This window comes from Centropristis striata, chromosome 22, assembly GCF_030273125.1.
Source record: "Centropristis striata isolate RG_2023a ecotype Rhode Island chromosome 22, C.striata_1.0, whole genome shotgun sequence".
Taxonomy (NCBI): Eukaryota; Metazoa; Chordata; class Actinopteri; order Perciformes; family Serranidae; genus Centropristis; species Centropristis striata.
The window spans coordinates 24,436,972-24,552,426 of record NC_081538.1 but is presented as its reverse complement, the minus strand read 5'-3'; the positions used below and the strand labels follow the sequence as shown (position 1 = coordinate 24,552,426).

The following is a 115,455-nucleotide window of genomic DNA, read 5'->3' as shown; positions in this document are numbered from 1 at the left end:
ACGAGGGCCGCAATTGGCCCACGGGCCACGAGTTTGAGACCCATGCTCTAAAGGCTGCTGGTGGTGCTCACTTCAAAATATTCCAAAGAAAACCCCATCTGTGGTGTAAACAGCCCTGCCTTTCCCGTGCAATGTTCATTTGGGTTTTTTTGTGCGCACATGCAAATTTGTGGTGCTGACCTTTCCATAATCCATGCTGGCTGGAGGTTTCCCTCTTTGTCATCCAGGCCTCTCTACAGGTTTGAGATAACAAGAGCCAGCGGGTGTATCCCTTAGGCAAAAAAGGTTATGTCATCTTATCTGGCACTAAATAAACCACAGACATGACGTGCATTTATGTTCTTTGAAAGACACAATGCTGGTAGTCACGTACACCTCTGGTTATATTAGGAGTTTCTGCAGTCTTTGAACCGTGAAAAAATATTTTAGGTTATTTTGCTTCTGTCACACGGCTTTCTGCAGAATAGTGGCGAGGAAACATGCAAATACAAATTATTTTACTGTACTTTGTCTATTTCTGGCTGTAGATTCCTGCTTTCTGCAGAATAGTGGAGAGGAAACACGCAAATACAAATGATTTTACTGTTCTTTGTCTATTTGTGGCTGTAGATTCCTCCATAAATGCACCTAAAGTAAGCATCAGATAATAACCAATTTTCCTATTAAACCAAAACAAGTTAGAAAACTTCTTATGCATAATTTGTTGTCTTAACCCTCCTCTTATGTTGTGGGTCAAATGGACCCATTTCAAAGTTTAAAAGTCTAAAAAAGACACAAAATTACTTAAAAGAGACACAAAATGACCAAAAAAGACACAAAATTACTAAAAGAAAAAAAAGAATACACAAAATGACTGAAAGAACACTAAATTACTTTTTTTTTAAAGACACAAAATGACCAAAAAAGACACACAATTACTTTAAAAAGACACAAAATGACTGAAAAAACACTAAATTACTTTTTTTTAAAAAAGACACAAAATTACCAAAAAAGTAATTAAAGAGACCTTCCACACACAACACAGTAAAACTATTACTACTACTAAAAAAAATAGTTTAAATTATTGTTTCATCAAAAAAATAGAAAAAAATAAAATGTTAAAAAAAAATCTATGTCAGGTAAAACCATTGTATTTTATATGTAGGTATTTCCAATGTACATAAGAAAGTTTTAATATTCATTTTTTTATGAAAAAAAGAGTGAATTATCCTCAATGAACCGTGATCTGCAGTTTGCTGCATATGAATTTTTTGAGATACTATGTGAGCAAATATACGCATTACATAAGCTTCAATATCTACAGTCATAGAAACAATTATTAGACCACCCTTTTTCTTAAATGTCTTGTTCATTTTAATGCCTGGTACAACTAAAGGTACATTTGTTTGAACAAATATAATGACAACAATAAAAATATCTCATAAGAGTTGATATCTAGACATTTCCCATGGTATTCTTGATAAAGATTTTGGTTATTCTCAAGAAAACCATGAAAAATGACTAGATATCAGCTCTTAAATTAACCTCTTTTCAGCATTTTTTATTGTTATCATTATATTTGTCCAAACAAATGCACCTTTAGTTGTACCAGGCATTAAACAGAAATGCAGAAAGTAAAGAAAACAAGGGCGGTGTAATATTTTTCCATGACTGTTGGGATGGTTATGTGCTGCACAGTTATTTATTCAGTCATGAACCGTGAAAAAAAGAGATGACATACTGTCTCTTGTGTACACGGAGATGTTTCCATAAGAAAAACCTGGTTTGTTAAACACACATTTAACCTGTATTAGTAGAGATACAGGACTTTGCACACAATACCTGTTAAACCTCTTAAAACACAGTAAAAAAAAAAAAAGACAATAAAACATTTCAAAATCCTAAATGAACCTTTCTGTTTCCAAAAAAAATGGTGGACAAAAGTAACTTTAAATGGCTGTAAATTGAACAAACAAACACTAAAAGCAGACTCACAGATACCATCATCAATAAAGACATTACAGCAGCTGGCCGAGAAACCAAAAGTCTATACATTCATTTAGTCTCTGCCCACACAAACTGAAATCCAATCCAAATGTTGTTGCTGCACTTGCAAGATCAGCACAAAACAAGTAATTCAAGTGAACTTTTTAATCTGTCCTGACATGAATGTTTGTTTGTTCTAGACTGAGTCAGGTCTTTGGCAGAGACACCACATGGACAGTCCTTCTCTACTGAGCAATGAGTGAGGGAAAGGTGGTGCTGCCCTCCAGTGGTCATAACATGTAACTCCACAGTGCTGCAGAGCAGTAAATATGGGCTGGAAATACTGTAGTGTCCAACCCTATAGCACAGCAATAAACAGTGTTTTTAGAAGGTTGCCGTCTTAAAGGGACACTACACTAATTTTTTTTACAAGCATTAACTCATAAGAACCCATGGTGACACCTGTGTAACAAACACTTTAAATGTTCTATAATCTCCCATATTCAGCTTTATGCTTCACATTAACTCATTAATTTCCAAAGTGACACATACTCAACACCCTGGTGTAAGTCTCGTCTTAAGACCCATTTTTATTCCCTGGTTTTTTAATTTTGCGTGAGTTTTGTGGTCCTCTGTGTCTTTTATTTATTTTACTGCTTTTAACTACGTCTTTTATTTATTTTACTACGTTTATCTGTTTGATTGTATTGTTTGATTTACAGCATCATTTCAGATTTATACACTTATTATTTATTGCTGGTTGTTATATGGAAATGTTTGTTTTATTGTTGATTCTATGTACAGCACTTTGGAGACGTTTTTGTTGTTTAAACGTGCTATACAAATAAAGTGGATTGGATTGGATTGGATGTGACTGTGACAAGAAGTGACTTCTCCAAAATGTGTGTGACTGGAAACAGAAATGTAAAAAAAGTAGCTAAATTGAAAAAGCTTATTTTTGTTACTAGGCTAAGTTTAAACCCATTTAACAATTCTAATGCGTTAATAGTTTGTCCTGTATTACATTTAACTTGTTCTGACCATATTTCCTGGACAAATTAAAGTCACAATTGTGATATACATTATGGAGATGCATATGGAGAGGCAAATGGTTATTTGTTTTTATTTATTATTGATGTATTATTATTATGTTACTTAAAAAATAATTTGAAAACTAATTTGTTGTTAAACACCACTATTAATGTCACAATTTTGATAAATGTTATGGATGCAAGAGAATAAGGCAAATTTGTGTTTCTGTAAGCAGAAAATCTGTCTAATTTTTTATTTTAAAATGAGAAATATTATAAACCTAAATACCATAAACGCCCAATGTATCATATATGTCACATCACAGATCTTTGACATATAGGGGTAGAATTTTTTTATTTTTTTTAACTTGGAAATGAAGAAATGTGTTCTATGTGGTCCACTTATAGAACCCATCCTTTAAGGATAACTGGGTCTGGGTTCTTATGTGAGTTTACTTGTCACAGGAAGTACAACACAACCTGTAAAATAACTTCTATTGTCTTTTTGGAGGAGCTTTTTGAAGTGGAAGAAAAATAACCTCTGCCGTCATTAGGGTTATTACAATTTTGTTTATAACAGAAAGCATGCATTTACCATGCATCAAGGGAGGGTGTAAAGAAAAGGCACTATTCAGTTGCATCATGGGAAGTGTAGGATCATGCATTTTGGAGCTTCACCAATATCTAAAAAGGGAAATATATCTGCTCTGCTGCACAGATTTTGACCATAAATGCCCCCGAACATTATGGAAGTGCTGGAGTAGCTTTTTTCAAGCACTCATACCCACATCATAGCCAGAATTACTCTCCATTTAGTCTGTAGTTTTATGTTTTTTTTTAAGAAGAGATACTACAAGACTTTTATGCACTGGCCAATTTTGAGATTTTAGGTTATTTTGCTTCCGTAACATGGCTTTCTGCAGAATAGTGGAGAGGAAACATGCAAATACAAATTATTTTACTGTACTTTGTCTATTTGTGACTGTAGATTCCTCCAAAAATGCACCTAAATTAAGCATCAGATAATACCCAATTTTCCTATTAAACCACAACAAATCAGAAAACGTCTTATGCCAAATTTTCTTGTCTTAACCCTCCCCATTTCAAAGTTTAAAAATCAAAAAAAAAAAAAAATATTTAAAGCTAAAAAAATTAAAATTAAAATAAATAATCAATGTCAGGTAAAACCATTGTATTTTATATGTAGGTATTTCCAATGTACATAAAAAACTTTTAATATGCATTTTTTTTATGAAAAAAGAGTGAATCATCCTCATTGACCCATGATCTGTGAGAGGTAAAGAACAGCATTGCACTAAATATTGATTGAAATGCTTAGTAATGGAGTTATTAATGAAATATAAACAATTTTTATTGGGATTTTTTAGTTTCTGACACTTTTGTTCCTGAAAAAACGAACATAACAGGAGAGTTAATGTAAGTAATCATCAGGGGAAGTTTCATTGTGACATTTATGAGTAAATTGTTTGTTTACCAGTGTCTCCTCTTGCAACACATTCTCACTCATTTCTGACTCAGATGTCAACTCATCTCACAGCTTTGGACGTGTCGGGGACATCGTGTCCGTTTCCGGTCGTTACATGCATTGCGGCATATCAAAATTAACCTCAGAGGCAACAAAACCACTTGATTAATAATTAGAAGAAAAGAACAGGGTTGGGCTTAGACGCACTCACAAGAACAATACTGACTTTTGGTTGCACACAGGACACAAAACAGCCCCAAACCACCCTAAACATACCTTTGCACAATGTATATAACGTTTGTTGTTTAGAGCAGCTATTCTCAACCTTGGGGTCCTGACCCCAACTGGGGTCGCGAGATGATTTCTGGGGGTCGCCAAATCATTTTGGAAGTCACCTCTGTCTCCACTGTGTTAAAATGTTCATGTGTTTTAGCCTTTTTGGCCATTTTGTGTCTTTTTTTGGTCATTTTGTGTCTTTATTTGGTCATTTTGTGTCTTTTTTTGGTCATTTTATGTCTTTTTTTTTGTCATTTTGTGTCTTTTTTGGCAATTTTATGCCTTTTTGGTCATTTTGTGTCTTTTTTTGGTCATTTTGTGGGCAATTTGTGTCTTTTTTGGTCATTTTGTTTCTTTTTTGGGTCATTTTGTGCTTCGTTATTTGTCCAAAATTATTTGTATCAACTGAGTTTGTATGATCTGAACTTCTGTTCAGTGAGTGGGGGTTGCGGACAACATGCATGTTAGATTGGGGGTCGCAACTCAAAAAGGTTGAGAACTCCTGGTTTAGAGCATCTAACAATGATGCAGACTGTTTTACATTGGGGGAAACAGAAAGCCTGGGGCAGCCCATACAGATGCTTTAGGGTATGTTGTGTGTTGGCAAATGATGCCGAGGGCCGTGACAAAACACAGGTACCTGACGAGTTGGAAGTGAGACCATGCTGCTTGGGTACACAATTTTTTCATGTGTTGGAAGAGAGTCAGCTGGCAAACAGAAAGACAAGAAATGACAATTGAATAATGCATAACCTGAGTCTCATTCATTACTCAAAATCTTGGCAAAGACTGCAAATAAGAGTTGAATCCATGAGTCACCATGTGAGTTATATTGCTGCTGATTAGGCTCCAAAAGCCCATGTGGAAGGAAATCATTCACATCACAATGATTATAAATCAAGATAAGTATTGGCACAAACATCTGTAAACGAGATTAAAAAAACAATTAATTTTAATATCCATCGCAGAACTAGACACAACCACAAACACAGATAAGCCTCTTTTTTTTTTTTTTTTAAACTCTCTGTGCACAATGAGCATATACTTAATCATTTATATGTTCCTCCTTTTTTGTCTTGTGTAAGCTCGTGGAGCACAAATTGCAGGAGAGGAGACAAGAGATGAAGAGATAGAGAAGGGAAGATAAGAAAAAGAGCAGGAAAAGACGAGAATAAAAATGAAATCTCTATGAAGGTTGCCATCATCCAGTTCTCCTTTTGTAGATTCAAGTAAGATCAGGCTTCATCTTGCTACTTTAGGTGTTAGTTTTGTTTTTTTTAAGCTTTATTTTATGCGTGTGCCAGCTCCTTTATCAACCTTTGGCTTTTATTACTTGGTCTTAGTCTTTTCTGATACTCCAAGCTAAACCTTGGACCCTCATTATGTAACTTCACTTATAGGAGGTCCCTGGGTGGCTTCCAGAGGTGTCTGTACCTTTACCTGGCCTCCACTGCTCTGTCAGCTCCTCTGATGGAACAGCCTGTCTGTGCCACTGCTGCCTCTGCTGCCGGGACACAAACACAGGCAAGCTGCACATACTAGCACACAACCACAAACACAGAGACAGAAGGAGAACAGGCTGCCAGGCTGCTAGGCAGACAGACTGACGTACGGAACCGACTGACGGAGGGAGACGCACACCACCATGGGCTGCTGTAACAGAAGGTGCGGGCTGATAGCCGGAGCTGTGTTTGGGGCGGTGGTTGCCATCCTGGGAGGTGTACTTATCCCACTGGGGGACATCGTCATTGAGGGGACAGTGGAGAAGGTACGGTGCTGAGTTTCACCCCGGGGTTAGAGAATAGGGAGTGTGTGAGTGTGTGTGTGTGTGGTTACGCAGAGATCAAGGTGAATCAGGAGAAATGAGAGGGAAGAGGCGTGCATGCTGGAAAGCTGCTTCAAATGGTAAACAAGAAGCTGTGCAGAAAGCCAAGTGTGTTTTCATACATCAAAAGATCAGCATCTGTGATTTAACTAGACACCGTAGAGAAGAAATTTTGCAGTTTAGGCGTTTTTGTGTGTGTGTGTGTGTGTGTGTGTGTGTGTATAATAGAGCATCCACCCTTTTCATGTATCAGTGGGGCAGCTGGCCTGCTGGCAGTCTTGAGGTGTGTTAAAAATAGACTGTCTGTGTGTCTACTGGGTATAGGAATCCGTCATTGAGAATGGAACGACAGCTCATGACAACTGGGTGGCTACAGGGGCAAAAGTGTACAGGCAGTTCTGGTTTTTTGACGTGCAAAACCCCCAGGAGGTGGTGCAGAATGGGGCGACTCCAGTGGTAGTGGAAAAAGGACCTTACACATACAGGTAAGGGTGATTTTTTTTTACCTGTTCTTATAACAATTTTCTGAAAGAATGTACAGTACAAGTCGCTTTTAAATCAGCTCCTTGTCACATTAATCTTTAATATACAACAACCTTCTCTCCTGGAGCTAAATTGAATGTCTAAGTAAGACCCTTTTCCGCTTTCAGGACAAGATATCTTGCAAAAGAGAACATCACATACAACCCCAATAATACAGTCTCCTTCCTGCTGCCTTATGGCGCCATCTTCGAGCCGTCCATGTCCGTGGGATCAGACCAAGACAAAGTCACCTCCCTCAACCTGGCTGTGGCTGTAAGTGAGTGTCACCTCACTGCGTGGTGATTCCTGACTTGACTCAGCTCTACCGTTAATAGTTACTCTACCTCTGTTCCGAGGCCAAGGCAAGCTATGCCAAAGCAAGCTGTGCTGCCCTGTGGTGGGTTCGCTTTGGTCTGCAATCACTCATTTCAGTGGTGGTTCCCAACCTTTTGGCCTGGGGCCCCTTTGTGATAGGATGTTTGCTGCTTCCCCGGTTGTTCCTTTGAATTTTTTTGAGTGTGAAAGCTGTTCAGAATTCTACAAGACAAGCAAAAATTAGAGCGTATTTTGTACAATACAGTCACTTCGTATAGCAGAAATTCAGTATCTTTTTATCCCGTTAATCATTTTGTTGGCAGGTTGGGAACCAGTGCTCTATATCACAAAGAGTTGTTATAGAAATAAATTAAATCAAATTTGGCTGGTGCGTGTTAAGGTTTTTAGTGACTTAGTACTGCACCAGTATCGAGACAATTTAATTTCCCGTACGACTACATTTTTTTGTACTTTCAGGAACAGCTAGCTTGGTTACCGGACAAGTTTCAGCATAAGTAATTTGCTAGCTAATTAGCTACAGCAGCAGGCTAATTTCCGTCTCTATTTTACTTTAACTACTCCAAATATTGAAATTGGCAGCTAACGATAGATTGGTTAGCCAGCTAATTGCCCGAGAAGTAAGCTACAATAGCTACTTTATCAGGCTAATTTCTGTCTCTATTTTAACACCTCCAAACATTTAAAAATAGTCAGCTAATGTTAGCCTTGTTAGCCAACTTGTTGCCCCAGAAGTTGGCTACAATAGCTAATGCAGCAGGCTAATTTCTGTCTCTACTTTAATGACTCCAAACATTGAAATAGGCAGCTAACGTTAGCTTGGTTAGACAACTAGTTGCCCCAGAAGTAAGCTACAATAGCTAATGCAGCAGGATAATTTTCGTACTTACTTTGACGTTTCCAAGCCTTACATAACATAATGCATTGAATAACGCATGTAAGCAAATATGTGTGCGTAGATTAATTGGCGGCTATCTTAATTAGCCAAGAAGTTTGCTCAGAAGAACTATAGTAGCTGATGCAGTGGGCTAATTTATGTGTTTATTTTTGGTTGGATTTAGAGACAAGGGTTGGAACTAATTTATGTAAAACTGAAGTTTATTTAAAAAGCTTCTGGATGCTCATTATGCTTGCCTCAATAGATTTAACTTTGCCGGAGTCCATGTTTTCCAAATCTCTACAATGGTGTTAGCATGACCTGAGTTATTAGAGCTGGGGTGAAAAATACGAGAATCTGCTTGCTAAACGCAAGAAAAGAATCTTGTCTGAATAAAATAGTAAAATTAGCAAAATTACAAATGAAATCAGGAACTGTCTGTTTATAAATATTTTGCAGGGTATGGTTTTTGACATTTAAAAATACAAACACAAAATTGAGATATTCTAAAACTAAGGTTCGATTCCCAGTTCAATGGTGACTGGTGGAGTTCCCGCTTGTTCACTAATTAGAAGCTGTTTGGTTGGAGCTAAATAAATAGATTTCATATCAACCAAAAAGGCTAATGTATGAAAAAAGTTGACAAAGATGAAAACGAAGGACATTTTTCACTACAGTTTTAGTTAGTTTTATAGCCAAACAATACAGTTTTAGTTAGTTATGTTTTTTTTATTATTATTATTATTATCTCCGTTAACAAAAATTATTTTTCAATTCTAGTTTTCGTTATTTTGTTAGTTTTCATTAACTATAATAACCTTGGACCTCAGGATAACAGATATGCTGATTGGTTGGAGCCGAACAGCTGTTATGTCATAACTTTACAAAAGCAGTCTTTCTTTATGGACCAGTGTTTTTTTCTCCAAACTTTGATAAGGCTCAAATGACTATAAAGCAATTATGCAATGTCACGGTCATAAAAGCAAGTTATTTTCTGGCTTATCTCATAAGAAAATAACAGCAGTTGTGTGCACAGCAGGTTTTCAAATGTACTGGTATAAAAACACGTTTGCCTTTTATTATTTGACACCATAAATTATATTTTTTTCCTGATATAAAGATACATTTTTCTACCTTCTTTTCCAGGGAGCTTATTCTCTGGTTCCAAAACCACTTCATGTGGTCATTGAGAAACTGATAAAGGATACCAACTCATCCTTGTTCCAGAACCGTACAGTCCATGAAATGTTGTGGGGTTACACTGACCCCATACTGAAAGGAGAGCTGGGGCTATTTGCACCTGTAAGTACACAGATATTATTGCCATACACATACATATAATAAGCAGTAGATGATATCTACCCAGTATAATCCCAGAAATGATTTATTAATGTATTAAATCAGATGTGTTTTCTCTAGTACAATGGTACATATGATGGCTACTACAATGTCTTCAATGGGAAGGATGACATCTCAAAAGTGGGAATAATTGACAGATGGCGGGGCGAGAGGTGAGTCTGATTATGAACATACTGAGACTGGATATATTTGATCTTTTAATCAGGTTCTACAGATTTTGACAAGTGAGAATCCAGTTCTTTTTTTGTTGTGATATTTTAAGCTCTTAAACCAAATCAGGTTAATCAGGTTGTACAGATTCTGACACGTTAGAATTCAGCTTTTTTTTTTTTTACTGAAATATTTTTGGGCTGTTAAATGAACTAGTTTGTCTGACAAATTGAATTTTGTCCAACAGGAGTTTACAATTCTGGGGAAACAAGTACTGTGACATGATCAACGGGACAGGTGGGAATTATGCGGGACTGTGTTTTGACAACAAATCTCTTTTTCTGAACCTCTTTTATAACCCACTTCTGCAGCTCTGAATTCATGCACGTCAGTATTATTTGACCTGATTTCTTCTGCCCTCTTTCTCAGACGCTTCTTCATTCCCTCCCTTTGTGGACAAGAAGAAGCCTCTCTATTTCTTCTCATCAGACATCTGCAGGTGATTGAGAGTTTCATTTTGTGGGAGCAATTTCATCTGATGTATTCTGACTGCAAGTGGGGCAGTCAGTGTCAATGACGGGAGATTTATCATCTTAATTTGAGCAACTGCACCCACTTGGGCTTTCCTCTCAGTAACCACTAGAGGTCAGAGCTTTGCAATGCCAATACTGGAGCACACAGTCAAGCCAAAGATTACTGGGTACATGGAGGGTCAGTTTCTGGAGGACTTCAGAACTAATCTGTGATGTTTTGTCTTCAGGTCTGTGTCGGCTAGCTTTCAGGAGAGCCTGGTTCTGAAAGGGATTGAAGTGTACCGCTACACCCTGCTGAGCAGCACTTTGGCCTCCCCTGTGGTAAACCTAGACAACGCTTGTTTCTGTAGAGATCCAAAGACCACCAAGAACTGCACCATGGCTGGAGTTCTGGACATCAGCTCCTGCCAAGACGGTCAGTTTATTTATTTTTTGTTGAACATAAGTCAAGGCATCCCAGAGCTTCCTTCTACTGTTTTCTAATCCGTTTTAGCTGCTTTGCATTTTGAATTATTTGTTTCCTTGCCATCTGAACAGGAAAACCCATCTACATCTCCCTGCCCCACTTCCTCCATGGCAGCGAGTCCCTGCTACAGGCTGTGAATGGTCTCAGTCCCAGCTTGGAGCAACATTTCACCTACTTCGATGTGGAACCTGTAAGAGCTTTTATCTTTGGGATTTTTTCACTTTAAATGAGACAAATTACGAAAAACTCACTTTGCTGGAGTGCTTACCAACTCACAAATAGTGGGTAAATTCACAAAAGGACTGTGCAGCTTTTGCAGCAGCTAAACGGGCATGAATCAGAGAAAAGAAACCGTGAAATTCTCAAAGAAATGCACCCCTAACAAATAGCATCTCCTATGCTCCCTACACATATTCACAGAGGTATAGAGACTATATCCTCAATCAAACACATCTGCAATGCAGCACTTTCTGGTGTTTTACACGGTTATTTCGAATAAGATCGCCACCACCAGTGTAGGTGTAATTGAGCTATACATATTTAACAATCTACATGTGAAATTTCATTTATGTACATGGAGATTAACAGGTCTATTTACAATACAAAAGTGAATCTGATGAGAGAAAGCAGTAAGAAGGCTTGGGCGACATTCAGGCAACGATCTTAAAAGTACATTGTTATTTTTACTGTACTGTATTTTATTGTGAAGAACAGAAGTATGGTTGATAACGATGGTTGATAACGATGGTTGACAACGGTGATATTAATTCGGCCTACCCAGAAAAATCCAATTTCCCCCGAAAAACTGAGCCGCCCCCATTGTTTTACAGTAAGGAAATCCAAGTGTCTGACTTGGGATACAGTTAGCGCACGGCTATTTTACCAGCGTTAGCGTCCTTTTGCCGACTCTGGTAAACCAGAGGCTAACGTACACGGTTATAAAGATATACGGTTCGAAAGATAAGAAGTTAGACTTTAGTTTCACACCATTTAATTAATTGAAAGGATGACATGATCATTTATATTAGTAGTTAATGTGCAATTTTGATAGAATCTTAGCCGAATGGTGTCCGATTTGGGATACAGTTACGTTAATATCCAAATGAGCCTGGCTGCAAAACAGTCCAATTTGCTATTTGCCACATGCAGTTACAGTGAAATTATTAGCATCGATCAGAGAAGACTGGGCTTTTTTTCCGGAGAGATAGGTGCTAAAATGGAGCGCTTCAGATACATTCAGACACACATAATGAGATAATTTGTTTTTTAAACATTTAAGCATGTAAACATGTTCTAGTAGAAACCCAAAATATAAGTATGAACATAAAAATGGACACAATATGTCCCCTTTAAAAGGCAGCAACACTGATGCTAATGGTTTTTGTGGTATTTTTTTCCCGCCAGATAACCGGGTTCACCTTGAGGTTTGCCAAAAGAATTCAAGTGAACATGATGTATGGACCATCGAAGGTCATCACGTAAGTTCAGCTTCACCTTTTTGAAAGGAAAAGATTTGGGGAAATGCGCTTATTTTGCTTTCACGCTCATGTCTGTCCGGTAAATGGCAAGATATATGCAGCCAACAAGGACCTCTAAAGCTCACTAATTTTCTTTTTTGTTTAGTTTGGAGCAAAAACCTTGAAGTTTTAAAATGAAGAGTTGTGGTTTTACTGGGGACTGTCAAGGTAACTGCTAAGTTAAACTGCTGCTGGCTGTTTTTTTTTATTATGTTGTCTTCAAATGAAACTTGTGAGATGTGGCTAAGTCCCGTATACGGGCGTTTGGCATTCAAGTCATTAAGTCATGAGAACCAGCTGCTAAGCTATGATAGCATGGACGGCTTGTAGTAGCTGACCTGCTAACATGCTAACAATTTACCACGTTAGCAAAAGGGTAACATAATGCAGAAATGCAAAGCTGTCCTTTGTAATTTTGAATGTCTGAGGAAAAACTCTTAATGAAAAAATTACAATATATCAACGTACCATCCACTGAAAAATTAACATGCCCTCAACCATTTCAGAAAAAGTCACAACTTGTGATCTTAAAGCTTTCGGTAAATTTCCACTTACAAGGTGGTGAATACAACAAGACGGAGCATGTATACAAACTGTTCTTGTAAACATGGTAAAAATGTCCCCATTTAAAAGGCAGTTATTTTTACCGTACAGACAAGAGTGGTATCTTTTTTTCCTCATTTAACTCTCCGAAAATATCAAACTCTCCCTGTAAGAAAGTATTTGCATATCATCCGTCTCCATCTCTCTATCTGCATTTCTTGTCTGTTTTTTCTGTCGCTGTCAAAAAAAACAAAAACAAACTTTGAGACATCATTATGCACAGAATACCAAGTAATGAACTCTCTCCCTACAGGGTGCTTAAGAAAGTCAAGGATTATACCATATTCCCTGTTGTTTGGCTGAACGAGGTAAGATAAAAAATAAAAAAAAGAAGCAGAGCCCTGCAGTCATGAAGTGGAGAGTGTGAGAGCTTGGGATGCATAATAACCAGTTACTGTCTCTTTCCCTGTCTCCAGACGGCTGAGTTGGATGAAGAAACAGCAGACCGGTTTAAGAAGGAGCTTTTCTCCCGTGTCCAGATGTTGGAGATGATACAGATGGCTCTGCTGGGCTCAGGTGTGATCATCTTCGTCCTGTGCCTCATCTCCTACTGCTGCGTGAGGAGAAGCGAAGGCAAGATCGCGTAAACGAATCGTGCCGCCGCTTCTGTTGAGTGCGAGTTGCAGAGCACAGTGCGTTTAAGCTGCTACGGGAAAAAAACATCAAACCTTTTGATATAGACTTGCACATTTTTGTAATTTCAGTGTTATTTATAATGTCACACTTCCTTTGATACCAAGGGGGGGGAATACTGTGATTTTGTAAAGCTCAAGAGCTTTGCTAAATATTATTTGAATTGCAAACACTGTAACGTTAACTCAATCAGGGATCTTTGGAAGGAAAGCAGATGAAAACTCCTCTTTACGGTCAGGTTGTTAATCAGAGGAGAGATGTGTTGGTTTGACATCCTATAAAAGAAATGTACGTGAATATAATCTTGCGCAAATGTTGATATCATTTGCAGAAATAAATAAAAGCTGAAAAAGAGTTTGGGTGTCCTATTGTCTAAGAGAAATAATCTACATCCCCCTCAGCCCCCGAAAAAAAAAGCAGAGACTGTCACGCTGCTGGAACAAACCTCCACATTGTGCAAAATTACTTGGTTTCCTCTTTACCTTGAGTGGCCCATAAATCAAAAAGAGTAGTAAAAATTAGCCGGGGGATGATTATACAGTGGTACTTGGGTTTGTTTGGTAAGAAAGCAGTATTTCTGCCCCACAGGAGGCCTCTCTTCGGTTTTATGGGTTTTAAATTACTCTCTGCAGCCTCCTGGGTGTCTTCCATTCTAGAGTTCACTCTGAATCTTACATGTCACATATATAAGGGAGTGTTTTATTAGAATTAAAACGGACCTGTTCCCTCAGGTCCTGTGCACTAATCTTTGAAATTAAGGACACAAGTTCCAGTTAGAAGAGCTTCCACACAATATTAAACCCATACATTTTCCAGGTTGTCAGAATGTCATCATGTGGTAATATTTTAAAGATATACTATGCAGGAATTTCCTAAAAAAAAAAAAATCAATGCATTGACAGTGATTGGCAAGGTTTGTGCTAAGCTAAACTAACAAGCTGTTGGCTGTTGCTTTATATACGTATACTGTACCGTACAGCCCCCCCCCAAAAAAATCACATTAGTCAAGAATTTTTTTCTGCATATTTTGTAGTTCTGCAATAGAAAAGCTTAACAGAAATTACAAAACTTTCTCAATTGTCCAAAAAATGAGAAAACTATGCTGTTTGCTCCAAACCTGTTGATGAAAACGCTACTTAACTTGCATTTATTTTGCAAGTTTGCTTATAATTTGCTTCACTATCGAATGGAAACAAGGCTACGGTGACAAAGTTATGAAAATAATGGACGCAATACCAAAATAACATAAATATAGCGAGACAAAACGCCAAGCTGACATCATTAGTTCGAAAATGAGAGAATGTGGGGTTTCTTCTCAAGGGGGAGGGCCAAGTTTAACTCTAGGCAACAATTCCTGCATAGTATGTCTTTAAAGAATAATTACACATTTTGGGAAATTTACTTCATTTTTGTCAAGCATTAGAGGAGACTTTTAATATCCCTCCATCTAATCTACGGTGATTGGTAGTTTGTGCTAAGCTAAGCTAACCAGCTGTTGGCTTTTTCTTCATATATGTATACGGTACTGTGCTGGTATTTTCCCCCATTTTTTTTTCCCTGCATATTTTGTAGTATTGTAATAGCAAAGCTGAACGGAAATTACAAAATTATATAAAACTTTCTCAATTATGCAAAAGATGACACTACTATGCTGTAGTTTGTTTATTTGCTTCAAACCTGAAAATGTGACTTAACTTGCATGTCTATTGCAGGTTGGCTTATAATTTGCTGCAATATCGAATGGAAACAAGGCTATGGTGACAAAGCTATGAAAATAGTGGACGCAACACCAAAAGAGCATAAATATAGTGAAGCAAAATGCTAAGTACACGTAGCTAGTTAAAAATGAAAAAAAGTTATTTTCCCCCCCCCCAAAAAAATCACATTAGTCATGTATTTTTTCCTGCATATTTTGTAGTACTGCAATAGAAAAGCTGAACAGAAATTACAAAATTATATAAAACTATCTCAATAGTGCAAAAAAAGGTTTTATGCTTTCTTGAGGCGGTTTTTGACTTTATAGATAAAAATAAAATAAAATATAGAATTCTGATTACATCCATGTGAAACTTGTTTGACGAAATTATGCTGTAATTTGTTTGTTTGCTCCAAAACCTGTTGATGAAAACGTGACAAGTTTGCTTATAATTTGCTTCACTATCAAATGGAAACAAGGCTATGGTGACAAAGGTATGATAGTTCCTTTTTAAAAAAATATAATAAGCCACCAAAGCATGAGCTGAGGATGCATTGGCTGGTAACAGAAAGAGAAACTTCTGACAATAAAATGCATGATCTTTCTGTAAAACTTCAGATTCATCGGAACAGATTTATTCAGGCTATCATGACATTAATAAATAGAAATACATATGTTTCATAACACTGAAATTACACTGAGTTATAGTTGACATAATGCTGGTTGCACAGCTTTATTTAACAGGGGAGCAGACATCTGTTTAGAGGGGGGAGGTACAACTAGAAAGTCTTTTTCTCAAAATGAAAATAATACTGTTTGTCTCTGCAATTTGCAGATACAGTCATAGCTGGTGAAATATGTTGAAATTATATACACATTGTCACAAAAACATCTGCACAACATTAATTTAAAAGGATGAAACAAAGAAAAATATACTCTGTACACAAGCAACAAATAATCTCTATCTACATAACTATGCCTCTGGAAAGAAAAAAAAAGTCTATTCACATGTCAATTAGTTGCTATTTTTGAATTAATAGTATCCACTTTGCTGTAGACAATATGGAAAATGTGGAGGATATTGTCACGTTTCAGCATCTATCTTAATCTATGCTTTATGTGCGTACCTGCTAGTTACTCAAATCTAATCCAGGCAAAGATTAAGATACCTCTACATTACCGATGTATTCTACAAACATGCTTCTGTGCTAGAAACGAGAGAAGTTTGACACAATGATGCAGCTTAATTACAGTGAGGCAGATTCTCTCACATGTACGTCTGAGTAATGGGGAATAAATACAGGAGAGATCATGTAAGATTAGCGAGATTTGCATAAGAATTTTTCATGCTTTTCAGCATTTTACTACAATTTCTGTTCTGGTGAATTCAGCGCAGGATGTTCAAGGGATGGTTTGGATTTCTTGAAGTGGAGTTTTATGAGGTACTTATCCATTATCAGTGTATTACAGTCAATATCAGTGTAAATTTCCATTGGACAGCCGTTTACAACAGGAAACTGAAGCTGTTATCTATGATCTATATTATCTATGACAAAGCCACTAGACTCCATTGACAAAACAGTAAGTTTACATCACAGAACTTGGGATTTTCTGGTCTAGCAGTATCTCAGTTATGGAGTTTGATTGTGTTATTGTGTGACTGTGGTTAATAAAAAAAAAACATTCAACCCTTCTGTTTTGTTGTGGCTCAAATTGACCCATTTCAAAAATAAAATAAAAATATTTAAAAGTATTTTTTTTGAGGATGAAACTTCTTCTGCTTGGCTAAATAAGTTTAATCAACATGTAAAATGTAAATGGTTAATTTCACATATTTGCAATATATTAGATACTGTTCGGGTCTATTTGACCCAAAATTCAAAGTGGCTAACCCTAACCCTAACCCTAACCCTAAACGAGTGAATTATCCTCATTGAACCTCATGATCTGTGAGAGGTTAAGAACACCATTGCACTCAATATTGATTGAAATGGTTACTAATGGAGTTATTAATGAAATATAAACAATGTTTTGGGGGATTTTTTGGTTTCTGACACTTTTGGATAATTAATCATGCCCCGGGTCAAATTGACCCACAAACATTAATGCTGTTCCTGAGAAACGAACATAAAAGGAGGGTTAAAACACCAAAGTCACACAATAACACAATCAAACTAAACAATCGTGGCCGAAGCATACCAGTAACTCTTGTGCTCTGCAAGGTTAAATTACTTTTATTTGTCAATGGAGTCTGGTAGCTTTGAAGAAAGCAAAGATGGATATAACAGCCTCAGTTCCCCATTGCAAAAGGCTGTCTGACAGCAAGGTAAAGTGGTCAAAATATTCTAAATATAGCCATAACTAACTGATATTGATGTTTTTTTTGGGTGGTTAAAATATGCAATAATTAAGAACTTGCAGACCGCCGTCTACTGGACACTGACCCACTTCAAAACCTCTAAACTATCCTTTTAAGTTTGGCCTTTGAACTAAATCTTTTTTATCGCACAGCGCTGTAATATTAAACTTTTTATTGGGACCACTTGCCATCTGTGCTTCGTATCAACAGTGTTATTGTAGAGTTTGTGAAGCAGTCAACCCATGAGGGAAAAAACATTTTTTCCCCACAAATTGACTTTTTATTACCCTATATGTGCCCACAAAGCCATTTCAGTCATTCCACTGAACAAAGACAATTTTGTTAGTTTAAAGTTAATATAGAAACGTGAGTAGGATCTAATAAAATACTTATGTTATACTCTGAGAGGAGGGCGCTCGCTCTCAAGCATGCATCTGTCTCCCTTTTTGTCCTTTTATTAATCTTTATTGACTATCATGATTCTGAACTCTTTTTGTGACTAAATCCATTGTGAGCTAATATCCGGTCTGATTTCCCCTCTAATATCTAAAAATATGATAAGATCATTGACCATAGCTGCGTCTCAACGTGTTTTATCATAAGCAATATCATGCTTAGACCACAGTTTATTAGTGGCACCCACAACGGGCCGTTTCACTTTGGGTTGTGACTGCGACAGCACATGAATTGCCCGTGGGTGTCTGTGTGTGTGTTAGTGTATGTCACAGCCATCTGGTCACAGTACCTCATGCAAAAAAAAAAAAAAAAAAAAAAAATATTGCCGAATAACAACTCCCCACACCCACCTCCTCGTTTTACTGTCCATCCACAGTGCAGCTCTGCAGTTTGAGATGAGAAAATGAGGGTCTGGGTAAAGAATCAGAGGAAGGCGTTCGTGTCCGTTTCTGCGCCTCCCCGTGTCAGACCTCCGGGAGGTGGTTGCGGCGGTTGCGGCTCTTCCTCCGGTCCAGCAGGGGCTTCAGTTTGGCCAGGTCCCCCCTGAGGGGTCCTGGCGGCTGAGGCGGCTGCAGCTGCTGCTTCTGCTGCAGGTTCTGCATCTCTTTCCGCTCTTTGCAGTACTGCTGCACGGCCAGGCTCTCGGCGGGGCTGAAGGCCGCCAGCAGGACCTTGGGGTGCAGCGAGCTGGCCCAGGCCCAGGGCGACTGCTGCTTGTCTGTCAGCACGCTCACCATGGCCTCGCTCAACACTCGCAGGCGGATCTTGGCGACGGTGCGCTTGAAGCTGTTCTCCGTGGTCAGGCAGTAGTAGAGGCCCTGGTCGGACAGCTGGACGGAGCGGATGAGGAGGCCGTGCTCCGTGGAGAGGACGCGCTCGCTCAGCTTCACCTGTGGTCGGCACAATTAGGATGTGTCATAACCCCATCTGCATGGTTCTTAGCAGAGAACTGGAAAAGATCCAAATATATGCATGCACTAAACTGAAAATGGGAATTGAAGTGCTAAATGCAGCAGATTTTAAGCAATTTCTGAGCAACCTTTTCACGCAGCACAATAAAATACAAAACAAAGACGTAACCACCTTCAAATCTCACCTGAAAAACCATCTTTTTGACATGTCTACTCCCCTTAATTTACATTTACATTTACATTATAAAGATACATTACACACAGAATAAAACATTTCATGTCTTAATTTATCTATAAAGCAAGAAGTGTCAGTGTGTGAAGGAGTGCATCCTCGATTTTGAAGATTTTTAAATACATTTTTCAAAATATCATTATTTACGTAGAACGTGTTGCGGCATTGCACTGTTTCCGATCGGACGCCTTTTAGTGGAGCTCCGCCCCATTGAGTGATCGGCCTACACCTGGTCAGTAACACAATTCACTCTGGATTTACACCCTGACTTATATCATCTGTAAGTCGATTTAGCCTACCTATCTTTAGGAGTTTTAAAATGGGCTACAAGGTTCGATTTTCCAATAATATTTGAATAGTTTCCAGCAAATATCAATGTTCAATGTGTATGTGCTGGATGGTGTGCGTACTTTATGAAAAGTAAGTGTTTTATGGAGTTGCAGACGTTTATATCTCAATGTACATCCATGCATTACCCAATATACACTTCGTATATTAACACAATGCAAGAGTATTACACCTCATTGTACATCCCACTTTCACACACAAGCTCATTTGGCCATAATTGAAAAATCTACTTAATCTCCCACTTTACGAATACATACTTGCTACGGGCACTGCACTAGTTTATTTAATTTCTTCTAATTATAATGATTATGGCTTACATTTAATGAAGACCTCAAATTCAGTGTCTCAAAAAAAATAATATTACCAAAGACCAATTTCAAAAAGTATGTTTAATATGGTTTAAAATGTTGGCCTCTGAAAAGTATGTCCATCTATAAGACTCAATACTTGGTTGGGGCTATTTGACTTGAACTACTGGAAATTTACTTTTCTATCATATTCTAATGTATTGAGATGCACCTGTAAATTACCCCTCATTTCTCTTTGTTATTATCAGTATTATAACGTAGTTTTATTAGTATTTGTATGTAGGTTTATTGCCTGCTTTTATGACTGTTTGTTTGATGGACTGAGTGTTTTATTGTTGATTTTGTAAGGTGACCTTGCGTGTTCAGAAAGGCACCCATAAATGAAATTAATTATTATTTTCATTTTTATTTTTATTAGCGTTGGGATATTTTGTGTCTTTTATATTGACCTTGGAAGTTGCATCTGGTTCAACAGTAACTCAGATAGCCACTGTTACAACCAAAGTCTGCAGGAGACTCTGAACCATTGACTGAATATCAATAAAGGACGAAGGTTGTGGCCCGTTGGAAGCATCAAGTTTGTCATCATCTTTGTTTTTTGAAACCAGGAGAGACCATATTTTGACAGTGGAGAAGCGAGGACCGGTGTATCTAAAGATTAACTGTTAACGCTTAAACTAAATTAATGCTACTTGGTCATTTTATATCTTTTGTTGCTCTTTCATTATTATTTTTTTGTAATTTTGGGGAATTTTGCATCTTTTTTGGTAATTTTATGTTGTTTTTTTTGTCATTTTATGTTGTTTCTTTTGGTAATTTTATGTTGTTTTTGGGTATATATTTTTACATATTTTTGTGTAATTTTCTGGCCATTCTGTAATTTTGTGTCTTCAGATATTAATGTCGTTTTTGTAATTATGTGTCTTTTTTATTCAGACTCTTTACAAATTGGCATCATGATGCAGTTATTTCGGCATCATCTGTATCTGTTTATTGCAAAAGATTACAGCGATATTTTTTTAATTTTTGGGTTCATACTGCTGTAGTAGAGGCAGTCATCCGGACACGGTTCCTGGAGAAGGCTTAGAGTTAAGAGTTTGTGATGAAATTCACTGAGCCGTGAGCTATTTTAGCCATTGTTAATGATGAAAAATAAAATAAACTTAGCTGGTATCTACACCAGAATGTCATGCACAAATAATCCTGCTGTCAGACATTTTTTTACTGTTCACGATCATCAAAACACCAAATGAGGGTATACCTTCTGGAGGAAACACTTGATATTGAGCGGAAAAAGGCACGATGGACTCTCTTATTTCAGTTTCTCTTCTAGTTTACAATGACATACTTAACCGGAGAAAAAGGACCCACTTTCTGGAGACATTTTGCGTGCTGGAAAAAAAACTGGCAGTTGAAACATCGAAGTTGAAGCTGGAGGTGCTGAAAGAAGCTTTGTCCTCATCAATTTAAAATAACAAAGAGACTTTTCCCACTGACTACTTTAAAATCAGCCAGGCTTTAGTTTGGAAAGGACTTCAGTGATTACACACCATAAAACGAAAGTGATTTATTTTAAGGCCAACTTCTGCTCTCATGGGGGAAAACGGCTATAAAACGGCCATTACTCTGAGTCAACTCGGCCGAGGTGAGAGCTTAATCCATAAAAGATTTTTCATGCAGGCGCTCTCTTTGCCCAGCTTTATTTAATCTTTCACAGCCTTTCAAGGGGTTAAAGGGGTGTCAAATATTTGTTAAACGTTTCCCCGCTGAGAATCCAGTCATTAGTCAAGGTCCGTATCATGTTTGATGTGTATCACGCTCATTATGATGCTCCACGTTTGCCCTGTCGCTCCTCGGGCGATACGAGTCCTGATCTAGCGTGTGAGCTCTTTTGATTGCTGTGACGTGTTTATAGTTTGAAGTGATATTTAGAAATGTGAGGCTGCAAAAAGGGGAAATTGTAGCAGTTTTATCTCAGACTGTGTCAGCTTTTTTTTCCCCCAGGGCTGTGATGTTTGCACTTTTGACCTCTCTAAAATGTCAAACTGACCTCTTTCCCTCTGTCGTTGTCGTGAACTGGTTTTGGAATTGCAGCGCTGCATTTAAGCAGGACTGTCCAATTATGCAACCTGCACTCAGAAGGCTGATCCATTTGTGTGTTATACCAGTGATAGGAAGGACCCTAGCCTTTTTGTGTCTTAATTTGGTCATTTTGTTTCATTTTTTGGTCATTTTGTTTCTTATTTGGGTGATCTGAACTGTGCATGTGAGAGTCTGTTCAGTGAGCGGGGGTCGCGGACAACATGCATGTTAAGAGAGCTACTGTTCTAGAGGACCCAACCCAAGGCTCTTTGACTTTGGGATACAGCCTGAGTCAGCTTTTTTTTCCCCCCAGGGCTGTGAGATTTGAACTTTTGAACCCTCTTAAAATGTCAAACTGACCTCTTTCCTCCTGTCATTGTCCCTGTGAATGAGCCAGCGAATGGAGGCTTGAGGAGACTTTGGAAGACACTCCAGGAAGGTGGTGTTGTTTTTCACACCGTACTGCGTCATCTCCACTGCGTTTCTGTAGGCTACACACACACACACACACGCACGCATGCACACACACACGCGCACACGCACACACACACAGAGTCAAGGGAGGCACGTCAGACGTCACTGGCTGACAGACACAAACTCCACAGATGGACTCGAATCTGTCTCCAGTCCCCACTGTGCGGGGGAAATGTTGACACAAAGCTTAGTCCGACACCTGCAGCACAACCAAACTCCACCCAGACTTCTACGGTTTCTACACGCTGAAACAACAACAACCATCAATGCATCCGCTTCGTCTCATTTCACCACGTCGTCTTTTTGTCGCACCTAAATGGTTTCGTCTCAGCTGGATGTGTGACAGGCCTGTGACTAATTAGCGGTAATGGCCATATGGTTGATTCCCCGAGCTCGTTTTAATTTAGAGATGTAAACTGTTGGTGGAAATGGGACACTCTGGGGAGCACATCCTCTCCTCTCATTAAACTGCACCCTGCCAGTGCTGCTGGGTGAAGGATGATGTGCAGGAGCTGGACTCACAAACCTGCACAAACAATCTGGTTCAGGGACACAAAAACATACAGGATGTTGCAGCAACAACTTTGGTGTAAGCAACTACAATTATTTTGCATTAATGACAATTTTGACATTTAAAAAATCGACTATTTAGAATTAGTTAATACAGCATGTCAATTTCTTTGTCTGACATGAAAAATGCTCATATACATATTTCAGATAAATATTTAAAGCTGTTTTTTTTTGATTGACTTATTGGGGATTTAGGATGCCTCTTTTATAAATAAATGCATGGGGCATCAAATATGTAAAAAAAGAAAAAAAGGGTGTTATCATAAATGCTATCCCTCCCATAAAGATATCAAATATGTAAGGATGAACCTTTATAATTAATTATAATAAATTATATGACTTAATTTATTCTAAGTCACCTCGAGTTGGGGCACCACTCTGTAAAACAGAGAAAAATATAGCCAATTCACCTAAATCAGTTACTAAACTATCAATTTGGATCACTGGTTGATAATTAACTTAATAATCATAATAAAATTAGCATATTTATATTTAGTAGTGGTTGAAGGAATTTTAAATTATTTTCATAGAAGAGGTTGACATATCGTTCACAATGTACAACATTATATGGACAGCATTTATATTCCAAAAAGATATTTATTCTAAATAAACATAGTAAAGCAAACAAAAGGCACACAATATATGGAGTATGGGGAGTGACAAACACAGCACTGATATTCTATCACCTTATATATTTGTATGGGCTAAACAGTTGTCCATATTTCTGGACTATATGAAAATAATTAATGTAACCATCATGACTATTTGAAGCCTTGAGTTTGACATTGTGACCACCTCCATCTTGGAATTTTGGAGCCAGAAGTGGCTATTTTCTGGGTGACCCCAAACTTTTGAGCGCTAGTGTATATAAATAAGGTGATTCATAGATATCTGCTGTCTGGTGCTGGGCAGGTATTATAAAGTGTGTTTTTTTTAGAGCTAAAAATAACTTCCTGAAAACCTTCAGTGGCGACGTCCCCTATCAGTGACGCCTTTCACATTACATTCGATCCTTTGTTAATATACAAATATTGATCAGTGCAGCTTTTATTACCTTTCAGATTGAATCCTCTACACTGTGTGAGTGGATTTCCATGCATAATGTCCTGCCGTCTGCTTCTCCTACAGAAAGGAAGAAATAATAGAGTATAAATACACTCCAGCTAAATACAGAACAAACACACAACCTCCCTCCTCACATATTCATGTCATACTGAAGCTGTGGAAGGAGCTGTCAGTGCCAAAACAATATGAGGAAAATCTGAGTGTTGTTCCGCTCGGCAGTGCACACTCACATATAACAGCTTGAGGAAAAGAGCACGTAAACAGCTGACACATTTCAGACACATTTTCCACAGAAAAACAGGGTCTGAGCTTTTGTTCTGTGCCCAAACTAAACTTGACCTGCGACTGACTGGAATGTCAAGAGACAAGCAGCCGGTCCTCAGAGAGACCAGAGAGGGATCAGTTTAGAGGCGAGGTGTCGCTCATATTGTCTGTGTTATGTCTAGACGGACGGATGGAAACAACAATAGCAGAATTAGTGACATACTTACATGGAAGTGTTCCAGTCATGTGATCTTTTTTACCTCACAAGTAGTGAGCAGCTCTTTTATGTTCCTGTTTGATATATTGTTGCATCTGTAGCCCACATGATTGATTTTGTTTTTAGGGCCCGAGCAGCAACCGCAAGAGCTGTCGACGACAATATTGGAATGGTAGGAATTATTATGATTTTTCTGCAAATAAATTGGCTTTTTTGGAGCTTTAACATACTTAAAAAGTTGGGAGACTTTGCACATGCATCAGGTCTGATGAAAATTTTGATATTTTAGGGTTTCGTGAATGGGCCTGGCAAAAATTTCTCAGTAGCATGGAACCCAATGGTGAGCTTTCACGCAGACAAACAAAATTTGGTAGGCAGGTGTAACATCCGGAGACGCACAAAAAACCCTCTTGGACCCATACCCTAAACCCAACAGGAAGTCGGTCATCTTGACTTGAATAAGACACTTTATGGGTGTTTTGGCTCCGCACTTTGACAAACTTCTCCTAGAGCTTTAACCTGACGGATTTCAAATTTGGTCAGCACCATCTTGATTAAAAGTAATTTACAGTTCTGTTCGTTATTAGAGTATATGGGCGTGGCATGGCGGCGAATTTCCAGTACTCGCCATGGACAGGAAGCTGCTCTAACTTAATAATGCAATAATGATCCAATCAGCCCCAAATTTCTCATGCATGATGAGAGTCTTGACCTGAACACGCCTGCATGTCAGTATTGACCCATAGTCACAGCGCCCTCCACTGGCAACAGGAAGTAACATGTTCTCCTCATGCACCACTTGTTGTTGAGTATTGCAATACAATATATTGCGATTTAATTGCATTTTGTGTCCACAAAATTGAATTAAATCAAGAATTATTTTGTCAAATAAGAGAAAATTCTCAGTCTGTTCATCTCACTTCAGTCTTTTTATTTCTCCACAATGAGAGTCAAACCCACAGACTGACCAACAAAGTATACAGTCAAACTGAACTGAACTGATATAAAACATGTATCGACAACAACAACTGCAGCATTTTATCAAACTTTCCTCAAATTTAAGCTTCACTGCTCTAAAATTTTTTGAACGAAACCTGAAAAAACAGCCTAACTTTGCAACTTCCTGACACAATATCCTGACGTACATGGTGCCTATAGATTCCTTAGATCTTCTAGTTTCATATGATACCAGTATCTCCAGTATATTCCTAAACGTCAGCTCACTATGTCCTCCGAAAAAAACCAAAAAACCCCAGTGAAAATACTACGCTAAATATCAATACTTGGTGGTCATGAATCAATATAATATTGTCACGCAAAATATCGCAATACTATGCTGTATCGATTCTAATTTCCTCTAATTTGCTGTATAACTGAATACTACTTTGAGTGTGAATTGGATGTCTGAATCCTCACTATATTCTGATGGCAAATTGGGCAAAAGTGAGTGGAATTGAACTGGAATACTGTCAAAAATCTGCACTATGCTAATATTTATTTAAAACTTGTGAATGTTTTGAATATCTGCGTCCATGAATGGGCTCCCTAATCACGACCTGTCAGCACTTATAAACACAGAAAAAAACAGTTTTGAGGCTTGAAAGCTTTTGCTCATAGTTTCCCCGGTGTACTATCAATACTTCTTTGCATGAAATATAAAGATACTGGCTCAGAAACCGCAGCTATAACTCTCAAAACTGTAAACCTTTGTGTACCTTTTGCCGGTGGGATAGAAGCGGGAGCAGCTGAGTCCGTCCCAGGCGCAGTAGGGGTCTCTGGCGAGGCAGCAGTCAGCGCAAGCCGAGCCGTAAGCGTGACAACGGTGCAAGGAGACCTGCGAGACCCCGAACTCGGAGCTGACGTACAGCTGTTGCTGTAGAGTAAACAGTTCAAATGTCAGCCGCCCTGTTTGTCTTAATAAGTGGCCGGCTGACAGGAAAATGAGGCAGAGCGCCGAAACAATAATGGCTTATTATTTCCTTGCCTTTGGGAGGCTTATTGTGCACAGGGGAGTTCTGCTCTGTGCATTACATGGTAGCCACAGACGATGAATAACATATTAAAACAATAAAACTGCACTTAATTGGTGAGGTAAGCAAAGCTGGAAGGACATTTACCTTTTTCGAGGATATTCTCAAGTTTGTAACAGGAGCTTGATTCTGAAAAATAGCACACAGGAGAGAGAGTTTAGGACTTTCAGACGCTGCTGACAATTATTTATATAAAAGTCTCAAAGGAAAAATTGGAAAACATGTCGTATCAGACTTTCTTTAATTAAAAAAAGTCATAGCAGAGACAGAAGCCATCAAGGATCACAGAGATGCAAAAGACACACAGACTTCAGAGTTGTTGTTGTGTCTCGTTTTGGTCATTAAACATCTATGTGGTCATTTTGTATTTCCTTTGTATGGTTGTGGTCGTGTAAATTTCGTAGTTGTTCTGATCTTTTTGCATGTGATTTTTGTCAGTGGTTGCTTTGCCCTATTTTGTAGTCGTTTTGCATCTCTTTGTAGTTGCTTTGTCTCTCTTTGTTGTCATGCTTTGTGTCTTTGTCACAGTTTGTCTTTGTAGTTGTTTTGTGCCTTTTTTAAAGTCATTTTGAGTCTCTTTGTTTAATTTAGTTTAGTGTCTCTTTGCAGTCCATGTCTGTTTATGATTTATTTGTGTCCCTGTTTAATCATTTTGTGTCTATTTGTAATCATTTTGTGTCTCTTTGTAGTCATTTTGAATCTCTTTGTAGTCATTTTGTGTCTCTTTGTTGTCATTTTGTGTCCCTGTTTAATCATTTTGTCTATTTGTAATTATTTTGTGTCTCTTTGTAGTCATTTTGTGTGTCTTTGTAGTCATTATGTGTCTCTTTGTAGTCATTTTTTGAGTCTCTTTGAAGTTTTTTGTGTCTCTTTGTAGTCATTGTGCGTCCATTTGCTAATTATTTTGTGTCTCTTTGTAGTCTCTTTGCTTTTTCATCCCCGTTGAGAGTCTCACTCTGGTCTCTGTGTCTCTGCAGCTGTTGTGGATCTCCTTATTGTCTTCTTGTGTCTCACTGTAGTCATTTCACGTTTCTTTGTGGTCATTTTCAGTCTCTTCCTGGCTGCTACATGTCGGTACTCCTCGCCACATGTCTGCACCTTTCTTGAACAAATATATATTCCAATCTCTTGAGGATAAATCCCTTCATATTGAAGGACGGCTACAGTCCAGGTGGTGTGTTGGAACATGAAAGCAGCCGAGGCCTTTAAGTGTGATCACAGGTCGATCACACGTTTAGTGATCTCAGCTCAGATAAAACAACATGTGTGAAGGTTCACCCGGGGCAGCAGCCAGACTCTCGCAATGTGCTTGCATGTTTCCCATCACTCCTTGCTGCAGAACATCCATCTCCAGAGTGCCACCCTGCTTCTGTCAGTCTGCCCCTGGCCTTTGTGTTGTGGCCAAGCGCGCCCTACTCCCCCCCCCTCAGCCTTTGATTTTGGGGAAAGAAATGGGATGAAAGCAAGAGTATAATGAAAGAAAGGGTAGAAAAACAGACAGCTGACCTTAAACACTTCCAGCTCCTCCAGGATCAGATCCTCGTGCAGGGATTGGTTGCTGGGCAGCACAATCACCTTCTGTACTGTACCTTTGTCTGGGGGCAGAGAGCGGACATGTCAGGAGTTGGAACCACACACACACACACACACACACACACACACACACACACACAGGCATTAAACAACCGTGTGAAATAGATATTGGTGCTCACACTCAAAACAAAGACCTAGAATATGGCAAAGAAAAACTCTGAGTCTGTTTTCTTTTGCCAGTGTTTGCTTTTGAATTAGGCATGATAGCCACGGCCAGTATTGAAAACAAAATCAAATGTGGCAGGAGTGGAAATGGAAGCTCTTAAGCCGGCGCAGGGGGAGAACAAGGGCCAGGAAAAGGGCAAAACGCAACACAACCATCATTAATAAAGGTTGTTTTGTTCCGGGAGTTAACGCAGAAGACTTACAGTAACTGCTGCTGGAAACGCTGATAAGAAGGTCTTGCTCTTGTCAATTTGTGTTTCTTTGTAGTCATTTTGTGTCTCTTTATGTCCCTTTGGAGTCATTTTGAGTGTCTGCTGTTATTTTGTCTCTTTGTAGTCATTTTGTGTCTCTTTGTAGTCATTGTGTTTATTTGTAGTCATTTTGAGTGTCATTGTAATAACTTTGTGTCTCTTTGTTGTCATCTTGTGTCTCTTTGTAGTCATTTTGTGTCTCTTTGTTGTTATTTTGTCTCTTTGTAGTCATTTTGAGTGTTGTTGTAATAATTTTGTCTCTTTGTAGTCATTTTGTGTCTCTTTATACTCATTTTGTATCTCTTTGTAGTCATTTGAGTCACTTTGCAGTCATCTTGAGTCTCTTAGTAGTCATTTTGAGTCTCTTTATAGTCATTTTGTATGTCTTCGAAGTAATTTTGGGTCTCCTTTTAGTCATTTTGGGTCTCTTTGTAATCATTTTGTTTCTCTTTATAGTAAATTTGAGTGTCTTTGTAGTCATTTTGAATCACTTTGTAGTCATCTTGTGTCTCTTTGTAGTCGTTTTGAGTGTCTTTGTTATTATTTTTTCTGTCTCTTTGTTGTTATTTTCTGTCTCTTTGTAGTCATTTCGTGTCTCTTTGTAATCATTGCCACGGCCAGCATTCAAAGCAAAATCAAAAGTGGCATGAGAGGAAATGGAAGCTCTTAAGCCGGTGCAGGGGGAGAACAAGGGCCAGGAAAAGGGCAAAAAGCAACACAACCATCATTAATAAAGGTTGTTTTGTCCCGGGGAGTCAGTGCAGCAGAGCGGGGGGAGGGGGGAGAAGGAGTTACAGTAACAGCTCCTGGAAACGTCCGATAAGAGCGTCTCCCTCATCCTTGAGACAAAGCAGCATTTTCGATAGACAGCGCTGGCTTCTCTTCAAGAATCCAGGCAGGAGAGGCAGAATGGAGAGGGCTGGCTGATAAACACAAGCAGCTGTGAGAGAGAGAGTCCCAGAGCTGCTTTACTGAATGCAAACATGTGCACAAGTGGAGAGCACAAATGCATCATTTTGCACACATACTGTCCCCGTTTAACCAACATGTTGTGAGCGCAAGAAACAAGGGATAGCATATATTCTTCACTTGTGCTCTCTGGAACATTTAATCTCATTATCAGTGTGAAACTCTTTGCCTGCCAGGTGATGTAATGCACTTTTAAATGTGAGGTGGAATGATATTAACTGACCCGCAGGTTCTCTCAGCTGATTTATTAGAATGAAATTATACGAGGTGAAAGTCCTCTCCTGAAGGACCTTTTCTTATCGTCTATGACCTATTTGCGACATGATATAAATGCCGTGTCACGTCTGTGTTTTTTAAATCAGCCACCACACCCACAGTGTACTCTCCCCTCTGTTATCTGATTTCCAGCTGGACTCCACTCAACAATCATATACTTATAAATCACCTGACTGTCGACTTATAAGAGGAAGATATTGTTTTATTGCTGCTTTCTGTCATTTAACTGGAAATAGTTTTGATTCTAATTGCCTGATTGCAATATTAAGGTCCAGGTTAACCAGGTTAAGCCAGATTAATTAAACCATATCAGCTAATAATCAGCTCACAAATCTGTTTCATTGTATACATTAGCTGACGTGTAAGCATTGGACATCTTAGTGGCTGCATTTCTTGCACTTTTGCACTCTTGTACTGGACACAATTGTTTACTGTGTGGACGGGTTGCTAATTTTGTCATTTGGTATTCTGTTTTTATGTAAACGCTAACTACAAGGCAAATTCCTTATCCTAAAGAAGATAGCCTTGACCTTGAATTTGACCAAATTAACACACCGACCCCTTTTAAGAATGTCTGTTTATGTAAAAAATATAGCTCACATATCATCAGATTCTTTACACTTTCAAATACTGGCCTAAAAAAATCCAGCATTATTCAGGTTCTCATACTCAAAAGGGAAGGTTAGATTCACTTGGACTGAAAGAAAACATAACCATAGTTAGTTATTACTAATTATCTCATACCAAAGTTGGGATCGTTCTGTTAGAACTTGCCAAACTAATTTGCTATGCATGGCAAAGTCACACTTTGTGTGAAAAAAAATCATAATTTCGACCTAATATGCAAAAAAAATCCCAGTTAAAAAATACAGTTTTGAAGACATAAATTGAATTAAAATATATAATGTCCTGTCTAGGGCTGCAACAAACTATTATTTTCATTATCTATCAATCTGCTGATTCTTTGCTTGATGAAAAAAATCATAGTTTAGTCTATAAAATGTCAGAAAACAGTGAAAAGCTCCAGACTCTCAAAGTCCAAGGTGATGTCTTTAAATGTGTTGTCAGTCGAAAACCCAAATATATTCATTATAATGATATAAAACTGAAAAAAAAAAACAGGAAAAATCCATATTTGAGTGGCTGACAACAGCACTTTCTAACATTTTGCATTAAAACTACTCTACATACAAAATTCCCAAAAAATGGTTTTACTTTGCTAAAATCAACAGGACTGGTCTACATTCATACCTGTGCCAAGGAAAAGTACTTGGTAGTTGCCGTCTGCAGCCATGACCTGATCCACTGCCACTGATGTGTATTTGTAGTCAGCGTTGGTCCGAACCACCAGAGGTCTCCTCCCCACCGGGTAGATGGGGTTAAACATGACCGGATGGTTTCTAACGAAGGTCACCACGTCGTCTGGGAACTCCTTCGTTGTGTGGATGTCAGGTGTGAAGGCTCCACCAGGACACTGCAGGAAGACCAAAAGAGGTCATTATTGACAAGATACTTGACAGTAATACATAAAGATGGCTGAAAATTAAGCTAAATTTAGATTTTAATAGATTTTGATTAATATATTTTTTAATTAAATATGGAGTCCCACATGGCTCTATATTGGGACCTCAGTTATTTAATTTATTTTTATGTTTCATACATTAATTTGTGAAATGCCAAAGATGTTGCTGCTTATTATGTTTGCAGATACAGAAAAAAATCTTCCTTTTCTTTTGATTATGTTATAAAATTTACTCCTGACTAGGGATGGGCATTTGGAAGAAACCTGCCAACTCGAGATTCTATAACGTTAACAATCAATTAATCGCTAAGTTTTTATACATACTCCAGTATGTATAAAAACGTGCATACATAGGCAAAAATAAAAGGTTAAATATATATATACAGTACTATGGAAAAGCCTGTTTTGATAACGGACTCTTTTATTTTGAAAGGACAAAAAGAGACTTCCTGTCGATCATAAAACTAACTCAAGTGAGATTAAGGAGTTCAATGTTTTATGTTCTAGCACCCTCCAATAAGGCATGAGGTTAGTTTTCGCAGTAATCTTGCATACTGAAGTGTGTTTTGTGTTTAAATAAGTTTTGGATCCAATTAAACCTAGTAATTCATGCTAACAAGATTTGATACAGTAAGCTAGTTGTGCTCTAATTAATACTCTTGAATTTCTGTGTGTTTTATAATTGTTATTGCAACGTAGCTATATACAACTTAATTCTCAGTTCATTGGCTTATTGACGTATGGCCACAGAACCGAACGCTCGGCCGTGTTTAACAAATACACAAATTGATTAAAAATTCCTCGTGATCGACCAAATTTTTAACGACCATTAATCGATCATCGATAAATTATTCCCATCCCTAATCCTGACAGGCTCATTTCCTTTCCCCTGCTCCTTTTTCTGGCCTGAAATGTGCAGGGAGTTGTGGTGAAGATGAAACTTTTATGTGAAGCTGTGTTTTAGAACCATGTAAGCACTGGATAAATAAATGAATGAATGAATGGCCTGAAGATGAACTCACAGTTCCAGGTCTTGGGTAAGGGATGCGGCCCTGGAACGCCACCCACTGGAAGTTGGGCCCGTCTCTGTGAGCGAAGGGCCCGTTGAAGACGGTGAGGATGTCAGCCATGTTGTACACACACACCGCTGAGCCTTTAAACACGGAGCTGAGGAAACGAGATGCATACTTTCAATGAGACACAACAGAAAGAGCCTGCTGCACTCACAACCTCGAGACCAAACCCTGCTAAAATATTCTGCGGTTGTTTATTAAGATCTCTGTTTTTTAAAAGTGCAGCTTGGGTGGAAGCTGAAGCCGAAGCCACTCCCCAGTGTGGGGAGCTCACCTATTTCCCCTCTCATTGATCTGATGCGGTTTGTGCTGAGTCATTTAAAACCACACTGCTTCACACATAAAAGAGTCTTTGTTGAAAAAGGGGGGAGCAGAAGCATGTTGTTCAAAGTGCAGAAGGAGGAAGAATCACAGTGTGGAGAAAAGGAATAACAAGGAGGTAAGACACCTCAAGGACCTCACTGTTTGCTTTGGCTCTGGGTACTCTACTGTAACCTTTCTGTGATCCTGAGGTAAGAAGCAGGTCGAGGGCCTGTGGCAGCGTCACTCCGAGTTAACCAGACAAACTCAATTAGAGATCAGAACACATGGATCAAGTGACCTTTCCTTTAAACCTCTCAATTAGCCATGCAACCCTGCTGACTGAATGAGAGACGTTTAATCAGTTTATCCACTTTTAATTTAGGTTTAGGTCGTAGGTGGTTTCTTTACTTAATTTCTCATGTCAGGGATCATAATGTTTTAAAAGATAAGTTTAATAGCAGGAGAAATTCAAAGATATTCTCAAATGTGGCTGTTGTGGGATTCACTGAAGTAGGAAGAAGTAGTTACTATGGCTTTATAAAGCTAATTATTTACTATCTTTATGTGATTTAATATGTATATATATATGTATATATATATATATCCTTTATTTAACCAGGTAAAAAGTCTCGTTGAGATTAAAAAATCTCTTTTCGAAGGGAGACCTGGCCAAGAAAGCAGCATAAAAAGTGACAAGTTACAACATTTAAACACAGTTAATATAAACAATTAAATACAATTAAATACAAATCACAACATCAGTGAAAGAGCCTCAGTAGAGACTTATAAGGAGCAGTCACACTGACCAAGGGAAATTATTTCTTTATCCTTTAGAATCGATTTAAATTCACCAATTGTGATCAACCATGATAAAGGGGCGGTGTAACTAAAAGCTTTCTTACCTAATTCAGTTCTCACTCTTGGTACCATGATCTGTACAATGATTTGTTTAGTTTGGTTTTTATGGATATAATATATAATATAATATATATAATGATATATTGGATATATTGGATATATTTTAAATCGAAACGTCACTGACAAATGAAAAAAACTTTTCAAAATCAGTGTTCCGTGTTGGGTTGAGAAAACACTGAAACATATAAAAATATAAGATTAAGCGGGGGGCCAGGACTGAAATGCATAATTAAGTCAAGCGATGTAGTATAAAGAGTGACATAGTCCGCACAGGCAAAAAGGAGAGCAAAAAAACAGTAAAATATTAATATTTTAAAGATTATATATAGTAAGTAACTTGGATGTTTCAGGTTTTGTTGGGAAATCTTTGTTGCATGTAATCATCCACATCCCACACATTCCTGTGTCTTTCAAAGATGTTCCTACTATCAAATAAAGGCAGGAATAAATACATGATAATTAAAATAAAAGCATGATTAAAATATAAAAAAGTGCATGCTGTGAGTTGAGTGGCTCATAATCTGAGTGCAAAGTAGCAGTAGCAATGTGCAACGGGCACAGGAGTTGCATTTAGTCTGTGTTTTGGGAGTTTTTTAAGAAATAAATCAATCAGACTGTCATCTCTCGTTCCCTTTAAAAGCAAAGCGTGCCTGCAAATGCACCGATAACCTGTTTAACTGAGGAGGCGGAGGATCGATGCTGTCCAGACAGACAAGTGTGCATGCGTTGTAAACCACTTATGTAAGAACATCTTTCTATCTGAGTAACTATCAGAAATAAAAATACTGCACCGTTGACTTTAGACCGGATTTTTGTTAGTCAAAGGTGCAAACACTTTCTGCTGCCTCAAAGTAGGATTGTGCCAACAACATTTACCTCACCTCATGTTAAGACCAACACAGCCATGGCTGCAACATTTTCTACTTACATAGGTGCTGGGCATGAAAATTACCTTAAAATTAGCACTAACAAGCAGATAACCTAGTAGGGCGGTGCATACAATCCCATATACTAAAGCTGAGTGTTTACCACAGTGGCCTGATTTAGATTACGAACCTGAGGCCCTTTACTGCATGTTGTCCCCTACCTCTCCCCCCTTTCCTGTCTATTTTCAACTGCACTACCTAATAATGGCAAAAAAGCCCCTAAACAATCTAAAACAGGACAACGGTGACCATATTTTCCAGTTTTCTCCTGAAACCTGATGAAAAAGACTCAGGTTTCACCAATCGAAAAAATGCAGTAATGAAATTCTCTCTGCACTCAAAAATCCTGCTGTGTACTATCAATCTATCCAGCAACACATATCATAATATATATACTCTCTATCAAAGTGAACTATAAATATATCACACACTCAGCAAAATAACGCATTGCTGCTTGCAACCATAAGGGCGAAACATGAAAACGAAGGCCACATGTTGAAGCCACCAGCTCGCTGTAATTGATAGTTCATCATCCGAGTGAGCCGTTCTGCAACATGACACATGACGTCTCTATGCAACGGGCCCTTTGACAAGCACGACCCCTGTCTGCTGATATCCAGCCGGTGATTAACATAACCACTGAGGCCTGCAGGAATGTTACAGTTGGCTCCGTCTCCGTCGGTCTTACCTTGTGGACGTGAAGACTCCAAACACCAACAGGCCCTTGGGCTGATCGGTTTCCAGCAAAAATACATTTTCTGAAAGAGAAAACACACATGTGCACACATAAGCGAATGTGTAATCCTTTCAACAAATTCCCTTTATCCCATAACGTCTCATCCTGCAGGTATGCATGCCAAAGAGTAAGGAATGCATGAATTAATAACTGGTCATGTTGACAGATTGACTGGTCTGATGAACTGAATGGAAAAACAGGTTTAAGATGCTTTGAGCCGGTGTTTGTAGATTTCGGAGCTGAAGCTAAGGCAGGACTGGAATAATACGCCCATAAACGAACACAAGGTAACCAAAAACAACAGAGAAATTGTTATGAAAGTTGATAAAGGCCTACGGCCATAATCCAGACCAAATAAAGGAAGTACCGCGGATTGTTTATGGAGAAAGCAATCACTGGAAACCTTGGAACTAAAATAGTGAGCTTTCGGGAATTAGGATGGTCTTGTTTTTTCGAAAACACAGAGTTTGTTTTAAACTTGTTTCACGGAGCATGAAAATAAGACGGAGCCTGGAATATATAACATGTGAGAACACCACAGTAGTGTTCCGGCTCTCACCCAGTTCGTCAAAGTGAGTTTCGGTGCCGTCTTCCTCCAGGACCGAACAAACCATCCTGGCCTTCAGGAAGGTGGTCCACTTGTTGACCAGGCTCCGCTGGCCCCCGATGTCACTCTGTGGACACAAAGCTGCACATAGCAACTGGAAAAAAACACAAAACATACGCTGTAGATTTATTCAGGCACAGAAAATAAAAGGGCACTCACTGGACACACTCTGGCCACCATGGTGTGGATGTTTTTAGTGTTTCCACTGTTGTCTGTCAGCCTCTCGCGGAAGAAAAAGTACAATTTGGCATCGTTGGGGTCCGTCCCGTCTGGTATCAGGTGGGCATCAATGAAGATTGGCTCTGAATGGAAACAAGGAAGATATTAATATTTGTGTCTTTATTACTGTATGCAAACAAACAGAATAAGTCTGAGAGTTTAACTTCTCACACTGCAGGTAAGTAGGTTGCTTTATAGCCTGTTGTGCATGTAGCTACACTGGAAACTAGAGCCCGACAGATATATCAGTTGACAGATATTATCGGCCAATATTGACCTATTAAAGACATATCAATGTCGGTGTATATGCTGTACGATATGTGCCAATATGGAAACTTTTTAAAAACAATATATAATGCAGAAAATGTTGCTTGGCGTGATTTAGAAATGGTGTCAGCTATAAAAATAATTTCAGTAATGATGTTTATTTAGCTATTTATTTTATTCCTATTTATTCTGTAACACTTTAAGTCAGACCTGGGCATCAGGCGGCCAAGGGGCCACATCCAGCCCATTGGCTGTCTCTGTCCGGCCCCGCATGAGGTTACCCAGAAATTACAAATTAATACAACCACGGTGCTTTTATTTTGAGGGCGATTTTTATGTGCATGCCTTTCACAAAAAACGGGATGGGCGTTTTGAAGAAACCTGTATACTCGAGCATCTATAACATCAATGATCAATTCATTGATTAATCGGTATGTTTTTATACATACTCCAGTATGTATAAAAGCATGCATACATGGGCAAAATAAAAGATTGATATACTGTACATATATACAGTACTATGCAAAAGCCTGATAATGGACACTTTTATTTTGAAAGGACGAAAAGAGACTTCCTGTCGATCATGAAACTGTACAGATAACGTCAAGGAGTTCAAGGTTTTATGTTTTAGCCTCCCCAAAGAGGCATGAGGTCAATTTTCACAGTAATCTTGCATATTTAAGTGTGTTTTCTGTAAAAAACACTTATTGCTTTTGAATAAAGTAAAAAAAAAAATGCTGGTCTACTGTGTAACATACATGCTCTATATTGTTTTTGTGGTTTGAATGTATGTTGTGTGTAAAATAAATGGATAAGTGAGATAATAATTGGAGTTTTTACTATTTTTACTGCTATATTTGACTTAGTCCACATTAACATAGTCTTATCATAACATATATTCTTACCAGAAGTAGCTCAAATCCATATCATTTCCTGCATTTTATCAAGCAGTAAAATTAATATTGAGCAGAATTAGGTTTAGAGTATCGGCCCTCCACAACCTTCACAGTATCTCATGTGGCCCCTTGGGAAAACTAATTGCCCACCCCTGCTTTAAGTGGACTACTTGATTACAATAAGCAAACTATTTTAACAGCATTTATAGGAATGATTCTGTCTCAAGCTTTTTGATCAATACAAGTGCTTAAAAACTGTAACCATAATCACTTTAAGTGGTTTTCATTGTACTAATAAAAGCTGTTACTCATTCACAATAATACATATTTAACACAAATGTATTTTACTTGCAATAAAAACATTTTTTTTGATTGCAGTGTGGAAGGCTTTGCTCTCAAGTCTATTCTATTCTATCATTAACAATCATTGAGGAAAAAAAGATAAAAAGTATTTTTTTGTGTGTAAATTAATCAATATTTATACACAGTAAAGATCTTTGTGTGTGTTCTCACCACTAAGCCACTTAGAGTTGTGCTGGTCTGTCCGCACTGCGTTTCTCTTGGTCAGGCTCCTGAAGATGGCAGCATCTGTCCCCATGAAGTCAATGTACACTCCTGAGAACAGCTCCTGGTCTGCAGGAGACACACAACACATCAGAAATATGCTCACATCATTTGTAGAGCCACAAAACCCACAATCTCCTATACAGTGCATCTAAAAACCATGAAACAGCCTCAAATAATTAAGACAATATGGAGAAAATACACTAAAATGTGCTTCCCTGGCTGATAAATAAAGTTCCCTGAGTTGGTTCCCAGTCTGTGTGTGTTCTGCTGCTAATAAGAGACTTTGTGCTTTCCACAGCCGCTTCATGCCCTTTATCATTCCTGCACTCTCACTTCATCATCCATCAGTTCCAGACCATGTGTTTTGGAGGATGTGGGGCAAGTTGAGGGCGGATTAGGGCAATGTGGCCCGCATCCAAGCTGGCCTTACTAAGGAGCGAGTGTTGACAGCCACATAAGGGTCCAAAACACGATGATGGCGGGGAATGAAGAGGAGATTTTATCGAGCCCAGACGCTGCCTGTGATTCTCTAGAGCAGTAGTTCTCAACCTTTTTGATTCGTCCGCAACCCCCCCTCACTGAACAGAATCTCACACGCACAGTTCAGATCATACAAACTCAGTTGATACGACGAATTTTAGACAAATAATGAAGCAGCCAACAACTAAAACATCTGTCTGTGCATATATATATATATATATATATATATATATATATAAATATATATATATATATATATTTTTTTTTTTTATATTTTATTGTTACTTTTAATCTAAGTCCTTTGCTATAAGTTTAAAGGTCCATTCTGACCTTCTGAGTGTGTAACAGTCAGCTTCAAGCTCCTTGGAAAGTAATAACTTGCTACTTTGGGATTTGTCAGAAAAGACACAAAATTACCCAAAAAAGAATCCAATTGATCACAAAATGACACAAAATGATCAAAAAAAGACACAAAATAACCAAAAAATTACATAAAATTAACTCAAATTAACCAAAAAATGACCACAAAAGACACAAATTGACCAAAAAAGACACAAAATGACCCAAAAAAAGGTAACAAAATGACCAAAAAAGAGACATATTGACCACAAAATGACCAGAAAAGACACAAAATGACTAAAAAAAGACACAAAATTACCAAATAAAGGAAACAAAATGACCAAAAAAAGAGACAAATTGACCACAAAATTACCAGAAAAGACACAAAATGACCAAAAAAAAAAAGACACAAAATGACCAAAAAAATGGCATTAAATGACCAAAAAGACTAAAACACATTAACACATGAACACTTTAACACAGTGGAGACAGAGCTGACTTCCAAAATGATTTGGCGACCCCCAGAAATCATCTCACGACCCCAATTGCGGTCGGGGCCCCAAGGTTGACAATATCTGCTCTAGAGGGTTGGAGAGCGGCATCGCTGCTTCCACAGCCTCGTCTTTGACCTGGAGTCCATTTGGCGCAGCGCCTTCCTTCCTGCCCCTCTGGGTTATTGCACCCTCCCCCCCCCGGGCATCTTTGAGGGTGTTCACTAGCTGGCAAAGCTGCTGCTGACATGGCCGTGCTCAGGTGTCAGAAAGCAGAGCTGAGGGTGCAATGTGTCCCCTTTAGCCGTGTCAACAGCAACCCGACACTCCTCCAACCAATCACAGATCAAAGGGGAGGAGAGGGCGCGGCCTGACCTGAAGGAGGTACGGCCTCTGGTGTGTTTAAGTCCAGCTGAAATTTGAGTTCTGCTCACTTTTTGTTCAAAACCACTGTTTTGATAGTGACTGACATTTGACGGCTGGTGTTACAAGAAGATAGCACCAATCAAATTATAGTACAGTACAAACAACTGAATTAATTTCATGCCATCTGCAAAACACTAATGAACAGGTTTGGTTACTGTAGAAAAAAACTTTAATTTCTTTTATTGGTAGATTTTTTTTTTTTTAAAGGCAGATGCATAGACTGTATAAAAAAAGGTGGATGTAGCTTATGGTAACTTAAGCCTGCATTCTATTTAATGGCCAGCAGGGGGAGACTCCACTGGTTGCAAAATAAGTCAGGTTGTATAGAAGTCTATGAGAAAATGACCCTACTTCTTACGTGATTTATTACCTCAGTAAACATTTTTCTAGTGAGTTTATGGTCCTGATCTCTAGTTTCAGTTCTTCTCCAGCGCAGCATGTTGTTCAGTAAATTATGGCCCAGTTTAGAGTGAAATAGAAGATAAAGCACATTCCTAGCAAGACAACCTGTTGATATGGAAAAGAGGTATAGCAATGCCTAGCTATGGCACTGTGTACATTTAAATAGCCATTTATGCATGTTTCTCTGTATTTTCATCTTACAAATCCGATTCCAAAAAGTTGGGGGGCATTGAGAAAAAAACACTTAAATCAAATATTAAAACGCTCATGATTTGCAAACCAACATTCAACTGAATACATGAACAAGACAAGATATCTAATGCCCAAACTTGGACATTTGTTTCCTGAAAATATATAAACTTTCCCGTGTTTTTTGAGTTCCTGAATGTTGATTAATACACTTTATGCTGGGTTTACACCAAACGATTTTCACAGTCCCAGACTAAAAACTGAAAGTCTTTAGTAAATCTAGGAGTCTTACTGGAGTCACAGCGCGCTCCCGTCATCCCGATCGTTAAGTGTAAGGTAGTAATCGGCGCTGTTTCTTATCAGTCTTTTCCTAATCTTGGGTTTGCGATCATATCAAACGTGTTTGATATTATCGCAAGTCGCAGTGACGTAACACAATCAACAACCAATAGATGAGCGGGTCCAGACCGGCAGTAAAACCACTTCGACAGGAAAAAGTAACATCACAATAATGTCAGAAAACTCAATCCTAAATACAAATATAGAGATGTATTATATTTATGGCCACAAGCGGGATTTTGGGGGCGCTGTTTCTTAGTAAAAAGAACAGTAAGCAGACCCAGTTAAAATGTATAAATAAATGTATACATAAATAAGTAATAAATAATTGATGATGAATGTGTGATTAACTAAATGAAAGTTGATAGAGCTGATAAGTATAATTATTCAATTAAACAAATAATTAAATAGGACATAAATGTATATCATGAATTCTTTTCTACAGTTTCCTTTCCTTTATTCTTCCATATATCTATTTTACTTTTTTAATTTTAACTTTTCATGTCAGAAAAACAGAAACCCCTTTTCAGCTTTGTGAGGGGCATTTTGTGGCGTCTTCTTTTCTTTTTCTTTTTTCAACACAAACCACTGCACACACAAATATTGCATGGTAAAAAAAAAAAAAAGCTAAAGAAAATCTAGTTGTAGTCTTGTAAATAGTGATCCTGCAAGATTCACAGTCTTTGTAGAATCTCAGTCTGAGACTAGGCTGGGACTAAAAACTCTAAACACTTGTCTTTAGATGTGAGCAGGTGTGAGCTGATAGTCTTGCAGGAGTCTTTCCAAATCTTTTCAAAGTCTTCTGGTGTATAGGTAGCATTAGACGCCTAAAATTGTGGGTTTTTTCATCGTTTGGTTGCACCAATAGATCGTCTCAGGAGTCGATTGTTTATTCAGGAAAGAACATGATTTCTTGTTTTTTTTGTGTATTCTGGCTAAAAATGTGCCTCCCAAATAAGATCCCAACACCTGCAAGAACTTAACCCAACGCTGGTCTATTGTCTAAATATGGTCACATCTGGATGACAAAATGTCAAACATCTGGCTTAAAAACAGTAGTCTACAAATCAATGGGTGACATCATGGTGGGAGAAGTAGGGTCATTTTCTCATAGACTTCTACACAATCTGACATATCATTGCAACCAGTGGAGTCGCCCCCTGCTGGCCATTATAAAGAATGCAGGCTTAAGTTACCACAAGCAACATCCACTTCCTTTACAGTCCAAAGGGCAAAAGTCATGAAGGTGAAGTCAGAGAGCACCTACTGAGCATGACGGAGACTGTATTCACTTGAGGGTTGAAGGAGCACCTCCCTTTTCCAGACTCGGTCCTGGAGTCGATGTGAAAGACTTGTTCCTGTGAAAAGACAGAGAAAAGGGGAAGTCAGAGATTGTGGAGACAGGTTTATATGATAAGATATTCCGTCTAGCACAATAAAACTGCATGTATGAGTGTACCAAATGTCCCACAAGGTAGCCCCGCTCATGTTTCCTTCCTTTTTAGTTGGTCCTGGTCCGGTCTACCCTAACTGGCCCACTTGGGACAGTAAAAAGCACATTCCATTTGGGAGGAGAGGAGGAATTTTTTTCTGCTTATGTGTTGGATAGCCATCTCTCCATCTCAGGTGGAGCGGCTGCCAAGTTTAAACCCCCTCCTTGTGGCGGACTGGACGGTCCAAGCTGCTTTGACTGTAACCTGGGTGAATTATTGGGCTTCCTGTCCCATCCTATTTGGGTCTGGCTCGTGGCGGTGCTGCTGCTGCTGCTTCCTTGAATGGGGAAGCAACTGACGTCAGCTGAGGAGAATTATTGCAGGAAAATGTGTCTGTTTGCCAAACTGTTCTGGAGGTGGACCCACTCAATCTGTCATGGTTAACTTACGACACTGCAAAAAGTATCTTTTTCATATTTTAACAAGTCAATTGATGTTGTAATGGACCATTCAACCCCCTATCCACTTAAAAGTGGTCTTTATTTAAAATTGTTGGTTAGAACTAATACCAGTTAGTTGGGAAGAATGCCCCCACAATATCTGAGGAACATATTGGCATGGCACATATATATTTATACTTATCCCAAATATATATCAAAATGATTTGCTCTGCTTTTCTTCAGTCTAGAGTTGCAACAATTGGTTGAATAGTCTCTAACTAATTGATCATTTGTCAAACAGAAGATTGATCGCCAACTATATTTTGATATTCAATTCAGTGTTAAAGTAATTTTTCATGCAATAATGGCAAAAAAAAAGCTGTTTTCAGCCTGACCGAAAACCTTTGTTGCATATCATTCTCCCCATCTGTCTTCCATCATATTCCGTCACTTTTCTGTTATCCACTGTAAACACATTTGACAGTGTTAGGAAGAATGCCTCCAATATGTTTGAGGAATAAATTGCAACAAAAAGGCATAATGCAGATGGTATTTATCCCAAATAAACACTACCGCTCAAAAGTTTGGGGTCACTTAGAAATCTCCTTATTTCTGAAAGAAAAACACTATTTTTTAATATTAAAATAACATAATCGGGGAGTCCCAGTGGGTTCGAATCCGGCTTGAGGTCCCTTTGCCGCATGTCTCCTTTCTATCTGTCACTATCTAATAAAGCATGAAAAAAATAATCTTTAAAAATAAAAATGAATGTATTAATTAAAACTGATCAGACATACAGTGTAGACATTGATAATGTGTAAAAATGACTATTATAAAGCTGGAAACGTCTGATTTTCTTATGAAATATCTATTATATATTGTCCTTTGTTCCAGTGGCACATTGTGTTAATCCACGTTTATAGTGTTGAAAGACTCATTGATCATTAAAACACCTGAGCATTATGTTAGCACAGCTGAAAACTGCTTTGTGCTTTTTTGAGAAGCAATAAAATGATCCTTCCTCAGGCTGGTTGAGTATCTAGAGGTAAAGCTGGAGATTTGTACAGATTAAAATTATTATTTTTCAGTCTAGAGTTGCAACAATGAATCGAAGTCTCTAATTAATTGATTATTTGACCAGCAGAAGACTAATCCACAACTATTTTGATAACCAATTCAGTATTAAAGTCGTTTTTCATGCAACAACAGCAGAAAATGCTTTTCCAGCCTTTTAAATATCTGCTTTATGTCCCATTACTGAACATATTTGGCTCAGTAAGATGGACATTTATTGCACTTTTGAACACAGACATTGACACATGCTAACAATCTGTCTGCTGCAACAGAGAATCCACTTTCAGAACATCATAATTGTCTGGAGCACGTCCTCGGGGGCAAAGGTCCGCGCTGTGAGCTCTCCTTCAACTTCCCGCTCCGGCAGCTTGTTATACTTACCAGATCCCTGTTCTTTAGACACTGACATGTTTGAAGCTCCGAAGTTGCAAACAGAGCAGTCTGCCTTTCAAACAAAACCCCCCAAATGACAAAAGGCACCGCAGTGCGGAAAGAGCTCGGTCAGGAGCTCGCTCGCTCTGCTTATTAGCGCTTGGCAGCAGTCGGCGGTCTGTGGCTAAATGTTGTTCACTCAGTGAGCACTTTTCTCCTGGAGGGCTTCCCCGCGCCCACTTCCAGAGCCGTGTGGCCGGAGATGAGAGCGAAGCGCCCTGAAATCAGCCCCTCCATCCCTGACACTAGAGCTGCATTTTCTCCCTCTTATCCTCAGCATCTCCTCTCATGTGGGATCAAACCGAGTACATGAAAACTTTGCTCGTATATAGTTATAAAAGTCTGTCTTGTCATGTGGTGACACTTCTAAAATTCCAGAGAAAAGAATATGCTATTGTTAGAAACAATCGCTATCTGATGGCGGCAGGAATTTAATTTCATGCAAAGATGAAGTGGGATGAGATTAGAGCAATTTCATATGAGCTGGTTGTCAACCACTTCATACGTATCCAGCACTCAGAGACTCTAAATTATGTAATATAATAATAGTAATATTACACTCCTTCCAGTAGAAGTGCTGCAAAGACTTTCTGCTTTATATGTTTGCAGCTATCACTCAAAAACATTCAAAATATTACATAAAATCTGATTTATCAAACGTTTCTCATTCACATCCCTGGAGGCATTTTTTATGATTACAGATATTTTTGTTTACCAGCTCTGGGTGGCAGTATTCCCACTACTTTCATTTTGTTATACGCTCCAGGGTGACATTTACAGTCAACACTCATTTTTGGGAATAACAAAGAAGTTATGAATTACTGTCCCAGCTCAGTCAAAAGCACATTAATTATACGACTGCTATAGTTTATTTCTGTAAACACCACAAGGCAAGCTCTTCTTTAGCTCATTATTCGTGGCTTTAACCCCTTATGATTCTGCCCCATATTATTAAGAATTGGGGTTTTTGGACTTTTAGGGGGAGATAGCAGGTCAACAATTAATTAATAATTAATCTGAAGGCAGGAAATTTGAAGATTGATTTGTGATGCAGCTCAGCACTGTGTTGTTCTGGTCTTAAATAACTAATAAATTGACTTAATCAATTAATTAAACTTATAAAGGTGTACAAGGGTTCAGAACACCAATGTATGGTTTTCTGAAGTCCATTACACTGTTAAGGAACCCCAGTATGTAGAAATGTTGTGAAATGTCATCAGAATAAAGCATGTAAGAAAACACGTGTTGAAACCCATAAAACCCATTTTCATTCATAAATTATGACGTCAGAGGATCGCTTTGACAATTGCAACACTTAATAACCTAGCAAAAAAACCAACTAACTTTGCAGCCAACAAGACATTCTGACATGCTGGGTACCAATGGATCCCTTAGGTCTTATGTTTCATATGATGTCAATATCTTCTCTGTAAGAAAAATTAAGCCCGCTATAGCTCCGTGAGCCCAACGTCCCAACGGTTGCGTTGGGGGGGAAAAAACGTAATTAAAATGCTAATGATTTGCAAACCAACAATCGACTGAATACATGAACAAGACAAGATATCTAACGCTCAAACTGGGACATTTTGTTTTTATTTATGTTCAACTTTTTGGGAATTGGGGTTATCGAACTTTGACCCTTTTCCGGTGTGTTTTGAGTACATGAATGTTAATTATTACACTTTGGATGCTTAAAAATGTGTTTTTTTGTCATCGTTTGGTTGCACTAATAAAACAGCGTAAGGAGTCGACTGTTTATCCCGGAAAGAATTTGATGTTGTCTTGAGTTTTTGCAAAACAAAATTTGCCTTCCGATTAAGATCCCAACATCTGAATAACTTGACCCAAAGCTGGTAACCCTCTTGTCTAAATATGGTCACTTTTGATTCCAAAAAACCAAGATGGCAAAACGTCAAACCTTTAGCTTAAAAACAGTAGTCCACAAACCAATGGTTGACATCATGGTGGGAGAAGTAGGGTCATTTTCTCATAGACTTCTACACAATCTGACTTATTTTTGCAACCAGTGAAGTCGCCCCCCTGCTGGCCATTATAAAGAATGCAGGCTTATAACTTCCTAACAAGATATCCTGACATGCTTGGTACCAATGTATCCCTTAGATCTTATGTTTCATACAATATCAATAACTTCTCTGGAAGAAAAATTAAGCCCGATATAGCATGGGCGGTACATTGGAACATAAAGGGGTTGATATCCCACCACCAAACCACCTTCACATTATCTTAAATTTAAGTATAAATATACATCAAATTTAGCTTTAGTGGTACCAGATGTTGTTATTCTTTCACTTTTTAGATCATGTTAGTGGTGTATTATGATTCAGCAGCCTGCAAAGTGTTTTAATGGACCACCAGTTTGAGTAATCTACCAAACAAACGGACAGTTTTGGTTTCCAGCTTCTCAACAGTTACAGTAATAGCTGTGTTGACCACCAGGCTAGTGTCCCCCTGAAACTTGGTTTACACCGCCACCAGTTTGTATATTTAATGAAGTGAATCTGTCGTCGTGCTCCCACCTCTGGTCTGCGGCCCCTGTTGATGTACACACAGACGGGACTGTACGCTCCGCTGCCACACATGAACAGATGAGTTCTGTTGTAAGGCTGCACCACCCGGATGAAGTTCCCACAGCCGTGCTGCAAAGTACAGATAAACACAAAGAGACGTGAAGAGTTCAGCAGGCGAGGAACAACAATTAAAATGTCACTCAGATTCATTACAATGAAATGTGAACGGTACTCTTTTAACAAGTAGCTTTTAAGATATTACATATCCTACTGTTCCTGTAAACAAAAACACATGATTTGAATTTTTGAATTTACACGCATCATTGTTTAATTCTTGCTTTCTTTGCTGTTGCAGCCTAACTTGGTTTGCTGTGACCAGTAGCCTGTGATGGCCGATGTTAGTCATAGGTGTCATTTATTTCCAATTTCATTGTTTTCTCTGCTACAATGCCAATGAAGCTAAATAAATTCTATTCTATTCCACACTGGGGACTCTAGGGACATGTCCCAACTACTTTTATATGGCAGATTTTTCCCCCATAACTTTTTTAAAGCATAACTTGTTAAAAATGTTCTGAAAAACAACTTCAGCAAAGAAAGGTTTATTTGCACAATTAGAACATTCACAATGTGTAAAAATATAAGAAACACATTGTCCAAAAAAAAAGGTGAATTCTAATACATGATGGATGTTTTTTTTTGTTGCTGTTGTCTATACTGTATGGGCTTTTAAAGGCACTATATGCAGTTTTCCTCCTGATTTAATCAGACCTCATACCGGCACCTCTATTAAAATTGCTGAAAAAAACACTTAATTTTGTTTTCTTCTGAGTCCTCCCCATCACTTTAAAACACAAAATAACACTTTTAAGATAAGATATAAGATAGAGATAAGATAAGATATTCCTTTATTAGTCCCCCAATGGGGAAATTTATGGGAATAAACAGGGAATTTTCAAAGGTTGGCCCTTAACAGGGAACTTAAATATAGTTGGGAAAACATATTTCAGCTTAATTGACTTAAACAACCAGATTTCATGCAAGTGCAATTTAATATCTGCTATTCCTCAATCACATGCACACAGCACACTGCTCACTGCAGGGCTGTTGAGGCCACGCCCCCTGCGGAGGCCACGCCCCGATGAGGCAACGCTCCCTACATGCATGTTTTTGTTGTTTAATAAAAGAATCAAAACTTGATGAAGTTCTACTTACAGCTAAATCTGTTGAAATGTAATTTTATATTTTTATTTTGAATATTTCTAAAGTTTCCCAGCTTATCTTCCCATGGAAAGTTTCTGCAAATTTACTAAAAAATTTCCACCCCTTTGCAACCCGAGTTACTACTTCAAAAAATATAAAGAAGCATCAATAACATAACAATTAAAAGAAACAAGACATATAAAATAATTAACAACTTAAGCAAAAATATAAAAAGCATTAAAACTTTACACAATAAGAGCTGCTGCAACAAGTTGCCACTCGTGCGGCTAAAATATTATTGTATATCGTGTATAGCTTAGCATTTGAGCAAATATCTCATCATTTTTACAGTGGTTGCTGTTTAGCAAACATTACACAAAGATGCATTATCATTTTTTAACCTAAACCTGGTATTTATTGTTATTGAACCGTACATAATTATTGGACAGTAAAACCATGCACTATCTCGCAGTGCTAATGCAAATGAATAATCATGTATGTAACAAGCCCGTTATTCAAATCCACTCCAAAATGTAACTGGTTCTTCCTCGGCTCATGCTAAACCTTTCCACTAAGTTTAGATGAAAATCAGTCCAGTAGTTTTTCTGTAATCCTGCTGACAAACACACAAACCGAACTGAAAACATAACCTGCTTGGAAGAGGCAATAACACTAATGGCAGCTGGCAACTCTCCTCCTCCTGTAAAAAATAATCACTTTCACATTTCCTTAATCTCAACCATGACACAATGCAATGAAACAGACATAACAGAGGAAAAGGTCTATTGGCTGGTGCACGGCTAAAGCCACGACTTGTTTATCTCTCCTGAGGTATCCGATTCCATATGAGGGAGTAATTCAAACTTATCGCACTTCTTATGACGGTTATACAGTCGCATGCTGCACAATCAAACAATCCAACAGCTCACTGGTTTGGTATTAAGGCCAGTGGAAAAACAGTGTCAGTGGTACATGTGATACATGTAGGTAAGGCCGATTACTGATCTCCCTCCATCTCTGCTTTCACTTCCAGAGCCCCGAACAGCAGCAGCGGGAGTGCTGGACTTTGCGGCTAATTAAGCCTGAGCGTGCAGAAGACGAGTGGAGAGAAAAGGAAGAGAGAAGAAGAAGAAAGAAAGAGGCGGGAGGAGAGGAGAGGAACACGTATCCAGGGAGCCGTCAGGAACTTGGCCGCGGCTGCAGGAACGGCAGCTGCTGCAACTCATGGTCGGTGCACGGCTCCAGTGGGAGCTATCGACGAAAAACAACCACCGTCACACACCCATCTCTGTTATTTATCTCCCTCCTCTGTCTCTCTCTCTATCTCTCTCTGTTTGTTCTCACTTTTATCACCTTTCCACCTCATCACACCCACCAGGTTCGGAGGCCTGCACCCATATCTGATGTCGAGTTTCACATATATGTAGCCACGTCTTGTTTTATGTTCCTCTCGTGTTTCCTATTCGAACGCACGCAGCCTTCGTGACTGCATCATATAAACAGCATCCAGCCTCATGGCCTCAAATTCAAGTGGTGCTCAAATGGGTTTTAAAGTGGGAGGCTCTTTGAGCGAAGCAGCAAACAGACTTAATCAACCTGGTTGGTCTGTATTTCCCCATCTGTGGCACCCTCCGGCGCAAACAACGTGCGGTCGCTCTCCGGAGCCTCCTCTTGACCACAGATTCCACCGGAGGAGAGCAACTTAATATACAGGATGTGTAGGGTAACCATAACAAGAGGGACGGGGGGCTAAAGAGAAAGAAGAGCAGCATTATGGAAGAGAGAAAATGAAATATACTGCGGTAAAAAACACACACAGAGTTGGAAAAAGTGACCGAGAAAAGTGGAAAAAATAGACAGTAATAGTAAGATTTGAGGAGAGAAACTGGCAGAGTGGTGAGTAAAAAAAATGGAGGACAGAAGGGAGAAGGGGCCACTGAGTGGCTCCACACCAAGATGGCTCAACCAAATATTTGTGGGAGCCTGTCTGCAGGCTGTGACTCAGAGCAGCACAAATCACTCAGTGACTGGAAACAGCTTTTTCTCTATTTCTGCAACAGCATGTTGTACCAAACCTGGCTCTATTACCCCAGCTGCCGTCATGGGATGGACAGACATGGACGGATTATGAGACAAAGTGTCCCGCGGGCCCAGATATCTAAAAGGCCCCGCCACCTGTCCAAAAAACAGACATTGTGGTTGTTTAACCTCCTTTTTTATTACATTTTTAAAATCTTTTTTTAGCTATTTTGTGTGTGGCTGGTTTGCTCTCTTCACTTGTTGTTTTTGGTCTCTTTGTAGCTGTTTTGTGTCTCCTTGTGATTGTGTTTGTGTTGGTCTCTTTGCAGTCACTTCACCTTTCCTTGTGCTCATTTTATGTCTTTTTTGTTTATTTTGGTCTCTTTGTCATGTTTTATTTTTCTTTGGGGTGTTTTTGTGTTTCTTTGTAGCCATTCTGTGTCTCTTTATAGTAGTGTCTTTGTAAAGATTTGTGTTTCTTTGCAGTCATTTTATGTTTCTTTGTGCCTATAATTGTGTCTCTTTATAGTTGTTTTATGTTTCTTTTTGGTCTTTTGCATTTACTTGCAGTCATTTTATGTATCTTTGTGGCTATAATTGTGTCTCTTTATAGTTGTTTTATGTTTCTTTTTGGTCTTTTGCATTTCTTTGTAGTTGTTTGTTTCTTTGAGGTAATTCTGTGTCTCTTTATTGTTGTTTTTGTGTCTTTGTGGTCATTTTATGTCTCCTTGTAGCCTTTTTGTTTCTCTTCAAAGTTATTTTGGTGTCTTTGTAGTTGTTTTGTGTTTCTTTGTAGTCTTTTTACGTTTATTTGTAGTTGTTTTAAGTTTCTGAGTGGTCATTTTATGTTTCTTTGTAGTCGTGTTGGTCTCTTTGTGGTATTTATACATTTCTTTGTAGTTGTTTTTTTCTCTTTGTAGTCATTTTATGTTTCTTTGTGGCTATTTTGTGTCTCTTTGAAGTCGTTTTACATTTCTTTGTGGGTATTTTGAGCCTCTATCTCTTTGCTACGTGTGTCTTCGAGTGACATTTTGCAGGTGTAGGTCAGGGGGAGGGGCCCTGAGCTTGTTAGGCATGTTCAACAATTCCTCACTGTGGAAAGATGGTGGAAAAAATACGACAAACAAGCAGCGCTAGTTAAAGTGTGATGCTTTTTATGGTAACTTGTTCAGTTACTTTGAAAATTAGGGTTTCAATTAATGTATAAAGTTGCTCAGGAGGTTTTGTCTTTCAGAACTTCTCTCTCTTTCCCTGCACTGCAGTATCTATAGGCAACTGTGCATGTACTTATTCCAGAACAACCCAATTAGAGGAAAACAGAGGCGGAGGAGGAATCAGTCTTCTGAGTCCTACTGTACGCCTTCATTAAATCTCGTTGCAGCTAACAAGTGCTGCTCACAATCAGGCCGAGTTATAAAAATCTCTGCGTCAGTGAGCTGCGTCCCATTTGCGAGCTTTGATTCTGTTTTTTTTTCCACAGTGCTCCGTGGCCCTCGATCCTCCCACGCCTCACTTTCGGTGCTGACAAACTGTGCCAGGAGGACTGCGGGCTAGTCTTTGACCCCGCAGACATCTGCTGCCTGCTACACATGTGGTTGGACCTGACACAAGCTCACAGATGGGAGAGGGAAATCCCAGGAGGCGGCGAGCACAGTTCCGCAGAAAACCCACTTGGAGGAACGGATCTGGGAACAGCTGACAAAACCTTTGGTAGAGCCCATCGTGGCAGAAAAGCACAAGAGCTTTAACCTTTAGGCTTCTAATGCAGCTGATTATGTTAGCTGCCTTTAGCACTTTTAGTGTACTACTGTGCAGTGTTTAAAGTGTTTTAAACACACTGTATGATAGTGGTCATTATCTAGGTGATGACTTTAGATCAGGGGTCTCAAACTCAAATTACCTGGAGGCCGCTGGAGGCAGTATCATAATGACACAAAAAAAGACACAAAATGACCAAAAAAAGACACAGATTGACGGAAAAAACACTAAATTACTTAATAAAAGACACAAAATTACAAAAAAGACACAAAATGACCAAAAAATACACAAAATTAACAAAAAAGAAGCAAAATAATTAAACAAATACACAAAATGACAAAAAAGACACAGAATGACCAAAAAATACACAGAATTAACAAAAAAGAAACAAAATAATTTAAAAAAGACACAAAATTACTTAAAGAAGTAATTAAAGGGACCTTCCACACACAACACGGTAAAGTGCCATTCATATAAAACTCACATTAATCTTTCATATCAAGGTGGGAGCCACAAAATATCGTCACAAGGCCCGCAATTGGCCCGCGGGCCACGAGTTTGAGACCCATGCTTTAGATAGTTATTGTATCAAAAAAGGAAAAGTACATGGGACACAAACAGCAGTCTCCTGGGTCAAAGGATTGTTTGTTTGTTTGTTTGTTTGACCCATCCAATTACTCAGACCTCCTCCCTACACAGACTTTGTCACTCACGTTATATACGTAACCTGACTACCTTCTTTGCTCCTGTCATAATTACTACAGCCACTAGAGGTCGTAACTTATCTCTAAACATAAATATGGATTGTAATAAGTTGTTTGTACATACCACTACACTATAGAAGCATTTTTTGGGGGCGAGGAAAGTCTACATTAAACAGATATATTTGCTTAAAAGCTTGCCATCATTTGCCACCATAAGCTTTGGGTTACACCAGACCAAGGCCGTTGAAGCCACCATAAATTCCACTTTCAGTTTTCGACATAACACAGAAAACAACACAGCAAGATGACCTCTTACACTGATAAGGAAAAATTAAAAAAGAGAATGCAGTAGAGGGCACTTTTATCATATATATTTACCAAAAATGTGCCCTCAAAGAGGAAATATAAGCAATCCATTTGACTTTAATGGTAAGTACATAAGGAAAGTACACGGGACACAAACAGCAGTCTCCTGGGTCAAAGTTTTGTTTGCTTCTTTGACCCATCCAATCACTCAGACCTCCTCCCTACATGGACTTTGTCACTCTTTATACCCCATAACCTGACTTCCTTCTTCCTTCAGAAGCAATTCATTTGACTTAAAGGCATGAGCATGTTATGTTTTAAAGATTAACTATTCAATTTGTTAGTTTATATTGGTTGAACAGTGTTGGAAGTGAATCTGGTTCTTACCGTAGGGTCCTTTCCTGCCATTTGGCATTCCTCTACCTTGCTCGTAGACGCAGGCCAAAACACCTGGTGGGAAAAACAGCACATCATTTAAATTAGCGACGAGCGGGGAAGTGAGCCCAGTTAACAGATTGAGAGAGACATCAATGTGCCCACGTTGACGTTTGATCATGTTCTGTTTACACCGACAGAAATCACAGGGAAAAATCGGTAGATAACGAACTAAACCAACGTTGTAAAAGTTTATGTTTTGATAGAAGTTTCTGTGTCAGTGATTGCAGCCAGCTACCGTCTGTGTGTTTTCAAACCCCGGGAGAGGTGCTTGAAGGTCTAGTTCAATGAATATATCAAGCAATTTACTTGGACCAAATGGATGCGGTGCAGCACTCCCTAGGGGGACCTGAATGCTTTCCCATCTGTTTATGCACTTCATGCCTGTCAATTACGCTGAAGATAACTCCTTCACTGCATACAGAATCAGTTATCAGAGCGCTCCAGCATTTTTATGCCTCTTTCGAATAACCCTAAAATTGTTCTGATCGTTGCAAATGTATGGTAATTTGCATATCATTGCACAGATTAGAATAATAGCAGTGCGGCGGTTTTCTGACGGGCCCGACATAATGTTAAATTTAACGAACATTTTATTTTCTTCTTTGAGACAAGAGATACCAGCATTGCATGACATATTTTATCTTTTAATCCTAGACCCTAATAATAAGCATCTGCTGACCTTAAGCGTGCCGTGAGTAATGTTGTTGATGTCCATGGAGAGGACGTGGTCTTTGCAGCCCACATACATCCTGTCCTGGTCCTCGTCCATCTGCAGGATCCTGTAGTCCATGGCCTTTTCTGATATACTGTAGTGTTCAAAGGACTGGGAGGCCTGCAGGTCTGAGAGTCAGAGAGAGAGAGGGGACAAAAAAGGCTTAGGAAGACATACAAATAACCTTGTTTCCACACCGAGACGAGAGAAATTTCTACTAAATTAAACTCAAGAGAAAAACCTACATACAAGCCCACATTAATCTCGCTCTGATCAAAACAACATCTCCAAATTAGGTCTCTGTGTATGAGCCCACAGGGCTTTAAGAGAGATCTCAAAAGAAAACGTAGGATTTGGATGCTGCTCTTTAAACATGTCAGTTCTCCTTGTTTCGCTTTCATACTGAGGGTATTTGAAGTTGCTGGAGAGCTTTTATCAAAATTTGAACAAAGTTTGCATTGAATTCCTTGTTGGGCTGCCTCAATAAAACAGATATTGGCATTTTTCCCCCTGTAATATATACTGTGAAATGAAAAAAAAAGTTCAAAAGTTCAATTTGCAAGCACTTTTCATGCATTTTAATGTTAAATGCATCAATCTGGTGGACTTTGATGGGCCAGATGTATGAAGAACATGCTCTTGTAAACAATTTAATCATACACACATTGGCTGTATGGAAATGAATGGTGATGACATGGCAAAAAAACACACACAAAGCATGGTAAATTGCAGATTTAAAATGCAGACCCCTGATGAGGACAGTCTGCCCCAGGTGACAATTGGGGTCAGGTCACTCCTCGCAGGGAAAGAGGGCACAGTGAGTTATAAATTCCAGCGCTCTGGGGAGAGGAACGGTAAGGAAAAGGGGTGCTGGTCCTTGGAGGGACTTCGCCGTGGAGAGGTCCCACAAGGGGATCCTCCAACACCGATCGGTTGTCCCGCACCCCCTGAATTTAATTCCCAAGGAGACTGTACAGACTGCAAATTGCAGACAAATATAAAGTATTTTCCTTTCAATTTGAGACATACTTAGGGTGTGGGTTATTAATGGAAAATACTGGATTAGTCATAGAAAAGAAGAAGACTTCTGTGCTTTTGTAGAAAGTAGAAAAAAGCTGTAGCATGACTAGACGTTGCAAAGGGGTGGAACATTTCCTGTAAATTGCCAGAAACATTTCCTTGGAAGTTAAGATGACGAATTTCGGAAATATTCAAAATCCAAAAAACATGACTTTTGAGCAGATTTATTTGTCATTAGATCTTTATCAAGTTTTCATCATTTTACTGAATAATCGATTATTTCATTGAACAAAAACATGAATGTTGAGTTTAATATTACTCATCTTCTCCGACCCCACCCATTAAAAAAATTGTAAGTAAATACAATGTAAGTAAAATGACCATAAATTTGTGTTAATTCCAATGGAAAGTTTCCAACACATTGCAATATCAATGCTATCAGTGCAGCCCTAATTCCTAGTCAGTTTTGTAGTGGTTTTGGAAAACCCCGTAACAAAAAGTTGGGACGATGTGTAAAACAGATTGCATCAAATTCAGAAAGAGCTTTTATATTTACACAAATACCCTGAAGTTTCTCACTTGGATTATTAGATATCTTGTCTTACATCACAAAGGTTTTGCATATCATTTGAATTCTGTTTTTTATTAGTTTTCTTAAAGCGTCATAAATGATTTTGGAATCAGGATTATTTGGATTATTTGATGATTAAAATCATAATTTCTTTATTCAATTCTATTTAAGTTATGTGTGTGTGTTTTCTGGTGAATCTTCATTGCTCTTATTAGTGTTTTTGTTTTGTTTTCATCAGACATAACTGATGACAAAATTATTTAAAATTATAGTTCTTCCAGTTTCTTGAGATAAGAGCAGACGACCCTGAATCATCGGAATTAATTATCTGAATTATCAACATTATCTTAAGTGGCTGAGACACTTGCTGCTTCAGATACTTCACATTCCACTTAACTTTCATCCAGTCAATTAAAGAGCAGCTGTGACTAGAGAGTAGGTGTTGGGGGAGATACAGTATATAATGTATAAAGAAGTCTTCCTTCAGAGTCTCGTCTACTCATTAAAAGCACACATTGTTCACACTCACACACCGAGTAAACATTCTCAGTTATTTTCAGCCTATTTGCTCCAGAGATAGAGAACTCTCAACCATACCATCAAAGGCCTTCACTGTCGAAGCCAAACTCATGCATATTTATCACTTTTCCAATCTGTGCTGAGAGCAGGGGGTGCAGGGGAGGGGGGGCAATGTAGATCTACACCCTCCATTTCCTCCACTCCATTGACCCTCTCTCTGCTCTCTTTGTATTCCCTCCTCTAATCAACAAACAGGTTGCCAGTGCTTTCCTCCTCTGCCTTGGGCTAAAGTCACATTTTCATTATTGTGTGACATACGCTTTTTGAGGCTGGGGCCCTTTTATCTTGAGGGGAAAGTGGCTCCCCTCACTCTGATCTCAGGCTGTTGTTTGGGGGGCGTTCGCCTCGTAAAGATTGGAGTGTTTAACTTTAAATAAGGACGAGTTAACCACTTCAGTCACAGGAGAGTTTCCCACGATTCCCGACTCTCTACATCCATGTTTACCTACTTTGCCTTATATGGTTAATGTCTTGAAATGGTATATTTTTATCATCTGAGGCGCTTAATGAGGAACATACACACAAATATGACTCCGTTTTTACCTGCCAGGAATAAAATTAAAGGTGAATACAGCACGTCCTGTAAAGCAGATGTGTGTTTCATCAAAATATCTATAAAAAAGAGAAATCTCATGAGCCTCATGCTTCAAAGTTGAGGAGATAGCATCACAGAGAGCTCAGTGCAGAGACAATATTTTCCTAACGTTGAAAAGGTTTTACTCGCCTTGCTCTGCCAGAGTGCGAGCCACCAGGGGTGAAAGACTTACTAACAGCTAATTAAATCCATGCAGGAATCTAAAATCTGCCAGAAAAAAATCAATTTTATACATCTCCTCAAAATATGTTGTTGGAGGTGGTTCAAAAAAACCTTTTAGACCACAACACTGTAACACTCGGAGGTAAATCTTAATTTAAACACTCTTCTCGCTGATTTTCCTGGGGCTTAAAGATGGCAGCTGTCATTAAACATACAGCTGTTTATAATGGACGGTTTGAGCACGAGTTTTACAATCGTACATTATAGCGTATACAGGCTCAGTGGTTGAGATAATCCTCAGTGGGTAGAAGCCAAAAAAACCACAGCTTTTTTAAAATGTGTAAGATTGGGGTGAAGGAAAAGGCAAGAGGTGAAAGAAGAGGTATCCGTTAAGCATTCTTTCCTGTAAGTGCAAAAGAAGTCAGTTTATTGGGCACAAACACTAGCCTTCTGTGGCAAACACAGACTAGCGTGAAGTGATAAAATGGTTAACTAGACAGGAATGCGGTTCTATATTTGTACTTTTAGAAATAAAGTCACTAATAGGATGGGAAAACTTGCTGAATCTTGCTCGAAAGTTGGCAAGTTGGCAACACTGCTGCTGTCTGCTGTTTAAGTAACTGTTTCACAGATCAGCCTCCGTTCAGTACTATATTCCCTTTTCAGTCACCTCTGCAATGACGCCCTTTCCAGTGTTTCGTGGCCATTTTGAATAAAATCGTCCCCACCGGTGTAGGTATAACTGATTTATATATTTAACAATCTTCGTGTGAAATTTAATTATGTACATGGAAATTTTCATGTCTAATTAAAATGCCAAAGTATCTTTGTTGAGAGAAAGCAGTAAGAACGACTGGGCGAAACTCGGGCACTGTACTGTATTTTATTGTGAAGGACTCAAGTACAGTCCGGGTGTGTTGATAACGTTGATTTTTATTTTGCTTACCCAGAAACAACTAATTTCCCCTGAAAAAATCAGCAGAGAGGAGATGAAAAGGATAGCGCATGGCTAATTAGCGTCCTTTAGTCAACTCTGGTAGACCCGAGACTAATGTACACGGTTAAAACGATATACAGTTTGAAAGATGAGAAGTTAGACTCTAGTTTCACACCACTTTAATTGGATTGGAGCCATTTAAAAAAAAATATCCTGATTCCTACGGCTTTTTCTGAAACTTTTCAGTGCAGCTCATAGTTTTGAATCAGCAGTTAGCTCATTGAGCCTCTCAAATGAGTAGCTTTAAAATTGAGCTAGCTTAGCTGTAGCTATGTTAGCTAGTTAAACAAGTTAAGTATTTGTATGGCAAAAGAAAAGAAATAAAGTTGCTGAGGGGTCTTAAAACTTGCTAAATCTAGTGCGAGAGTTGTCAAGTTGGCAACACTGCTGCTGTCTGCTGTTTAAGTTAGCCAAAGCTGTGACTAGCTAACAGCTTAGTGTAAGCTCAGTTGGAAAAAAAACTGTAAAGCTTACATGCGTTTTTCTTTATTTTGACCCAACTTACAAGCTTTTTCTGAAGCTTTTCATGAAGCTCACAACTGTAGCTATGTTAGCTAGTTTAAGTTTAAGTATGTGTGTATTTGTCAAATGACGACTTTATGCCCAATTGTTAATTAGAACTACGAGGCACATACAAAAGGTAAAATTTCATATACAAATGAAAGAATAGTGGTTAATACAAATATGCATCCAGACTAGATTTAAAATTTTGAAGTCAAAAGTCTCTTTAATATGCCAATACCTTTAAGGGAAACTAAGACTAAGGTTGTTTTTTTTAATTAACTATGAAAACATAAAGTTCAAAATAATCAATATAACTTACTGAATGTTGAAAATGTGTAATTATTCAGTATTAGATCGCAAAAAAACTGCTAACAAACAAGTGAGTTCACCAGTTTCAATGCTGCTGATAGTGATTTAAATGTCCTCATTCTGAATTTGGCAGAGCCAAAGCCTAGATTATTTACTGCATTTTTAAACAGCCAAAGTTTGGTTTTGCCACTCGAGTCTGTTTAACAGCTTTAACCCCCACTGTTAAATGACTGAAACATTATGGTACGCTCCTGCCTGTTTAGCTCTCCTTATGACAGCACAGAACATTCCACAAGGGGAACAAATTGTTCAGAGGGGTGTGGTGCAGGGTGAAATAACTGTTGAATATTATGGTGAACTTTGTATTGTTTTCTCAGCGGGGGGAAACCGGAGACTTTCATTTTTTTCCTGCCTTCAGCCCGGTGCTGTGATGGGACGCAGCAGGGGTGTGTCACATGGATCACGCTTATTCACCGGAGGGACGAACCGAAACCCTCTGGAGCCTGCATACCGCTGGATCCAGTATCTTCTCCAGCGCTCTGCTTTCAATCTCATGCAAACATATGAGTCACTCCTGCACTGCTGCAGCATTGTAGACCAACATCAAAAGTTCACATTGCCAGATGGTGCACCTGCTTCATCAGGGAGAGGAGGGGGTCTGCTCTGAACAATAGTCAAGGTTTTCAGAGTCATTCAATATATGCAATGGGACCATGTGTTTACAGAGTCGATGCCAGCTCATAACCTTCGTATGAGGTCTTTGTTGACTGAAATTACTACGGGTGTTCGGTCCAAATTCATCCCATCAGCGGCGTCTTAGCAAGTGTTTTGGCACCGCAACTTCACAGTTTGCACACACTGCCATAATTAGATGTCAGGAGTGACAATTGATCAAAACAGAAAACAACAGTTGGCACCATTGTTTTTTTGTTTTTACGTCTGCGATGAAGAAATCCTCCCGGCCACATGTTTATGTGCATACCTCATTGTTGAGATCACACAACTTCCTGAGAGTGAGGAGTGTCAAAAGTGTTTGTTGACACCATTACTTTGGCAGCTTCGTGTGGACGGTGCGGTTTGTTTTCTGGATGCAGATTTAAGCTTTTTGTGGATGCTGAATGACACAACAATAGATTATAGAATAAAAAGCCTGTCCTGCTTTGTGACAAGAAAAAGCTTTTTGTTTTTTTTTTAGGGAGGATATTTCGTGCAAAAATACAAAGGTGGGGTCTGCATACTGGATAGTAGGATTTGGAAACGCTGAGGTAATGTGAGTGATGAAATGTGTTATTGTGTGTTTTGTCTTTCTTGCTGCTGTCCTCACTGCAGGTGGTGAGAGAAAGAAACTAAAAAAAGAGAGAAGGAAGCAGGGTTTGAGCATTGACAGTTGGTGGGTTTTCTATTATTTATGTGGGCAGGTGGGCCGTACACCTCCCTGCGGACCTCACAGCGGTCCCCAGTGTCCTGCCTTTGACTTTAAGCTTTGACCCGTAGTGCCCCATTGGTCAGACAGCAGACAAATGGTGATACAATGCACCCTAATCCATGAGACGGACAGTGGGGTTAGCGGAAAGGGCAAGGTGGCGGCTGGAGAGCTGAGACTTTCCCTCTTTGATGTGCCTTTTTGGTGTGAAGTGGTCAAGCGGAAGCAGCACAAAAGCCTTTTGTCGGGGCAGAGAAACGACAGCGGTCATTCAATATTAAACAGCAGGCTGCTTTCTTTGCTGCAGAGGAGATCCTATTAGTTGAAAAGTCTCCTCACATGCAGGAGGAAGGGCTGTATTGCAAATGAATAAAAAAGAGGTAGTTGATGAAAGTTAGAAGCAATCAGTTGACGGAAATCCCCCAATTATTGTAATAATGTATTCATTATTTAAAGGGGTACTAAAGTCATAAAGTTAGGGAACTTGTGAGAGGCAGATGTAAAAAGAATTCTAAAGATATCTTGAGGTACCTTGACTTTTTGTCCCCAGTGCAGGTTGAGCTCCAAAAATAATGGATCCTACAGTACTTGAGTAAATGCACTTTTCACCACTGCCAACTGAGTCTTTTATTAGACTGGTGAACTCTTTCAAACCTCACCCCTCGAGATTCTAATGCAGGCTTTTCATTCTCCAAATCCACAATTGGATTAGAATTTAAAAGGTCTGGATTCTTATCAAATTTTGATTTTAACTTTTTTTGCCAGCACTTGCTTTTAAAATACTTATACCATTTTTTAAAGATGGCCATATGGTCAAATTTAAAACACTTGTAAAATGTTATAGCAACAAACTATTTATCAACAAAAAGAAGAGCTAGAAGGGTAATTGCAGAAGGGAACTTCAGCCCGAATGCACCATGAAGTCCCTGTTGGTGCAAACATGCTTTGCTACAATGGTCGACAAAGGCAAATGTGGTATTATGGCCTAAACATTTCCATTAGGACAAAATGCCCTTGTTGGCTGTCATATAAAGCCATGTGGATGAGCACCAGATTCTAGTGACATCATCAAACAGTTCGTAAAGCGCTGTTTGGGGCTCCACAGGTTCCTGCAGTCTCTAAACCTGCTGCAGCCTACACACTTTTTTCTGACAAGAGTGTTTGTGTTGTTTACCTAACTTATGAAGAAGGCAGAAATGTTCTACTTCAGGAGGGCATCTGGCTTTTTATTTCGCCACAACTTAAAGCTTATTTCGATCCATTTTTGATTAAGAATTAAAAGCATGACACCCCTGAGGCTTTCTCTCGAAAAACTTAAGTCTCAGGCCCAATCCACCAAAACCCTCCATCTTTTCACTACATTAGACATTTAATGGCCTAAACTATTAAGTGATTTATCACTAATAAAGTGTTGTTGACGACTGGTGGCCTCATGTACGCACAGTCATTTTAAAACTTGTTTGCCGTGCCAAGTGATCCCAGATCGACATCTTTTTTTTTTATTTTCAAAATATAATACAGCCCTTTGATTCAGATGACAGGCCGTGCTTCTTGTTCGTGCTGTCACTGCAGCCTTGAAGAACAGATATCTGAAGAGACTACGAGCTGTGATCATTGTGGCGGTTAATTCAGCTTTCTGTAAACCAAAGGAGAATTGATTGTACATGGGCACCGGCTCGATGGCAACAACCAACAGAGACAAGCCACAGAGACTTACAGAGTAAAAAAAACATCCTCTTTTATGTAGTTGTGGTGAGAAGTCAAGTAGAAATAGAAAAGAAAGCAACCTGTTTTTGTGCCCCTGTTTGTACAGCAGCAATTAAAGTGCAGAGGAGGTTGCAGAGCTCATTTTGCTGATTTTTTTGTGTTGTGATTATATAGCCAGGAGAGGAAAGGCAACAAGCTTCTCTCAGGTTTTAAACCCATAAGACTTGACAGACGTGGTTATTTGTTCACGCAAACAACTTTGGAGGCAGAGTTTAACAGCAATGCCTCATGCAGTAAACAATGCTTCCATGGTTCTGGTTTGGGATGTCCATACAAGGAGTAGTTTGTTGTAACGCAGCATCGTAAAGATTGGAGATTCACTGTCACTGGAAAGTATGTGGAATCTTTATGAGAGAGGCAACTGTAGTTCTGGACCGCCCAGGAATGAGGTTTGTGGAGCCGGTGCCAACTGAGCTGAGCTGGTGTCACTTCAGCCTTTGGGCTCTTCTTCCAATTTGATGGGAGATAACAAAAAGGTGGAAGAACACAAAGTGAAACAGCGTGGCGTCGTTGTTAATCTTGTCAGGTATTGTGGTGAGAGAAAAGTGGTCCACAGATGTGGAATTATTAGATTCACCTCATGAAAATCCATCTGCAGAGACTTTACTGCAAAAGGTGATAAAATCAGCATGAGGCAACAATACGGTATTATTTTGTCAGAACATTAGCTCAGCGCTTGTGAAACTGGGATGAGCAGCTTTAAACAAATTGACTGGGTGTCTGGAGTGTTGGGTTTTTTGATTAACACCAGTGTCTGAACACAAGCCAAAGGGTCCCTGCAACTAATTAACACTTCAGGGTTGGACAGCGGACCAATTACAAACCAACCTCGGTGTCTCCCATGCAAATGCAGCCATCATCAATTGGCTTTGTACCTGAAAGGCCAGCATGAATAAATTAACTCCAATGCTAATGAGGCATGCTTTCCATTCAGTTCAAGGAAAACCTGCGCTGTGGTTGTCAGGGGCAGCTGGTGGGAGGACCCCAATCACCCGTCTTGATAAATATTGGAGCTGGGGCTTGCACCGCCCCTTCGCAATTCATCTCTCCTCACAAGACGGAGTGGGCTTCATCACGGAGGGCTGACTTGAAACCTGGTGCCAAATACCATTGCTCTTTGTCTGGACAAGAGCTCTTCTGGTTCAGTTCTGGATGGCTGCACTTACCTAACACAGTGCTGGCCCACTCACATACTGCGCCAGTAAAAGACTTTATCCTGGCAACTGACAGGCCCCTCTAGAGATAAGTAATGGCTGCTGTGGCCATCCATTCTCCTCTGGGACCAGCCTGATGGTATACAGTAATGACTGGTGGCGTATACATATACCAGACGGGAAGTTAAGGTGTCGTTCCAGTGGGTGGAGACCACCCAGGTCGCCTGGATGACAGCGTCGTCCGATTGTCTGTCCAACAGACATACTCCACATTCTCAGGCGGGCTGTGCTCAGCACTCAAAATGCAAACAGCATGCACAAACTTACTGTACTGCAGCTACTTGTCGTGGACTGAAGCCAGCGTTGGCTTTATATCTACTGCGTCTCGTTAATTTTCTGATTGTTGTCTGTCGCCAATTATCTATAACCAGACATTTGTAATGGGAGTCATATGGCTGGACAGAATGCCTGAGCTTTTATGTATCTCTTCTCTCACATTGGCTTCCCGAAGCAGACGCCACATCTAAATATGACATGCGAGCCCGGAGTGTATTTTCTCCCTCGGCCAAGTGTGTGTGTTAGTGCCGAGTGATGTTATCCAGCACCAGAGTCGACTGCTGGTTTCACTGCACGGCTGACCTGCTAAAGCGTCGGCTGATATTCCCTGTAAGAGCCGAAACTTGAGATGACAACCTGTCCGTCAGGCTGCCTCCCCGGCCAGCTAGTTTGCGTTCCCGATGCTCCAATTAGCACCTGGCCTCCCCTTCACATGTCACTGGCGACCAACTCGTACCACCAGCCTCTTAGCCGTGACCTCTCACCTGCCCACACCGGCAGCCTCTAGTTACTGCTCACCTCCAGCAGACAGTAAATCTTTGTGATTTTTACTGTCAGAGAGGCTCTTGCCTAGAGCGAGGGGAGGCTTGCAGGAGATACGGGTCAGAGGATTCTCAGAGTTGATGTGTTTACTAGTCATACAGGACTGCCAAGAGAAAAAGGGGAAAAAGATCTACCAGGTGGGACTCCTCTCTGCTGTCTTCAAGGCCGAAACTGTCAAAAAAAGCCGTATTTCCTCAGTGACATGATGTTGCTAAAGGTCGAGGGGTTTGTTTCTGTTGTGTTGAGTGAAGGTAAAGTTTTGCTGTGAGGGCAACAATGACAAATGCACCTGTTAAAGCTTGTGGAGACGCCTGTAGACTAGGGCTGGGCGACATGGCAAAAAAAATTATCAAAATATATTTTTTCATCTCGTCCAATCTTGTCTAGTATCACAATTTTTTTTAAAGCATCTGTACTGAAAACTAAAGAAAGAAGGGAGATTAGTTCAATATTTTATTAACATACGAAGTTTATAACAAAGCAAATTAAAATATAAAAACATGTTTTACTTAACAGTACAACAAATGTTGTGTTTTTGCAGGTATGCAAGACCTGAAAAAAACAAATTGTGAGCCTAATTTCTCCATTTTAAATGTTGCACAATGGCCGCAAAATCGTACTGTAGACTGAAGACTCCAGGAAAAGGTTGTTCAAGTAACTTTTTTCATCCTGGTGCTTAAAGAAGAATCCATTAAAGTCATAAAATATTCCCAATAATGGAAAAGGAATCTGTGTTAAGCCTTAATCCAAAGATAACGAATACCTTTTTTTCCACCTCTAAAAAGCTGAGAAAAAGCTCCAATATGAGAGTTATAACTACATGTAAGCTAAAGTCAGCAAATCAAAGTACACCACACAAACACAGAAGAAGAACCAACAAACATGCATGAATAGAATCATAAGAATAGATGATTGATTTGTGGCAATGCAAATCTCCGACTCAAGGATTTTCCAGTTGACCTTGAAGCGTATCCTTAAAGCGATACGGTCTTTGTTCGTATTGACGGCTATTGATTACCTTTCAACATGTTGCGGAGGAGGAATGATAAAACATTCAACAGGGCGAGCAAGGTCAGATCCAGGAATGACTAAACAGAGAGACAGAGACGGGCAGAGAAAGACAGGCTGACAGAGGAGCTGTCAAACATCTCAAACGCTGTCAGTCCCAAGGCGGTGCAAGCTGGAGCTCACCGCTCTCCTTCCCCTCCTGCAGAAACTGTCCATGCTGCAACTCAGGCAATTAGACGGACATCTCAGGACAGGGAGTCTGGGGGACATGCATGCACACACACAAAGAAAAAGCTCTCTCTTGCCATGAATGCAGCAGTCATCAGGCTCGGAGAACACACGCACGCATGCACCGCTAACCTATAGCTATTTGTAGCATGTCTCCGTATGCCCCTGTCGACAGACTTGACAGGCCTATGGTTTGGCCTGCTAGGAATTCCCTATAATCACAGAGCATCACTGATTTTACTTCACAGGCTTTATCGTCCTCACCGCAGGAAAGTGGAGACACTAATGTGCAGGTTTAATGTGAAACAGAGACAGGAAGCTTTCCTACGTTGGCACAGATTTACCCTTCAGGCACAGACACAGACGGCCCGGCCTGCTTCAGCATCGACCTTTGACATTTTGACCCTTTTGAGCCCAGAAGACGACGGAGCCTTTTGCCCTCCCAAATCTGGTGTCTGGGGATGATACTGATCTTCATTACCCTTTGAAGATATTTCCATAAAACCCTTAACAAATCAAGATGATTTATCGTAAGCTGTTAAACCCTGGGCATCAAATTTATTCTGTCTTCCATTCAAGGTGGATTTAAATCTGACACATTACCTTGCAAGAGGTTAATATAGGTGATATAGGCTAAGGATACCCAGGCAGAACGTCTTTAATTTATTCAGAATACGCAATACTGTTCAGATTAAATCCACATAGACCCATTTCAGTCTTTTTTAGGGTCGCTGGAGTCTTTAGGAGAGATTTTTCTAGCTATAAATCTGTAATAAAACATTGTTTTTGTTAGGCACCTGTACAAATATAGACATTTCCCCCATGCTCAATTATGTCTTATGAGTCACGCTCATGTCATTTCTTACACAGATTTTGTGCTAAATTTAACCAATTTTGATCACTGGAAAACTGATTAAAGAAAATGGTCAAAGATGTCCCCAAAACAGACACCAAAACCTCGACAAACACCATAAAAATGTTGTATTTTAGTATCAAAAATTTTTGGTATATGGATTTTTCTGCAATTGGATTGCTCAGAAACCTTTTTGTTGTCAATATACCTACTGTTACTATTGGGACTAACATCATTAGATGAATAAAAATTGGATGCAATTCCAACACCGTTTAGGGAACCCACGTATTCAGAAAGGCGATAAATAACAAATTTGTGATGCATGGGAATAACATAAAGTGGGTATGTCTAAAATGGGAGACCTGTGGCTACCCATAGAACCCATTTTCATTCAGATATCTTGTGGTCCGAGGTCAAGGGACACCTTTGAAAATGGCCAGTTTTTCCCTGGCCAAACTTTAGCCAAACTTTAAAGTAATAATTCACCCACTTGCCCAAATACAGAAAGGTTAATGAAAGCCTTTAAAAAGCCTTAACATAGTCCTGGTTTTCATAGGCTTCAAGTATTTGAGGTATTTACTTCACAGAACATCTTTCAGACTTCCTTTCATAACTTGCAAAGCTGCAAATCCACATACTTTTCACAGTGATTCAGCAGAAGGTTTTTGCCCCTGAAATGCAATAAAGTCTGAGGAATGCACATCCAGGCACTTACCACGGACTAACATGCTCTCTTTCACCAAAAGAGCAACACTCATACACTTCTGCAAAGCCTCAACACCGAGTAAACAGACTGACATCCACCTGCAGTGTGTATGAGCGATATCACTGCTCTATGAAGAATGGGGGGTGAGTGGAGGCAGTAATGAGGCATGATAAAAGTGAGGAGTAATTTGTGGAAGCGGAGGGATCGGGTGTATCCGCTCCCTGATGCCTGGTTCCTGATCTCCATTCCTGGTTCTGTTCACTGAATAAAGCCCATGTGGATCATTGCAGCGCTCATTAAACTACAGACTCCGTATTAATCAATCTCTCTCCCGTGTCTCAGCTTTAACATGTGTGCGCAAAATCTACATTATGCACACAAAAGCGTGAGCAGGCTCCCTTCACTTTCAAATAAACATCTTTGATGGCTTGACACGCACACTGTATGAGTTTCTAAGTGAATACTGTATGATGTCAGAACAGGGTGAGAGCGCTGATGAGGGTAAATGATCCTGATCATAAACACGGACCGCCGCACCAGCTGCCAAATGAAGGAATAAATGAGGCTGAAGTTTTGATCTCACCATTTCTGGAATGGCATTTGGGCAACACATCGCCAAACTGTGATACAGTAGCAGAACTAATTAGCATAAGTGTATTAAAGGTGCTGCGTTTCATACACAAAGGTACATTTATCCACTTGTTTTGGCCATCTGACCGCATCCAGACTTTCTGTAATCCAGGATGTCGCTGGTAAACAGTTTTGGTTGACTCCTCCTTTCTATCTACTTAATCACGCTACTTACAATCTCTCTGGTCCTCTCCTCTCTGCTCTGTGTAAGGACACATACACTACATTGCTATCTTCTGACCAAAGTACGTTAATGCAGCTTTGTTTATTTGCTCTAAACCAGCTGATGGAAACGTCCCTAATTCACATTTTCTTATATGCGACATTTCATAACTTCCCTTCAATATTTGCTTCGACTTTAATGGAAACACAACTTATGTCTAACATTAACAGCAAATCATCAAAGATGGACACAGCTTATTAGTGCTTTTTAGCTTGAACATTTAGTGCAAATACCATGCATGAGTTTTGGAACTGATGCAAAACCAACACATTTATCGATACCTAAAGTTTGAAGAAAGCATGGGTATCGACATTGTTTTCTTTATTTTAAAAAAGAGCTAATATTGTTTTTACACACTCATCCATGAAAAAACTGCCTAAATTTATGGCTGTACCCTAATTGTTTGCTTTATTAAGAATTGGCTGTTCAATACGAAGATTTAACTATTCATGCCTGTGCTTTTTGTCACAAAGACTGTCAGGGAATCAGAAAATCTAAAAGCATGAGTGTCAGTCATACAAGTTCCTTATAGTAACATGCTTGCAAGCACTCCTGTGTTGCAAAAATTACTTTCAATACATACAAAACAGGTAAAAAGTGAAAGCCTTGTGATGCATCTGAGCACCCCGACCACCTTGTAACGCTGACTGAACATAATTGTGATTTGTCAAAAACAAACTTAATCCTTGAAGGAAAAAAAGAGGTTTCCTACTAAACATAATTGAAGAAGCACTTTAGATCTACAACTTGGTTTAGGATTAGGAAACATGCGTTGTGTCACCTCATACAGGACTTTGAATTGACTCAAACTTACATTTTTGGAAGACTGAAACTCTTTATTAAAGTACTGCTTCTTGGAAATGCTTACTATGAATTTGGTTGGGTAAAAGGTGGAATAAATGTAGTATACCAATGATTCAAAATTCTGCTGCAGACATCGATCAAAAAGTTACAGTGAAACTTTGTCTCCCAGATAAGTGTTCTGTTTGTATTTTAGCCTCATTCTGACAGCAAATACATCAACACGGGCCAAAATAAACACAGAGAAGACAAGAGATATATAAAGCCAACGTAGAGGAGTAATTACTGGATCTTTTATTGCGGCGGGAATCCCTAAATAGTTTGGCTGTGCGGAAGGGGGGGGCCTGTGTTTATTATCCGAGGCACGGCAGAGAAAGGCGCTGCTGGAGGGTTTATTATTTGGGTTAGCTGCATTTTTCACTGTTTATTATGCGGTTTTAATTGTGGTCTGGCTGCGTTCGCCCGAGGAGCGCAAGAGTAAGCAGAGCGAGGGAGAGAGGAATGTCAGAGACAGCAACTTCTCTGCAGGACGCGGGGCTGCGCTGGGAGTCCCGTGAACCTGCTTTACCCCTGGATTGGGTTTCAGCAGCGACACGAGGAGGAAATCCAAGCGTCCAGATCTTCATACGACCTGAACGTCTCACTCGCCCGGTTTATTTTCTCGATTCGGTTTGTTCCAGCCTGTAATAATTAACAGCTCTTCACGTCTGGGAGAAGAAGAATCCAGACTAACCTTTTGGCCACCCAGCAGGTGCCAAACCACCTGCGCCTCCTCCCCCTCTCCCAGTCTTCATCTACGACTCTTCATTCATCTTTCTGACTACTTTGGATGCAGCCCAGACTCCTTGAATTCGTCTCCCAGTGTTTATAGGAGAAATGAGCCTCCACCTCGGGCCCTAGAAGTCTCCCTACAGCTGTTGCCGAGACGTGACCTTCATCCTCCTTAGTTCAATATGATTTCTCACTCAAAAACAAAAGTTGCTTCTCCTCCCTGGTGTTTTCACCTCGAGTCCTAAATCAAAGCCGGAATGTAAATTTGCACCTAAGGTTGGCAACTCGGCTTTCAACAAACATCCTCCTCTTTCCTCGTAATTCACCTAAATGCATCTGAGGGTGATTACAGCACAGCGAAACACACACATTGGCCGCATCAGGCGGATAAACACTCATTAAGAATAAAGTCCAGAGCCTCTTAAAGAATTAGAGCGCTGCAAAAGTCTCCATTTATGGTCCTCCCTGCGGCGGACACAACTACGCTGACAAATCAGATCTAATCCGGACTCTGAAAGGGAATCGAGCGCTGCAGGATTACAAGGATTGGCTCAGTATCAGCACGGTCACCTCTGACCTTTTAAGCTGGCTATTTGGAAACACTGGAGGTGCGAGACGTGGGTGAATAATGTGAAGTGAGTGGTCAAAAGCAAAGATACTTAAAAGTGATCGTTTTCCTCCATATTCAGGCATTTCAGTTTCACTTTTGCCTTTTTTTGCTGTCACATCTAACAACTAAGACAATATGCAGAGCAGAAACAGACCGCTGGCTGGTTCACATATTTGGAATGAATCAGAGGAAGCATGAAAAGGAAAGTGAAATATATAAAAGGAAAGAATGAGACCAAATTGGGAAAAGATGTGGCATTAGTCAGAGAGAGGAGGAAAACAAAACTACACCTGCTTCAGCCGCACATGTAAGGCTTTATTAACCGTCTGAGTGCAGAAGCCCTGCTGACGGACAGCCTCAGCTGCTCCGTGCCGCCTAATCCGCTTCGAGAGAGGTAGTGAAAGGTGATCAAACGTCTCCTTCAGCCCCTGCACACTATCCAGCCAGCCGGCCAGCCGCCGAAAGGTTACTGCAGCGCTCATGGCTCGGGGGCATGAGAGATCGGCCGGCTCGTCACGCAGGCATGCACACCAGCTCAGGAAAAAAAAAAAAAGTCTGCAGTGCACTCTCGTTTCCACGGCATCAAAAATTCATAAAATAATCTATGTCAAAGAAATTAAATAAAACAAGAGAATCAAACCGAGAGGCAGCAACAATGCCCCGCAGTACGACGGGTGATTAAAGTTTAACCAGGAACAGATTCAGGGGGGTCAGACGAGCCGTCCCACCTCCTGCTGAGCTCTGACTTCTGTCTGACACACAATGCATGGACATTATCAAAGATTAATCCGATCCAAAACAATAGAATTGTTGCATAACGTCTGCAAAGTCTGGGTAAGTCGAATTTTATAGCCTAAAGCTAGTCTTAATCATCAACCATTTGTTCCGCATTAGTGCACACAGCTTCATTACATCTGCAGGGAAACACAACAAATTCCAAAGTTGTTGGTTGGGGCGGAGGGGGGGGTGCACACTTTTTTTATTTGTTCTTACCTTCAAAGGAGAGGAAGACTCTTGGAAGCGGCTGTGGGAGGCTGGAGACCCCCGTGGAGAGGAGCGAGAGAGCCAGGAGCGCCATAGCTAACACCAGAGGCGGCCTGGCCAACCCCTCCGGCCTGCACATGACTGCACCGCTCAGGAGGCCCGACTACTCAGCTCTGCCTGTGTTTCAAAGAGAAAAACATGAAATATTTTTTTAGCTTATATTTTGACTGAAAACCAAGATTCTCAATATCTCTGTTGGAAATTTAATCGCTGCAGAAAAGATTTCTTGAAAGAAAGCCTCCCTAAAGTTAAGATTTGGGACAAATTTTGTTGTTTTTTAGCAAGTTAAACGGCATTTAGCAAAGCCACACTACATACTTAAATCATGCCTCGACACTGTGATGGAACCCTTTGATTCGTGGACTACAGTTTTGAAGCTTCAAGTCTGGCATCTTGTTATTTTTGGAGCCAGATTTGTTCATATTTGAATGAGAGAGTACAGCTGAGGACTAGTCCAATAAGTTATCAGCTAATGCTAGTGCTAGCTACCTAGCTTGGTTAGAAAGTTGCATCCATAATTTAAAGTGAACAGCCGACTCCTTAATACTAATCCTATTCATACAACAAATAGGCTGAACAAGACATTTTAGGCAACTAAATTGTTGAGTTAACTTTAATATACTGAAAACAAACTGTGAAAAAAATCCCGCCCTAACACATACTGTTTTATCGTCTATTTTACTCCAAATGGGTCCATGATTTACAAAATAAACATCATGTTGTATTGAAGAAGACTGACACTATTGATTGAGACCAAAAACTAATTAGGAAAATAAGAGATAAGATAAAACTTTATTGATCCCTTGGGATGGCTCCCTCAGGGAAATTGAGAAATGTTTACTGAGGTAATAAATCAAGTGTGAAGTAGGGTAATTTTCTCATAAACTTCTATGCAAACCTCTTTTTTTCAACCAGTGGAGTCACCTCCTGCTGGCTATTAGAAAGAATGCAGGTTTTAAGCACCTTCCCGCATCAGCTTCACTTGCCCCTTTGTTGAAATACAGTTATTTTAGGTGCTATAAATTGACTTTTTGGGGCTTTTTTTATGCTGCTTGATTTTCTGTGGGCTCAATGTTGCAAGCTAAACCTTCTAAACAATTAAAACCATTTGATATTTTAATCAAATTTAGCCCATTCAAATATACAGGATTTTAATATTTCAGATCTGTGGCACCTAGTGGTGATTTTAACAAAGTTTGAAGGAAGAAAGTGACAAATGGATGCAATTTCGTAATACATTTTAGAGTCAGAAAAACATATAAGTATTATAAAATGACCAGTAGCTTAAAAACAACATATCTCTGAAATAAAGGAAAATGTTTACTGGGGTAGTAATTAATCAAATGTGAAGTAGGGTTATTTTCTCATAGATTCTATGCAAACTTCTTTTTGCAACCAGTGTAGTCGCCCCCTGCTGGCTGTTAGAAAGAATGCAGGTTTGAAGCACTTTTCTGCATCAGCTTCACTTTTCAGACCTAGAGGTTGCCCCTTGGTTGAAATATAATAATTTAAAGTGCTATAAATTGACTTTTTTAGAGGTAGAACAGCATATAAGTATTATAAAATGAACAGTAGCTTCAAAACAACATAATATCTCTGAACATATTTACCTGTTTTCCAAATAACAGCCTCCAATCTGTTTCTATGAGTATAATTAATTATGCAACAGAACAGAAATAACACACAGAATACATGAAATTTACAATTAAATCGTCAGTCTGACAGCTTCAGAAACGCTGAAGCACAACACAAACTACAGTGAATGAAAACACGGATGGGAGCCCAACATGTCAGTTAAATCCCATCACTTAGGCGACTATATCCTTGCAGAAGTATGTCTCTTAAATATAGATGAGTTAAATCTGCACAAAAGAGCTGCTGGAGCTTCTCCCCTCAGCCTCTCTCCTCTCTTGTTCCGTTTCCATAACAGGACAAGAGCAGCTCAATAATTGATAGAGGCAGGTACTGTACTGCCTGCGGGACACTAACTCCTGCAATGCAAAACTCCAGTGCTGGAGAACAGACTTGGCCATTTTAACCGCCCCAAACTGGCTGTTACACTACCTGAAAACACACTGCACTAGATAAAGAGAAAGTCCCTTTTACATGCAAAAAGAAAACACAAGGGGGGGCGGATCTCTGCTCTCATGGCTTATAGATGTGAGATGAAATATTGATGTCCAGGAGATAGAAAAAGCTGCATGATTGCTATGAAATTTTCAGTTTGGGGGTGTAGTGTACAAATAGGTTGAGATGTGGGTGTGTGTGGTGGAGTGGAGCGTGACTGATATGAAGCTGAGGTGGAATTCTACAGTTCAGGTGCATAAGGATAACAGATGGAGAACTGCACAGGAATGAGAAGTCTTTGGCTGCACTGGAGAGATATAAAACAGCATGGGGTGTATCCACACCGGCCCGGCCGCTCCACTGCAGCCCCTCTACTGCTGCAGCATCCACACACACACACACACACACACACACACACACACACACACACACACACACACACACACACACACACACACACACACACACACACACACACACACACACACACACTCACACACACACACACACACACACACACACACACACACACACACACACACACACACACACACCCTCCCCCAGAGCATGCTTCAGCTCGGGCGTTTCCACAACTTCAGGCTCCAGGAGGATGGCTCTGACCCTGTCCTGCTTGGGGGTTGTGAAAGGATTCACCCAAATTACAAAAAACGTATGCTGTTCCTCACAGCAAAGCAAATCGTTTTGAGTCTGACATCACTACAATAGGTGAAAGGAATTGGCAGTGTGAGGTAAAAGTCAAGCCTGGAGTCTCAATAACCTGGCTTTTAAGTCACTTTCAAGTCTCTGAATGTTCTTTCACAGCAGTGTTAATCTCTGAGGCAAAGTTCTTGAAATGCATAATCAATTTTCCAATATGGCCATGATCTGTTGCATAATTAATTATCCTCATAGAAACAGATTGGAGGCTGTTACTTTGAAATCAGGTAAATATGTTCAGAGATATTATGTTGTTTTGAAGCTACAGCTCATTTTATAATACTTATGTTTCTCCAGGTCTAAAATTAATTACGAAATTATATCTATTTGTCACTTTCTTTTCACTCATTTTATTGACATCACCATCATTGTTTAGAAGGGTAAAAAAGAGCCCCAAAAAGTCAATTTATAGCACTTAAAACAACTATATTTCACCCAAGGGGCAACCTCCAGGTCTGAAAAGTGAAGCTAATGCAGGAAAGTACTTGAAACTTGCATTATTTCTAACGGCCAGCAGGGGGCGACTCCACTGGTTGCAAAAATGAGTTTTCATAGAAGTGTATGAGAACATAACCCTACTTCATACTTGATCTATTTCCTCAGTAAACATTTTCTTAATGATTTTGTGGTCTCAATCATTAGTGTCAGTCTTCTTCAATACAACATGATGTTGTTGACCATGAAAATGACATTTTCTTTCAAAGCAGCATTAATCTCTGAGGCAAAGTTCTTGGAATGCATACTTGTATTTTCAAGGTATGTGGCCATGGAAGACTCTCAGGACTCAGGACCTAACCAGGCCAGAATTTTAGACTTTTTACTTTCACCTTCACATTAATATCTCAGTTTTTATTTATTTTCCTAAATTTAGATTTTTTTAATGTGCAGATTATGGATTATCAATCAAATAGCTGCTGGAGTTTATTAATTTTATGTGTTGGATTTAATGTGGTTTTGCTGATACTGAGCCCCGTATTTTTTTAAGTAGGGTTATTTTCTCATACGCTTCTATGCAAACTTCTTTTTTCAACCAGTGGAGTTGCCCCCTGCTGGCTGTTAGAAAGAATGCAGGTTTGAAGCACGGAAATCGATCAAAATGGTCAGTTTATAATTTTATGCGTTGGCTTTTTGTGTTTTTGCAGATACTCAGTCCCACATAATAAAATTATGTTGTATAATTCTGCACGCCATGATAAAAAGTAGTGGGGTTTATTCTGTTGCATGACAGAAAATAAGGGTGAGCAGCTCAAGGTGGTGGATGAACATGTTTGTACTCATCATAGACTAATTAAAAAAGCTTTTTTATTACGCTTTAAAATATTGATTCATTATCTTTAGAGCGTTTTTGTTGTTTAAACTTACACCCATTATCTATTTCCTGAACCATGATATTTTCTCTAAAAGAAAAGGGACAAATGGACATAAAAATGTTGACTGAATTATCCAATATTGGCGTCCTTGTCTAGCTTTCTGGTTCAGTTATCACTTAAAAGTTCTTCTTGTTATTTAACCCTTTATCAGGCAAATAACTATGTTTGGTAACTTCAGATAATATTTCGAGAAAAAAGTTGCAAATTTACTAGATCATAGTGGCAAATCTACAAGAAAAAAGTTGCAGATTTAAGAGATTTAAAGTGGCAAATCTGCTTCAGAATTTCTCAGAGATGGAGGAAAAGTAGAAACAGAAGATTTACGAGAAAAAAGTGGGAGAAAAAAAAACTTTTTTCTCCCGGATTCACCACTTTAAATCTCATAAATCTACGCATTTTTTTCTCGTAGATTTGCCACTTTAATCTCGTAAACTTTTTTTCTCAAAATATTAATTTCGTATGTTTTTTTTAAACATTCTGGCTGTATGTAATATCCTCCAATATTCTCTAGGGTTGAAATTTGGAATTTGCAAGTATTTCAATGAGTGCCCTATTAAGGGTTAATTAACTCTTTTAACTGTTGAAGTCTGACTCCCTGCATGCTGAGAGAGCTTGGTGATCTCCCCAGGAGATCCTCTGACTTGGACACAGCTGCTAAACTCATCGTCAGGGGAGTTTCATCCCACCAGGTCGGGTTTAGTCACTTCCTTAGCCTCTTCCTTTGATGACCACCACTCTGACACATGAATGAGCTCACTAACCAGCCTCCCCTTTGCACTTGTAGAGCGCTGCAGCGCTCCCCTGAATTAATGGCTCTCCCATTAAAAAGGTGCATCACTGTTTGTTGCCATGAACAAAAATAATAAATACTTCAATTAATTATGCCGCGCTCTTCAACGTCCAGAGATTCCAGTCGAGCTGAGTGTGCCAGGAATCTCTGCGACGGCAATTAAATGTCTCCACAAAAAGGAGGTCAGCCCCAGCGAGCGGAGAGTTATATTTCCAGTGGGGTGTAATGATAATTGTGTTTATTGTGCATTCCTTGGCTGACAGCCTAATGAATTTTCCATCTCACTATTTCAGAGGTTTAAAAACTAATATTGCTGAGAGCAGAAAACTGCATAGCTGTACAAGCAAATACTCTTTTTTTCTTTTTTCATCATTCCAAACTGGGTCTGTGATTGTTTGGCTCCCATCTGCTCCTGTTAATGCTTTAAACACATGAACACTGTTTAACTACGTTAAAATCGAGGCACAAGAGTCCTCCCATCTGGATTTTTACATTTAGATTTAATTATTTAGCATTTTCCTGGGCTCATTTTGGGAAGAACAGAGATTAAAATTGAAGCTGGAAAACAAGTTGCAAGTTGCTCCGTCTGTCCCGGCTCTAACAGGACGGGACGGTGTGTGTTCCTACACCACACCCTGTCATTCAGTTGTCAGCGGCTCCGTTACAGCCACACGTTCCTCCACGCACATGACTAACAGGCGCAGCAAAAGTGTCCATTTCAACCGTAGTATAAAAGCGTTATTATCTTTATTTTGATCTTGTGATTGCAGCATTCAGACCTTGTGATTCTGGAAAATAAAGTAAAAGAGAAATGTTTTTTTAAAAAGCTTAAATCAGACTAGAAACAGTTTCTGTTTAGTAATAAAGTTAGGAACTTAACCATTACAGCAACTGCAACAAAGTCATGACTCACACTCTGGAAATGTCTGCTAAAACAGAAAGCATGTGAGGGAAATAAAGCGTCTTTTTAAGTGGTCTGATGTAATATTACACAAGGAGCAGAAAGTTAAATTTGCAGTTTACTTTATGATGATTCTATATTCCAGTGGTGGGACTCTGCACCTGTTAGCCTCCAGCCCACCACCACCTCCTCTCTGCATCCATTGTGTGATCTGCTCCCCTACGGTGCGGTGCAGCACAGCAGGTAGACCCTCCACCTACACACACAGACAAGATCCAGAGCAGTCCCCCCTGGTCCAGGACTCACCTTTCAGGAGCTTAAGCCAGGACGGATTTTTTTTTAAAAGCCAGGTATCCCCCCCAAAAAACAGATCTGGATCTTTTGATTGATATTCCTTGTTTCCAGTTTCCACCAGTGACACCAAAGAGGGAAAAAAATGCTGCTATTCCATCTAAGAGCTCACAGAGCAGGCTTGACTGAGAGAGCACAGGAGAGAGGAGAGAGGAGAGGAGAGGAGAGAGGGAGGAGAGCGAAAAGACAGAGAGGGCTGGTGTCCTATTACACACTCTCCACTGAAGTCCCCCTCCCCCTTCCCCTCTTCCTCCTCCTCCTCCTCCTCCTGCTGCTGCTGCTGCTGCTCCCCACCCCTCCTGTCCACGATCTTCCCCCTGCCCTCCCTCTGTTAACTAGACTGCAAACTTTAACATGTGCAGCTCAACACATCAGAGAGGTGGACGACTTGTAGCTCACACAGAGAGGGAAAAGGTCAGATACATTCAGGACTGAGGATGCTTTAAATCTGTGGCTTTCCCCCCATTTTTTGTGGTTTTAAGTCACTTTCAAGTCTCTGAATGTTCTTTCAAAGCAGTGTTAATCTCTGAGGCAAAGTTCTTGAAATGCATAATGAAATTTCCAAGGTATGTGGCCATGCAAAGTGTTATTTCTGATCTGTTGCATAATTAATTATCCTCATAGAAACAGATTGGAGGCTGTTGCTTTGAAATCAGGTAAATATGTTCAGAGATATTATGTTGTTTTGAAGCTACAGCTCATTTTATAATACTTATGTTTCTCCAGATCTAAAATGAATTACGAAATTGCATCTATTTGTCACTTTCTTCCTCCAAACTTTGCTAACATCACCACTTAGTGGGACAGATCTGAAATATTCAAATCCTGCATATTTTATTTTTGCTTGCAACATTGAGCCCACAGAAAATTTAGAGTAAGAAAAAAGCCCCCAAAAGTCGATTTATAGCACTTAAAATAACTATATTTCAAAGCTAATGCAGCAAAGTGCTTGAAACCTGCATTATTTCAAACGGCCAGCAGGGGGCGACTCTACTGGTTGCAAAAAGAAATTTGCATAGAAGTGTATGAGAAAAAAACCCTTATTTACACTATTTTCATTACCTCAATAAACATTTTTTCTAATTAGTTTACGGTCTGAATCACAAGTGTCAGTCTTCTTCAATACAACATGATGTTTATTTTTGAAATTATTGTCCCATTTGTATGAGAAAATGGCCAGATCCAGAATTTCAACTTAAAACCTGACTTTAAGGTCGACGACTTGTAGCTCACACAGAGAGAGAGAGAGGGAAAAGGTCAGATACATTCAGGACTGAGGATGCTTTAAATCTGTGGCTTTTCCCCGTTTGTCTGTCTCCTGAAATGCCTGTATAGGTCTGACATGTGGTCGGCTAATGGAGGCCAGATTCTGAATTTCTCAGAGATGGAGGAAAAGTAGATTAACTTCCAGTCTACGCCACGTTAAATAAAATATTAATCGTAGCAGAGACTTTTTACATACTTTAAAACGTGCCTGGAGGGGGACTTTAAGTGTAATGTAATTAGTGTTTCCTCATTAATTAATTTATCTGCTTGTAAGTATTTGCTGGAACCGTTTTAACAACCAGAGAACAGCAAAGTATGCAAGGAAATTATATCTCAGACACGGAGTTTCACACTGAAAATGAGGAAAGCAAGACTGCTGCCACAGTGCGTCATATGTCGAGGGTCAAATGCCGCCTCGGGCACAGAGAGAGACACAGAGCTGCAGTGTGTCAACAGATGATCAAACAGATTATTATAACTTGTACTCAAGTTAGTAAATGTGCTTAAAAGTCATGAGTGGACACAAACAAGAGCCAGACGTCAGAGCTATGGCTCATTAGGCAATATCAGTTTAACCATCGTCTTGGCGGGATCATTTAGGAAGGCATGTGTCTCAGCCTCAACAAAGTCTCTGTCCTCATCCTTTCTTTGACACAAATGCATATAGCCGTGTTTTTAATAAAGTCGTTAGGGCTGGCGTAAATAATTCAATACAATAATTTATCGTCTTTCATTGGCATCATATTGTGATAAAAACAAAATGTTGAGATATCGTAATACAAAATTACAGTCTAATTTGATACAAAGTACTAGGGCTGGGCGATATGACAATATATATCACCTGAACAATATGGAAATGTTTGTTGTATATATTTTTCTATAATGAATTGTCTAATGTATGTTAATCACAAAAACCAGCGGCCAAATTGTCTTAATGCAAGGTTCACATCATTTAGAAAAATGACAAAAGACAAAAATAGGCTTAAGCTGATCAGTCATGTGAGTTAAATGTTTGCAACGTTAGAACTCATTCGATAGGACTCCCTCGAAAAAGATTATTTTAATCTCAAATGGGACCTTTCCTGGTTAAATAAAGGTTTAGTAATAAAATTCGGTAGGAGAGTTAGTTTTATCGAATTTTGGTGTTTCCATCAAGCTTTTCTCATGCAAATCTCGAAAAATGCACATAAAGATCTGTTGATTGAAACACTCTTGACAGCAAGAGGTGCTACAGGAGTCAAACGTAGCCTACAGGCAGTAATCGAGTGACAAAAATGCTTCTTGGAAATGTGACAGGAGCGTGAATTGGCGAGTCACTGCTGTTTTGAAGGTTGTACGTAGACGATAATGGGACTTTGACCCAAGAGACTGCTGTTCGTGTCCTGTGTGAAACCAAAAGTCAATGTTGAGGTGCAAAGTGGGTAATGTAGGCCACCAGGACATGACAAAGACAAGTTACGTGTCAGCTGAGGCTGATGGGAATATTTCAACATTAATCCATCCAGAAGCTGTTGAGATGTTTCAGCCAACAGTCGACATCCCTGGAGCACGTAGTGACTGGGCTAAAAACAGCTGAGTTAAAACTTTTTTCCATTGCTGCTGCATTCTTCCTCAAACTGCCCTCCCCATTCACTATATTAAAAAATCCTCCTGTGAGTAATCTGACCACAGAAGTGATGGATTTCATCACCGTAATAGATAGAGAAGTAAAGTAATAACATGGAACATTCTTCATCCGATGTGGTCAGCCTTAAAGAAAGATGTTCGGATTTGTTTTTTGGTGTGAGAAGCACGCTCCTCCGTTTTAAACCAACCCCTGAAGAAACTGACACACTTTAAAAGGGCTCATGGGGGAAAGCTTGGTCAGCACACATCTAAAGCCGTTATGTTGAAGGTTTGAACCGTGCCAAAGCTGCATCAACACAAACACTTATACAGATTTGTAGCTCCACCACGAGCCCAAACCAGAGGAGTCAGGAGTCTGGAAAGACTTGGATGTGTTCGCCACCAGCAACATGCATCTGATTTAACTATTTCCATACTGAAACTAAGCTCTGGTGGTATTTTTATGAATGCATGCATTTGTGTTGCTCCAGTGCTGAGTGTCACTTCACTGCAGGTATGAGACAGGATGTGAGGGATTTTTTACACTTTGACTTTCACCCTCTGAAGCCCACCAACCAGCCAGGATTGATATAGGTATATTTTCTTTAAGAAGCCACCAAAAATACACAGTTCATCGTAGAAGGAAGCTGTAAAAACTGGCATTATTGTCTAAATTTGACCTTTCTCACAGCCCTTGAACAGATCACAGGGTACAATAGTTTCCATTAGAAAAAGTGACCAAATCAAAGCATAAAATTGTTTTATTGTTTTATAATTGTTATTTCTGTCAAAATCACTTTAATCTACATATCTCATTTGAAACGTTGCCAAAAATAAACAGTTTGGAATAACTAGATCCTGTTAAAAACATAAAATTCTGCACTCCTCAGTGCAACTGTGAAGCCAGAATTGATTCTGCTGAGACTAATGGTCACAAATATTAACTGAAAATCAGACAGAACTGCAGGCTGTTTGCACAGAGCCGAGGGGAGAGGACAGGAGAGATTGTGAGTGTAGGTTGTAAAAATGCAAATAGTTCAATATGAATAGCATGTGGAAACCCAATTTTATTTTTTTAATATTCATGACACTTATGGGTAAGGATGGGTACCGAATTCGGTACTTTTATAGGTACCGACCGAATTCCGTGGGTACTACCGAGTACCGATTCATGTAAAACCCAACGGTACCATGTTTCGGTACCTAAACAGCGTGACCTTTAAACTGATCATTGATTTCAACCTGTTTTCATTTGACGTCTTTGATTAACAAGTGTGCTGACGATCGCACTATTTTTTATTTTTTTATTTACCTCCTCGTCTGGTCCTGTCTTCTCACCGTGGCCACTTGCCACTAGCTGCTGCCCTCTTCCAACCCGGTGCAGAGACGAACAGCCTGGCTCTAGGCCTGCGAGCCGCCAGCTGCTATCTCTCCAATGTCTCTACCCGGGCTTGGCCTTCGTCTGCCTCCAGATTGGACCTTCCTTACTCCGTTTGCTCTCTCCATTCTTCTGTAGACCAGTGATTAACAGCTAACAGCTAGCTGCTGCATCTCTGGTCCTCCGCTAATACTCCGCTCTTCAACTCAGGAATATTACCTGCCACTTTACTCCAAACTGCCTCGTTGAAATTAAATCCCTCGGACTCCTGCGTCATCCTATGTACACAGAGCAGCCCGACTCAACTTTGTTTATTCCAACCATGCTATGGCCACAATACTGTCTGACCGGTGCTGCGCCGCACAGCTACGACGTCATCACAACAAATCACACGTGCACTTGCAACCTTTTTTTTTTTTTTCTCCTCCGTGCACTTGCCACCGGAGAGCGTTCCTCTGCATTCTTTGATAACACTGCATCCTTCATGTTACAAAATGCACGTTCACTCAACAATAAAGTTGTTGAATTGAAAAAATTTGATTTTATTATTTAACAAATTAACATTTATTACCACATAAACAAACGCAAAAGTACCGAAAATTGGTACCGTTGAGTACCGGTACCGATTCCCAGGTACCGGTATCGGTACCGTATCGGTTCAAATGTGAAAGGTACCCATCCCTACTTATGGGCACTTGGAAAAGTGTTTGATATATAAATTATATTTTATTCCAATTTAAAAAAAAAATAATTTGTCAGAGAAATTCAACTTTCTTTTTTACTTTTCTTTTGCTTTGTCATTCTAACTGTGTTATTCTGCACAAAAGACATTTTTGAGCTGTTCCCACTTCTAGCCACGATTGTGCTGAATCCAAAGAGGTGCAGGATTTATTATATATCGCAGTGAAATACAAGGCCACAGTGACTAAAATGTTAAAAGAGCGAGGAAAAAAAACACCCTGCTGAAAGTGCTTGGGGTTCGCAGGATTAAGGTAGAATTAGTGCTAAAATCACAGCTCAGAAAAGAAAAGAAAAGGGAGCGTGTGAGCCTGATGAAAGAGTCTGACAGAAAGAGAAAGTAAAAAAGGGGGAAGGAGGAAAGAGGGGATTGCTGGTGGCTGAGACAGGAGGGAATAATTACCCCTCTCCCTGACAATGCAGCCTGATTTACGCCTCGCCAATTAAAGTGTCAGGATGGCCCGCTAGAGTGATGCAGGTTCTTCATTGGGCCCGTCTGCACGCTCATCACTGGTGGAGGAGAAGAAGAATGGAGAGAGGTGGGAGAGAGGAAAATAGAGACGAGGCGTGTCCGTGACTATCCCCAGGACAGAGCTTCGGTTGTAAATTAACTTAATGAGTGTGATGAGGCAAAAACAGCGTAACATGGGGACAGTCTGACAGGAGACATGATTATAAAGGGGGTTTGTCTCATAGTTAGGGATCGTAAATCGTGCAAAAAAAGTGATTTATTCCCAGACCAGAAGAAGAGTCTGGTCACGCAACATCTCTGTTGCACAATTTCCAGGTGGCAGCGTAGACAGGTGCATTTATGAACGGCTGTATAGGCTATAATTCATATATACAAAAAAGACCTCTTTTTGTGAATGTGAGGGGTAAAATTGTGCATGTGAGAGGTAAAATTGTGCATGTGAGAGGTAAAATAGTGTATGTGAGGTAAAATTGTGTATGTGAGAGGTAAAATTGTGCATGTGAGAGGTAAAAGTGTGCATGTGAGAGGTAAAATAGTGTATGTGAGGTAAAATTGTTAATGTGAGGTAAAATTGTGAATGTGAGGGGTGAAACAGTGAATGTGAGAGGTAAAATTGTGAATGTGAGGGGTAAAATTGAGAATGTGAGGTAAAATTGTTAATGTGAGAGATTAAATTGAGAATGTGAGGTAAAATTGTTAATGTGACAGATGAAATTGTGAATGAGAGAGGTAAAATTGTGAATGTGAGAGGTAAAACTGTGAATGTGAGAGGTAAAATTGTGTATGTTAGATGTAAAAGTGTTAATGTGAGAGGTAAAATTGTGAATGTGAGAGGTAAAATTGTGGATGTAAGAGGCAAAATTGTGTATGTAAGAGGTAAAATTGTTGATGTGAGGTAAAATTGTGAATGTGAGGTGAAATTGTTAATGTGAGGTAAAATTGTGTATGTGAGGTGAAATTGTGAATGTGAGGTGAAATTGTTAATGTGAGGTAAAATTGTGTATGTGAGGTGAAATAATGAATGTGAGAGCTAAAATTGTGTATGTGAGAGGTAAAATGGTGGATGTGAAAGGTAAAATTGTGTATGTGAGAGGTAAAAGTGTGAATGTGAGAGGTAAAATTGTGAATGCGAGAGGTAAAATTGTGAATGTGAGAGGTAAAATTGTGAATGTGAGATGTAAAACTGTGAATGTGAGAGGTAAAATTGTGTGTGAGGTAAAATTGTTAATGTGAGAGGTAAAACTGTTAATGTGAGAGGTAAAATTGTGTATGTGAGGTAAAATTGTTAATGTGATAGGTAAAATTGTGAATATGAGAGGTAAAACTGTTAATGTGAGAGGTAAAATTGTGTATGTGAGAGGAAAGATATGCATTATGGCCTATACTGCCCCTCATATGCATTGCTTCTCTTAAGCTTCATCCCCTGGCCGTACACACACACACACACACACACACACACACACACACACACACTTTAAACAACCTGTCCCTCGTTAGCACCGCAGATGTTCCGCATTTGTCACGCTGACGTTAAACGCGCAGGCCAAGGTCAGCGGAGGCCCTCCCGCGGCGCTCGCCCTATCACACGCACATGTATGTACTTTGGTGAGATCACAGGCTCAACTGCAGCATGCTAATATACTGTCACTGCTGCTGTATGTTGCTCTCTTTTATGGTTTTTGCTCTTTCTTGTGCACTTAAGTCTGAGAGAAACATGATCAGCTGAACACAGGAAATCCAATTTCCTATAAAGCTGGACAAACAGGAAAGCTCACTAGTTTGTTTGCCAAGAAAAGTGTTTTTTCTTCTGTGGTTTGCATATTTCAATAACTGATATTTCCCAGAATATATGAGAATAATCACAGATATTTGAAGCACTGGTGGCTGCAACTAATCATTATTTTCAATTTCAATTAACTACTGTCCTAAATTACTGATTATTTAGATTAAACTGTCAGAAAATGGCCAAAATAAAATCTATTTCCCAGAGCACAAGGCAATCTCCTCCTTAGAATGATACAGAGAAAACTGGAACTGAAGCTGGAATCAGTTAATGTTGAAGATCCTTTATTTTAGTCAAAGGCAATTTTAATTGTTGACAGGTCCCTTCTGTCTATTTGATGGATTTTTAACACTTTCAAAAGTCTGTCTGTACAGAACAGTACAGTAATAAAATGTACCATTTAATCCATAACCTCTACATCACGATGGGAGCTTTCTGACCATTCTGTACAGTGGTCCATTGCAAAACAAATCATTTTCTGATCTCGTTTGAATCGTGTCATGATGTTTGTACATTTAAAAGATAATTATCATTTGTCCAAGTACCATTTATGGCAAATTAGCTTTAGCTCAGTGGTAGCCTATAGTGTGAAATTTACGGACACAAATTTCATCTTTATGCTTTTGTCTCTGTACATTTTACAAAAAACTAAACTTTGGGTTGTGAAAGTGCCCTTAGACTTTGAAAAACTTTACTGTCATTCAGTTATCCATAGACAAATGCACATTTGAATGAAATTTCGATGCATTGGCTCACAGTGATTGCATGTAACAAATGTAGATATGGTAAAAAAAAAAATTAAAAAAATAAAAGTCAATTTATGGCAATTTGTGGCAGACAATGTTTGTCTCCTTTATTAAAATTATTTTGAGGTTTAAAAAATGTTTTAGTTTATTTTAAAGAAAACTATAGGTAGGCATGCACATGATTACAGAAATAAATCACAAAACAAATATTCACATACCTACACATATGCTTATATACATTGCATGTGAGTAAACAACTAAAATAAAACTAAATAACTAAAAATCCCAACCCCAAATATAATCCACTCATTCCCTGGATACAGAACTCCAACTACTTACATTATCCCAAATGTTTCAACAATGTTTAAACCCTGGGATTTGGAGTCCGGGTTTAAAAATTGTTAAATAATTTGGGAAAATGTAACTACACAAGTCAACAAAATATATGACATAGGTCAAGTTGATTTTGGTAACCTACAGTAGAAAAAGTCACATGGGAGTCAACTGGAATTGGAGGTACTTTGCCTTGTTTAACGTGCAAAGTGAGCAGTCATATACATTAAAGTCAATCTAATACAGCATAAAAAGAAAAGGAAAAAAAAGACATCCCATTTAGCTGGTTTACGATGTCTCGTTAACGATTATTGAGATATCAAAAAGACGAGCAGCTTGTCATTTTCCAGCCTGATTGAACCTCTAACTGTTGATGTGCTGCACATACTGTTACCAGCAATAAAAAGCAGAATATTCCCATCAGGGCGGCCGATCTGATTTTACATATGCTCATTCCATCTGTGCAGCCAGTGCATACATGTGGCTGACACGTCTGTAAGCCCATGAAAGTGAGGAAAAACAAAAGGCAGAGACGTGAATAATGGGAACGCTAATTAGCTGCTAGGCACCAAAGGGCAGATCTGATTAATGCTAAACAGGAACAGGCAGCGCCCTTCACTTTCAACAGCTCACTCGGGGAGATTAATCGAGAGGTTTAGCCACCCCGGCAAAAAAAAGAGGTGAGGAATTCTGCCAGAGTCACGCTCCGTGTCAAAACCGCTTGAGAGAAATCTCCCTGCACCTCTTTCTGTGTGTCTGGAGTCATCAGCTGGAATCCATACATTACTGTACAAGTACAGCACCGATGGAGTCTACACCGCTCTAATGTGGAGCGACTGGGGCTGAAAAATGAGATGGAGTGTGACTTTCTCTGTGAGAGGGTCATTTCCATAATCAGCGGTGCACAAACTGACACGCTGCAGATAAAACAGAAAGGTCAAGCACAGACTGGCACACGGGAGGGAACGAGGTGATGAGCTGCAGAAAGGAAACTATGAGTGATTCATTTGTCCACTAGAATTTAATAGAATAGAATATCCAATAAATCCTGTAGCCTCAAAATTACTAACAATAGAGAGAAACAAAACAACTTCAAAGACCCGAAGCTCGTACAAAAGCAGATGCAAAGAGGCACAAAGACACTCACAACAAATATGAAATGGAGCAAAACAACCACAAAAACACACAAAACAACTACAAAGACAACAAGCTACTACAAAGAGACACAACATGTCCACAAAGAGATACAAAACAAATACAAAGACACCAAGAAACTACAAAAGCAGCTGCAAATAGGCACAAAGACACTCACAACAACTATGAAAAGGAGCAAAACAACCACAAAGAGACACAAAACAACTACAAAGACAACAAGCTACTACAAAGAGACACAAAATGTCCACAAAGAGATACAAAACAACTACAAAGACACCAAGAAACTACAAAAACAGCTGCAAAGAGGCACAAAGACACTCACAACAACTATGAAAAGGAGCAAAACAACCACAAAGAGACACAAAACAACTACAAAGACAACAACCTACTACAAAGAGACACAAAATGTCCACAAAGAGATACAAAACAACTACAAAGACACAAACTATTACAAAGAGACAGGTGTCCACAAAAATACATAACACAACTACGAAGACACCAAGAAACTACAAAGAGACAAAACATGTCCACAAAGATACATAAAACAACTACAAAGACACAGAGAAACTACAAAAAGACACAACATGTCTACAAAGAGACACAAAACAACTACAAAGACACCAAGAAAACTACAAAGAGACAAAAATGTTCACAGAGATATATAAAACAACTACAAAGACACCAAGCAACTACTAAGAGACAAAAAACAACTACAAAGACATAATCTACTGCACAAACAGCTACTAAGAGGCACAAAGAGACTGAAAACAACTACGAAAAGGGGCAAAACAACCACAAAGAGACACAACACAAGAGTAAGAGGGTCATTTCCATAATAGGACGACATCGCTGCAGATAAAACAGAAAGGTCCGGCACAGACTGGCACACGGGAGGGAACTAGGCTTAACAGGAGATGATGAGCTGCAGAGAGGAAACTATTAGTGATTCATTTGTCCACTAGAATTTGTTCCAATAAATCCTGTAGCTTCCAAAAGCCAAAACACAACCAGACACACATGTTTAGTGTGGATCTAAACACAGTGAATGAGATTAAAAGATGGCATTTCTGGGCAGCCTTGGGCACCAACAACAACACTTCTGTTTTTTATAAATTTCCAGTCTTACCCATAACTGCATTCATGTGGTGTCGGAATAATTGGAAAAATGAGTTCCCAACTGGGAAAATTCATGTGAACACCCCCCTAAGTTGGAACAACAACCAAGAAAGGCTGCAAAACACTGGTACACAACTTGTGGAGTTGACAACATATGATGGTAAGAAACTTTATTAATTCATATTGCATATACATGTTTTTCTCACATGTAATTTGTATTATGGTATTAAGTTGTAACTGTCTACCTTGATTAGTTAGAGGTATTTATTAAAACGAAGCTTAAAATTGTGATATTTCTGTCAAATTACTATATTCTACATGTCTGCCAAAAATAAACCATTTGGAATAACTAGATCCAGTTAAAAACATTAAATTCTGCAAACCATAGTGCAACTGTGAAGACATGATTGATTCTGCTAAGACGAACGGTCACATGACAAATATTCACTGAAAATCTGTTTACACAGAGCTGAGAGGAGAGGACAGGAGAGGAGAGGAGAGGCTGCATAAATGCAAATAGTAAAATACGTGTGTATATATACACACACACACAAGGCCACAGTGGGTAAAATGTACATATAATATGTAACAAGTAATTTTGTAATATGTTATAAAGTTTCAACTGTCTACCTAGACTAGTTAAAAGTTATATATTCTCATTATCCCTGATAACAAGCAGATAAAGCAATATTTTAGTGTTTTTAGGGTGTTGTTTTAATAAAAGACACCACATACTCCTTGTCTTGTCCATGTTTGTTTCCATATTATGACCCAAGGCTCAGGATAAAAACACCAAAGTCAAAAGTATGGCTTCTCATTTTGGGAAGTGGGGCCATGTGAGGAGCATGAGAATGCATCATGCTTAAACAATTGCTTAAACAAAAGAAAACCTCATAAACAAATAGGGGATTCCCCCACAACTCCACAAAGAAATCTGGGCTCAATCAAACAGCAGCTTTAAATACGTTACGGTTTGCATCGTGGGACTGAGAGCAGAGCTCCTCCCCTCTATTCTTATGGTTTCTTCCACTTTTGTTGTTGTTCTCACCGTCCACTAATGCAATTATTGCTTAATTTTGTCGACTGATTAGTCAACAGATCTGAAAACGAAGTCATTTTAAAAAGGCATAAGCATTTAAAAAAAAAGCCTCCAGGAAACGTTAGTCTCTAAGTGGAGCCGCCCCACTGTCCTGCACTGTGTCCTCACCCTGACCACCACCACTTTACATTATTTATGACCACAGTAAACGCCCCAACACGTCTTCAGCATTAGTGAAAAGCAATTTTTTAGGATTATGGGCATGTTCATACAGGTTAACATGCATACACTGTTTTGTCTTTTTGTGAACTCAACTGGTTAGGACAGACCTGAACATTAGGAAATTAGAAATCAATACAACTGCAGTGCTTTTATTTTGAAGGTAATTTACGTATGTGTGTGCATACTCACCTGCACAGAAATTTGTTCCACAGAAACACTGAGTTGCCTTGTTCCCTTGTCAAAATCACTTTTGCTGGTTTACTGCATAACATACAGTCATGGAAAAAAATATTGGACCTCGTTTTCTCTAATTTCTTGTTCATTTTAATGCCTGGTACAAGTAAAGGTAAATTTGTTTGGACAAATATAACTATAAAAAAAATAGCTCATAAGAGTTTAATTTAAGAGCTGATACCTAGACATTTTCCATGGTTTTCTTAAAAATGATTTTGGTTATTATCAAGAAAACCATGGAAAATGTCTAGATATCAGCTCTTAAATTAAACTCTTAGGAGCTTTTTTCTTTTCTTATTAATTTTTCCCCCAAAAAAAGTACCTTTAGTAAGTACCCGGCATTAAAATAAACAAGAAATTGAAGAAAAAGGGTGGTCTAATATTTTTTTTCCATGACTGTACATGCTTTATGTTGTTTTTGTGGTTTGAATGTATATTGTGTTTAAATTAAATGGAAAAGGGAGATAATGATTTGACTTATTACTTTTGTTACAGCTCTATTTGACTTACTCCACATTAACATCGTCTTATCACAACATGTATTCTTACAAGTAGCAGCTCAAAACCAGATAATTTACTACATTTTATCAAGTGATTAAATTAATATTGAGCAGAATTAGGTTCAGAGTTTTGGTCTGGCCCTCCACAACCTTCACAGTATCTCATGTGGCCCCTTGGGAAAATTAATTGCCCACCCCTGGGTTGGGTAACGGGGTCTTGATTTTAGAGGAGATGAGGTAAACATTCAGCATGATGACACTGTCTTTAGCGGAAAAGGAAGAGATGCATGCATGCATTTCAGCCTTAGATTTCTGCATGATTTTGTGCTTTTTCCAACCACAAAATCGAGTGCCACAGCCAGAAACTGTCCTGTGTGGAGCCCATCTGTCCCTGTTTTACCTAACACACTATACTGGTGATCTCTCATGTGTGTCTCCTCTCCCATCACATCATTTCCTGCCCTCCACACTTCCATCTCAGTGGGAGGGTGGGGACATAATAAATCAAATTAAAAGTTCTCCACTCGAGGCATTAACTTCCACGGGTGAACTAATGGAATCTGGTTATGATTTATCCCACTTCCTGCTTCTTGTGTTGCTGCTGTGCTGCGTGTGATACTGCAGCCCCACGCTTACATCTTAATAGAGAACACCATCCCACATCCACAAGTTTATTAGTCTGTCTAATAAAGTTAATGAACTTACACGTAAAAACAGCCACCGTTTCAGTAGTTGTGGTTTGCAGCGGCAGCTTTACAAGCTCCGTGTTGGGTTTATATGTTGTTTACTGGTTTCTAAGCAGTGTAGCGGATATTAAAAGCTGTGTATCAGGGCAGAGTTGTATCATGTCTTGATCATTTCTGGATGTATGCTTCTGGTTTCCTGATGCAGACACTGAAATGCTATAAATCACACTTATCTGTCTTTAGGGATCAACAAGATAGCTTCCAACGGATTACGTCCAACCTCGTGAATTTAGGTTTAGGTTTCCCCCTAAAGTAGCTTCCAAGTTAGAGAAAACGATCATCTTCAATCTGTATGACAGTGACACATGTGTATACCACATCTGTTTATTTCAAGGCTTCATTCGAGCCAAGTTCAATCTTTATGAAGTGGCATTATCCAAATTCACGATGAAATCAAAAGGTGTCCGGTGCACCTGTTCGCCTCAGTTGTTAATGTTGGAAACTTGGGGATCTTAAGTGAATATAAAGTTTGGGCCATTGGGGTTAAATGAGTAACCTACTGGTTGATCTGGGGAAGCTTTTCTTTTACGACTGAAGACTGAACGAGTCTACCAGATGCGGGCCTATAGGGGCCCAAAATATCATGGGGCCATGATAACTCGCAAAAAGTTCCTCAAAGAGACACTTCCTAACAACAACTACTACAAAACAGGCAGAGCAACCACAGAGAGACTCAAAACGATGACAAACAGATGCAAAGCAACTACAATGACACGAAGTGACTGAAAAAACATCTGCAAAGAGACACAAATGACGATTTAAAAAGGGTAAAACGACCACAAAGAGATACAAAACAACTGCATAGACACATATGATGACTTCAAAGACACAAAGCAACTACAAAGGGACTCAAAATGACCATAAAGGGACACAAAACAACTACAAAGACATCAAGCTACTACACAAACAGCTACAAAGAGGCACAATGAGACTCACAACAAATCTGATAAGGAGCGAAACAATCACAAATGGACAAAAGGTTACCATAAAGATACACAAAACAACAACAAAAACACTGAGCTCCTACAAAAGCAGCTACAAAGAGGCACAAAGAGACTCACGTCAACTATAAAAATGGGCAAAACAACCACAAAGAGACACAAAATTACTACAAAAAAGGGGCAACCACAGACAAAAAAAACAACAACAAAGTCACATTAAGCAACTACAAAGAGATTCAAAATTGTTACCAACAGGTACAAAATTACCATAAAGAGACACAAAACATCTACAAAGACACCAAGCTACAACAAAGAGACACAACATGTCCACAAAGAAACACAAAAGACACCAAGCTGCTACTACAAAAATAGCTACAAAGAGACCCAAGACACTCACAACAACTATTAAAAAGGTCAAAATATCCTTAAAGAGACACAAAACAACTACAAAGACACTGACCTACTACAAAGAGACAAAAAACAACTACAAAGAGACTCAAAAGTGCAACCAATAGACACAAAATTACCATAAAGAGATACAAAACAACTACAAACACTGAGCTACTACAAAAGCAGCTGCAAAGGGGCACAAAGAGACTCACTAACTAAATTTTAACTAACTATAAAAAGGGGGGAAAAACCACCACAAAGAGGCATAAAACAACTACAAAAAGGGGCAAACAGACAAAAATATAACGACAAAGTGACACAAAACAACTACAAAGAGACAGGGAGATGCTTAAAGAATACAAACGGATGCAAAACAACAGCATAAGGAGTAGAAAAACAATATTCTAGAATGAGACAAATTGTTACAGAATATAGAAATTAACTATTAAATATATTGATACACTGTGAAGAGTTTGTGTTCAGGTTTTATGGGCCAATATGAATTAAAACACAGTTGAAATGGCTTTTTAAAAGGCTGGCAAACATTCAAATGAGTAACACAATAACCGGTCTGGGTGGCAGGGATTTTTTAGAAACAGTGTAATGAGAAGACCAATGCTGGGTATTTGGCTGTTAGTCTGGATGATCACTTTGGGATTAGACACAATGAGACAACCGGCCCCGGAGACTCAGAGTTTTGGATGGAGCGGTTGGATTGGGGCGAGTGACAGCTGCTGGGAGGAGAGTCCTGGAAGCAGATCCTGGAATAATGGACTTTCTGGAGGGAGGAGAGGTTGTGAGAATGATAGATTTTGGAGAGCTGTTGGCCACCAAGCTGGACTGTAGTGTTGGTGGGGGGGAGGGGCTCCATGCTGGAAGCCAGTGGTGGCCAATGAAACTGGGTGTTTGGAAAGCTGGTAGTGTTGGATAGCATTCAGATGGGTGAATATCTGATTAGTTTTATAGCCACAGAGCCAGTCTCTCAAGTGAAGAGTAGATCTGGAGGGGACTGAGAGCTGAGAGGAGTTTAAGAAGAGGGCAATGGTGCCGCCCCAGTGAAAGCTGGGAAGAAAAAGAGTGTAGCAGGGCCAAAAGGCAAGCTGAGACAATGACAGCGAAGTCGAGATTCTCACTCGAAGAAGCTTGTTACTGCCAGGTAATCTTGGAAAACAGAAGTTAGCTTGGAGCTCTTGGGTCTTTGGCGGATGAAATAAGCAGCCGGTCTTTGAAGAGGATGAAGAGGAGGTATCAGTGTTTCGACTAAAATCCTTAAGAGCATTAGAAGGCAGTCTGTTAAGAGGACAGAGTGGACTGAGGGCTGGTGGAGAGGAGAGGGATATCAGTCTAGACTGGTGGATCTAACCCATTTAAGCCGGGAAAGCATTCCCACATTTCTACCATTAAAACCGGGGGCGATGTTGCGTTATTCTACCATTAAAGCCGGGAAAGCTGATACGTCGTTTTGTAGTATTTGTAGGTTTTTCCACCTATTTTCGGTATCTTGGCCAATGAAATGCATCAGAATACATGTGGGAGTGTCGCAATGCAACACGTTGATTTAAAAAAAAAAAAATGTATTGAATTTTTGGACAAATAAACTCAACTTTTCATGCATGAAAGCCACAGGTATAAGCTCTCAAATACTTTTTGAATTTCATTTCTATCTGCTACAGAGGCTGAAAAATCTATTTATTAGTAGGCATTGACACTTACAGGCATTTTTAAATGGGTTAAGTGGAGGATAGGGCTGGGCGATATGGCCAAAATTTTCTATCCCAATATTGAAATATTGGAATAATATCGGAAATTTCATATCTTAGTAAAGATATATCAAGTTATAGCATGTTTTCTGGTTATTTCGATTTTTTTTTTAAATTGCGTATATGAAATAACTACATGGTAAAGCCCTTTTCTGTATGCTTAACACTGTAGTACTAAGCTACAGGTGCATCTCAATAAATTAGAATATCATAGAAAAGTTTATTTATGTCAGTAATTCAATTCAAAAAGTAGAAATAACACATTATATAGATCCATTACACAGAGAATGAAACAGTTCCTAAATTACCTAAAATTCAGTGTCTCAAAAAATTTGATTACGAAAGACCAAATTAAAAAAAGTATGTTACACATGACAGTGTAGTGAAGTACACTTGACATCCTCCAAGTTGTATTATTACTATTTAAATCTCTTTCTGTTATTTGTAAAAAATATTATTGTTTTGATATTTGATTTGACTCCGCCTAGGTTTTTGTTTGTTTGTTTTTTTTTGTTTTTTTTTTTAAATTGCTTTTAATTACTACTACCGTTCTGTTCTTTCGTGTTGATTTCAAGCATAAATGAACATGTACTTTCATTATTTTTGTCTGTGAACGAAAGAAAAAAAAACCCAATAAAGACAAGTTTTTAAAAAAAGAAAGAAAACAAGTTCTGTGGCTGTGGCTGCATGGTGGTGTAGTGGTTAAGACTCTCGCCTCACAGCAGGAGGGCTCGGATCCGCCTCTTCTGTGAGGAGTTTGCATGTTCTCAGTGTGGGTTCTCCACAGGTCCTCTCGCTTTCTCCCACAGTCCAAAGACATGCACTGACAGTGTGAATGAGATCATGAATGGATGTCTGTCTCCATGTGCCTGCCCTGTTACAGTTTCCAGGGTGTACCACTATTTTTGATGCATTTATGTAAACAGCATTTCACTGTCGTCAAGGTACCCACTCATTTTAACTACTTAATATACTTTTATGTGGTTTAATTTATTTTAAAAAAAAAAGGTTTAATCACATTTTTTATCTTAAATCTTGATTTGAAAAGTAACTAAAGCTTGTAGCTAAATGTAGTGGAGTAAAAAGTGCAATATTTGCCTTTAAAATGTAGTGAAGTGGAAGTATAAAGTTACATAAAATGGAAATATGTAAGTTAAATAGACATACCTCAAAATTGTACTTAAGTACAGTACTTGAGTAAATGTACTTAGTTGCATTCCCTCAGACATTTGCAGTATTATTTTTTTATTTTATATTCTAATCCTTCCATTTTGCTTTCAAGAGTAAAGAGTATTTTTTTGTACTTGGCAACTGTTGATATTTCCACTTTCCACTACAATTTAGATTTATGGTGGATTTTTATTTTGCTATACGATTTTTATTTATACAGACTAAGTCACACTATATATATATATATATATATATATATATATATATATATATATATATATATATATATATATATTTTTTTTTTTTTTTAAAGATTATTTTTTTGGCATTTTTATTGCTTTATTAGATAGAGACAGATAGAAAGGGGGAGACAGAGGGAAAGACATGTAGCAAAGGGACCTCAGGCTACAGTGTGAGCCACCGGGATGCCCCTATACTATATATTTTTAAGTATTTTGTCATATCGTAAAGGATACCGTAATTGCAAAAATACCCTGAAATATAATTTTAGTCTGTCAGGGCTATATCGCCCACCCCTATTGTGTCAAGCACAGCTTATTTCAGCCATCTAATGAAAAGTACATTGAAAAAACAACAAGCAACCAAAAGTGGTTCAGAGTTTAATAATTTCTGGGTTTTAGGACTCTTTTTGAAACACTCTATGGAAAGACATTCGCTCTAGCCGTAGACGTTACCACACCAAGCGATAGTGTTATTTAAAGAAGAGGAAGCTCTGTATTTGGAGAGCTCCAGATGTCTTGAAAATAGTGAGGGTTACTGTAGGTCTGACCTCAATTTGGAACACCTGGTGCATCCAGTTGATGTGTTCATCCAGATTGTCAAGTCAAGATGGAAGACATGACTTTGACATGGAAGAAGATGGAAAAAAATGTTCTCAATGTTGTTGTGATGGAAAGTATTGATATAGAGCAGCCGGCAAGGAGTTTAAATCAGTAAAAAAAAAGCTTTGGAATCAGAAAAATTACGTCCAGCAGGTCTGTGATAAGTTTGGTTACTGTAAACAGACTTCAGCTCGAGGATAAAATAATGCTCTCTTATTCAAACTTGAGATAATATAGATTATATACATGTGTTTCTGGTGGATTCTTTTTATATGTATATGTAGGTGCAGGGCAGGTTTATCTCCAAATCAACAAACTCATTTAATTCTCCATATCTCCCCATGATCCACATGCTGAAAGGCTGCTATTCACAGCGCTGAAGCACACGGCGTGCCACTCAGCAGATGTTATCAGCTAAATAAGTTATTTTAATGATGAGCATGCCGGAGAGACAAAGACAGACTTGAAGACTGAGCACCATAAGACGGTACATTATGCTGCACGCAAAATACTTCCACCCTTCCTGCTACATTCTCGTTCAACATCATCATCACGGAGGCAAATCCATTTTGGCCCGTCAGCCACAGCTCATTAACTTGCCATGCCAGTTCCCTGCTCGTTACTGTGCCTTCTGCTGCATTTTATTGAATTTCATCCCTCATTTACCTGAATTGTCACTGTGTGCATCTTTTTTTTTTTTACACTGAAAATACCATCAGACATGCGTGCTACAAATGCAAATAGTTTTGGGGTGCAAAACATGCCTGTCACAACAAAAAGACAGTTCTTTGAGGTTAATCTAATATGTACCTAACCATTTGACCCTGCAAAAATAGCTTTGAGCGAAAATCAGCTGATAGGGAAACTTGTTCTTCTTATCAGTTGATTTTCCCTTTCTGGTGTCAGGAACATGTTGGTTTAACCTCCAGTTAAACTCTCAGATCAGCAGAGTGGCTGATTTGCTCAAACTCTGATAAGATCTGCAGTGATTGCTTTGACAGTAAACACCCTCAGTGATTGATACTGATGAGATAAAACTTATCAATCGGAGACGATGCTCAAAAAGGAAAAGAAAAAAAGGCTGTTGCACAACAGGCACATTCCAACCCCCAGCGCCATTTATTGTAATTTGCATGACTTAAACGAACAGTTTGGGATGGAGACAGAGATAAAAGTCTGCTTGTTTTATCTTCGTCTGAATTCCTGTAATTTGCCTGTCACTGCGGATCACTTCAGATCTCCACACAGCTCCTCCACAAGAATTTCAATCAGGTGGAGAGGGGGATTCTCCACAGGGATTTTCTTCTCAATCGGCCTCGGAGCTACAAGGTCACTTAATGGTTGCCATTGTGTTCGATGGCGATATATATATTCTGTGGGCGTTATCTGGCTTTAAGGAGATCATGTCAGTGTCAATTCTGGAGGGTCATGATTGTCCGATTGAGCGTGCATTGGAGGTCATGGGGTCACCTGTCCATCACGGCCCTGGTGTCAATCACAGGCTGACCTCTCTGACCCAGCCGAGGAACGGAGAAGATGCAGATTTTCTGCAAGTCAAAACACTTTTAATGGTTTGAATGGTTTTAATCAAAAGGGCTCAGTTTTGTATGTAGTAAATCCAAGAGACCTTAAAAGGTTAGTTCTGATTCACTGAAGCAGGATTGTACTTATCCTAACCAGTGTATCACCTACATTAGATGGTGGTCGGCAAACCCCAGTTTGGAGAAGCAGGAAGGAGTACTGGCAAGAAGGAGTACCGGCAGAAAGGATTATGGCAGACAGGAGAACCAGCAAGAAGGAGTACCGTCAGGAAGGAGTACCGGCAGAAAGGATTATGGCAGACAGGAGTACCAGCAAGAAGGAGTACCAGCAGGAAGAAGTACTGGCAGAAAGGATTACCGGCAGACAGGAGTACCAGGAAGAAGGAGTATCGGCAGAAAGGATTACAGGCAGACAGGAGTACCAGCAATCAGCAGAGTACCAACCGTCAGGAAGGAATACCGAAAGAAAAGGGGTACCGGCAGGAAGGAGTACCGGCACAAAACATATTTTATCCACACACAAAAAAAAAATCACTTTTCTATATTTTGAATATTTTCACTGCTTTACCTTGCTGCCAGATGGCCTTGTTTAAGTATACATGGGGGAAGTGAAGCCATAATAATAATAATAATAATACATTTTATTTATAGGTGCCTTTCTTATCACTGGTCAGTGTACAGTGTCAGAGTCAAATTTACAAAAATAAATAACCAAATGCCAAATTTCGGGCATCAAGATGATGTAATGTCACATCACCATGGCTACGTCCACAAGTCAGGTCATGTGAATTTGGTTTGCAATCAGATTTACAAACACATTAATCATTAAACAATTGTGCAAATCAGAGAGTTACAGGAGGTCTTTCATACCAATTGCTATAAGGTTTTATGATGCACAAAAATAACTTTGCACTTATGTCTGTCTTGAAGTTGCTGTGACACTATAATTTCCTGTAAAGGATTAAAAAAAAGAACTATCTATCCATCTTAAAAAAAAACGTTTATGCAATCTATGGTTAAAATGCAAGCTGATTACAACCTCAAGGGATCTTCATCATGGTGAAAAAGTGACATCAAAACATGTTGTTTTAATAAAAAAACTCCTCCTCAAACTCAATTCTTCTGTTCTGTACCCAGCACTATGACAGTAAATGGAAGTCTTGTGTTGCAGAAACACAAAGTGTTCAAGCTAAAGGGAGCCAACGTCATCCATCTTCAACAATGTAAACACCCAAAGTTCCCTAAAGGCCCCTTTTCACAATCATTTTAAACACCAGCGGACAGCTAAATGGGACACTTTGCAACAATCATGGCATTGTTTGAAGCATAAAGACGGATGGGTACTTTAAGCATCAGCGGGCAAAAATAACCCCCTTGACGTATTAGCGTTTTTCTACTATCTCCAAATGCATCTTACCAAGAGTCTTTTTTGGATTTCTCAAAGTTCAAAGGTGAGCGCTGTGTGCCTCGGAGTGGCTGAAACTCAAAGGATATACAACCTCATTAGGCTGAGAGCCAGGGTCTCTCAAGAAGAAAACTGCCATCAATTCCTACACATCAGCAGATTGTTGGGATTCACAGAAGCCGCAGCCCCCACACACCACACGCTACCTGCATTATGAACAGATGTGCCAGGAGCTGCAGCCGTCTGATCCAGCAACGCATGACGAATGGCTGAATTTCACCAAAGGCCAGGGTTCAAGTCGTATCCCTTACCCGACCCTGGCATTAGACACAGATGCATGATGTCAGTTCCCATGTGTCGGGACTGGACGGTGACTGCAGACCCCTTTTGACACGCCAAAGACTTCCCAACGGAGCCGCAATCCCGGCAACCACACACCGTGAACCGTGAACCTTCAGTTCCCAGATACCCACCTCTAATTACCCGGCCCCCTGAGGGAGCTGCTCACTTTCTTCCATTCACCTTCACCCGCCATTCCCCTCCGCCGACCGGCCCCCAGACACCCACCAAAGCCACTCACCTGTGGTAGGAAGTACAAGACGAGGTTCGAATTATGTCTCGGCTTGTAGGTCACGGTTTCAGTGTGTCCTGGCCTTGTAACTCCTGGAGCATCTTTCTTTTATTATTTATTGAACACTACACAGACCCTCCACTTAGTGAATACACTCCTAAAAAAAGGCACAGCTGCACTCTTGTCCTTCCACCCCTGAATATCAACATTTGTCTCTTTTTTCCAACAGTGAAGTAATCCAGCGACTACTGATATTCTGTGCCGCAGCTGTAAGGATGAATGTAAGACAATTTTGCATTGAGCAGATGTTGAATTGAACAGTGTGTTGCATGTGTCATTACCGTATAAAAGCTGATTTCATGCAGCTGTTTTTACACTGGAAACACAATGAGGCCGCTCTGAGTGCAATGTGTCGCCAGAGATGAAGTCTTTCCAAACTTGTGGCTTGTTATTCTACATTATTATAACATTATGGTTATGCTCCACAGAAGTCTGTATACAAGAAAGATCCATCCAACAATATACAGTTCTGGATGTGCCTCCAGGAGCTATTTATATATACTACACTGTGTTTCCTTGTAATGGATTCACATGATTAACAACACCATATAGTTTGTCATAACTTTATTTTATGATCTTGTGACTGTAGATGTATGGACTCAGCATAGAAGACCTATACATACCCTGTAATGTATAAATTCATGCGAAACAAAGGCCCATTTGTCAGATTAGAGTGCCTGGATGGCAGCAGCAGGGAGGGTATATTGGCCCTGTGTCACCCATCACTTACAAATTGGGGCTTGTGTAAACTTCCTGCTGTTTTATATGCTTCCTGTGGTCAGGGGTCAACTGACGAGCATGACCAATCGCCAGATAAATCAGCGTCTGAAAGCATTTTGTCACTGGCGTACGAGAGTTCGATTAGCTTTAAGTCATTGTAAGGAGCTTCGGTTGGCCCAGTTGTTTCTCATTTTGATGGATGATATTTTTAATAGTGAGCTAACACACACTGCATTAGCTGAAAGTGCTGAAACACAGAACACTTGCCCTGAGTTGAATCACAAATTACTTAAGAATGGTGCAAATGTGCTTTTTAGTTTAGTTTTTGGAGTTTCGTACCTTAGATTGTTTAAAAGAAGTAGATGCAGCCTCCAGGTCTGCCTTAAACCTGGATTTTCTCTAATGACAAAGATTACCCTACTTCTCACTTGATTAACTACCTCAGTAAACATTCTCATAATGAGTTTATGGTCTCAATCTCTTGTTTGAGGTCTTCTTTAATACAGCATAATGCTCATTTTGTAAATTATAGTCCAATTTAGTCCCAAAGAGAAATCAGATTGTATAGAAGTCTATGAAGAAATTTCCCGACTTCTCACTTGATTAACTACCCAGTAAACATTCTCATAATGAGTTTATGGTCTCAATCGCTTGTTTCAGGTCTTCTTTAACACAGCATAATGCTAATTTTTTTTTAATTATAGTCCCATTTGGAGTAAATAGACAACAAAGCAGGATATGCCTTGGGATGGGGCTAGCCTGAGATTGACAAGTCACTACCAAGGCATCCTGTCATTCAGGATAAATGTCACGGCGTAGAAAATGTTTTTGCTTTACCTTAAATTATGGAAGCAGCAACTTTCCATAACCAGGATCCAGGTGTAGTTAGGTTGCCAGTATGGGTGGGCGTCCATGGTGTCCGTCAGCTCCACTCTCTCGTCCAATTATGGTGACGTCTCGCTCCAAAAAAGCAAAATGGCAACAGCCAAAATGCCAAAACAGTAGCCCACAAACCAACGGGTGACATCATGGTGGTTATGTCCAATTCTTTCATACAGTCTTTGGTTCATTACTGTTGGTTTTGATGGTCTGGCAGGTAATGGATGGACCTGGGACATTAAAGGCTGATGAGGTAATGAGATCCAGGTTAGCAGGTGGTCGGGGAGCATCAGGAACAGGTGTGTAGATGGGTGGGGCAGTCAGCTGAAGGGGAAAGGAAGGGAAGTCTGAGGGCATCTGGTGGAGGGATGGAAAGTGGCAATAATTCAGGCTCTGGGAGAGACAGGAGTTTTAACATGTTAATGTTTTTAGTCCACTTGGATATTAGAATGGCAAAGACGGTCAAGACTCAAATATTTTAACAACCAATCGATGGATTTCAATGACATTTTGTACAGATATTCATGGTGCCCAGGAGATGTATCATCTGACTTTGGCAAGACTAGGGTTGCAAAATTCCAGGGAATTTTCAAAGTTGGAAACTTTCCATGGGAATTAACAGGAATTTATGGGATATTTATTGAAGGTCGGCCCTCAACAGGGAAGTTAAATATATTTCGGAAAATATATTTTAGCATAATCTTGACTAAAACACCCAGATTTCATGCAAGTACACTTGAATATCTGCTATTCCTCAATCACATGCACACTGCTTACTGCATGGCTGCTGAGACCACGCCCCCTTACATGCACTGTACATTCCTCCATCACATGTTCAATTAATTTACATGTTGAATGGAACTTTTTGGGTCATTTTACTTAATTTATGAATGGGTGGGGTCTGGGGGATGAGTAATATTTAGCTCAACATTCATGTTTTTGTCGTTCAATTAAACAATTGATTGTTCAATAAAATAACTAAAACTTGATTTTGAATATTTACAAAATTCCTCAGCTTAACTTCCCATGGAAAGTGTCTGGAAATTTACCAAATATTTAAATGTTTTTTAAATAGTTTTCTCTTTTCCAGTAAATTATCTCCACATCTGCTCACACCACAAGATTGTACAATCATTCATGGTTCTCGTACAATGTACTACTCTAACGATTTTGTTAATCTCCTGACTTTACTGTAGAACCATCATGAGTTTTACATCTGTGGTTCTGCAGGAATTGCTTTTCAATGCAATGCAGTCCAACTTCAATTAAGTAATGTTTTTTCTCATCTGGTATGTTAGCAAACATTGACACTATTCCTTCTTTAATGGAGCAGCAACACAAGTCATGTGTGTGGCTGACATGCTTTATTAACGTGACTCATGACTTCAGGCATTATTTATTCGTGCTTACATTTCAATCTGGGGGCCATAAAGACTGAGCCAATCAAGCTGTGAGTGACACACTGATTGAGGCTCCAACAGTTTAATCAATACGTCCAGGATTAGCAGTAAGGCTGTGTCATCTGAATAACTGCCATCTTTAAATATCCTTTCTGCTTTGCTTGCTGGAACTAGAGGCCAGGCTTTTAAATAACTGAGAAAGGGAAGCTGAAACATTGCCAAGTTTAGTTCCCCTATCAGTTTAGATAAGAAAAAATAATCAGTTTTGTCAAAGGTCTGGTGCTTTAGGAAAAAGTCACATTGCATCATACTGGAACATTATAGATCTGCAGCATCATTTAGAGTTTCAGCTGTTTGCTCTCTGAGTGGTACTGCAGTGTGGAGGCAATGCAGCATTTTTAGCAGCTGAGTAAAAACCGTTGGAAATCAAATTTTCCACTTTTCTTATCAGTTTTGATTTGAATCACTCAAGCTGCTGAGTGTAATACCTTCTAAGCTTGAAAGTGGAATCGCATGGATAGAAGATTAGATTATAGGAGGAGGATATAACTATGACTTCATTCCCATATGGAGGTCTGCTGCTGCCTCTGCTGCTGAGTCCAAGGTTAGCCCTGCTCCATCATGAGGAAAGGGCTCATTACAGCAAACAATCAGGCCATCATGAGGATTATAAACACATGTGAAACAAGAGCAAACATTAAGGTATCATCTGGAGCTTGGAGGATGTTCAAGAATTTGGGAAAACACCCATCATCTATCAACCGTCAATGATTAATCTCAGCGCCAATTGTTCCCTGCCAATGGAAGACAAATGGTTTAAGTATGGAGATCGTTCATGAGTCCTCATTCTGACCAGCCCCTCCTCCTCTCTATATCACTTTGACTTGTTTGTCGTTCTGTCTGCCACACAACAATTCAATTACAATAAGGACTAGGACCTGTCACTCCCCATTTTCTTGATTACTTCTGCAGGGTGACCCCCTACAGACTTCTTAACGTTCATATGGGGACGACTTCAGGTCCGGATCAATAATCAGACCCAGTGCACGTCTGCAGACCAAATGAAAGCCCCGCCCATCCCCCCGCAAAGTTACTCAGACTTTAAGTAAATGAGGAGGAGGGGAGCAGCAGCAAGGGGCCATATAGAGCCGAGTAGTTTAATTAGTTTGACCCTGTGAGTGCCAGGGGACCGTCTCCAACCCAAGTAGATGAATAGTGCTAATTAGCCGAGTGGATGATCAGGAATACTCACAGGTAATTTCATTCAAGGCTCTGATTGATTAGGTCAGAATTAACCTGTGGACTCATTTTCCCAGAGGACTGTGGGGCGGACATCTTTGTCTCAGTTTTTAGATTGGGTTTGGACGTCCAGCTGCCACAAGTGGGTCAATCTCTGCAGCAGGAAAGCAGGACACTTTGTAGTGACCCCTGTAATCATGGTCGAAATAAGAGCCAAAGAAGTGTTTTGACTGTGAGTTTAAAGTGGAGGCAAGAAAAAAGGGACAGACAGAGAGAAGAGCAGACATGAAGTAAAAAAAAAAAAAAAAACTTTCAAAGTTTGGCCACTTTGGGGACTTCTGCACTTGTCTTAAAGAGCAAGACATTTACCGTTGAGGTATTATCACAAAGGTGACAGACAGTTGTTAAGAAAATATGTTGTTCATAAGTGGCATATTATGCTAGTAGAACTAGGGTTGCAAAGGGGTGGCAAGGGGGTAAATTTCTAGTACATATCCAAAAACTTACAGCGCAACAGCCCTGCAGTAACTTGATATTCAAGTGTACTTGCAGGAAATATGCTTGTATTAGTCAAGGTTATGCTAAAATATATGTTCCCCAACTAGTTAAGTTCCCTGTTAAGGGCTATCCTTCAATTTGGTAAATTCCCGGTTAATTCCCGTTTTTCCCCGTAAATTCCCATAAATATCTGTTAATTCCCATGGAAAGTTTCCAACGTGGAAAATTCCCTGAATTTTGCAACCCTAAGTAAAACAGCTATGATACATGAAAATCCATGTACTTACTGACATTTACCACTGAAACATGATCAAATTAGGCTCCTACCACATCATTATAGGTCATATTTTGATGACACAGTCTATAATTCGATAACTATTTGAATTGTGTAAAGAGATAGTATTAATGGACATTTTTGGTCAAATAAAACTTTCACTCATACTGTATTCACTCTTATGTAATTGCCCACAAGCATATCTGTGGAAGAGCTATAAAACCTCACAGCTCACTGACATTTACCAGGCACACAAATACCGACAGAGCAGAGCCAAGATATGAACCAGATTCATATCAGTCGCAGAGCTCTGAAGCAGCCGCAGCAGCAGGAGAGAAAACTCTTCCTTGAAGGTTGAAGTTCGTATTTAAAGCTTGTAGTTGCAGGAGCAGTAGGGAGTGCAGGGAAAAGATGTTTATGCTCCTACAAAGCTGACTTGAACCAACATCTTTACACGATGCTAAAAGCGACCTGAGTTACATTGGCAGTGTTGATAAATAAGGATATATCCAGTTGTGGCGTTTCAACCCAGTGACCAGAATAAAATGTTGGCTTTGTTTCCGCAGACCACAGATATATTGAAACTGGATGTTTCTCGACCGCTGTAAAGCCTTCTCATGTGTAGCCAAACAAAAATAACTTGGTTAGGTTGAGGAAAATATTTAGTTTGGGTTAAAATAAGTAAATTCTTTTCATAACGGACACGACTCTTGGGTAAAAGTTTGGTGTCTTGACCTCCTCCCTCTGCAGACACTTGTTATACAACCCTGATTCCAAAGAAGGTGGGACACCATCCAAACCGTTAATAAAACAGAATTTTGATTTGTTAATCCTTTGTGACATATATGCAATTGAAAACGGTTTAAAAACAATATATTTAAGGCTGCCGATATGTTTTATGTCAATGCATCTGTTGCAGAAATATACAATGCCAGCATATTTTGAGGCTGAGGTATTTATGAAGTAACCCAGTCACATTTTATTATTAACTCACTTAATAGATTGGAATATTAATCATCGGGGTCATTTTTTAGGCCTGCACAATCAATCTATGTACAGTCGCATTGACGGATCAGTATTGATTGCATATGCTGCACACACCCAACACTGCTCTTGGCATACTAAGCCAGTCATGCAGAGTATTAAGAGCTCACAGAACAAGAATGTAAATTAAAAACAATCTCTATGAGGTCTACGCTGAAAAAAAACAGACCATTGAATGTATGTTAATTATGCAGACAGCTAACATAAGCAGTTCTGGTTTTGTTGTTTTTGTTTGATTACATGCAAAGTATTTGTGGCCAGTGAAACACAAATGAAAAGCATGTGCTGTATTTCATGTGTCTCCGGACTCTGTGAAACCTTGCTATGTGACTTTGGCTAACCCTGGCACCGCAACCAGACAAGGATTTCCTGGGTAAAGGGGGCAGACGACGACGACACGGGAGGAATGTGGCTGTATGCATTATGCTGGTATTTTGCCCACAAGCTACGAATACCTCATTAAACATCAGATTCTTCTAGACGGACAGATCCCACCTGTTCAGTCACTGTGTTAGAAGTTCAATAGATGAATGAAAAAGGTCTTGAATGAGCGTTCGGTGTTGGAGCGAGAGTGTCTGTTTGTCTGCTGTGTGGTTGGTGGAGCTTCAGCGTCCAACTTGCAAACTGAAAGCATCTGCAGAGCCACTTTGTGACTGCACTCACATCTGTTTCTTCAAATCGGACTGCTGTTAAATGCAACCGGAGGCCAATGAATGATTGTTTTCTATCATTTGTTCCCTGTAAAAATGTTTCCTTTCGCAAAACAAAGCCCCCTTTTTTTTCTTAAGAGCTGGGACAGGCTAGTGGACATTATCTTAGCAGGTCAGGGTGAGGACAAGGACATCTGCCAGGCTCGGTTTATTACACCTCTACAGTGTACACAGATGATATACAAATCAGACGGAGAAATGAGGGCGTAAGCAAAGTGTGGGTTAACGGTTGGTATACGACTCCCGGGGGCCCTGTACACTTCTTCACACTCAGTTTGACACCAAACACATAATGGGGCAGGCAGGCAGGCAGGCGGCCTCTGGTGATTTGGCCGGGGCGGGAGTCCTCACACAGATAAACACACTTTGCATTTCACGGTTTGCTCTTTGAGAAACAAACACTGCAATTCCCCAACTGCGACGCTCCGTTTCCTGAGCGTGTTTATGCGAAAACACCACGTCTATTAAACCCAAACTGCAGTTAAAACAAAAGTTGGCCCAGCTTCAGAGTCACTTAATGATTAATTCTTCTCCAAACAGGGTGAAAGAGAGGAGGAGTTAGATTCATTAGCAGTCAAGTGTTTGAGTCTCAGCCACCTGCTGCTGCTGTATCACTTACCGTCGGAGTTCAACGGAAGCGAAGGCCGAGTATCAACAAACATTCTAAAGGGGGGAAATCAAATGTTTCTCTGTGTTTACACGATGGATTACGACCCACGGGTCCACCTCTTCTGCGTCGGCTGTTTACTCATCACTCACACAGGCCGGATCTGGTTCCGCGGAGTCCCGCCAGGATCTATCTTTGGCCCACTGGTTAGTTAACAAATCTCCGTGAGGGATAAGTTTGCAAATTTGCGGAGAGCTATATTAGGAGGAATTCTGGCCGCAGGTTTTTTTATGCAAGCCCACAATCCTGCATATGAAACTTTATATGAAAGTTTATATCAAAAGCATGCTCGTTAATTCGGTCGTACGGCTGACATGCAAGGATTCATTACAGTGATTATGTGATGCAATGCTGGAGGATCAGGGTCACGAAAAGCTTTGAACCACAGTGATTTGGGGTCTCTCTGCATTCCCCCTCTGCCATAGCAACTGTACTTCTTGTTGTCTTAAAGGTAAAAAAAAATTGACCTGCCACTATGTTGAACAGCAGACAAAAAAAACAACCTAAATTATCTTTTTTCAAGATGAAAATTGGGTTGAAAGGTTTGTATCTAACCCTCTGTTGTTTTTTCACCTTGTGGTTGGGGGCAATGTTTCATAAATTGGAGAAAATGAGTATTTTGTAGCCTATTTCTTTATTGTACCATATATAGTAAGACCATATAACTACAACCAGTGGTGGAATGTAAGTATATTTACTCAAGTACATTAAGCATATGAAGCATATGAAAATTTATATGAAAGTTTATATCAAAAGCATGCTCGTTAATGAGGTCGTATGGCTGACATGCAAGGATTCATTACAGTGATTATGTGATGCCATGTTAGAGGATCAGGGTCACGAAAAGCTTTGAACCACAGTGATTTGGGGTCTCACTGCATTCCCCCTCTGCCATAACATTTCATCTACAAGCTGTGGGTTCACTCACAACAAGAGACATTTGATAGAATCAGCAGACCCTCATTATATGAGCAGCTCAAGACAACATGTAACACATCTGAATCAAATCAAACGGAAAAACTTCTGTAGATGTCTCCTCTGTTTAAATCGTCTCTGTTTTCAGTAAATCTTCAGTAAATGACAAGTCAAAGAGCTGCGTGGGGAACATGAGATGGAAAATGCCATTTGTCACGGCTACCATCTCCAGCAACGGTGACGAGTTAAAACGTGAATTTACTGCTGTCGTGGCTCGCTGCCAAGTGGATAGAAATGCTGTTTACTGTGAGATGAACTCCTCCGCAGAACATTGCTGGAGCCTATTTTGAGGCAACAGCTTTCACATGTACATTAAAGACACTAGTTTGATTTTTTTTAAAGGAATGGTTCCACATTTTGAGTAATGCACTTAGTCACGTTCTTGCAGAGGGTTAGCTTAGAGCTTAGAGCTAAAAACGACACAACTTGTCAACCAAAATGTCATTTTCACAATCTTAGATGATACTGGAGGTCTAGATGTATCCTCTTGTTTCCAGTCTTTGTGCTAAGATAACTGGCTGTAGCTTTTATATCTCTTTAATAATTATTATAATTAATTAATATAGCTGCGCAGGGAAATTTACACATGCAGCAAAGACTTTAATTGCACTTATGCTAAAAAATGTGGGTTCACACAGAAAATGTCTGTGTTGTTTTCCATGAAAACAAACCGTTTTATTCATGAAATGAGTTACAAATTGAATGAAAAATATAGTAAAGACATTGACAAGGGTAGAAATAATAATTTTAACCTGTACAAATCTTCAACTTTACCTCTAGATACTCAACCAGCCTGAGGAAGAATCATTTTATTGCTTCTCAAATCTGCACAAAACAGTTTTCAGCTGTGCTAACATAATGCTCAGGTGTTTTAATGATCAATGAGCCTTTCAACACTATAAACGTGGATTAACACAATGTGCCACTGGAACACAGGACAATATATAATAGATATTTCATAAGAAAATCAGCCATTTCCAGCTTTAATGGTCATTTACAACATTAACAATGTCTACACAGTATGTCAGTTATTTATTTATTTATTTATTTATTTTTAAAACTGCTTTTCTTTAAAAAAAATAAGGATATTTCTAAGTGACCCCAAACTTTTGAACGGTAATGTATCTCACATTAAAGTTGCTGACTGATTAAAGTAAAACATGCAATGATATCATAAGTTGATGGCTTGCCAAGATAATATATAAACATTATAAGCTATATAAATAAACTTGCCTTGCCTAAAGATGCAACAGTAAAAAGTGATGTATGACAGCAGAGTGAAAAACCATCATCTGGTGCACATAATATCATAGACACATGTTCTTCTGTTTATCTTGTTTCTAATTAATCTTTTCAGCATAAACAAATATACAGCACTATAAATGCTGATTATAGGTCTGACTGAACACAAAAAGCAGACGCAGATTTAAAAGTGTCAATGCATGTATAAAATACAGCTAATGACTCATTATACAGCTCAACTTGACTTAAATCCAGGACGACCAAAGTCACTTTAACTGCAGTAATTAACAGCAGTAAACTCCATAACATCAACCACTGCACAGTAACAAGTTAAACACAGGTAACCGCCAACTGTTAATCAGAAGAGCAGCACTCAGGATCGATATTTAAGTTATGCACGTTGTGAACGTGATGCTATAAAGACTATAAATAAAACGTGATAATCAATAACACAAACTCACCATTAAAATGTTCCCGCTGTGTTTCTGCAGCGTCAGGAGGTCACGGCTGCACGTGAGCAGAACGAAGGGCACGTCAGTGACGTCACATAATGACCCGTCACCTGCCGCAGGTCGTCACGTGACGTAATCGTGACTGACGGCAGCCGGGTCATTTTTTTTCTTTTATTACTGCTTTAATTTTTTTATTAATACATATGAATACATTTTATAATATAATTTTAACATTTATGTTTTTATAATAAACACATGTTCTTGATAAGGCTCTTGCAAAATAATAAATTAAATTAAATTAAATTGAATCAGATTCGATTAAATTTAATTTAATTTAATTTAATTTAATTTAATTACATATGCCTTTACTGAGGTGCAATTATGATGTGAAAGTCACATCTGGGGACAGGCTTTTACAAAATAATTCATTAACAAATAAATAAGATGTGAAAGTCACATTCACATTAAAGTGAACTTAAAGTATCAACATCAAAATGTACTTAAAGTATAGCAAAAAAAACAACAACAACCAGTAAAAAAAAATATAGTTATGTAGAATGGCCCCACTCAGTAACTAAGTACATTTACTCAAGTACTGCACTTAAGTAAAATGTGGAGGTACTTGTACTTTACTTGAGAATTTCCATTTTATGTAACTTTATACTTATACTTGGCTAAATTTAGAGGCAAATTTTGTACTTTTTACTCCACTACATTTAGCTGACAGCTTAAGGTACTTTTCAGGAGATTTAACAGAAAAAACCTGATCAATTTATAGTGATTATGTATATTTTCTTTTAATTAAACCTAATAACAGTATATTTTGTAGTTAAAATTAGCAAATTAAAACACTGCTTACATAAATTATAATACTCAATCAATAAAAATTATCTAACAATATATTTAGAATATATAATTCTGCATAACGAGTACTTTTACTTTTGATACTTTAAGTCCATTTTTCTGATACGTTTGTACTTTTACTGGAGTAAGTTTTGAATGCAGATACTTTTATTTGTAGTGGATTAATTTCACAGTGTGGTATTAGTAGTACTTTTACTTAAGTAAGAGATCTGAATACTTGTTCCACCACTGACTATAACGCCAAAAAAGTTCAAGTTTCTCATTGTTTCACTTCAGTTTTTCTAAACAGTTAAGATCGAAAAAGCTGATATTCACAAAGTTATTGATGCATGAGAGGATTGTTCTTTATGAAAAATAAGATTTGGGGGTTTATAATCCAATGAAACTGCTTTATTTTAGAGATTAAATAACATATTTCACCCTCAGGACAAGGCGAGTACGCAGAATGTTGAGCCTACACTTAAAGTATTGATTTATCTCGTCTGTATTGGTCTCTCTGGGGGATGACTGAAAAACGCTCCAAGACTCCAAGACAAGAATATCATCCAACTGAAGCAGCATTATCAATCACTCTGGGGCCGTCTGAGACCGCTCCACCTGTGGTTAGACTGCACCATGCCAAATCAAATCAGACACCCAAGGATCTGTGTCAAAACACGCATATTTCACCTCCCATGTGAATCCTGCACCTCTTCATAACAATGTCCGATAAGAGTTTTGGGAGGGTGAGAAGGCTTTATGGCCTTATCACAGACTCTGTTATATGTGGTGGGAAGCTGAGAGTGTCCCACAGCTGATAGATGTGCAGGCAAACAATATTGACACAAACTTTAGATGATTTGAATCCTGTATCACAGGGATGGGCAACTGGGCCCGGGGGCCGCATACGGTTCGCACCCTCACTTGAAGTGGCCCTCAGCACAACTACATGCATTTGAGCATGAAATCTTAAAATTGCAGTGTAAAAATGCACAAAATTACTTCTTGCAATTAGTCTGCTGTTCTTGCACTGAAAAAAAATAAATCACAGTAAGTGGTTATTTTTTATTTGCTTCAGACCTTTTGTATTGCTATTTAGACTGTTATACATGCATTTAAGCATGAAATATGTTAAGTTACTGCACTGTAAACAAATATACACAAGATAAACAAATAAACACAAAATGACTAAAAAAAGACTCTAAATGAACAAAAAATGACACAAAATGACACAAAAAAGACACAAAATGAACAAAAAAAGACGCAAAATGAACATAGAAAGACACAAAATCACAAAAAAGACACAAATTGACCAAAAACATGAAATCTTAAAATTGCAGTGTAAAAATGCAGAAATCACAGTAAGTGGTTATTTTTTATTTGCTTCACCTTTTGCGTTCCTATTTATACTGTTATACATGCATTTGAGCATGAAATATGTTAAGTTACTGCACTGTAAACATATTTAAAATTGCTGTTTCATCATATCTGGTGAAGTGCACGGTCCTATATGTGGCCCTGTTGTATTGTCTGTGTAAAATTGTGGCCCTCCAGCATTTAAGTTGCCCATCCCTGCTGTATCGGGATGATAAAGAATCCACACAACACTGTTTTTCTCTGTTTCATTTGTGAGTTTCCCCTGACGCTCTCCCAGCTGTTGTGATGTTTTTGTGAAGTACCGTGTTGATTCCTGGAAGCCGGAGAGAGCAGGAGGCTGTTTGTGAGCTCCACGCTCACGCTGTGTAATTATTTCTCCGACACAGCGAGGCATCTCACTGTCTGACTAATGCATCCCGCCTCCATCCGTCCATCAGTCCATCAGTCCATCAGTCCATGGGCGGACTGTGAGACAATGGACTCCTGGGCAAAGACGTGCAAAAGGCCCCAAAACCTCTCAGACACAGGAGAGACATGCAGACTCTGTGGTGGTTTTGTATCTAGTTCTTGCATGGTTTCAGTCTCTTATGGTAATTCTGTTTTTCTTTGTGGTTGTTTTGTGTCTCTTTGTATTTGTTTCGGATCTTTTATTATTAATTGTGTGCCTCTGTGTGGTCATGTTTTGGGTCTTTGTCGGTTTTTGCTCACTTTATATGTCTTTGTAGTCATTTGTATCATTTTCCTTTATTTGTTTTGTATATATTTGAGTTATCTGTATGTCTTTGTAGTAATTTTGTGCATTTTTGTGTCTCTATTGGTCATTTGGCATCTATTTTAGTTATTTTGTGTTTCTTTATGGTTGTTTTGTGCCTCTTTGTTTATTGTTTTGGATATTTTATTGTTAATTCTATGCCTCTGTGTGATTATGTTGTGCCTTTTTTAATCGTTTTGTGTGTTTTTGCTCATTTGATATCTCTTTGTAGTCATTTGTATCATTATATTTGTTTGTTTTGTATAGATTTGTGTCTTTTTTATTGTTTTTCTTTGTCGTTTTTGTTTCTCATTTGGTCATTTCTCTTTGTAGTGTTTTACTTTCTCTATGGTTCTTTTGCATCATTTTGTAGTCCTTTTGTGTCTCTTTGTAGTCCTTGTACTGTGTTTTTTGGTAGTTTTCTGTTTCTTTGTGGATCTCTTGAATATTTTATTGTTCATTTTGTCCATGTATCATTTGTGTCGTTTTTGCTCATTTTATATCTCTTTATAGTCATTTGTATCATGTTCATTTCTTTGTTTTGTATACATTTGCGTCCCTTTGTAGTAATTTTGTTTCATTATTGTTTCTTTTTTTGGTCCCTTTGCATCTCTTTGTAGTCATTAAGTGTGTATGGCTTTCCATCTTTTTAAGTCTTTTTTTCCCCATTTTTGGTTCTTTTTTGGTTGTTTTGAATCTCTCTGTAATTAAAAGTGTCTCTGTGATTCTTTTGTGCCTTTTTGGTCTTTTTTGTGTGTCTCTTTATAGTTTTTTGTGGTATGTTGGGCTTTTTTTAAAAATCATTTTCTGTGTCTGTTGTCATTTGTGTCATTGGCTTATGTTTGTTGTACATATATTTGTGTCATTTGTGTCTCTTTGTAGTTATTTTGTGCCTTTTTTTGCTATTTTTTTGTTATTCATTCATGATTTTTTTTGCATCTCTTTGTGGTCATTTATGTTTTTATGTCTTTTTGAATCTATGTGATCGAATCTCTTTGTAATCGAAATCTTTGTGGTTGTTTTGTGCCTTTTTATGATAATTTTATGTCTCTTTTTTAGACACTTTTAAGTCATTAAGTGTCTCTGTGGAATTGTTATACATCTCTTTATAGTTGTCTCTGTCTCTTTGTAGTCATTTTGCATTTGTTTTTTTGGCCGGCACATGTTTTTGGAGTAATGTTTTGCAGCCTTGGCCTCTGTCTGATTCTGTTTGTCTGTTCAGTAATGCATCCATCCATCCCACCCCTCTGCTGTTCCCCCACTGGCTCGTCTCTCCTCCAGGCTCAGCTACTATTACACACACCACATTAGCCACATTAGAATAAGAGGGCTGCAAAAATGACCAGGACCTGTTTCTAGATTTGTGGTTTCATCTGATGAACTGCTAGAACACTAAATCAAAAAATTTGTACAATCGTAACCTCCAGATTTTTTAAGAGCATGCAGGGCGGTGTCAGTTAAACTGGTATTTAAAAAAAAAGAAGCAAAATCACCCACTCAAGAAACTCTCATGACACGAGCTGACAGGGACACGTTGATGACTTCACCCTGTTTGTGGCTGCAGCTCATAAATCATCTCTCTACATGCAGTTTAAACATCTGGAGTCACAGCTTCTATTCTGTGTTTTATTCCTGCTTCGTATGACAGATTTGTGTAATAAGGAAACTAAACTTTGCACATGAACGCATCGTGTCAGAGGATCTTCAAAGAGAAATGTTCCCTGTACGGGCTGTTGCTGATTCCTACCAGAAGAATGTTTTTAATGGTGTGGCCCGAGTGTTTGATGCCTGAGATGGAGATCCTGAATTATTTGTCTCATAATATCCAGAGAGACGACGCCAAGTTATTTCACAAAGTCATCTGAGTGGCAGACACAGAGAAAAGGCTTCTTGAGGTTTATTATGCCTCATTTTTTAGTCCTTTTGTGTCTCTTTGTAATTCTTTTTCTCTGTCTTTTTGGTTGTTTTGTGTGTCTTTTTTAGATGTTTCACATCTTTTATTGTTGATTTTGTGACTCTGTGTGTCTTTTTTGTGCCCTAGTCTTTATTTTGGTTGTTTTATGTCTTGTTTTGTATTCCTGAAAATGTTGTGTTTTTCGGTTGTTTTGTGTCTCTCTGTGCTTGTTTTCGATCTTTTATTGTTCATTTTGTGCCTTTGTGTGGTCACGTTGTGCCATCTTTTGATTGTTTTGTGTCTCTTTGTAGTCCTTTTAATATCTCTTTGTAGTCCCTTTTCTGTTTTTTTGTTGTTGTTTTGTGTCTCTTTGGGGCTGTTTCAGATAGTTTATTGGTTGTTTTGTGCCTCTTTGTGGTCATTTTGTGCCTTTTTTGACCATTTTGTGTGTCTTTTGTGTGTTTTTGCTCATCTTATATATCTTTGTAGTGATTCATTCATTTTTGTTTCTCTATTGGTCATTTAGCATCTCTTTGTCGTGTTTAACCTTCTCCATGGTTATTTTGCACAATTTTGTAGTCCTTTCGTGTCTCTTTGTAGTCCTTTTTCTGTGTTTTTTGGTCGTTTTGTGTCTCTTTGTGGATGTTTCACATCTTTTATTGTTCATTTTGTGCCTCTGTATGTCTTTTTTGTGATCACTCTTCATTTGTACTGTTTTTGCTCATTTTATATCTCTTTGGATCTTTTATTGTTCATTTTGTGCCTCGTTGTGGTCATCTTGTATCTTTTTTTGATAGTTTTGTGTCTCTTTGTAGTCATTTTTCTGTGTTTTTTGGTTGTTTGGTGTCTCTGTAGTCCTTTTGAGTCTCTTTGTAGTCATTTTTCTGGAATTTTTGGTTGTTTTGTGTCTTTTTGTACTCCCTTTCTGTTTTTTTGTTTGTTTTGGGTCTCTTTGTGGTTGTTTTGGATCTTTTATTGCTCATTTTGTGCCACTGTATGGTCAGGTTGTGCCTTTTTTGATCATTTTGTGTGTCTTTGTTTCATTTTTGCTCATTTTATATCTCTTTGTAGTCATTTGCATCATTGTCCTTTGAGTGTTTTGTATACTTTTGTGTCATTTGTGTCTCTTTGTAGTTATTTTGTGTCTTTTTGGTTTCTCTATTGTGGTCTCTCTATTGTTCTTTTGCACCATTTTGTAGTCTTTTGTGCCTTTTTTGATCCTTTATCCCACCGTCCTTTCATTTTATAAACTGACCGAGTTGTTTAATTTGTTGCAGGAAAGTAAAGTGCGTTATATATATGCGACACACTGTGATGTCTCACCGGTCCCCTCTCTGCCAGCAGAATGAGAGCTGAAGCATGAAAGTATGTCTGACAGCTGTGGGGGAAAACATATGCAGCTGATAAGCTTGAGCTAAAACAACTGGGTGTTCAGCTGGAGGTGATCATGAAATATTCCTACCAGGAAAGACACATTCCAGTTTTGACAGGATTCAGCTCTAATTAAGCCACCTCAAACGCAAACAGGCTGAAAAAATAAGAAAAAAAGGGGGGAAAATAAAATTAGAAATGCCACGTTGTGGATTTATTTTCGTCTCTGGCAGATGCACACGCTGGTGTCAGGACAACAAAAAACATATTCTAATGAGTTCAAGAGCTTCTAATGGAGTCATGCATACTCAGGACAGAAGAGAATAACCACAAATACACAATGTACTATTACTACACGTGCAGTTGGGCCGTTATTCCTCACAACATCTCCACAAATCAACAACAAAGGCACAAAATAATGACTGATAACACGAGTGGAGATCCAACAGGGAATCACATTTGGAAATGCTGCCACCTAGTGAGCAAG

General features: G+C 39.1%; 2 protein-coding genes across 2 annotated transcripts; one reads left to right on the top strand and one right to left on the bottom strand.

Moving 5' to 3' along the window:
- The first annotated feature begins 6,338 nt into the window (after nucleotides 1–6,338).
- Nucleotides 6,339–13,930, top strand: cd36 (CD36 molecule (thrombospondin receptor)). The gene is made up of 12 exons (XM_059325729.1): nucleotides 6,339–6,526; nucleotides 6,908–7,068; nucleotides 7,234–7,378; nucleotides 9,462–9,617; nucleotides 9,735–9,826; nucleotides 10,072–10,121; nucleotides 10,254–10,323; nucleotides 10,585–10,772; nucleotides 10,895–11,013; nucleotides 12,228–12,301; nucleotides 13,197–13,251; nucleotides 13,360–13,930. Exons 1-12 carry the CDS (start codon nucleotides 6,404–6,406, stop codon nucleotides 13,528–13,530), a joined length of 1,404 nt encoding a protein of 467 aa, XP_059181712.1. The 5' UTR covers nucleotides 6,339–6,403; the 3' UTR covers nucleotides 13,531–13,930.
- Nucleotides 13,931–15,885: 1,955 nt separating this feature from the next.
- On the bottom strand, nucleotides 15,886–100,578 carry sema3c (sema domain, immunoglobulin domain (Ig), short basic domain, secreted, (semaphorin) 3C). Its single transcript, XM_059325728.1, has 18 exons — nucleotides 100,190–100,578; nucleotides 70,373–70,540; nucleotides 53,557–53,717; nucleotides 52,827–52,889; nucleotides 46,459–46,578; nucleotides 41,810–41,900; nucleotides 37,823–37,942; nucleotides 36,087–36,229; nucleotides 35,880–35,994; nucleotides 35,273–35,342; nucleotides 32,387–32,531; nucleotides 31,094–31,316; nucleotides 28,095–28,183; nucleotides 26,676–26,717; nucleotides 26,274–26,431; nucleotides 24,067–24,134; nucleotides 22,329–22,459; nucleotides 15,886–18,977 (listed from the first exon to the last, which is right to left on the bottom strand). Exons 2-18 carry the CDS (start codon nucleotides 70,500–70,502, stop codon nucleotides 18,552–18,554), a joined length of 2,295 nt encoding a protein of 764 aa, XP_059181711.1. The 5' UTR covers nucleotides 70,503–70,540; nucleotides 100,190–100,578; the 3' UTR covers nucleotides 15,886–18,551.
- Between the last annotated feature and the right edge of the window lie 14,877 nt (nucleotides 100,579–115,455).

What these genes read in the sequence shown, in the direction of transcription:
- sema3c (XM_059325728.1), bottom strand. Translation starts at nt 70,502, where the DNA reads ATGTGCAGGCCGGAGGGGTTGGCCAGGCCGCCTCTGGTGTTAGCTATG. An exon ending in CAACTCTAAGTGGCTTAGTG is followed by an intron (nt 36,230 to 37,822) that starts GTGAGAACACAC and finishes GTTTCCATTCAG; the next exon opens with AGCCAATCTTCATTGATGCC. An exon ending in AGGAGCTGGAAGTGTTTAAG is followed by an intron (nt 26,718 to 28,094) that starts GTCAGCTGTCTG and finishes GCTATTTTTCAG; the next exon opens with AATCAAGCTCCTGTTACAAA.
- cd36 (XM_059325729.1), top strand. Translation starts at nt 6,404, where the DNA reads ATGGGCTGCTGTAACAGAAGGTGCGGGCTGATAGCCGGAGCTGTGTTT. An exon ending in TTCTCATCAGACATCTGCAG is followed by an intron (nt 10,324 to 10,584) that starts GTGATTGAGAGT and finishes TTTTGTCTTCAG; the next exon opens with GTCTGTGTCGGCTAGCTTTC. An exon ending in GGACCATCGAAGGTCATCAC is followed by an intron (nt 12,302 to 13,196) that starts GTAAGTTCAGCT and finishes CTCTCCCTACAG; the next exon opens with GGTGCTTAAGAAAGTCAAGG.